This window comes from Halichoerus grypus, chromosome 5 (assembly GCF_964656455.1).
Source record: "Halichoerus grypus chromosome 5, mHalGry1.hap1.1, whole genome shotgun sequence".
Lineage (NCBI taxonomy): Eukaryota > Metazoa > Chordata > Mammalia > Carnivora > Phocidae > Halichoerus > Halichoerus grypus.
Genome location: NC_135716.1, coordinates 151,660,552 through 151,782,447, shown reverse-complemented (window position 1 = coordinate 151,782,447; position 121,896 = coordinate 151,660,552). Strand labels below are relative to the sequence as shown.

Here is a 121,896-nt window from a genome sequence, read left to right as displayed (position 1 = left end):
ACCCAAATCAAGCCAAAACAAAAAAAGTTTTTCATGGCTCCTCATTGCCTATAAAGTATAATCCAAGCACCATAGAACCATCTTCTATAACCTTGTTACTCAAAGTGTGGTCCCTGGCCCAGCAGCATGGCCATCACCTGGGAGCTTGTTAGAAAAGAACCTCAGACTCCTTCCCAGATCTACAGAATCACCATCTGCGTTTTAACAAGATTTGCAGAAAATTCATAACCACAGACAGTCAAGCTTAAGAAACATCAGTCTACAGGATCAAGCATGATCTGGCCCATGGGGACCTTTTCATCTTCAATACTGGTTGCTTCTCATTGGCCAGAAGAACGTTATTTTCTACTTCTTTAAACTCAGTGACAGGGCAGTGGGCTGGCTCAGTCAGAAGAACATGTAACTCTTGATCTCCGGGTCTGAGTTTGAACTCCATGTTGGGTGTAGAGATTACTTTAAAATAAATGAATAAATAAACTTTAAAAAAAATAAAAAATAAATTCAGTGGCTACACTGACCGTGTATGTGTGTGTCAGTAGCTAGCTAAATTCTAACCATTGCTGTAGACCCAGCCCTTCTACTCCAGGAAGCCTTTCAAAACCTTCTGCAGCTTCTGTCACCACTGTTCCTTAAACGCCCATATCCCTAACTGAGGATGCTTAGCTTTTTTCAGCACTTATTGGGCGCCTGCTGTGTGACTGGCTGGATTCAGTTGGCAGAGTGGGGAGAAGGCACTGAACTCTCCTAGTGCTCTTTCAAGTACAAATCCAAGTACAAATCGCCCAGCCCCGCTCTGCGCGGCTTTTCTGAGTGTTACGGCGCCCTCCGCCCGCCCCCGCGCGGCGCCGGCGGGGACCCACCGGTTCGGCTCCGCACCGCAGCGCGGAAAGGAGAATCCCGGCAACGAGACCCCGCCGTCCGGTCGCCCAGTCCTCTTCAGCCGTAGGCCCGCATGGAGTGGACTGCGGAGTCCCAGACGCCTGACCTGCGAGATGTGGAGGGCAAGGTGGGCAGGAAGACCCCTGAAGGGCTGCTCCGCGGGCTGCGGGGCGAATGGGAGCCGGGAACCTCCGGCGACCTGCTGCTCCCGGGGGCGCCGAGCACCGGCCACGTCCACGGCCTGGGGGACAAGATCATGGCGCTGAGGATGGAGCTGGTGAGTGTGGGCTCCATGGGCCAGGAGGACGGAGTCCCCAGCTAGGGTTGGAAGGGACAGACTTATGCCCCCAGAGTTGGAGTGGAGAGGAGCGAATTAAAACTCCCTATCTAACTCCTCAGGATCCCCCCCCCCAGATCAATTCTTAAACCCTGGGGTCCATTAATTGCCCCTCCAAGGGTGAGTGGGTCCTGAAGACTTGAGGTGGGAGGCACTGGCTCTTGGAAGTTTTTCCTGCCAAATATTTGGGAGGGGAGAGGTGAGGCTGGGAAGCACTGAGAATCTAGCACAGCACAAATCTGCCCCCACCCTACCCCCCACCTTGGGCCATCTATCCCCTGGCCGCCATTATAGGGCAACCAGTTTCTTCTACTGCAAACTGGGTGCAGCGTTTGCTCGTCTGAGGCCTGGGTGTTCATGACAGGATTCAGCACAGAAGAGATCTGGGTGAAAACCGCCTGGACTAGGGCCACTAGAAACATCCTCCCTTTCCCCAACCTCCCCCCACCCAACCCCCACTTAAAGTACTTGGAAGTTCCTAGAACCTGGGCAGAGTAGCAGCACCATCACCTCTGAACCCCCCAGGTATACTGGATTTTTGCATCTCATCTGTACCTTCTTGGGGAGAAAAGAAGGAAATAGGCACCCTCCCCCTCCCCTGATGCTGCTGGTCTAGATCCAGAGCCAGAAGGGCATTTGGGGCTGCCCAGGCTCCCCAAGGCCCTGGTTCCGGTGAAGGGGGTAATTTACACCTGCCACTACTTTGCAGCCAGTTCTGGGGAACTGAAGAATTCTCTCTGGCTCAGAACCAGGAGGCCACAGTGAATGTGTCAGCTAATAGTTCTTTCTGGAGCCCACCATCTGCCTAGCTGGGCTGTGAGAGAGCAGAGAAAGAGGGCATGGGGGCTCTTAGGCTGGGAGGAGAGCTTTCTGGGCAGAGCAATCAGGGAAGGCTCCGTGGGGGAAGGATTTAAATGCCATGTGTGTACTTGGCCTGAAGGTTGGAGGTGAATGCCAAATTGTTCAGAGAGGGCTGTGACTGCCCACCTAAGGGAGGGGCTTGACTTTGCTTCATTGTACAAAGTGGTGCCAGGCATCATGCTGAGCACTTTACAAAATATTCGCTTAATCTTCACAGCAACCTTATTAGGCAAATGATATTTTATAGATAAAGAAACTGAGGTACAAAGAGGTTAAGTAACCGCCCAAGGTCGTACAAAAAGTAAAAAGCAGAGCCAGGCTTTGAACTCAGATGATCTGCCTGCACTTTACATTTTCACCATTGAGATCTGCTTTGTGCCAGACACTTTAAAGACATTTTATGTCATTGAAGTGAGAAAAGCAGTCATCTTTCCCCAGTCCCATAGATGAAGCATGCTTGCAGGTGTTAAGGGGCTCACCTGCGCTTACACAGGGAGCCAGTGGAGAAGCCATGCCTCTTCTCTGGCTCTCACTCTTTTGCCTTTGATGGAGATTAGCTGTTTGTAAACTTTAAGGGGGTACCTTTAACTTCTGATTAGGTCTCTACGTTCTTGACCTAGCCTGGCCCGAGACCCTAGGCTGCCCATTAAAGGTACAAAGGAGGGAGCCTGCTGGGGGCCAGAACAGGGAAAGGCTCCCTACCCCATTCCTTTCTCCTTCCTTGGCCAAGATGTCTTTGTGTATTCAGCCCTGCCCACTGAGGGGGGGGGGGCTGGGGGCTGGGCAGACGGTTTCCCTAGGAGCCACTCACTGGTGGCAGAACTGGTCCAAGCTCTCTAAGCACTCCTGCAGGGAGGGGGCAGGCCTGCTCTTAAGGCCAAAGTTATTCCTGCCTCTAGGCTCCTTTCCTCTTGCTTCCCTCCCCCTCTCACCGGTTGAGTGAAGCAGCCAGACTCTGGGATTTGTGAGAAGGGAAACAATGGCAACCTCCCCTACTTAATCCTCCTACCCAAAGAACTGTTGCTGCGACAACCCACCCCCAAAGAGCAGCTTGAAAAAAAAGCTTTAGTCAAGGAGGGGGAAGTCATGGGTTCAAGTCCTGACTCAGCTCCTGAGTCATTTTGAGATCTTGAGCAGAGCCCTGACTTTCTGTTGGCCTCAGTTTTTCTGCCTCTTGGAGGATGAGGGGACAGGGGCTTGTGGGATCATATAGTCCTAGTAACAATAGTGTGAGAATCTCAATCCATGGCCAGGGAGCTGGGCCTGGGATCTCCGGGCTTTACCCCAGGGCCTGATGTGGATTGAGCAACGAGGAAGCCATACTTGTGACCCTGGGGCTGGGCAGAGAGTCTGCTGTGTATGTGTTAAGAGGGGTAGTGGGGGACCTGAATCCCCCTGGGAAGAGAAGTGGGTTGGAGTAGCCTTTGAGGCTGCATCTGTCCTAAGGATTTATCCCCTTTCTGTTTCCAAAGAGATGGTATGGAATGAGTGTTTCTTTTTCTGGCAAGAAAGCCTTGCTTTTTTCTATTCTGGGGAGTGTTGCTGTCACAGTCAGGGAATCCCACTGTCACAGGACTATAGAATCTAGTTCTCAGATTCATTTCCCATCAACACGCTAAAACTCAACCCCCTGAATCCTGGAGACCACCAGAGGGGCCAAGAATAGTAAAGGCAAGAGATCACAAAGCCGACTGACCCATCCAATCTGAGGCTAAGCGCCATCAACGAACTGTGCAGGACCTGCTGTCAGGGAGCTCACAGGCTGAGTTCACAGGAAGGAGGGAGACAGACTAATAACTCTGGTACAGGATGAGAAGTGTTACTAGAACCCAGGATGGGCTTCCTGGAAGAGTCTTCATTAAGGAGTCACATGGTCAGATTTGTACTCTGGAAAGACTACTTTTTTATTTTTAAGATTTTATTTTTGGGGCTCCTGGGTGGCTCAGTCGGTTAAGCGCCTGCCTTCAGCTCGGGTCACGATCTCAGGGTCTGGGGATCGAGCCCCGCTTCGGGCTCCCTGCTCACTGGGGAGTCTGCTTCTCCATCTCCCTCTGCCTGCCACTCCCCCTGCTTGTGCTCTCTTGCTCTCTCTCAAATAAATAAAATCTTTATAAAAATTAAGATTTTATTTTTAAGTAATCTCTACACCCAAAGTGGGGCTCGAAACTACAATCTCTAGATCAAGAGTCACACGCTCTACTGACTGAGCCAGCCAGGCACCCATGGAAAGGCCACTTTGAATTGGAGGGGATACATGCTGTGTCCTCTGGTTGGAATGCCTCTCTCCACCGCTTACTCAGGCTAAGTCCTACTTAACCTTTGTTTTTGTTTTTGTTTTTTTAAGCTTTTTTTAAATTTTAATTTTAATTTAATTTAATTTATTTATTTGACAGAGAGAGAGAGAGACACAGCGAGAGAGGGAACACAAGCAGGGGGGAGTGGGAGAGGGAGAAGCGAAGCAGGCTTCCCACGGAGCAGGGAGCCCGATGCGGGGCTCCATCCCAGGACCCTGGGATCATGACCTGAGCCGAAGGCAGACGCCTAACGACTGAGCCACCCGGGCGCCAACCTCCCCCTTAACCTTTGTGTCTCAGCTCATGTGCCTTATCACAGGAAGCATTTTCTTACCTGCCTTGGTTGGGTTATGGTCCTCTGGATAGCAGTTGTTTCCCGTAGCATTTGCCACACTGGATCTTAAGTGCCTGTGTCATTGTCTTATCTTACCCATAAACTGTGAATTCTCTGAGGTTAAGAAATGGTGTCTTTTCTTTCTTTAACACAATGTGATACCTATAAGAAACACTCCCTAAATATTGTTTCATAACTGAATAGATTAATTCTATCTTTTTTTTTTTTAAAGATTTTATTTATTTATTTGACACAGAGAGAGAGACAGCGAGAGAGGGAACACAAACAGGGGGAGTGGGAGAGGGAAAAGCAGGCTTCCCGCCCAGCAGGGAGCCGGATGCGGGGCTCGATCCCAGGACCCTGGGATCATGACATGAGCCAAAGGCAGACACTTAATGACTGAGCCACCCAGGTGCCCCCTGGATTAATTCTATCTTAAGGAAGAGCAGGGAAGACTTCCTAGAGGAGGAATGACATTTGAGGCTGGGGCTTGAAGGATGAATAAAGTCAGCCAGAATTCCAATTCAAGATGGCAGATTGAACGCATGCATTTACTTCCATTGCCTTCTGAAACTTCACTAAAAAGCCAGTAGAAGGATTATTTTAAAGGCCATGAAACCATTATGACAACAAAAACAGGAGAGAAGATGGTAGGAACAAAATTTTGGAAGCTGAAAAGCAGAAGTAAGAGTGGTAACTTAGAAGACCTGAAAAAAGCTGAATTCCAAGCCAGCAGCAAGGAAAGCTGAAAAAGCAACACATTTTGCACTACAGAAACTCTCAAAGGTCTCAGGAGTTGGAAGCATGAGGTATTTCTGGAACTGGGGGCACAAGTGAAGCTGAAAACAAAAGGGTTTGTGAATGTCTGTTTAAGAATTGTACTCTAAGATCCCCTCCCTAACTGGGCAACCAGGTGCCAGCCACTTCTTTATCCTAACAGAAGATTGGAGTAAGTTCTGGAAAAGAATAGTTCAGAGGGAAGGGAGGAAGGGGAAGGGGAAGAAAGGAGGGAAGAAAGGAAGGAAGGAGACAATACCGCAGGAGAAGCATTTTTAGTATGAGAAGTTTTGATTAATATCTTTAGTTTGGTTATGGACTAGGACCGTTGGTTTCCCTGTTTATTTGTCCCCAGTATGAAATCACTGAAGATCATCTCTTTTATTGTATGTCATTAAGAATCTGTGTAGTCTCTGGTATTTCAGTTATTTGTGTCCATATCTCCTTATTGAAACTGCAAGTTTCTGTCAAGCAGGGACAGTTTCTCCGTGATCTTTGTAATTATTAGACAAGCCAGGTGCCAAATAATCATTTGTTTAATTGAATTAGAGTTGTGATATTATTCCAAAATCACAAATAATTTCAGTTACAAAATTTTGTTCTGTGCTTATGCCGTGGTGAGCGAGCTGACTACAGTAGTATGTGAAGCCAAATAGCTGCCATTCCTGAGCTGAAACTCGTCAGGCAGCATCCTGTGCATGTGAATATGTTCCTTCCATTTTTAAAAATAAACCTTTTAATGAGATAGTATCCCCATTTTACAATGAAGGAATGAAGGCTTAAAGGGGAAAAAAATTCCAATTTCCTCATGGTTTGTTAATGGCATAAGTGGAATTTGAATCCAGGTCCGTTTAATTCCAGTGCCTGTATTTTTCTCAAGGTACGAATACGTAGTCATATTCTGGTTTATCATTCTAGATGTAAGACAATTCTGTCCTGAGTAATTTTTTTAAAGATTTTATTTATTTATTTGAGAGGGAGACAGAAATAGCAACAGAGAGCATGAGTGGGGAGGAGAGGGAGAAGCAGGCTCCCCACTGAGCAGGGAGCCTGATGTGGGGCTCTATCCCAAGACCGTGGATCATGACCTGAGCCGAAGGCAGACGCTAACCAACTGAGCCACCCAGGCGCCCCTGTCCTGAATAATGTAATAAACATTTATCAATTAATATATATTTTAAAAAAAAACTAGCACTGAAGGTCTCCAGATTGAGAGACAACAAGTAAAGTTGAGGGCAAGAGGGATTAGTAGGGGCACCTGGGTGGCTCAATTGGTTAAGCATCCAACTCTTGATTTCAGCTCAGGTCATGATCTCAGGGTGGTGAGATTGAGCCCCACGTGAGGCTCCATGCTCAGTGGGGAGTCTGCTTGAGATTCTCTCCCTCTCCCTCTGCCTCTCCCCGCACCCCCACCCTTATCCCCCCAACCCCGCTCTCTTGCATACACCACTCCATCTCTCTCTCTCTCAAATAAATAAATAAATCTTTAAAAAAAGAGAGATTAAGTAAAAATGTACCAAGTGTTCTTAAATACCCTTACAGCCTTTCCCCTTACTTCGCAGCTTTACGTTATATTCTTGAGATGGGTAGAATATGGTGAATGTGGTGAACCCAAGAGAAAAATACTGCAAGAGATACTGACTTCAGGGCTAACCCAAGTAACCCAGCCAGATGGTTACTAGTGAGGCTCAGAGTTGGCAGGCCTCACGTATGTACATAAAGTTTGCAATCAGCTTTTTAGAGACCACTCTGAGGTCTGAGCTGCTGCTAGAGGCTGTAGGACATCTGATGAGACCCTCTGACTGTACAGGCATAAATAAACAGAAAAAACACCTTGAATGAAATGGACATAATACCAGCAGATGAGAACTTATATAAAACATTAATTATAGGGGCACCTGGGTGGCTCAGTCGTTAAGCATCTGCCTTCGGCTCAGGTCATGATCCCAGGGTCCTGGGATCGAGCCCCACATCGGGCTCCCTCCTCCGCGGGAAGCCTGCTTCTCCCTCTCCCACTCCCCCTGCTTGTGTTCCTTCTCTCACTTTGTCTCTGTCAAATAAATAAATAAAATCTTTAAAAAAAAAATTATGTCCTTAAAAAGATAAGAGGTATTATTGCAGCCACAGCAGGAACCTATAAAAAGGAAAACATTCAGGGGCGCCTTGGTGGCTCAGTCCATTAAGCGACCGACTCTTGATTTCGGCTCAGGTTAGATCTCAGGGTTGTGGGATTGAGCCCCGTGTGGAGTCGGCTGGGGATTCTCTCTCTCCCTCTGCACCCCCCCCACTCACTCTCTCTCTTTCAAATAAATAAATAAATCATAAAAAAATTTTTTTAGAAAGGAAAATATTGGGGTACCCAGGTGGCTCAGATGGTTGAGTGTCTGCCTTCAGCTCAGGTCGTGATCTCCAGATCCTGGGATTGAACCCCGCGTGGGGCTCCCTGCTCAGCAGGAAGTCTGCTTCTCCCTCTCCCTCTGCCTCTCCCCCTTCTCATGCTCTCTCTGTCTCTGTCTCTCTGTCTCAAATGAATAAATAAAAAATCTTAAAAAAAAAAAAGGAAAACATTCAGAGAACTGGAACAACTCTTAGAAATAAAAACATGATAGGAAAATATGAAAAAAACTCAGTAGAAGTATTGATAATGTTGAAATATTTCAGAAACTAGAACAAATAGAGAAAAAGATGGAAGAGAGAAAAAGAAAAGGATCCATCCAGGACACCCTCTATTCAAATAATAGGATTTCCAGGAAAAAACAGAAAAGTAGTGGAGGAGAAATAATCATCAAAGAAATAAAGAAAATCTCCCAGAACTGAAGGACACGAGTCTCCAGTTTAAAAGGGCTCAACACAGGGTGCCTGGGTGGCTCAGTCAGTTAAGCGTCTGCCTTTGGCTCAGGTCATAATCTCAGGGTCCTGGGATCGAGTCCCACTTTGGGCTCCCTGCTCAGTGGGGAGTCTGCTTCTCCCTCTGCCTGCTGCTCCCCCTGCTTGTGCTCTCTCTCTCTCTCCCTCTCTCTCTCAAATAAATAAAATCTTAAAATAAATAAATAAATAAATAAAAGGGCCCAAGAAGGGGTGCCTGGGTGGTTCAGTCGGTTGAGCGTCCAGCTCTTGGTTTCAGCTCAGGTCATGTTCTCACTCCCCCCACCCCAGTCCTGTGTCAGGGTCTGCACTCAGCAGGGAGTCTGCTTCCCCTCTCCCTCTCGCTCTGCTCCTCTCCCCCCCAAAATAAATAAATAATTTTTTAAAAAAATAGAAGGGCCCAACAAGTGGCCAATTCAATGGATGAAAATAGACACACCATGGCAGATTATTGGGATAATTTAGAACACTGGGACCAAAGAGAAGATCCTGAAAACTTCCACAAAGAATAGGAAGACCGTCACATATGAATGACCAGGAATCAGAATGGCATCAGACTTTTCCAGTGTAACACTGAAAATTAAAAGACAACAGAACAGGGCTCCTGGGTGGCTCAGTTGGTTAAGCGACTGCCTTCAGCTCAGGTCATGATCCTGGAGTCCCTGGATCGAGTCCCGCATCGGGCTCCCTGCTCGGCGGGGAGTCTGCTTCTCCCTCTGACCCTCCCCCCTCTCATGTGCTCTCTCTTATTCTCTCTCTCTCAAATAAATAAATAAAATCTTTAAAAAAAAAAAAAGACAATGGAACAATGCCTTAAATCCTGAAGAAAAATTATTTTTTTTAATTTTTGATTTTTTTTACTTTTTTTTTAAGATTTTATTTATTTATTTGAGAGAGAATGACAGAGAGCACATGAGAGGGGGGAGAGTCAGAGGGAGAAGCAGACTCCCCGCCGAGCAGGGAGCCCGATGCGGGACTCGATCCAGGGACTCCAGGATCATGACCTGAGCCGAAGGCAGTCGCCCAACCAACTGAGCCACCTAGGTGCCCAGAAAAATTATTTTTAACCTAGAATTCTATACCCAACAAACTGTCAACAGTGTGAGGGGAGAAGAACAGCATTTTGAAACATGTGAATCTTCAACAAATGTACCTTCTATATAGACTTCCTCAAGAAGCCACTGGAAGAACTGGAGGCAATACACCACACACACAGTGAAGGAGTGAATCAAGAAAGAAGATGACATGGACCCAGGAAACAAGGGATCCAACTCAGGAAAAGAGGCAGAGGAATCCCTAGGTTGCTAGTGAAGGGGTATCCGTGGAGGACAGTTGTGCAGCTGGTTCAGATTGGGGCAGATCAGAAGGCTTCTGAAGAGCTGCCTCTAAGAACATGAAATAGATAGAATATGTGATATGTTTAAATACCTTGAGATGAAAATTCAGACAATTGGGAGAGGGTTTGGGGATGACTTACTGATCACTATGTAGCAAACGAAGTAAAATAGAAGGACTAGTAATGTAGTGGTAATAATAATATAACAATAATGGAATAAGGTGTGGTATATATCATTTACTATTATTATTCTAAGGCATAATTCTAAGGAATAATAAATATTATTGTTATTATTGGGACTCCTGGGTGGCTCAGTTGGTTAAGCGTCTGCCTTCGGCTCAGGTCATGATCCCAGGGTCCTGGGATCGAGCCCCACATCAGGGTCCTTGCTCAGCAGGGAGTCTGCTTCTCCCTCTATCTGCTACTCCCCCTGCTTGTGCTCTCTCTCTCTGACAAATAAATAAAATCTTAAAAGATCATTAAAAATTATTATTATTATTATTATTATTCTAAGGAAAACATGAAGTAAAAAATGAAGAGTAACCATAGTGAACTGTACAACTCAGCTGTGAATAGCATTTCCAAATCCTTATAAGGTAATCAGCAAACAGCTCATTTTATTGCATATGTTGGGAATACCGGGAGATGGGAAAGGTGTCTGTATGGCAGAGGAGTGGGTAGTAGAATGAGAGTTAAATCCTTAGCCTTCCATCATGTGGGAAGTCAAGAGAAAACACCTAAAACTTAAAAGTCAATAAGTAGCATGTTATTTGGAGATTCGAAAGAAGTACCAAAATAAACAGCTAAAAAAATGATTAATAGTTGTCTCAGGGGAGTGAGATTTAGGATTAGGATGGGGGCCTATTACTTTCATGATAAATCTCACAGAACTGTTTGCCTCTTTAATCCATGTGCACCCATTACTTTGATTACAAGGAAAAGCAAATAAAATCAGAAGGTCATGTGTGACAAGACCAGGGGCTCCCGGGGCAGTAAACTAGAGGTGAAGCTGGAGAGACGTGCAGGGGCTGCATCCTGAGAGCTTTGGAATGCCAGCGCTAAAGGGTTCAGATTTTCTTCTCCAAGAGCAGTGCAAACCCCAGAAAGGCTTTTGAGCGGGGGAGGGACAGATTCAGACTTGTGTTTGGGGAAGATAACTTAGGGCATCTGAGCTGGGAGGGACCCTAGAGATTCCCCGGTAAATCAGACTTACTCCCAGTACAGACAGGGAGAAAGGTGTGTGGTGAAGAGAAGCCCCGAATCCCCAGCCAGCAGGATTCTGACCCTTTGAACAATGGCTACCAACACCCTGAGGGGACTGGGGAACCAGGTTAGCTTCCTCTTTCTTCCCCAGCTCTTGCCTCCCTTTGGCCCTACTTCCTAATTAACACCAGGCTCCCTATCAGGCTGTTCTTTGAATCTGGACTGTTTCAATAGTTAATACTCTATCTATGGAAGTTCAAAGCTCAGTAGGATCAGATTTCAATACTAAACATTTACTGAGGGGCGCCTGGGTGGCTCAGTCGTTAAGCGTCTGCCTTCAGCTCAGGTCATGATCCCAGGGTCCTGGGATCGAGTCACACATCGGGCTCGCTGCTCGCAGGAAGCCTGCTTCTCCCTCTCCCACTCCCCCTGCTTGTGTTCCCTCTCTCGCTGTCTCTCTCTCTCTCAAATAAATAAATAAAATCTTAAAAAAAAAATTTACTGAGACCCTACTCTGCGTCAAGCACTGTGTTGAGTACTTAATAAATAGCATCTCAAAATTCTCACGGCCATCCTGTGAGATGAGTAATGTAGCCCAGTTTTACAAACAAGGAAACCAAGGCTCAGAGAATATAAGAAAGTTGTCCACAGGGTGCCTGGGTGGCTCAGTCGGTTAAGCATCTGCCTTCGGCTCAGGTCATGATCCCAGGGTCCTGGGATCGAGCCCCACGACGGGCTCCCTACTCAGCGGGAAGCCTCCTTCTCCCTCTGCTGCTCCCCCTGCCTGTGCTCTTCGGCTCTCTCTCTGTCAAATAAATAAGTAGAATCTTAAAAAAAAAGAAAGAAAACAGAAAGTTGTTCACAGTCATCTACTAATCAGTGGTAGAACTGAGATTTTTTTTCTTAAGATTTTATTTTTAAGTAATTTCTACACCCAACATGGGACTCGAACTTACAACCCCGAGATCGAGAGTCGCATGTTCCAGCGACTGAGCCAGCCAGGCACGCCCCCGAACTGAGATTTTAAACAGTGATCTGTCTGCTTCTAACGCCCACTCTCTCAACCAACCGGGCTTCTATTCCCAGCTTCTTGAAATTGAAGCATGGTTGGTTGGACTACAAAGCGGGGCCTCTGGAAACATTTGGGAAACCCCTGGCTCAGAACCTCAGACTGATTCCTTCTCCCACTCCCCCAGGCTTACCTGCGAGCCATCGATGTGAAGATCCTGCAGCAGCTGTTGACCTTGAATGAGGGCCTCGAGGCTGTGCGCTGGCTGTTGGAGGAGAGGGGGACGCTGACCAGCCACTGCGGCAGCCTCACCAGCAGCCAATGTAGCCTGACGGGCGGGAGCCCAGGCCGCTCGAGGAGAGGCAGCTGGGACAGCCTGCCAGACGCCAGCTCCACTGACCGGCTGGACAGCCTCTCCATTGGCAGCTTCCTAGACACGGTGGCCCCCAGCGAGCTGGATGAACAGGGACCCCCTGGGGCTCCCCGTCCTGAGACGGACTGGGCAAAGGGTATACCCAGTGTGGACAGGGCCAGGACTGAGGTGGACCTGACAGCCAGCAGGCTAGGGAGCTTGAGGGCTGTGTGGAAGCCCCCAGGGGAGGGGCTCCAAGGCGGACCTCCTGAACCCCTGGAGGACGAAAGTGCCAAACTGGGCTCTGAAGCCCACTGGTACTGGCAGTGCCAGGATGATGTGACCTTCTTATAGTCACTTTCCCACCCTTTTGTATTCCTATGGCTCTTTCATCGCTAGGCCCTGGTCTCCCTAAAATTTATTCTCCCTCGTTCTGGGCCCAGGAAGAGGCAGCATTGGAAGCAGTTACCATGGAAACCTGGCCTTACCATCCTTCTGGTCCCCGAGGAGGCTCTGCCTTTATCCCTCAATTATGGGGACCCTAGAGCTATTTCCATAGATACATTGACTCTAGAGGCTTGACCTGTGGCTTATGGTACAATAGCACCTTTCCCTTTTCCTCTGCAACTAGGTAAGGATTTGAGGGATTTAGGAAGCCTAAGAGATCGCTGATGAAGAGATGGAGTAATTACCTCACCCAACATCTAGGAGTCTTGGCCCCCCTCTTGGCCAAGATGGAGAACTGTGGAGGGACATGGGCATTCAGGGCCCACCTTCCATGGATCGGTCCTCCCAGAAGCCTTTGGGGTTGGTAGAACCATCCCTTCGTGTCTGGTGAGTGATGTCATTTCCTGCCAGGATGGATGAGCCTTTCCTCTGTACCAGTCTCTCGGGTGGTAGGTCAGTATAGAGGGGGCTGAGCCCTTGCTGCTAGGCGAGCCCATACCATTTATTCTCCATACCGTTACTTCTTGCAAGCAGGACCGTACCCTTCCCCCCTTCTGGTAGGAAAGCTTCTCACTGTCAGAGGTTTGTGCTTCTTTTCAGAAAGATTCTTACTTTCTAAACGGGGTGCTCTCATTTTATTCTAGAGGGTCTCACTTCCTCTGTGCCCACATCCCTGTCTGATGCAAGCACTCCTACATCTGTGCTTTTAGGAAGGGAAACGCGGGGGCCTCTACCCACGGCTCTCCAAAGTTTGTCCGGCCTGCCCTGTTTGGTCCCCTGTCTTTCCCTGTCCCGGGGTTGCCCCCATTCTTGTATTCTGGCTCCAAATCTGTCTGCCAGGAGGTCCAACCTTTGTGTCTCCACACCTTCTCGGTTTCCACTTCCACAGGCCTTTTATATGCCGATGAGTCCTCCATCCACCCCCCCTTCTGTCCCCATTGCTGATGGAAATCAGAGGGAGGAGAAGCTTGAAGTCTCCGAGCGCTGGAGGTGTATCATAATTTCCAAAGGGGGGGAGGTGTCTTCTTGGATCCTGTGATTTCCCTTCCCCCATCCTGCCCCGGACTTTCCTCCATTTGGTCACAAGAATGTGTGGCAGAGGCTGAGATACAACAAATCCCCTTGTCTGGGTTACAATGGGTGGTGGTTGGGGGGGAGGGGGTGTGGCAGGGAAAGACAGAGGCTCTTTGGTCCTAGGGCCCACATCCTGGGAGGGGGAGAGATCCAGAGGAAGCCTGCTTTCTTTCCTCCCTTAGAGCAAGCCCTAGACTCCTGGGACCTGAGGAGAGAGTAGGAGACCAGCTCTGGGCCTGGGGCCTAGGGCCCTAGTGATTTACAGCAAAGAAAGAATACACAGAAGCTGCCAACCTGGGGCCCAAGGAGGGGACAGGTCAGAGGCGGGGGCTATAACTGATGTCAGAGAATGAATGCTTGGAGATTAACCCTTTGAACCCCAGCTAACTGTCCAGATTTTGGTCCTTATCTTTCCTGGGGCCTGAAACTAATTATTGGAAGGCAAAAAGGAGAGAAAAGAATGTAGGGTGATCCTTGCCTAGTTGCTGTGCCGTCTTGCATGAAGAAGTGGTCTTCCCCAAATCCTAGAATAACTCCTGCATTCTTTACTTTTCATTCTATGCTGGGGAAGGGAAGGAAGCCAAGTTCACCTCCACTTCCCCTAAATTCCTCAGGTTTTGTTCTGCAAGCACCACTCCAGTCCTTTTGGGGCAATACATTCAGCCTGTGGCTCTCCCCTAAAGACCCTCTCTTCTCCCATCCCCTCAAAGTGATCAAAATCTCTAAAGTATATTCCTAGCCTCTTCTCCTTTGCTACCTACCAGCCCTCTCCATACCACCTCTCCTGGTCTTGGGGGTCCTGATTTCCCCTCTGGCTGGGAATACAAATACCCTTTTCCAGTCCCTACTCTGTTGCCATTTTGTAGTGTGCTTTTGGGTAAACTACCTTTTTCACTTAGAAGCCTTGTATTTCTTTTTGAAGCTTCCTTGTTTGATTAGGCTACAAACTTCTGAGCTGAAGGGGTTGCGCGCCCTCTTGTGGCCATTATGCACCATTGCCAGGAATAGCTGCATAGAACCTCCAAGCTCGAGCACAGCCTTACAGACCAGCCCCTCAGTGCACAGACAGGCTAGAGAGACAGGCCTAGAGAGGGCAGAGATTTGCCCAGTGTCACCCATTGTAGATGCACGGCAATGCCCGGGTTAGAGAACCCAGATCTACAGTGCCATCACTTGGCCAGCCTGTCTGTTCCCCTGCCCCACCCAGTCAACACCACTCAAGCCCAAAGGACAGAGAGCAATTTTTCTCCTTTAAGATTTGGGTTCTTAATCCCACCCTAGAGAGGCAGCTCAGTGTTTGGAGAAAGAGCTATAGGCTCTGAGGGAAGAGAACCTTGGACCTGGATTGGGTAAAGGGTTCATGAATCTGGACTGCAGATACAAGAAAAATTATCCGGGACCAACAATTTTTCCAGGGAGGGCCAGTAGACCCAGATATGATAGAGGCAGAGAGCTCAGCATTTCGGACCAGGAGGTTAGAAGTGGGGTGGGGGTGGGGAGCTTTGAGATGAGGAAATCCAGATGGGTCCTGTGGAGTTGGGGAGCTCCACAGGTCAAGGGAGTACATACAGCCCAGTTTGATAGGCACAAATGGGTAAAGGCAGGTTTGAGATATGGCAGCTGCAGAAACAATGTCTAGGAGGGTAAGGGGTGGTGCTGACAGCATGATGGACCATCAAGGAGCTATGAGACCACGGGAGTGGGCAAGTGTAAGGGCCCGCATTTAGGATGGGATGGTAAGGCTGAGCACTGGGCGGACTGGAGGCTCAGTGGCAGCTTGGGTGAGAAGTGCTCAGGGCTTGTAGCAGACAAGCTCACTGTGTGCAAGGGGCCAGGCACTGCTGGGTGCTCGGTGACACCTGTTGAATGAATGGAAAAATGAATGTGTGTAAACCCACAAGGAGATGTGACTTATTATTTTTTTTAAGTGGGTAATTAGGTAGTAGTAGGTAATTTAAAACATTATTCTATTTAATTCTTAGCAACCCTATAAATAATGCATTATTAACGTATTGTTGCTTAGACATTTGCTCAAGGTCAGATAGACAATAAAACAACTGTAATATGAAACTGGGTTAGTCTGGCTGCTTGGGCTTCCAGAAGGTCTTCTCTGATTCCCCAGTCCTCGGTGTCACAGATGTCACTCTTCTAGAACAGGCTACGCTGCCCAGCAGCAGGGCCAGCGTACTAGCTTCCTGCTGCTGCCATGATGAATTACCGAAACTCCTTGGCTTAAAACAACCCAAATGTAGTATCTCACAGTTCTGGAGGTCAGAAGTCCCAAATCAGTTTCACTGGGCTAAATTAAAGTCAAGGTGTTGACCTGTCTGTATTCCTCCTGGAGACTCTAGGGGAGAATCCATTTCTTTGCCTTTTCCACCTTCTAGAGGCTGCTCGCATTCCTTGATTCGTGGCCCCTTCCTCCATCTTGGAGGCAGCAGATAGCATCTTCTCTTCTCTCTGACCTCTGCTTCCATCCTTTCATCTCTTTCTAATTCTCCTTTCTCTTACGAGGATTCCGTTGTGATTACATATGCTTGTGATTATATTGGGCCCCCTGGGATGATCTAGGATCATCTCCCCATGTCAAGATCCTCAATGTAACCTTATCTTCAAAGTCCCTTTTGTCATAAAAGGTGAAATATTCACAGGCTTTGAGGATTAGAACATGAACATCTTTGGAGGAGGGCCATTATTCAGCCTACTGGAGATGGAGGGTGGGCAGATGGATGCACCCAGGCCCAGAATGAGCCCCTATGTTTTGGCTAGCCTCCCTCAGCCTGGAGTGAAGGGTGGTGGGAAGGTGGTGGCCAGGTCCAGGCCCCATGTCTGGAGAATGCATCATCACTACCAGGGAGAGCTGAGACTGAAGGGAGAAATTCTCAGCTTAGGGAATTTTCAGGCTTGACACTTTTCCTGGTGAACATGGTGGACGGTTCCAGAAAGTTCTGTCTTCAACACTGCCTCCTCTCTAGAACCATTCTGTGCTCCTCAAGGCAGAAGATAATTACCAGCGAACTAGCCTGGGCTCTCTCTGGAAAGGGTAGATTCGTTGTCACCTTTTTATTTTTATTTTTATTTTTATTTATTTTTAAGATTTTATTTTATTTATTTGACAGAGAGGGCACAAGCAGGGGGAGCGGCAGGCAGAGGGAGAAGCAGGCTCCCCACTGAGCAGAGAGTGATGTGATTTGGGGCTCCATCCCAGGACCCCAGGATCATGACCTGAGCTGAAGGCAGATGCCGACTGAGCCACCCAGGCGCCCCTCCTTGCCACCTTTTTAAATTATTATTTTTTATTCCTTAATAAGTTAAACCATGCTCCTCAGAGCATGGTAAACTCATCCTCAGTTGATACGAGACCCTCTATTGCTTTATTTTCTTCTTTTGATCCTTGAGCCCTATTCTCATTCCTCTCCCTGACCTAGGCATACCCTCTAATGTTTTAGTATGTGTTTGGATATGTTTGTGTCTTTAAATATATATATCATTGTGTACCTATGTGTTTTACTATATATAAATACTCTTTTACAATAAGCTAACTTCCATAATGAATTGCCTCATATTTCAATGATTTAACGCAATAAAGATTTATTTTTCACTTACAGGGGGAGTACAGGTGTTCCTGCTTGGACTCCTCTCTTCCACTGTCCATTTCAGGTCCCAGGTTCCTTCCGTTTTTCAGGTGGTGATAGCCTGATTCTGCATCATAAAGTTCCTGTCAACTTTTTGCCAAATTGTTTTAACATCCATTAATGTCTGTTTTATAAATTGGTTAATTCACTAGAGATTACAAAATGATGACTTTTCTAATGCTGTTATGCCCTCTTTTATTCTAATTCTATAGAGAAAAACTTTTTCACATCCTCTAGGACTATTTCGTTACCCTAAAATAAAGTTTATACCAGAATAGCAAGATGAATGCTTAAATCTCTTCCCTTATTTATCACTATTAAAGTAGTAAATTGATGCCCTAGCAAATTGGTGTTCGATGATTTTGTTTTGTTTTGCTCTCTCTTTAAATTATTATTGTGAATTTGTAGTTTTTAATATATTTAATGTCTTTTAATCACTTGCAGTTGTTTTGTTTCATATAAAATGTCAAGCATAGACAAAAGTAGACAAAGTAGTACAGTTGACCCTTGAACGATGCCATAGGTTAGGGGCACGAACCCCCTGCCCAGTTGAAAATCCACATGTAACTTTTGACTCTGCAAAAACTTAACCACTAATAGCCTAATGTTGACTAGAAGCCTTACTGATAACAGAAACAGTCAATTAACACATATTTTGTAGTTATATGTATTACATATTTTTTCCTTACAATAAAGTAAGGTAGAGAAAAGAAAATGTTGTTAAGAAAATCATAAGGAAGAGAAAATACATTTATAATAGTATACTGTGTTTATAAAAACAAAATCCATGTATAAGTGAACCTGCACAGTTCAGACCCATTTTTCAAAGGTCACCTGTATAGTGTATAACCACCCCCCCGACACAGACAAACATACATATGGTAAAATACCTCATGAGTACATATTAATACTTTCAATTCAAATTCAAGATTAAAGAGCTTTTACTCAATCTCTTGTCTAGTTCCTTTTTTCTGTACCAAGAATCCTGGTTTTCAAGGACGCAGGTGATAATAGAATTAGGATACTCCATAATTACTCATTTCTTTTATCTAATCCACAAAGCACTCTCAGAATAACAATATTAATATTACCACCAATATGATTACTGAAAACATTAAGAAAGCATTTTGCAAATGCATTTCCCATTCTCTACTTCATTAAAAAACTTTGTAGTAAATCGTTGTCAGGGAATATAATCATTATATAATAGATCTCTCCTTCTTAGCCCTTATATGTTTTAGTTCTACAAGTAATCTTATAATTAACATTAATCTCTAGTCTTTACGTCATTCTACTCTCTTTGGTTGTTGGAAGCTGATTTTCTAGTAGATTACCCAGTAAGGGCACTTGGCAACAGTGTTCTCTGAGATCTTACATGTTGATAAGTCTGTGCCCTTTATTATTTTTTTTTAATTTTTAAAGGACTTTAGATGTTTTCTCGTTTGTTTTTTTTTTAAGATTTTATTTATTTGACAGAGAGAGATGCAGTGAGAGAGGGAACACAAGCAGGGGGCAGTGGGAGAGGGAGAAGCAGGCCTCCTGCGGAGCAGGGAGCCCGATGCGGGGCTCGATGCGGGGCTCGATGTGGGGCTTGATCCCAGGACCCTGGGATCATGACCTGAGCCAAAGGCAGACGCTTAACGACTGAGCCACCCAGGCGCCCCAGTCTGTGCCCTTTATACTTACAAAGTCTGTTTTGCTAGGTTCACACTTTCCTTTCTTGGGTCTCTTAAATGTTACTTCATTTTCTTCTGGCATAAAGTGTTACTGTTAAAGCCTAATGATGACTTAATTTTTCCTCTGTGTGTGTGTGTGTTTAGATGCCCAAAGGATTTTTTCATTCTCTTTTTTAAAGATTTTATTTATTTATTTGACAGAGAGAGACACAGCGAGAGAGGGAACACAAGCAGGGGGAGTGGGAGAGGGAGAAGCAGGCCTCCCACTGAGCAGGGAGCCCTATGCGGGGCTCGATCCCAGGACCCTGGGATCATGACCTGAGCTGAAGGCAGATGCTTAACGACTGAGCCACCCAGGCACCCCGGGATTTTTTCATTTTCTTTAAGGTTCAGTCATTTTAGGGGTGCCTGGCTGGCTCAGTCGCTGGAGCATACGACTCTTGATCTCAGGGTTGTGAGTTCAAGCCCTACGTTGGGTGTAGAGATTACTTAAGAATAAAATCTTTAAAATAAAATAAACATCATTTTATTAGAATGTCTTTGTGCAGGTCATTTTGGGACCACATTCTCAGCTTTGCAGTATGCTCTTTGAAGACATAGTTTTGAGGTTTTCCTTTATTTCAGGAAACTTTCTAGAATAGTTTTTAGTATTCTATTCCTTTGCTCTGGTTTTCTTCTTCTGGAACTCATCTATCCGATTTTTTATCTTTTTGCCCATTTTCATTATTTGTTAATGTCTAACTCTTTATCTCTTCATATTTTTTTATTTTTAAACATTTCCTCTTTTCCATCATATATCTAAGGCATCATCTTTTGTGCTCACTGTTCTTGTGTACTTTCTAGTTTAGTCTTCACTTCTAAAATGATATTTTTCTTTCATTTCTCATCCGTCCTGAGTACTGTTGCATCATGTCTGACTTTTTCTGATTCTGATTTATGTTGTCCTTTCATGTATCGTATCTTGTTCTTAGTGTCTTTTGGCTTGTTGTGAAATAGTAGTTAGGAGTTGTGGTCTGTTTTGTGGCATGCCTTTCTGGTGTGCTCCATTATCCGTAGTAATGTGACTTTTATGGTTCTTTTATGATAACTATATGGGATTTGACCTTGATACTTTTGTATTGTTCATTTTCTGTGAAATTAGTTTTCCTGAACTGAAAAAATGAGGTGGGGTTCGGAAAAACTTTTATCACATCACAGAGCTCCCTCTGTTACTTTGTCCGGCTTGCTTTCTGGGATATCCTGGCTCTGTTCACCTCCTCTAGCCTCTTTCCTTTCCTTCCTCTGTGTTGTCCCCACCTTACTACATTTTGATTCCACTCCAAGCAACTTCTCCTCGGTGTGTGGCATGGTACTAGAAGGAAGCTGTGGTGGGTCAGTTTGACAGTTCAAAGGAGCCAGACCTGCCCCAGTCCCTTCGACTTTCTCACTGCAGGCCCTCGGCACTCTCCTGCTATTTTAGACGGCAGATCCCTCCTAGTTTCATTTACTGTTCTCAATTGGCCTGTCTTGGTTCCGGTGACTATCTGTAGGCTTTTTTGAGCTCTCCTGTTCTTACTCTGTCAGAGGCCATCCCTTTGTTTCCTTCTTTCTCTTGCACCAATGCTGATCCTGTGCGGGTCTGGTGGCTGTTGGTGGTTTGTTCCCACTTGCTTTTATTGGGGGGTTGTGGAGATGCCTTTGTCACCAAATTTTGTTGTAAATGTTGTCCGTGTTTTTTTCTTTTTAATTTTACTCTCCAGTCACCACATAAATTTTTATGCGGGGATCTGAAGACATAGAACTACGCTGCCACCATTACCATCGTCTTCCCAGAATCCTCTCCTTTTTATCCTTTGATGTCTATAAAATCTGTCGTCACATCCCCTCTTTCATTCCTGATATAAAAAATTTGTGCTTCTTTGTTTTATTCTTGATCAATCTTCCTAGGAGTTTGCCCATTTTATTAATATTTTTAAAGAACCAACTTTTTTTGCCAAACCATAAATTCCACATTCCAAAGTTTAGTAAGTTAAGTAATAAGCTTGAGACCTGTGGTATGATTTATGATTTGAATGACTAGCCTTAAAAATTAGGACATTACCTGGGCGCCTGGGTGGCTCAGTCGTTAAGCGTCTGCCTTCGGCTCAGGTCATGATCCCAGGGTCCTGGGATCAAGCCCCTCATCGGGCTCCCTGCTCAGCGGGAAGCCTGCTCCTCCCTCTCCCACTCACCCTGCTTGTGTTCCCTCTCTTGCTATGTCTCTCTCTCTCTGTCAAATAAATGAAATCTCTTAAAAAAAAAAAAACAACCAATTTTTTGGCTTTGTTAATTTTCTCTATTCATTTTGTATGTCATCGAACTTTAATCTTTATTTCCTTTATTCTATTTGGGTTTAATTTGCTCCTCTTTCTCTAGTTTCTTGGGTGGAAACTTAGATAATTGATTTTTAAGCCTCTATTTTCTTTTTTTTTTTTTTAAGATTTTATTTATTTGACAGAGAGAGACATAGCGAGAGAGGGAACAGAAGCAGGGGGAGTAGGAGAGGGAGAAGCAGGCCTCCCGCTGAGCAGGGAGCCCGATGCGGGGCTCCATCCCAGGACCCTGGGATCATGACCTGAGCCGAAGGCAGACGCTTAACGACTGAGCCACCCAGGCGCCCCTCTATTTTCTAATATAAGCTATAAATTTCTCTCTAAGCACTGATTTACCTGCATTTCATACTTTTTTTTTCCTTTTGAGAGAGTGAGCTGAAGGGACAGAGGGAGAGAGAGAACCTTAAGCAGGCTTCATGCCCAGCATGGAGCCCTACTCGAGGCTCAATCCCACAACCCTGAGATCATTACCTTAGCAGAAATCAAGAGTCCGATGCTTAACTGACTGAGCCACCCAGGTGCCCCCATCTCATACATTTTTAATATATTTTATTATTATTGTTATTATTATTATTATACAGTTAAAAATGTTTTATGATTTCCTTTGCTATTTCTTTGGCCCATGAGTTAATTAGAAACATTACTTACCAGGTATTTGTGGCTTTTTAGAAAGCTTGTTATTGATTTCTAATTTAAATCTAGAAAATATATTCTGTATGATGTCTATTTTTAAAAATTTATTGAGATTTTTTTATGGTCCAGAATATGACCTTTCTGGCTGAATGTTCCATACCCCCTTCAAAAGAACATGCACTTTGCAGTTGTTGTGTATGATGTTATACAAATGTCAATTAGGTCAAAGTATTTGATAGCGTTGGTTTAGTATATCCTTGCTGAATTTTTTTTTTTTTAAGATTTTATTTATTTATTTGAGAGAGAGAGAGCACATGAGAGGGGGGAGGGTCAGAGGGAGAAGCAGACTCCCCGCTGAGCAGGGAGCCCAATGCGGGACTCGATCCCGGGACTCCAGGATCACGACCTGAGCCGAAGGCAGTCGCTTAACCAACTGAGCCACCCAGGCGCCCTATCCTTGCTGAATTTTTATCTGCACCGTGCTCAGCGGGGAGTCGGCTTGAGGATTCTCTCTCTCCCTCTGCCCCTCCCCCCACGCATGTGCACACACTCTCTCTCTCAAATAAGTAAATAAATCTTTAAAAATAAATAAATAGGGGCGCCTGGGTGGCTCAGACATTAAGTGTCTGCCTTCGGCTTAGGTCATGATCCCAGGGTCCTGGGATCAAGCCCCGCATCGGGCTCCCTGCTCGGCGGGAAGCCTGCTTCTCCCTCTCCCACTCCTCCTGTTTGTGTTCCCTCTCTCGCTGTGTCTCTCTCTGTCAAATAAATAAATAAACTCTTAAAAAAAAAAAAAATCAAGATGCCAGCAGGGTTGCATTCTTTTGGGAGCCCCTAGGGGAGAAACTGTTCCCTTTCCTTTTCTGGCTTCTAGAGGCCATCTGCTCTCGGACACTGATTCCTCTGCCTCCCTCTTCCATTTTTAAGGATACTTCTGATTTCTTTGGACCAGATAATCCAGGATGATCTCTCCATCTCCAGGTCATCTGATTAGCAACCTTAATTCACCTTTGTCAAGTAACCTATCATATTCACAGATTCTGGAGATTAAGCCAGGGACATCTTTGATGGGCCATTATTCTGCCTACCACACCCACATATTTATCATTTCTGGTGATCTTCATGCCTTCCTGTAGATTATTTGGTGTCATTTTCCTTTAGTCTGAAGAACTTTCCTTAGCATTTTTTGTAGTATGAGTCTGGTGGTGATGATTCTCTGTATTTGTTGATCTGAACCTGTATTTATTCTGCTTTCATTTTATTTTTAAAAAACTAAAATAAACTTTATTGAGGTATAATTTACATATAATAAAATGAACCTACTTTATGTATACAGTTTGATGAGTTTTGACAATGTATACACTCATGTAATCATTATCACAATCAATACATAGAACATTTTAATCATTTCAAAAATGTATCACATGCCCCTTTGCAGTCAGGCTCTCTACTGCCCTGGCTCCAAGCAACCACAGATCTGCTTTGTATCGATCAAGATTAGTTTCTTCTTGTTTTAAAATTTCATATAAGTAGAATAATACAATATGTACTTTTTAAAAAAAGATTTTATTTATTTATCCCCACAGATATTTTATTTTATTTTATTTATTTATTTATTTATTTATTTATCCCCACAGAGCAGGGAGCCCAATGCGGGACTTGATCCCAGGATGCTGGGATCATGACCCAAGCCCAAGGCAGATACATAACCTGACTGAGCCACTCAGGCGCCCACAATATGTACATTTTTATATCTTGCTTTTTTTGTTCAGCATCATGTTTTTGAGATTCACACATGTTGTACGTATCAAGAGTTTGTTACTTGTTACTGCTAAGAAGTATTCAATTGTTATTTGTTAATCCATTGATTTATTGATGGATATTTTAGTTGTTTCTAGTTCCTTGCTCTGAATTAAGATTCTGTGAGCATTCATGTACAAGCCTTTTTGTCAACATTTTTTTAAACATTTGTTTATTGAATAAATACCTCTCTTGGATGAATACCTAAGAGTGGAATGGGCGAGTTCTATGGCAAGTATAATTTTAAAAGACACTGTCAACCCTTTTCCCAAAGTGCTTGTGCCATTTTACATTCCAACAAACAATGTATGTGAGTTCCAGTTGCTCTGCATCCTCCCCAACCCTTAGTATTGTCAGTCTTTTTAATTTTAGCTATTTTAATAGGTATGTAGAGGTATCTAATTTGCATACATTTTCATTTTTTGTCTTTGAAACTATTAATAACTGCATTAAAATTCTTGTCTGCTAATTTTAACACCTGTGTCATTTTGGGGGAGGTTTTTATTGATGACTTAATGCGTCACATTTCCTGTTTCTTCACTTGTCTACTATTCTTTGTTGGATGCTGGACATTATGAATGATATGTTTTGGGATTCTCTCATGTTCTTTTTTTGTTTGTTTTAAAGATTTTATTTATTTTTTGACAGAGACACAGCGAGAGAGGGAACACAAGCAGGGGGAGTGGGAGAGGGAGAAGCAGGCTTCCCGCGGAGCAGGGAGCCCACCCAATGCAGGCAATCCCAGGACCCTGGGATCATGACCTGAGCCAAAGGCAGACGCTTAACGACTGAGCCACCCAGGCGTCCCTGTTATGTTCTTTTGAAGAATGGTTTTTGTTTTAGCAGGAAGCTAACTTGGCTAGACTTCGATTCCAAATTCTCTCTCCAGCAGTGGGCAAAAGCTGAAATCTTCACCCAGTTTTAAATGTTGGGAGAATTTAAAAAATGTGACACAGACATAAAGTGAGCAAATACTGTTGAAAAAAAAATGGCACTGATAGACTTGCTTGGCACAGGATTGCAGAAACCTTCAATTTGTATACAAACAAACAAACATCTGTCAAGTGCAATAAAGTGAAGCTCAATAAAATGAGGTATGCCCGTATAGTTGGAGATTTCAACACCCTTTTCTAAGCATTTAATAGAAGGACTAGACAGAAAATGGGCACAAATATTAGAAATAATAGCACTGTCAACCAACAGGATCTAATGGACATTGTACAATACTCCACCAAGCAACAGCATGATATATATTCTTTTAGAATGCCCACTGATATCTTGATACCAAGATAGACCATATCCTGAGCCAGAAAACAAATTTCAATAGCAAATAATAATAACAATAAAGAATTTAAATCATATAGAGTGTATTCTCTAGCCACAACGAATCATTAGGAATCAATAACAGAGATTATAAAATTTATTAATACTTGGAACTAAACACATTTCTAAATAATCCATTGGCCAAAGAAGAAATTTCAAGGGAAAAAATATATTGAACTGAATAGAAATGAAAATACAAAATATCAAAATTTGCGGGACACAGCTACAGCAGTGTGGAGAGGGAATTTTATGGCATACATTAGAAAAGAGGAAAAATCTTGGGGCACCTAGGTGGCTCAGTCCTTAAGCGTCTGCCTTCGGCTCAGGTCATGATCCCGGCGTCCTGGGATCGAGCCCTGCGTCAGGCTCTCTGCTCCACGGGAAGCCTGCTTCTCCCTCTCCCACTCCCCCTGCTTGTGTTCTCTCTCTCGCTGTGTCTCTCTCTGTCAAATAAATAAATAAAATCTTTTAAAAAAAAGGAGGAAAAATCTCAAATCAATAACCTAAACTTCCAACTGAAGCATCTGGAAAAAGAAGAGCAAAATAAACCCAATGAAGGCAGAAGTAAGAAATAATACAGACAAGGGGTGCCTGGGTGGCTCAGTCATTAAGCGTCTGCCTTCAGCTCAGGTCATGATCCTGGAGTCCCGGGATTGAGCCCCACATTGGGCTCCCTGCTCGGCGGGAAGCCTGCTTCTCCCTCTCCCACTCCCCCTGCTTGTGTTCCCTCTCTCGCTGTGTCTCTCTCTGTCAAATAAATAAATAAAATCTTAAAAAAAAAAAAAAAGAAATAATACAGACAAGAACAGAAATCAGTGAAGTTGAAAACTGATTAACGGGTCTTAGTTTATAAAGGTGACTGATAATACAGAGAAATCAATGTCACTAAAAGAGAGGTTTAATGTTACTGCTCATAATTCCCCTAGAAACAAGAACAGCTCACCATGCAGGGCCATGGGGGAAGCACCATTATCAATCAGGAGGCAGAAAGGAGCAACGGGAAGGCATAGGCCACAATCTTTATTGGGGTTCCATGGGAAAGGTAGGGCAGGGTGGATAAACAGTTTAGGATTGGTTAATTTGAATAATTCTGGCAGCCTTTGGGGCATAAGGGTGGCCTCTGGTTGTCTGGAACTTGGCCTTGGTTGATCTAGGGTAGGGTGAATATTGGCTTGATGTGTGGTTAAAAAAAGGAAGTAGTTGGGGGTATAGACTTGGGATTAACTGAAGGGTTTATAACATGATTTTCAATGCCTGTGAAAGCTGGATTTCAGGTGAGATGTAAACAACTTTGGTCATTAGTTTGGCCCTGTGATTAATGGGTGCCAAATAGACAAATGCAGAATCTAAGAAAACGCAGAAGAAAAACAGAAATAGAGAAAATCAATGACACAAAGAGTTGGTTCTTTGCAACAATCAATAAAATTGACAATCTCCAGCAAGGTTGTTGAAGGACAAAAAGAGAAGACACAAATTAATTATATTAATGATGAAACAGGGAATATCACTACAGATCCTGTAGACATCAAAAATACAGTAAGGGTATGCTACAAACAACTCTACACATATAAATTCAACAACTTAAACAAAATGGACCAATTCCTCAAAAAATACAAAGTACCACAACTTATCCAATACAAAATAGATAATTTGAATAGTCCCATAACTATTAAGGAAATTTAATTCATAATTTAAAAACTCCCATAAAAGAGATCTCTAGGTACAGATGGTTTCACTTAAGAATTCCAGCAAATATTTATTTATTTATTTTTAAGATTTTTTTAAAAATTTATTTATTTGACAGAGAGAGACACAGCGAAAGAGGGAACACAAGCAGGGGGAATGGGGAAGGGAGACACAGGCTTTCCGTGGAGCAGGGAACCTGACATGGGGCTCAATCCCAGGACCTTGGGATCATGACCTGAGCCGAAGGCAGATGCTTAATGACTGAGCCACCCAGGCACCCCTCCACCAAACATTTAAAGAAAAATTAACACCAATTTTACACAATCTTGTCCTCTACAGAATCTCTTCTAGAAAATAGAAGAGGAGAGAACACTTCCCAATTCATTTTATAAAATTAAGTATTACCCTGATTCCAAAACCAGACAAAAACAGCACAAAAAAGAAACTACAGACTAATGTCCTTAATGAATATAGATGCAAAAGTTAAGAAAATATTAACAAATAGAATTCAATAACATATAAAAAGATTTTTACACTATGATCAATAGGGTTTATTTCAGGGATGCAAAGCCAGTTCAATATTTGAAAATCAATCAGTGTAATCCACCACATTAACAGTCTAAAGAAGAAAAATCACATGATTGTATTAATTGATATAGAAAAAGCATTTGACAAAATTCAACAGCCATTCATGATAAAACCTAAGATAGGAATAGAGGGGAACTCTTCAAGTTGTTAAAAAGCATCGACAAAACCCCTACAGTTGGGGTGCCTGGGTGGCTCAGATCATGATCCCAGGGTCCTGGGATCGAGCCCTGCATTGGGGTCCCTTGCTCAGCAGGGAGTCTGCTTCTCCCTCTCCCCCTGCCCCTGCTCCTGCTCTCTCTCTCTCGTGCACTCTCTCTCTAATAAATAAATAAAATCTTAAAAAAACAACAACAACCCTACGGTTAACATTACACATAGTGGTGGGAGACTAAATGTTTTCCCCCTAAACTGGGAACAAGATAAGGACGTCTTCTTTTACCACTCTCACTCAACAGTTCTAAACCAGTACAATAAGGCAAGAAAAGGAAATAAAATGCATACACATTAGAAAGATAAATAAAACTGTTCCTATGTGTAGAGGACAAGATTGTCTACATGGAAATCCCAAGGAATCTACAAAAAACTTCCTAGAACAAGTGACTTCATCAAGGTCACAGATTACAAAATAAATATCCCAAAACCAGTTGCATTTTAGGGTGCTTGGCTGGCTCAATTGGTAGAGCATGCAACTCTTGATCTTGGGGTTATGAGCTCGAGCCCCACATTGGTTGTAGAGATTACTTTATTTTTTTTAAAGATTTTATTTATTTATTTAATTGACAGAGAGAGAGACAAAGCAAGAGAGGGAACACAAGCAGGGGGAGTAAAGGAGGGAGAAGCAGGCTTCCTGCGGAGCAGGGAGCCTGATTCAGGGCTCGATCCCAGGACCCTGGAGCCATGACCTGAGCTGAAGGCAGTCGCTTAACCAACTGAGCCACCCAGGTGCCCTGGGTGTAGAGATTACTTTAAAAAAAAGTCAATATAAGCAATGACCACATGGCTACTGAAAATAAAAATACAATACTGTTTACAATAAAAAAAAGAAAAACAGAAATACTTAGGTATAAATGTGAAAAAACATGTACAGGGTGTGTATATTGAAAACTACACAATGTCAATGAACGAAATAAAAGAAAATCTATATAAATGGAGAGATATGGACGCCTGGGTGGCTCAGTCAGTTAAGTGTCTGCCTTTGGCTCAGTCATGATCCCGGAGTCCTGGGATTGAGTCCCGCCTTGGGCTCTTTGCTTAGCAGGGAGCCTGCTTCTCCCTCTGCCTGCAGCTCCCCCTGCTTGTGCTCTCTCTCTCTCTGACAAATAAATAAATAAATAAATAAATAAATAAATAATCTTTAAAAAAAATCCAAGGGTAACTTAAAAAAAAAAATGGAGAGATACACTTTGTTCAGGGATTGGTAGATTCAATCCGGTAAAGATGTTAATTCTCTCCAAACTGGTATATGGATTTAATGAAATTCCTATCAAAATCGTAGCAAGATTTTTTTGTAAACATTGACAAGACTATTTTCAAATTTATATGGAAAGACAAAGGAACTAGAATAGCTAACACAACTTTGAAAAATAAAATAAAATGGGAGGACTCCGTCTACTCAATTTCAAGACTTACATACCTACGGTAATCAAAACTGTAGTATAGGTGGAGGGTTAGACACATAGATCAATGGAACGGAATAAAGATCCAGAAATACACCCACATGAACATGCACAATTGATTTTTGGCAAAGGTGCAAAAACAATTCAATGGAGGAAAGACAGGCTTTTCAACAAATATTTGTTGAAGTGAATTTCTAGGCCCAAGTTGGAGCCAATTCTGTGCCATGTCAGCAAACAGAAACTTAGATAACTTTCATGTCCCTATAAATGCTCTGCTTGACCAGAAACACAGGATATCCACTCAGCCAGTCTCCAAACACCAAGCCAACCCTGGGCTCTATATTCATTTCCTGTTCCTTCTCACCCCAGAAAAGGTTCACTATGTTGTCCCAGCCAATCAGGTATTTTCTATTTTTCTCTTCCTTGCTCTTTATTCTTGATCCTATAAAAGCTTCCTGCCTTCTGCCCATTTAGCTGTTCTCCAAATGGAGACTGACCACTTCATGAAGTATTAAAGTTTGTTTGTATTACCTAAATTGTCATCTTCTTCTTCTTCTTTTTTAATTTTATTTATTTATTTGTCAGAGAGAGAGCACAAGCAGGGGGAGTGGGAGAGGGAGAAGCAGGCTCCCCGCCGAGCAAGGAGCCCGATGCGGGACTCGATCCCGGGACCCTGGGATCATGACCTGAGCCGAAGGCAGGCGCCTAACGACTGAGCCACCCAGGCGCCCCTAGACAAAATATTCTTAACACCAAAGTCATGATCCATAAAAAGGAAAATTTGATAAATTGTACTTTGTCAAAATTAAAAATGCTTGTTCTGGGGCACCTGGAGAGCTCAGTCAGTTGTGTCTGGCTCTTGGTTTCAGCTGGGGTCATGATCTTGGGGGTGTGGGATCCAGCCCCCTGTCAGGCTCCATGGTCAGCAGGGAGTCTGCTTGAGATTTTCTCTTTCTCCCTCTACCCCTCCCCCTGCTCTCTCTCTCTCGCATGTGCGCACACTCTCTCTCGCAAATAAATAAATAAATCTTTTGAAAAAATGCTTGTTCTGTAAAAGACTCTGTTAAGAGGTTAAAAAAACAAGCTACAGAATGGGAGAAAATATTTACAAACCACATATCTGACAAAGGGCTAGAATATATAAAACATGCTCAAAACTCCACAGTAAAAAACAATCCAATTAGAAAATGGGCAAAAGATATGAGACATTTCACTGAAGAGGATATACAGATGTCAAATAAGCCTTGTAAAGATGTTCAATGTCACGAGCAATTAGGGAAATGCAAATTAAAATCACAATGAGATGTTACTTCACAGCTATCAGAATAGCTATAGTAAAAAATAGTGACAACATCAAATTTGTGAGGACTTGGAAAAACTGGATCACTCAAACATAGCTGGTGGAAATGTAAAATGGCACAGCCACATGTGAAGACATTTTGTCAGTTTTTTCTTTTTATTTATTTCTTTTAAAGATTTATTTATTTATTTATTTGAGAGAGAGAGGGAACAGGTGGAGGGAGAGAATATCTAAGCAGATGCCTGCAGAGCCCAATGGGGGGGGGGGTCTTGATCTCATGATCTCTCATGAGATCAGAACCTGAGCTGAAACCAAGAGTCAGACACTTAATGGACTGAGCCACCAAGGTGCCCCTGTCAGTTTTTTAAAAAACTAAACATGCAACTACTCTACAACCTAGCAATTGCACTCCGGGGCGTGTATCCCGCAGAATGAAGACTTATCACACAAAAATCTACACACAAATGCTTATAGCAGTTCATAATAGCCAACACTGGAAACAACCCAGATGTAATTAAATAAACTGAGGTACATCCATACCATAGAAGACTACTCAGCAATAATAAGGAACAAATTGTTACACATAATGCAACAATACAGATGAATCTCTGGAGGATTATGCTGACTGAAAAAGCCAATTTAAAAAAGTTGCATACTATATAATTCCATTTATATAACATTCTTGAAATGACAGAACTATAGAAATGGAGAACAGATTATTGGTTGCCAGGGATTAAGGAAGGGGTAAAGGTGGGACAGAAGTGGATGTGGCTATAAAAGGTCAACATGAGGGATCGTTGGGCGGTGATGGAAATGTTCTGTATCATGACTGTATTATTGGTAATATCTTGGTCATGATGTTGTATGATGGTTTTACAAGATACCATTAGGGGTGGGGAAAGGGTACATAGCATCTCTCTGTATTATTTCTTACAACTGCCTGCAAATCTGCAATTATCTCAAAATAAAACATTTAATTAAAAAGATCAGTAAGTGGGGCTCCTGGGTGGCTCAGTCATTTGAGTGTCCAACTCTTGGTTTTGACTCAGGTCATGATCTCAGGGTTGTGAGATGGAGCCAGCCTCAGGCTCAGCACTGGGCAGGGAGTCAGCTTGGGATTCTCTCCCTCTGCCCCTCCCCCACTTATCTCTCTCAAAAATAAATAAATAAAATCTTTAAAAAGATCAGTAAGTAAAACATTATTGCCCTCCACCACCCAAATAATAATAGTTATCATCAGAGGCAGATTTACGATGAAGCTAAGGGTAAGCTTCAGGGCCCATCTGCATAGACCCTGGGAGTGCTGGAAGTTACTAGAGATTTGTAATCAGTGTTCTAACTGGGGAGAAGCCAGATTGTAACAGGAAGCATTTCTAATCAACTGCCTAGAGAAGTTTGAGAGGAAAGGGACCTAAATTTCCAAGATTCCATACTTGGGTACTCTTTTCCTCATTCTAAGCAAATATTAATATGTGTACCTAATTTTAGAGGGTCTCAACAAGTACTTAACAAAAGGTTCAGGCCCCACAAAACCCGGCTCTGACCCTCCTTAGCAAGGTGGCTAAGGACAATGACTCTGGAGCCACACACTAGGTATGTGACTCTAGACAAGTTACTGGTTTCTCGTAGCCTGTTTCTTCATCTATAAAATGGGGACAATAATAAACCTATGTCATAGTTGTGAGTACTAAATGAATATTATATCTCAGAAGCTTGGAAGTGCTTGGTAGTAAATGTTATGTATACCATTATTATTATTAGTGAGCACCTAGGTGGTCCCTGGCACGGTGTTGAGGACTTTATTTATTTTTTATTATTTTTTTAAGATTTTATTTATTTGACAGAGAGAGAGAGAGCGTGAGCACAAGCAGGGGGAGTGGGAGAGGGAGAAGCAGGCTCCCCCTTGAACAGGGAGCCCCATGCGGGGCTTGATCCTAGGACCCTGGGATCATGACCTGAGTTGAAGGCAGAGGCTTAACCAAATGAGCCACTCAGGCGCCCCTGTTTATTTATTTTTAAAGATTTTATTTATTTTTTTAAGTAGGCTCCACGCCCAACTTGGGGGTGAACTGAATCCTGAGGTCAAGAGCAGCTTGCTCCACCAAATGAGCCAGCCAGGCGCTCTCTGTGTTGAGTATTTTATTTATTTTATTTTTTGTAAAGATTTTATTTATTTATTTGACAGAGAGAGACACAGCGAGAAAAGGAACGCAAGCAGGGGGAGTGGGAGAGGGAGAAGCAGGCTTCCCGCTGAGCAGGGAGCCCAATGCGGGGCTGGATCCCAGGACGCTGGACTCATGACCTGAGCGGAAGGCAGATGCTTAACGACTGAGCCACCCAGGCGCCCCTATGTTGAGTATTTTAAACGCTAATTTATTTAATTCTCAGGATAACCTTGTGGGGAAAGTACTAATAGAATGCAGATTTTATTTTATTTTTTTAAGATTTGTTTTTAAATATTCATTTATTTGAGAGAGTGAGAGAGAGCACAAGCGCGGGGGTGAGGCAGAGGGAGAGGGAGAAGCAGATTCCCAGCTGAGCAGTGAGCCCAATGTGGGGCTTGAGCCCAGGACTCAGGCATCATGACCTGAGCTGAAGGCAGACGCTTAACCAACTGAGCCACCCAGGCGCCCCTATTTATTTTAGAGAGAGAGAGAGGGAGGTGGTAAGGGGCAGAGGGAGAGAGTCTTAAGCCAACCCCATGCTGTAGCTCAGAGGCTGGGCTCGAACTCAGGAGGCTGAGATCACCACCGGAGCTGAAGCCAAGAGTCAGACGCTTAACTGCACCACCCAGGCGTCCCTAGAAAGTATATTTTTGATGTGAAGAAACTGAAGTTTTGAGAGATAGAGTCGTTAAGTCTCGATTCCAAGAATCACACTTCCACCAACATGATTTTGCCTAGATAAGAAAGGCAGCTTCCTTCAAGAAACCCCGGATCAAAGAATCACATCCCCCAAGGGTGGTATCACTGCCGGAGCAGTGCTGGAGGTAGGCAGTCAGCGCCAAAGACTCCTGCCACCCTCCGGGTGGGCGAGATCTGACTCCGAACCTGCATCACAGCTCCAGGCCCAGCAGAGGGGAAGTGCAGAAGCGTGCCGTCCTTCATGACACGCAGACTGGCGACTACTCCTCCACACCCCAGTCTGATGCAAATGTCACTTCAGTAGCCTGCCCCGCCCACGTCGCCCAACCGCTCCTGTCACTGTTGGCCCCGCCCATTCCCCTAAGTCCCACCTCCTAGCAGGTCCGTTTAGCCTCAGCTCCAGGGCCCGCGCCCCGCGGTGACTGCAGCACAAGGCCCGCCCCCTTCCTGGGGTCGCGAGCGCCGAACGCATCGAACGCAGCCAATAGGTGGTGCGGTGGCAGCACCGCGGGAGGTTCGATTCACTGGGCCTGGCGGGTCCGGGGACTCCTGGCGGCTGTTAACGCGCGCTTTGGGAAGAGGAAGGTTGAAGCGGGAGTGCTACGGTCTGGATTCACTTTTGCTGTTCTTTCCAGCTCTTCCTGGTATTCCCTTCCCAAGCCCGGGTCTTTTACTTGTCCTGCCTGGACCCCTGCTCGACCTCCCCCAGTCCGGGCCTGGCTTCCGGGCTCCAGACCTGGGAAAAACCCCTTCGGACTCGGCGCCTCGCCCTCCCTCCGCCTCGGATTTTCACCCCGGCCCCTGTCCCCTGGCCTGTGATTTCTTTTTATCTCCTGCAACTACCCCCGCCATCACGTCCACCTGGGACCATCTGCCCGACTTCTCTCTGCCAGTCTGGTACTCCATCTTCCTCTCCCCCGCCCCCTCCCCCATCCCAGACCTTTACCCACCTTTGCTTGGATACATCCTCTTTGGCCTGCTCTTCCGCCTAGATTAATTGACGACCGACACTCTCACAGTTTGGGCCCAAACTCCAGCCCCTAGCTGGATTCCCTCCATCCATGCTCCCTCTTTAATTAGCCCATGCTTTCAGTAATACAGCAGCTCGCTTTAACCGGCCGGCCGTGGTTCTGCACTCTCAGCTGCTGGCTGCCTTTGATCTTTGGCTGATGGGTACTTGACGTTTTATGCTTCTGAGCCCAGGATGGTAAGTATGGCCCTAAGGGAGACGGTGGGTAGCCTTGTGTCTCCGTCTAATGGGTTTAGGCTGCGGGATCTCTGGAAGTGCTCAGTTTCCATATTCCCCTTACAGAGGAAGAGCTTAGCTCCTAGCCAGCTGGCCAAGAGAAAACCGGAAGGCAGATCTGGTGATGATGAAGACTGGCAGCCTGGGACAGTGGTGAGTACCCTGCCCTCCAGGGGATGGGACAGGTAGGATGCAGGGCTGTTTGGGCAGAAAGGAGTCCTGGACTTGGTTTCTGGGGTTACATGGATGAACCTGGTCACCTCCAGAAACTCTTTCAGTAAACTTTTACTTAGTGCTTACCAAGTGTCAGGCATTGAACAAGATAAAAAAAATCTTGGTCCTCAAGGTGCTTACTAGAAATTAATATAGCCTCAATTTTTCTGGTAGAGAGGGATATTCCAAAGCAAAAGAGCAGATTGGGTTGGGCCTTTTGGCTCCCTTGGGAAAAATAAAATGGCTCCCCAATAGCAACTAGTTGCCTGCTCTTTTGCTCTTTATTCCCTACCCAATATCACAAAACAGTAGAGTATATAGGGCCTGCCTTAGGGTTCTGAGCTCACTTGGGCCTAGATTAGAGTAGTGGTGCCCATCTAGTCCCTGCTAATACTCAAGTGCAGTATGTTTGACTTTGGATTGGTCCTGTGCTCTGTTTCCGCTGTTGAGGCTTTCTGGGGCTGACCGGGTAGGACCTATGTATACAAAAATCAATAGGATAATACAGCATATACTTCAGAGAGAAAGAGCAGTTCACGAAGTAAGGGCTTGGCCACTGGAACTTTGGAGAAAGGGATTAGCTAAGGAAGGTCAAGAAGGCAGTTTTGGGCAGGGCCTGTATGTGAGGGGTGAAGGGGCTGGTGTTTGTTTCAGGTGTTTCTTGTAGGATCATTGAAGCTTCAAAAACCTTCAAAGGTTCCGTGGGGTCTTGCCCTGAAGTTGCACCACTGCTGGTGTGCAGGGGGCTCCTCTGCCTGTGAGGGATAAGGCTGCCTCTTGCTACTTACATGGGTCTCAGACTTGAACTTGGGGCAGCACTTGGTGCTGCTGGGTCATAAACGGTGCTGTTTGCTCCTGAAAACCCTTTCAGTGCTAGCGACCTCACTGCCATGGTGTGGGCTGACTGGCTCACTTTATTCACCTCATCCAGTGCCCATCTTCCGATTAGACAAGTTCTGTAACGTCATTAACTTCCAGTTTTCTCACCTGCTAAGTGAGTATAATAATAAACATTTATCATAGGCTTGCTGTGATGATGATACATGATAATATATGTGAAGAGTTTAGCACAGTGCCCGGCATTTAATAAGCGTTTTAAATGTGAGTTGCCATTGTGGTGAGCTCTGTGGTCTTCCAGACTTGACTTACCTTCCCCAATACTCTTCTAGACTCCCAAGAAACGGAAATCCAGCAGTGGGACTCAGAGCCAGGAGTGTTTCCTGTCTCCCTTTCGGAAAACTTTGATTCAACTAACCAATCGGCCACCCTGTCTGGATAGTAGTCAACATGTAAGTCAGAACTGCAACCTGTTGGTGAATGCGTGTGCCCTATGGAGGCACCTTTCTTGTTTTGTCTAGGGAGGCTTCTACCCCTGAAGACTTCCTCAGTGCTCTACAGAGGAGCCAGCAGACAGACTTTGGTGGAGGCTTTGGGTCTACCTACAGCCTCAGGGGCCTGGCCTCTTTCCTTCAAGATGTGTGCCTGACTTGGAGTCCCTGTTGTTTATGGTTATCTGGGCTCCAGATCTCAGGTGGCTCAGATTCCTGAGGACATGAGGGTATAGAAAAGGAAAGGCCATGGCAGGGTGTTGGAACCAGGATCCTCATGCCAGCTCAGTCTCTCACTTAGCATATGGCTTTAAGAGGTATCAGAGTCCTACAGCTTCCACGTGTTTCCGCTAGTAAAATTCAACATAATCTTTACTACGGCAGGTTCTGTGCATTATCTCATGTAACTCATTTGTTAAGATGTGGAAGCTGAGTCTCCGAGGGGTTAAGTAGTTTGCCCAAAATTACAGAGTAGTCAGATCTGCTTAGCTTCAGCAAAGCTTTTTCCACCAAACTTTCTGAGGACATTGGTATTGAGCTCTGGCACTGAGCTCCAAAAACTTTTGGAATTTCTTTCTTTTCTTTTTTTTTTTTAAGATTTTATTTATTTGACAGAGAGAGACACAGTGAGAGAGGGAACACAAGCAGGGGGAGTGGGAGAGGGAGAAGCAGGCTTCCCGCGGAGCAGGGAGCCCAATGCGGGGCTCGATCCCAGGACCCTGGGATCATGACCTGAGCCGAAGGCAGACGCTTAATGACTGAGCCACCCAGGCTCCCCTTCTTTTTTTTTAATTTTATTTATTTACCTGTGGGAGAGCACGTGCGTACTGAGCTGGGGGGGAAGGTCAGAGGGAGAAGCAGACTCCCTGCTGAGCAGGGAGCCGGATGCATGAGCTGAAGGCAGACTCTTAGCCGACTGAGCCACCCAGGCGCCCTTAAGATTTTACTGATAAGAGTGAATCTCTGGAAGAGGGAAGCTTTGACCTTGGTGGGGAGGGGGGATGCTCTCCCTCTTCTATCAGAAGAAAGGGATGGTTTAATTTGCAGTAACTAAATAAAGTGAGAGCGTGCTCTCTCCCCTGCCTCTGCCAGTCTTATCAGACCAGATTCCCGGAGGCTGGTCATTGCAAGTCTTGTAGGCTGTGTCCTCATGTTTTAGGCCAGGGATGCTCACATTCTCCCATACTGGTTGCACAAACTTGCAGTTCTTTTTTAAATCTGGATCATGACCTGAGCCGAAGGCAGACCGCCCCCCAGGTCCCGGCCCCCAGGTGCCGCACCTTTGGAATTTAAGTGATAAAGCAGTAAAGGTGTCTTTTACTATTCATTAAAAACGTTTTAACCACACCTGAGTTTATGTTAATAAGATTCATTTGTAAAGCAACTAACCTTGGTGGCTGGTTGCCAGGGGCACCAACCTACCAGTGGCTAGTGTTTAATCAATCATGCCTATGTAATGAAGCCTCCATAAAACCCCAAAAGGTCAGGGTTTGGAGAGCTTTTGAGTTGAACAAGAATTTATCCACGTGCCGGGAAGTGGCATATCCCAAACTCCTGTGCTCAGGACTCTTCCAGACCTCGCTGTATGTATCTCTTCATCTGGCTCTGCATATCCTTTAGTAGCCTTTGTGATAAATGGTAAATCTAGTAAGTAAACTTTTCCTGAGTTCTGCGAGCTGCTCTAGAAAAGTAATTGAATCCCAGGAGGGTGTTGGACCCTCCGATTTATAGCCTATTGGTCCGAAGCACAGGGAGCAACCTGGATTTGGGATTGGGGTGGTGGGGAGAGGCAGTCCTGGGGGACGGAGACCTAACCTGTGGGATCTGATACTCTCTCCAGGTAGATAGTGTCAGGATTGAGTTAAATTGTAGGACAGGCAGGCGGTGCTGAATAATTGCTTGTTTGTGGAAGCGCCACACATCTGGTGTCAAGTGGGTGGGGGGGAGATGCAGGAGTCTGTTTTTACTTTACAGGGACATTTTGAAGGAAAAATGGGAATAAAGTGATAGGAATATGTAATGGATATTAGTTATTTGTGCATTCAGCAAATATTTTTTATTTTTTTAATGTAATTTTATTTAAGATTTTATTTAACAGAGAGAGTGCGCGCTTGTGCACACATAGGTGGGGGGAGCGGCAGGCAAAGGCAGAGGGAGAAGCAGGCTCCCCGACGAGCAGGGATCCTGATATGGGGCTCAATCCCAGGACCCCGGGATTATGACCTGAGCCAAAGGTAGACACTAAACCCACTGAGCCACCCAGGCGCCCCTCAGCAAACATTTTAAAACATTTTTACATAATACTTGATAAATACAAAGGAATATGTATATAACATGTGAAATAGAAAACACAGAATAAACACCCGTGAACCCACCATTCTGCACTAGAACATCACCAAAGTCATAATCCCTTTTCCCATCCTGACAGGTAACCACTGACCTGAATTATCTTCATCATCCCTTGCTTTTGTGATAGTTGAACTATATATAATTGATTAAGTAATACATTGTTTAATTGTTTACTAAGCCGTATTAAAAAATGGTGTGTATGGGGCGCCTGGGTGGCTCAGTCGTTAAGTGTCTGCCTTCGGCTCAGGTCATGATCTCAGGGTCCTGGGATCGAGAGCCCCGCATCGGGCTCCCTGCTCAGCAGGAAGCCTGCTTCTCCCTCTCCCACTCCCCCTGCTTGTGTTCCCTCTCTCGCTGTGCCTCTCTCTGTCAAATAAATAAATAAAATCTTTAAAAAAAAAAAAAATGGTGTGTATGGGGCACCTGGGTGACTCAGTCGGTTAAGTGTCTGACTCTTGGTTTTGGCTCAGGTCATGATCTCAGGGTGGTGCGATCGGTCTCTGGGCTCAGCGAAGAGTCTCCTTGAGATTCACTCTCTCCCTCTGCCCCTCCCCCTGCACACATGCTCTTGCTCTCTCTCAAATAAATCTTAAAAAAAAAAAGGTGTGTAGTTCTGTGGGACTCTTTTCATTTAGGATTCATTCAAGTTGTCTTATGTAAGTATATGACATAAGTGCAAGTGCAGTGGGATTATACAACAGGGGGTCTGACAGTCTGGAGGTTGGTGAAGGACCTGAATCTGAGGGATGTGCTGATTAGGTCGAGTCCTCAAGGATAGGAGGAGTCAGCCAGGTGAAGAGAATGGGCAGTGTTCTAGATAGAGGGGACCCTAAAGGCAAAAGTGCTTCAGGCCCACAAAAGTCATATAGTGCAGCCTTGGAGATGAGAGCACTTAGCCTTAAATGTGATGAGTTTGAAGTTCTGTAGGATAGGATATCTAGGTTTGGGGATGGTTGCAAATATGGGTAAGTGTGGAGCTTAGGAGGGAAGTAGGGACTGGAAATAGATTTGGGGTCCTTAGCATAGAGATGATATTTGACCCCTCCAAAGTGTATTGGAGTGTCAGTGAGTGCAGTCAGGGGAGCTGAGGTGCAACCCTGAGCCCCGAGGAACACTTACCTTTAAGGGAGTTAAGCAGAGAAGGAAGAACTCCTCAGGGACTGAGCATGAGGTCCTAAAGAGGCGGAATAGTAGGAGAGTGGTGTCATGGTAGTCAAAGGCAGAGAATATTTGGGAAGCAAGAGTGGCCGGCTTTGTCTAGCCAGATAAGGATAGAAACATGTCCACTGGAATTAGGGTTATGTAGGCCATTGGTGATCTTGGCCAGAGTCATTCCAGAGGAGTGGAAGGGGCAGAAGTTGGGAGAAGTGGAAGATTAGAAAGGGGAGACAGATACTCTTTCTAGAAGTTTGAAGGGGTGGAGATAAGAGGTCAAAGGAATTTTTGTTTTTTAACATTTATTTTAGAGAGCAAGTGTTCATGGGGTGGGGGCGGAGAGGGAGAGAGAATCTCAAGCAGAGTCCTCGCTGAGCATAGGCCCACCCATCCCACCCCCCCCCCATCCCCCTGGAGCTTGATCCCAGGACCCTGAGATCATGATCTGAACTGAAATCAGGAGTCAGACGCTTAACTAACTGAGCCACCCAGGCTCCCCAAAGGAATTTTTGTTTTTAAAATAGGAGAGAGTTAAGCATGTTTTAAATGCTGGTGAGAGAGAGCTAGTAGAGAGGGAGAGGTTGAGATATAGGAGAGATCAGGCAGAACTGATAGAGTGAATCTCTGGAAGAGGGAAGCTATGACCTTGGTGGGAAGGAGGGATGCTCTCCCTCTTCTTTTTTTTTTATTTTTTAACTTTTTTTTTTTAAGATTTTATTTATTTGACAGAGAGAGACACAGCAAGAGAGGGAACACAAGCAGGAGGAGTGGGAGAAGGAGAAGCAGGCTTCCCGCAGAGCAGGGAGCCCAACGCAGGGCTCGTTCCCAGGACCCCAGGATCATGACCTGAGCCTAAGGCAGACGCTTAACGACTGAGCCACCCAGGTGCCCCTGCTCTCCCTCTTCTATCAGAAGGAAGGGATGGTATGAATTTGCAGTAACTAAATAAAGTGAGAGCATGCTCTCTCCCCTGCCTCTGCCGGTCTTATCAGACCAGGTTCCCGGAGGCTGGTCATTGCAAGTCTTGTAGGCTGTGCCCTCATGTTTTTGGCCGGGGATGCTCACATTCTTCCACACTAGTTGCACAAGCTTGCAGTTCAAAGTCTTGCATTTTAAATCTGGAGCATAAATTCTTGGCTACTCAGAGCCTCAAATCTAGCCTTCTGTATTGCCAATTTTGAAAATAATATTTCAGTTTTTTGGGGGCACCTGGCTGGCTCAGTCAGTGGAGCCTAAGAATCTTGATCTCAGGGTTATAGGTTCAAGCCCCATGTTGGGTATAGAGATTACTTTAAAAAAAACTTTAATATTTCAGGTTTAGAATTGAAGCCAAATTAGAAAGGAAATTAGAGGGGCGCCTGGTGGCTCAGTCGTTAGGCATCTGCCTTCGGCTCAGGTCATGATCCCGGGGTCCTGGGTTGAGCCCCGCATCGGGCTCCCTGCTCGGCGGGAGGCCTGCTTCTCCCTCTCCCCCTGCTTGTGTTCCTGCTCTCGCTGTCTCTCTCTCTGTCAAATATATAAATAAAATCTTAAAAAAAAAAAAAGAAAGGGGGCGCCTGGGTGGCTCAGTCGTTAAGCGTCTGCCTTCGGCTCAGGTCATGATCCCAGGGTCCTGGGATCGAGCCCCGCATTGGGCTCCCTGCTCAGCGGGAAGCCTGCTTCTCCCTCTCCTTCTCCCCTTGCTTGTGTTCCCTCTCTTGCTGTGTCTCTCTCTGTCGTAAATAAAAAAAAAAAAAAGAGGGCGCCTGGGTGGCTCAGTTGGTTAAGCGACTGCCTTTGGCTCAGGTCATGATCCTGGAGTCCCTGGATCGAGTCCCGCATCGGGCTCCCTGTTCGGCAGGGAGTCTGCTTCTCCCTCTGACCCTCCCCCCTCTCATGTACTCTCTCTCATTCTCTCTCTCTCAAATAAATAAATAATCTTAAAAAAAAAAAAAGAAATTAGAATCTATCTCCTTCCTTTCCCTCTTATTTATTTATTTATTTATTTATTATGAGAGGGAGAGCATCCATTGGAGAGCTGGGGGAGAGGGAGAGGGAGAGAAGCAGACTTCCTGCTGAGTGTGGAGCCCGATATGATGCTGGGGGCTTGACCCCAAGACCCTGAGATCACGACCTGAGCTGAAATCAAGAGTCAGATGCTCAACCAGCAGCCACCCAGGCACCCCATCCTTTTCTACTCTTTTGACTTAAGGGTGGCTTTGTGTTAGCGTTGTTCATATACGAGTTTCTCATTATCATTGCTATTCTTAATTATAATAATCATGGTAATTAAAAATAGTACAAGATTTTATTCAGCTGCAAAGAAATATGCAAATAATTTGGGCCTTTCTCCGAACCCCCCCATCATGTTACTTAGTGTGATGAAGTTCAGTTCTCCACATTCTTTTTCTATCTTCCAGGAGATTGTCAAATATATTCATTATATTTTTCCTATTTAAAGTACACTGAGTTTCTAGAAATTTATAAGCTTTATAGAAATGGGTCAGAATAAAAGTAAAAATTTCAGGGCAAGACAGGTTTGCTTTTTTCCCTATTAAACTACCTTTTTGCTTGAGGGGAATATTTTTCATTATTTCTTTTTCCACTAATGTATTCCCATTAAAACTACCTTTAGGGTTTCTGTTCTTGTTTTCTCCTTGCTTTCTTGGGTTTCAGCTCTTGTTTTGTTGAGGTTCACAGGCCGTCATAATTCCCTAGAGAGCTCAGGGATATGTAGACCAGAAGACCGGAACTTTGATGGGCTTGTCAGAGTTAGCTCAGGGGCTGGCGCTGTGGACTCCCCTGCATGCTCTTCTGCCCCAGCCCCATCACCCAGTGCTGGTTCCAGGCTGAGGTGCTGACACAGAGGCTTCCTGTAGGCTCTGACGTGGAGGCACCAAGGCCACCCTTCTCTAGGACCTATGTATGTTTGCTTCTTATCACCCTTGTCCCCCCTGCTTTTTTTTTGTGATTTGTTTGCCCTCTCATGTCCTCTTTCTCATGTTGTTCCCTCTCACGCCTTCCCGTGGCAAGAAGCTGCTGACTCTGGACTGATTCATATGGCTGTAGTCAAACAGTTGGATTAGGAGGCCATACCGCGCACTGGTTACAAGTCAGGGTCTTGGAATGAGGAAAGTCCTGCACCTGTCATGGCCCTGTGACTTGGGAAAGTGACTTAACCACTCCGTCTCAGTATGCCTATCTGTAGAATGGAGATACCAGTGATAGTACGTGGACGTCCTAGTGCTGGTAGTGAGGATTCAATGGCAGTCTGAGCGCGGGCATCTTGAATGCTTAGCACCGCATCTGCTATACACTGTTAGTCACCATTACTGTTGTCATTTTTGCTGTTGTTGTTAATATTATTTACTAATACTACTGTTCATATTACTGCTACTACCACTACTTTTTGAAGGTCTGGTGAGTTCCCAAGGAGGCCAATGTGGGAAATTAGATGTAGTAGGCAGAATTGATATGACAAAAGAAATGTGAGGTACGTTTGGGAAGATGTAGTCCTGGAGGAGAGTGTTTGAATCCAAATATTGGAGTTTTCTGTTAGTACTGAGGTTGGGTAAGTTTGTGGTGCTTTCTTCTTAAAAGGTGCTGTCCCCTAGGGAATAGTTGTTCTTGCTGGCATGGCCTTTCATGAATGAATGGGTTTAAGCCTTGTGGCTGACAGCTGAGGCTGGGCACTTGCCAGTGGCACTCTGCTGTCCCTGGCTATTTATAGAATCTTTGTAAAGCCTCAAAGATGAAAGCTGTTGTATAAAACCTAATAACCTAATATGGAGCACTTCTCCTTATGTTCTGGATGCATCTGAGTGAGATGTAATCAAAATATAATGCTCTGAATGTATTATCTTTATTTTTTTATTTTTTTAAAGGTTTTTAAAATTTATTTAATTGACAGAGCGAGAGAGGGAACACAGCAGGGGGAGTGGGAGAGGGAGAAGCAGGCCTCCTGGTGCCCCTGAATGTATTATCTTTAAATAGGCATGTTGTTATTTTAAATTTTTTTAAAAAGATTTATTTATTTTAGGGGCGCCTGGGTGGCTCATTCGGTTAAGCTTCTGCCTTCGGCTCGGGTCATGATCTCAGGGTCCTGGGATCGAGCCTCGCATCGGGCTCCCTGCTTAGTGGGGAACCTGCTTCTCCCTCTCCCTCTGCCACTCCCCCTGCTGAGCTCACTCACTTTCTCTCAAATAAATAAATAAAATCTTTAAAAAAAAGATTTATTTATTTTAGAGAGCAAGAAAGCGTGTGCGAGTTGGGGAGGGGCAGAGGGAGAGGGAGGGAGAGAATCTCAAGCAGATTCTCCACTGAACACTGAACCTGATGTGGGGCTCAATCCACGACCCTCAGATCATGACCCGACTGAATATGAGTCAGGTGATCAACTGACTAAGCCACCCAGGTGCCCCTAAATAGGCATTTTAGACTGCATTTGTAGAAATATTATCCCATAACATCTTTAATCAGTCCTGAATCCCTGTTTCTTCTTTTTCTTTTTAGGAATCCTTTATTCGAAGCATTTTGTCAAAGCCTTTTAAAATCCCCATTCCAAATTATCAAGGTAAAAAAATGGAGACTTTCCTATTTTTTGAATCAATCATGTGTGAATGTATTTGAATAATTTAAAACCTCTGCTTTTGTAAATACATGCTTACCTTGGAATTGAAGATGCCGGGCTAGTGGTGATGGTGTGTGGGGCAACACTCTAGAGGCCTGCATGTAGGCTGTGTTTGATAGCTTCAGCAAGGCCTGCCATGACTAACTGCCCCTCATCTTCTTGGGGGGTGGGGGTATGCCAGTGCTTGGGAAGCTCTTGGTGGGCCTGGGTGGCTGAAGGCCTCAGATAGTCAACCTCAGAAACAAGATGCTACTAAATTCACTCAGATTGAATGAAACCTGGGTTCTATGTAGGACATAGCGTTGTGCTAAAACTGGGGCTGGGGAGGGAGGAGGCCAACTCTCAAGAGCTCTCCGTCTTGAAGGGCCCCTTTGGGTTCTAGACCTTCCTAGGCTTGACTTGAGATGAATAAGACCCAGCCCTCCAGAAGTTTATAGTTAAATGGGAGAAGTAAAATGGGAAGAACTCTGATCTGAGGCAGACTGGGATAATGGTCAGATAGAGGTGCGCAGCTGGGTTTTGGGAGGTTCTGGGAGAGAGAAGGTCATATGCAAGCTTAGGAAAAGTTATGTGAAGGATAGGCATTTGAGCTGGTCCTGCTGATCTCTTCAATATAGAGGCTCAGGTGACAGATTGTTGGTTTCTAGGTCCTCTGGGCTCTCGGGCCTTGGGCCTCAAGAGGGCTGGGGTCCGCCGGGCCCTCCATGACCCCTTGGAAGAAGGTGCCTTGGTTTTGTACGAGCCTCCCCTGCTGAGCGCCCATGACCAGCTGAAGCTTGACAAGTATGTACATTGGTATTTCTTGAGCAGGTCTGGTCTTCTGTTAAGTGCACATACCTGGAAGGGCAGAGGGCATTGTGGTGTGATTTTTCCTTGGGACTGGCATGTTTTCAGAGTGCTGTCATGACGACTGCATCACCATCCAGAGAATGGGTAGGTGGGGAAGGAGAGTGCGTGGGGAAGCTTGTGGGCATGTCCAGGTGTTGGAGGTTCCTCACCCTTCCTGCCAAGCTTGCTCAGGGGAGTAAGAGGGATTGATGACATCAGGAACCCTCTCCTCACTTTCTAACTCTTGGAGCAAAAGTTGCTGTGGTTTGATTAGCAGTCCACGAAGGCCCTCTCAGGCAGCTGCCTCTGCGGCCTCTGGATCAGCAGGACACGATTTCCTGAGGGTGTACCCTTGCACTTATCTGAGCTCCATGTTTTCTTTGCTGTGTTTCCTCAGGGAAAAACTCCCTGTCCATGTGGTTGTTGATCCTATCCTCAGTAAGGTCTTGCGGCCTCATCAGAGAGAGGTAAAGGGGGTTGGGGGGAAAGAGGTATGGGCTGGGAGACTGCCATCCCTGGGGCAGCAGCAGTGTGGGTACCAAAGTGGCCTGTTACTCCCCAGGGAGTGAAGTTCCTGTGGGAGTGTGTCACCAGCCGGCGCATCCCTGGCAGCCACGGCTGCATCATGGCTGATGAGATGGGCCTGGGCAAGACGCTGCAGTGCATCACGTTGATGTGGACGCTTTTGCGCCAGAGTCCAGAGTGCAAACCAGAAATTGACAAGGCAGTGGTGGTGTCACCCTCCAGCCTAGTGAAGAACTGGTACAATGAAGTTGGGAAATGGCTTGGAGGGAGGATCCAACCTCTGGCCATTGACGGAGGCTCTAAGGACGAGATAGACCAAAAGCTGGGTATGGAGCCTTACCAGAGTTGGCTGTGCTCTTCCATATAACTTGCTCCTTTCTTGTGTGTATGCTCCCTGATGGCCAGCAGGCTGAGGGCAATGAGGGGGTAGAAGAGAATTCCCATGCAAAATAGTGGAAATAGTGATTTCCAGGCTAAATTAAAGAACTATCAAACTTTTTTCTTTAAGATATTGTAAGATTTGTTCCCTTCACGTGTTTTCTGTTGTAGAAGGATTCATGAACCAGCGTGGAGCCCGGGTGCCTTCTCCCATCCTCATCATTTCCTATGAGACATTCCGCCTTCATGTTGGAGTCCTCCAGAAAGGGAGTGTTGGACTGGTCATATGTGACGAGGTACTTGACTTTCAGCAGTCTGAGAGTCCTGGTAGAGGAAAGTGTTGAAATCTCCTCACTAAGAACTGCCATCCAAGCCCTGTGTCAGTCACTGGGGATTTTTTTTTTTTTTTTTAGATTTTATTTATTCATTTGAGAGAGCGCGAGAGAGTGCATGAGTGGGATGATGGGGGGGAGAGAAGCAGACTCCCCACTCAACAGGGAACCTGACACGGCCTCGATCTCAGGACCCCGAGATCATGACCTGAGCCAAAGGCAGACACTCAACTGACTGAGCCACCCAGGCGCCCCAGTCTTTGGGGAATATTAAGGACAGAACTTGTTGCCTTAGAGGATGCAAGTGAGAGGGAGAGCCTTTGACACCAACCTGCCAATAGGGATTAAGCAGTGCTTGGAACTCCAAGGAGGGTGAGGTTTGGTTTTGTGCCTCTAGACAGTATTCTTAGACCAAGGAAAGACTTTGAAGGATGAGAGGGATTTGGATGGGTGGAGAGACACAGTACAGTGTTTAGGGGACTAGGTTCTGGAGTCAGACTTTTATTCAAATTCTGGCTCTTCTACGTACCAGTGAAATGATCTTGGACAAGTCACTTAACCACCTGAGCCTCTGTTTCTGAGTCAGTGAAGTGGGGTAATCATTTGTTTCATGGGATAATTGTGAGGATTAAATGAGGAGAATGAGGGAAAGCTCTTATCATAGTGCCTGGTATGTCATAAGCCTGGTAGTTGTCATAAGACTGGTTTTTTTTGTTGTAGGCTGGGGGGATGCATGTGAACGGAAACACAGGTAGGAAAGCCCAGTGTGGACAGTCCATACACCTTAGAGTAGTCTGTGTTGACTCTCTGGGACAAAGGGAAATGTGCTAATAGTTACTTCCTAGCCTTTTCCACCACTATGCATGAATGGTGGTAGAGATGCTACTACCTAGAAAGGCATGAGGGTGGCTGGGAACTACCCGGTATAAAGAATTTTCCAGGTTTTCAGGGTGCTTGGCTACGCTGAGGCTGCTACCATTGTTTGCACCTCTTGGGAAGAGTGAAGGCCACTTTGCACACCCCTGGGGCTTTAGTGGAGAGATGGCTGAAAGACTTGGCCCCGTTTGTCAACTGATTGGCAAGCCTGACTATGCTCTGGGAACTACAGGTTAGCTCAGTATCTGAGGGACTTTTGGGGAGGTTACAGGGAAGAAAGGCTTACTTTTGGGATGCCATGCTTGCTAGTTAGGATCTCTTTCCCAATTGGGCTTTTGTCCTTAATAAAGAGTCCATCATTGTCCGGCATGTGTACCAACCTGTGACAGCTCGATGGGCTGTTCTTTCTGGTAAAAGTAAAGGGTTTAGCAGGTTGAGGTGGGTTATATGTGTGATAATCCTATAAAGCTCAGGGCCCTGGCCCATCTAGATTTTCTTCTGCTCTGTAGTGTTTCTTTTCTTTCTCATTCTGTCCTGTTTTGCGACCTGACTCTGCAGGGCAGAGGGGAGTAGGCTGCTTCTTGCCACACTGCAGCATCCTGGCCCTCCTTTTTACTCATCTGCCCTTTTTTGTCAGCAATTTGTCAATTGTCAGAGACACAAGGAAGCCAGTCCTGAAAGACAGCCTACTCTAGGAGGAGTTTGTCAGTTTGTCCTGTTCAGACCCTGGAAAGGGAAGATGCTACCCCAGGCTTTCATGCTCCCAGCATCCGCGATGCTTTCTCCTAGCTGATGCTTCTCTCTGGCACACAGAAGTGCTGCATAATAACTCTGTGTACAAAATCTTTGGTCCTTACAGTAATCCGAGTTAGGGCAAGTCAGAAGACTTGGGCTCAGCCTTGGCTCTGCCACTTGTAAGCAGCCTGTGCAGATGAGACTGCTCGGAGACTCACTTCCATACAGTGAGCGGGTGGCACAGGGTCTACCTGAAAGGGACATGGTCCAGATCAAGAGAGAAGATGTATGGAAGTATTTTGTAAAGTATATGAATAGGTGAGGGATTGACATTGTTGTCATCATCTCAGTTTTGGAGGTTAGAAGTGTGATGACTTGCCCAGTTGCCCCCTGCCAGGACCTAGTGAACTGGGACTTGAATCCAGGCCTGAGATTTTAAGAGCTGGCTCTTATCCCTTACTGCCTCAGGTATAATACAAAACTTGGTGTAAGAAGCGTGGCTTAGGCATGGGTAGAAGAATGTGTGCCTTATCCAGACCCGTATATGTTCTTTTATAAGATCTAGAACACATGGCAAATCAGAAGAAACATGCTGGGGAAATGCATCAAAAACAAGAATGCTACTCGTAGGGCTCATGTTTCAGAGAGAAAAGTGGTATTTAATCGTGGTATCATTTTTTGTTTTTAAAAAGGATAAGTGGAGAACCCTGCCAGAACAGAAATTAAGCAGCAGCTTATTAATAAGAGCTCTGACAACTTTTCATCTGGCCAAACGTTTGATTTGCTGAGTTGCCAGAGTTTGGCTTATTTTTTTTAAAGATTTTATTTTTAGGGCGCCTAGGTGGCTCAGTCAGTTGAGTATCTGACTCTTCATCTCAGCTCAGGTCTTGATCTCAGGGTCGTGAGTTTAGGCCCTGCCTTGGGCTTTGCACTAGGTATGGAGCCTACTTTAAAAAAAAAAGAAAGAAAAAGAAAAGAAAGATTTTATTTTTAAGCAATCTCTACACCCAGCATGGGGCTTGAACTCACGACCCTGAGATCAAGAGTAGCACACTCTTCTGACTGAACCAGCCAGGCACCCCAGAGTTTGGGTTTTAAATCTCTGGGTGGAGGCTCCTGGGCGTCTCTTTCGTTAAGCGTCTGCCTTCGGTTCAGGTCATGATCCCAGGGTCCTGGGATCGAGCCCCACATCGGACTCCCTGCTCAGCGGGAAGCCTGCTTCTCCCTCTCCCACTCCCCCTGCTTGTGTTCTCTCTCTCACTGTGTCTCTCTCTGTCAAATAAATGAAATCTTAAAAAAAAAAAAAATCTCTGGGTGATGGTGGGAGGAGGTGGGTCTGGAGCCTGGGTATTCCCATAGGGAGTTGGGATTGGCTTTCCCTTCCAGAGACCCACAGGGATATTGTGTTAGTTCATTTATTGGGTTATTTATTAAGTGCCTGTTGTGTGTCAGGTCCTGGGGGTCCCATGATGCCTGCCCTCAGGGAGCTTCAGTTGAGAGGGACCCAGTTGTTGACACCTATTTCCCTAGGGTCTTTCGGGTAATTTCCTCACAAGTTTCATTTCCCTCTTAGGCTCCAGAGTCTCAGCCTTCTCTGTTTCAGGGCTAGAGCTTGGAGCCTCTAGTTGTTTTTTATTTTTTTGTTTTGGATGTCTTAAAAAATATTTTTAAATTGAGATGTAATTGACATATAACATTGTATTTTAGGTATACAACATCCAGTCGTTTTTAAAGTTTAAAATTCTAGGTCTAATTCTTCTTTAATAGCAACCATGGTTATTAATTCATTTCATTCAACAAACATTTACTGAGCAGTTCTCTGTGTGCGGCTCTGTCCTATGCACCAACTTATATAAAGGCAAGTCTGACATGGTCTCTGCCTTAAGAAGTTCTTGTCTAGCTGAGGAGATTAAGTAGAGTATGATTAGTACTCTAGTATATATAGCAGTAGATGAGCGGCAGGGTAGTGCACTGCCCAGACTTTGGAATCACAAAGACCTGAGTTCAAATCCTAGTTCTGCTTTCTACCGGTGTGATTTGGGATAACTGTTCACCTTTCTGAACTTCATTTTCTCTAAAATAGGTATTACAATTCCCACTTATCTGATTGTTATCTGGATTATAGAAGAGACTATAGGGATTCAGTAAACAGCTATTATGTTACAGGGTGCCATAGGAGCGTGGAAGTGGGAGAGACCAACAGCCTGGGGTCCTTGAGGAAGGCTTTGCATAGGAGGTGACATTTGAGGAATTTGCCTGTGGGAGAGAATTCTGGGCAGAGGAATGGCATGGGCAAAGAGACCTAAGGAAATCCAGCATTAGGAGTGGGGAGGAGTTACAGCTTCTTGGACTAAGACAAGCTGTTGAGAGTTGTCAGAGAAGTTACCTAGGGCCTTATTGAGAAGTGCTAAACTAATGAGCTTGGACTTGATTCTAGAGACAGGAGGGTCATTGGAGGGTCTGTGTTTAATTGCATCGTACAAGGCTAACCAGAGGGGGCGCATGCTGACTTGTTTGTTCATTCTTTCACGGGTGGTTGCGTTTCGAATGCCTTGCCCGGTACGGGCTGAAATGGGGGACTTCGGATAGAAGAGGCACAGGCCTGATCTTGCCCATGTGGTTCTTGGGGAAAGAGGAAAGATAATAGGGTTCTTTACAACTTTCTTGAAAACGCCTTAAAAAAGAGAGAAGTAACAGTGGTGTGTATGAGGCGTGAGTGATGGAGAATAGAGATTGGGGTACAGATGCAAAGGGAGGCAGAGAGAGGCTTTTCAGGTATATGAGCTGTGGATTCTGCAGGGTGAGGGAAGGAGGAGCCTGGCCTAAGTCCCTTTAGCTCTGACAGCCTAGACATGGCCTATAGACCAATCCAGAAGGCCTTTGGCTCAGTAGGTTCTGGGTTGGTTGGGCTGATGGGGAGGGGAGGATTCCCTGAAAACAGGGGTCTAGAATAGAACATGGCTGAATGTCTCTGAAGAAGATAGGCAGCCTGCTAAGGCTCTGGAGGTTGGGGCAGGGAAGACGAGGGGAGGTAACGGAGTCGAGGGAATCCTTGCTTTATGAATGTAGCACTGATGGTCTGGAAACTGAAGGTCTGTCTCTTGAGCCTGACTTTTCTCCCTAAGGAGGCAGGTAAATTCTCACTCTTACTGTATCCTGCTCAGTTCCCAAGGCCCAGGACTTGTAATGTTTATGATTCCTCTTTCCCTGTCTACACAGGACTTTGCTATCATTAGGGATGCCAGATCATGCCCAGGCCTAAGTGAGAATTAATTTCCTTGCAGGGACACAGACTTAAGAACTCTGAGAATCAGACTTACCAGGCACTGGACAGCTTGAACACCAGCCGGCGGGTGCTTATCTCCGGGACCCCCATCCAGAATGATCTCCTTGAGTATTTCAGCTTGGTACATTTTGTTAATTCAGGCATTCTGGGTAAGAAACCAGCCTTGTCTGCTACATTGGAGAGGAGGCTTGCTTTGGCCTTGGGAGTGTAACTCTAGCTGAAGAGAGAAAGGGGAGAATGCTAGTTATATGTAGGTCACTAGGCACTCTTGTAGGAAGACTTCTTTTGTCAGGGAGTAGCTTAGCCATTGGGAGACATTGTTTCTACTGAACAACTCAGCAAGGCCCATGGCAGCCATTTTTCCACCGCAGAGGTGGTAGGACTATGCACAATGTACTGTCACTATGGGCTGGGGATGGAAACACTACCCCTAGGCATTTTTGCTCATCACATCCTAGCTGCCTCAAGAGCTTTGGCCTTGGAGCAGACTGTCTTGGGCAATTTTTGTTTCTTAACTACTTTTAGTGTACAATTCACTGTCATTAAATATGCTTACATTGTTGTGCAACCATCACCACCATCCATCTCCAGAACTTTTTCTATCTTGCAGATCTGAACCTCTACCCATTAGACAATAAATCCCCCTGTCCCATTCCCCCCAGCCTCTGGCAACCACAGGTGGGTAGGTCTTGTACATAAATATCTGTGGGAGGGTTTGTTAGTGCCACCCCAACTTGCCAGTGCTCAGGAAGATAACTTTAGGCGAGAACCAGCTAAGCAGCAAGATTTCATAAAGTGAACACATTTGTGTAACGACTATCAGATCAATTACTGCCACCATCTCTGCAGCAACCCTTCTTTTTTTTTTTTTTTCTTTTAGATTTTTTTAATTTAGAGCACGAGTGGGGAGGGGCAGAGGGAGAGGGAGAGAGAGAATCCCAAGCAGACTCCGTGCTGAGTGTGGAGCCCAATGTGGGGCTCAATCCCACGACCCTGAGATTGTGACCTGAGCCAAAATCAGGAGTCAGGTGCCCAACCAACTGAACCACCCAGGCGCCCCTAGCAGCACCCCCTTCTAATCACTGTTCTCTCCTTTTCCCCGGGAGGTAAACACTCTTCTGACACTTGAGTTTGGTTTTTGCCTATTTTTGACTTTATGTAAATGGAATAATACAGTATATATTCCTCGACATCTGGTTTCTTTTTTTTTTAACATTATGTTTATGAGAGTCATCCATGTTGTTGCTCGTGGTGGTAGTTTGTTTCCTTCTTCGTATACTATTCCTTTTTTTTTTTTTTAAGAGAGATAGAGAGGGGAGCAGAAGGGCAGAGGGAGAGGGGTTGAAAAAATCTTAGGCTCCACGCTCAGCAAAAGCCTGATACGGGGCTCCATCCCATAACCCTGAGATCACCACCCGAGCCAAAATCAAGAGTTGGATGCTTAACCCAACTGAGCCACCCACGTGCCCCAATACTATTCCATTTTTATGAATATACCAGAATTTATTTATCTGTTCTGTTGATGGACAGTTGAGTTTCCAGGTTTTTTTGTTTTGTTTTTTAAAGATTTTATTTTTTTATTTGACAGAGAGAGACACAGCGAGAGAGGGAACACTCAAGCAGGGGGAGTGGGAGAGGGAGAAGCAGCTTCCCCCCGAGCAGGGAGCCCGATGCAGGGCTCAATCCCAGGGTCCTGGGATCATGACCTGAACTGAAGGCAGACACTTAACGACTGAGCCACCCAGGCACCCCGAGTTTCCAGTTTTTTATTCTTTTGAGTAATGATGCTGTGAACATTCTTGTATGTCTTTGCCTGAGCATAGTGTGCATTTCTCTTGTGTAAAAAAAAAAAAAAAAGAAAAAGAAAAATGAAATCCATGCGGGCACCTGAGTGGCTCAGTCCGTTAAGCATCTGCCTTCTGCTCAGGTCATGATCCCAGGGTCCTGAGGTGGAGCCCTGAGTCCTACAAGTAGAATCGCTGGGTCATATGTTATGCATGTGTTCAGCTCTAGTAGATAGCGATTGTGCCAGTAGTATATGAGAATTCTAGTGTCTCTACATCAGAGGTCAGCAAATTTTTTCTTAAGGGGCTAGATAGTATTTTAGACTTGCAGGCCATACTGTCTCTGTTATAAGTACTCAGCTCTGCTATTGTAGCATGAAAGCAGCCATTGAATGTAAATGAGTGGGCATGGTTGTGTTCTAATAAAACTTTATTTACAGAAGCAGGTGCCTGGCCCGTGGCTGTAGTTTGCTGACCTCTGCTCTTATATCATCACCAATATTTATCTTAAGAGAAATTTTTTAAAATTTTAGTCATTTTGGTGGGTGTTTTAGCATTTACCTAATGTTGAATAAAGTTGAACACCTTTTAATATGTTTATTGGCCATTTGAGATCCTCATTTGTGAGATATCTGACTTTTTTTATTCCTGGCCAAAAGAAAACCCTATACCCATTAAGTAGTAGCTCCCTATTTCTCCTTACCCTTAAACTCTGACAATCACCAATCTGCTTTCTGTCTCTAAGGACTTGCCTATTCTGGACATTTCATATAAATGGAATCATACAATATCTGACCTTTGTGTTTGGCTTCTTAGTATAATATTTTGTCCATATTGTAGCAGGTATCGGTACTTCATTGCACTGATACATGCTACTTCATCTCTTATAAGCAGCATATAGATGGGCTTTAAAAAAAATCCAGTCTGACAATTGTATTGTCTTTTTAATTGGATTATTGGTCCACTTATATTTAATGTAATTAGTTATATATTTGAGTTTTAATCTGTATGGCCTGTCAAGTCCCCACTTGCTTTGGTAGCTCTCTGATCCGTTCAGAGATTGCCTGTGATTTGTCTAGCTTTGTTCTTGGCAGGAAGGTGGTTTGTAACAAAGTAGTCTGCCACTGTTGGCAGTGGGCTAATCATTCCTTTTTTACATTCTTTTTTTTTTTTAATTAAAAAAATGTTAATACAGTTCAAATCAGTGTGCCAGGTTCATTTCAGCTCCTTCACTGCCAAACCTGGGAGCTGGGATTGCTTTAGTTTCTCTGTCTTCTCCTTGTCTGGGATGACCAAGGTATAAAGGTATCTGGTGCATCAAACTCTAAACTTCACATTATTCTTATGTTTCTTGATCTTGACAGATTTAGCATCCTTGTGCCTGGCCATAAGCAGAAAGTCCTTGATTTCTTCAATTTTGCTTAGCATGGCTACCAGGGCCCCCTGGGGAGCGTGTGGCTGGCACAGCAAGCGACTAGAAGCGAGGACAGGAAAGAGTGAGACTTCCCCTTTGGTTTCTTTTTTTTTTTTTTACATTCTTTAGTGCTTTAATTTTCCCTTCTCTCTTGTCTTAGGAACTGCCCATGAGTTCAAGAAGCATTTTGAGTTGCCAATCTTGAAGGGCCGGGATGCAGCTGCTGGTGAGGCGGACAGACAGCTAGGAGAGGAGCGGCTGCGGGAGCTCACCAGCATTGTGAATAGGTAATGGCAGGGTGGGGGCTGGGTTCGGCAGCAGCTCCTTTCTTCAGGATTTCCCCCCAAGTTAGGTCATCAGAATTGCCTCCTAAGCCATCCAAGGCAGTCCTTTGGGGCCGTGGCCTATAAGGGCTGGGATTCTAGGGAGTGGGATCTGTGCCCTGACCAGAGCCACTGAATAAATGGAGGTGTCTTGCAGGCCAAGTCCCTGCTTTCTTCCTGGTCTGGGCCCTGTAGTCTGGTTTGGGGCTGCTTAGCATCCTGTTGAGGAAACTCTTCTCTGATGTTGCCTGACTCCCTGAGCAAAATATCCCTTGGAGCATTGTTAGTACTTCAGAAGCTTCCTGTCAGTTGATCTCAGAGCTAAAGCACCAGGCTTCCCTTCTCAGGCCCCATAGCCTTCTTTGACAGGTAGAAATAGATCTGAAGGATGGGTGTGGCTCCCAGACTAAGAGGGCTTTTCCATAGGGTCCACATAATCCAGGGGAGAAGTACTTTCGGGACTCCTCTGTTGTAGGTAATATACTTGATGATTTATATCCTGGAGTCCTGCCCCCTCTCCGATTTTAGATGGTAGGAGGGACAGTCACTATGTTCTTAGGTGCTACTCCTAGTTCTTAGGAGCTACTCCTTAGGTGCCTGATCCCTGTCCTTCCTGGTCTGCCAGGAGGTAAGGGCTTAATTTCATTGAACCTTGGGCCATGTGGTATTTGGGCAAGTGCAAGCAGAAACTCCCCTAAGGACTTAGTGGTTTGTAGCTTGCTTTCCTTGTCTGAGCGCCAGGTTCAATGGGAGGTCTTGGCCTTCTCTTGAAGACCAGCTAAACTTTTCAGGAGGAAGACAAAGCGTTGTCAGTGTAAACTAGATTGTTTGAAAGGGTCTTTGTTCCCCTGACTGAGACCCTCATAAAGATATCTTTGCCATAGGGCTGATGGGTCTCTGACATATGATACTACAGAAGAGAAATAGTCTTTTGGATTCTTTGGGTGGTAGCTTTTATTCCAGTAGTTAGCATAGCATTTTTACCAACCTTTTGCCTTCTTATCCTGTCTCCCCAGGTGTCTGATACGGAGGACATCTGATATCCTGTCTAAATATCTGCCTGTGAAGATTGAGCAGGTGGTTTGTTGTAGGTACTGAACTCAACTGAGGGGTATAGAGTGAGTGTGTTTAAAAAAAAAAAAAAAAAAACAACTCAGCCCTTGAGGCATGGCTGGGCTCTCACGGTGTCTTCAGGACAGAAGTGTGGTCCAGCCTTTCCCACTGACCCAGCTGCCCTTTTTTCAGGCTGACACCCCTTCAAACTGAATTATACAAGAGGTTTCTGAGACAGGCCAAGCCAGCCGAAGAGTTGCGTGAGGGCAAGATGAGTGTGTCTTCCCTTTCTTCCATCACCTTACTAAAGAAGCTTTGTAATCGTGAGTTGGGTCCATGTCCTGGGTTCCTCTGAAAGAGTGAGCAAGGGTAGGCTCCTGTATGGTCCAGACACCTTCCAAACTTGTCTAGAGTCCTCATGAAGGCCACATGTGATTCTAGCCCTTCCTGAGGTATGAACCCTACATTGTGTACTCTGTAAACCAGACACTTTGTTTTAGAAGGTTTAGCTTATCCCCTGCCCAGCCCATGCTTGATGCTTGGGGTATATGGGACTGTGTGTGTGTGAGTATGTGTACGCACACGTGTGCATATAAAATGTTGGACAGGAGGAAAAATAACAAACTTGCCCTCTCTGATATAGTTACCTTTTTGCTGGGAGAACACACTAGTGAGCAAGATGGTCCCAGATGGAACTGACTGCATACTGGGATTTGGGGTCAAGCAAGTCTGGTGCTGAGGAAGGTCTGCTGGGTAGGCTTCTAGAGGGGGTTCCAATGAACACTGAAGTGGAAACATCCAAAAGCATTGTAGCTGGCATTTTGCATTTTGTTTGTGGGTTTGTGTCGTTCTCCCCCCTCCGCCCCCCCCCCCCAGATCCAGCTTTAATCTATGACAAGTGTGTGGAAGAGGAGAATGGCTTTGAAGGTGCTTTGGAAATATTCCCCCCTGGTTATAGCTCCAAGGCTGTAGAGCCCCAGCTGTCAGGTAAGCCAGTCTTTGGGCTCCTCTGAGAGGAGGAGTGGGAGACTGTCTCTGTGTGCTAGATGTATCCTTATCTCAAGGCATGATATCAGGAGTAAGAGTCCAGGGGCATTGGGATGGCCTGCTGGGGGCTAATGGTTGCTGATTTCTCTAGGTAAGATGCTGGTCCTTGATTACATCCTGGCAGTGACCCGAAGCCGCAGCAGTGACAAAGTAGTGCTGGTGTCCAATTACACTCAGACGTTGGACCTCTTTGAGAAGCTCTGCCGGGCCCGAAGGTAGGGAAGAGCCTAATCAGTTTGCCAAAGCAGTGTCTCCTCGACCGTCCCACTAGGAAGAGTAGCTGTTCTGACCGGTGGATAGGGGCCAAGGTGTGGGTATAGTAGGGTCTTCCCAGAAAATAACTGTTCTCTTACTGCTGCCACGGTCCCAGCTCCGTCTCTAAGCCGAAGAGCCCCTGGTCCTTCAGGTACTCCCAGAGGACGGAGTCCTGGCCTCGAGCTCCCTGCCTATCCCTTTGGGAGTTTAGGGTCTCAGGTTGTACATGAATAGCCTCAAGCATGGTTAGTTCAGTTCCTTCGGGAGCGGGGCTCTGCTTCCTTCTTGGGTTCTGATCTTTGGATTCCCCTTCAGGTACTTGTATGTCCGCTTGGATGGCACAATGTCCATTAAGAAGCGAGCCAAGGTTGTGGAGCGCTTTAACAATCCGTTGGTAAATGTACAGCCCCTATTCCCACACTACCAGTGCAGTAACAGAATCCAGGGGTGACAGAGAAGCTATAAGGGTGCTCTGCTTTAGGGTTTCTTCGATTGTTTTGTTTTGTTTTTTTCCCCTTTTCTGGTGGGCGTGGTGGGGTTAGGCTGGTTGGTGATGGCTGGGCTGGGAAATTGGTAGGCAGACAAATTGGTGGTATTGCTGGTCCTTACAGCATGAGAGTACAGATGTGTGAGAGAGTAGTCTGCTGGGCTGAGTAAGATTCCAGTTCAGGCTGCAAGAGATTCTTTTTCTCCTGCTTCCTCTTTCCAGAGCCCTGACTTCGTCTTCATGCTAAGCAGCAAAGCTGGAGGCTGTGGCCTCAATCTCATCGGGGCTAACCGACTGGTCATGTTTGACCCTGACTGGAACCCGGCCAATGATGAACAGGCCATGGCCCGGATCTGGCGTGACGGTCAAAAGAAGACCTGCTATATCTATCGCCTGCTGTCTGTAAGGAGGGTGACAGTGGTCATAGTAGGGGTGGGTCATGGAACAAGACCTTCAGGACCATCTTGGGTTGTTTCTCAGTACCTCTCTTTGTCTCCTCTGCCTCTGGCAGTGGCCAGGCTATGGGCTTAGCCAGAGCCCTTTATTCTTCTGTACTTTCTTCCTCTCTCCACCCAATTCCTTCAAAACCTTACTGTGCCACCTGGATACCTGTTCAGGGGTTAGCAAACTCTACTGTGGTCGCCTTCCTTTGACAGGACACCTGCTTTCCCTCATCCCTGATCTCTGCCGTGTCACTTGCCTCCACGGGTCCATGGGGCTAAGAAGAGGTACTGGCATTCTCCACGTTCTCAGTCATCATTCAGACCATCCACCCTACAGTTCTCTTTTAAAGCTCATGTTATCTGACTTGACTACTGTCTTTTCTTCCTTGTTACAGTCCTCTATCCTATGCTATTTTCCTAATTCATTGGTGACTTCGGATACCAGCCCCATCTTCGTTTTTTTCCCCAGATCATCTGGATGTCAAGGACCATGCAGTTCCCTAGCACTCTGGCCTTCATGTTTCCTTGACCTCTCTAAGTGAGCTCTTCAACTCCCCCTCATTTAATTACTCCCAAGGCCACACTCCAGAACTTTAATAGTGCCAAAACTACACATAGTTCCAAACTTTAATAGCTATCATTCTCTTCTCACTTCCTGTTCTTCCAGCTTTCTCATACCGCCTACATCTGCTTCAAACTAATGTCCCTAGTACCCCACCTCCCCCCAGTCTGGCTTGACTTCTCTTTCTTTTTGTCCTGATTCTTACCATGCATCCTCTCAGCCACTCTTTCTGTAAAACCTTCTCCACTTGGATCATTACAACTGTTTTCAGCTTCTGCACCTGATAAAATTTGCAGGTATAGATCAGCACTAGCACAAATTCACATATTCCATTTTGGGCTGGGCCGTATCTCGTTTCTTTCAACAGCCACTTCAAGCCTTCACCACTTCCCTCAAGTTTCTTACCTAACCCTGACTCTCATTCTTTTTGCAGAGACCTTGTCTTGTACTTCACAGAGAAAACGTAGGCTACCAGGCTTGAATTCTCTAGCCTCTCTTTCGTAAATCTCTGCACCTGGCTCTTCCCTTCCCATCTCCGAGGAAGATCATTTCCTTCTTTTTTGAGGCTCATCATTCTAGCTTTGCCCTAGATTCTTTCCTGTCCTTTCCTTTCTTAGTCAATTAAGTTCTCCTTTATTTCCCTGGGTCTATAAACATGCTCAAGTAGCTCTCACCTTAAAACGGTTTCTTAAGCCTCTGTCCAATTGTAGCTACTACTTTGTGTTACTTTCCATTCATTCATAGTCACATTTTTCCAAAGCCTACCAATTAACTTCACTTCCTCATCTTCCACTCACTCATCAGACCCTTTATATGCCCCTGAACCTGCTTTTGAATGTACTGTTGGCTTCCTAATTGCCAAAACAAGAAACTCTTGATTTTTCCTCTGTATCTGACACTGTTGACCACTAATATTTAAAATTGTAATCTGGTTTTCCTACTTCTGTGATTACGTACACTCATTATATTGACAGATCTCTAAATTTTTAGCCTAGAACTCTTATGAGTTCTAGACCCATATTTCCATCACCTATTGTACATTTCCACTTGCATGTCTATGAACACTTTGGATGCATGGTGACTAAATTCATTTGCTTTCTGAATTCTGTCATTTAATGGTTCCATTATCCAACCAACCCAAACCTGGGTATCATCCTACTGGACCATTCTCTGTCTCCTAACAACAAATTACTATTGATTTTTACCTTCTGGAAATTTCTTTAACCTTCCTCTCTGTCCCACGCTAAGGTCACAGTCCTCTCTCACTTGGATATTGCAGCAGCTTCCTGATTCTTTACCTTTGGTCTTAACCTGTTTTCACATACTGCTTCCAGAATGAACTTGACAAAAATTCTGATTTTGCTTTTCATCACTTACAGGACAAGGCCAAGCTCTTTCAGCCTGGCATCCATATTTCTTCAGTATGACCTCTGCTGACTTTCTCAATCCCAGCTTTTACTACATTCCCACCATCCTTTAGACAGGCTTAGGTTCTCAGTCCTCTAGTAGGCCAGGCTTATTCCTTTGTTCCTATGTGGCACCTAGGAGCTTTCCCTTCTCTCTTTCTTTGTAAACCATCTATTCATTTTTTAAGATTCAACTCAAGGATAATCTTTCAAGCTTTCCAACACTCCCCTCTACCATCCCTCTTGTGGGCCCTTGGGTATCATATACAGGTTTTTATTATTGTACCAATTAGTTTATGTCTCTCCCACTAGACTATGAGCTCAAGAATAGGGATCATATTTGATTCTTCTTTGTATCCTCGTGTACAGGGCCTGGCCTAGGATACCCTAATGATATTTATTGAGTGAGAGAGACCTGGGCTTGGTGTGGAGCTCTGGTGAAGCTGCTGCAAACCTCAGCTCACTCTGAAGGAATGTAGCCAGGCCATGAAACCCTCCATTTGTACAGAAAATATCCTGGGTGAGCAGACATGTACAAGTCATGTTCCCAAGAGACAGACTGGGAAAATGGACTCAGCTGAGCAGACGTGCGGCTATAGGACTTGTAGTTTTATTTCCCCTTCTCTTGGGTAGCTATAGTTTCAAGCCCTAGGTTTTCCTGCCCCCCTGTGTTTGGGGATGACTTAGCCATGCATCCCTTGGTCTCCCCACCCCAGGCAGGAACCATTGAGGAGAAGATCTTTCAGCGCCAGAGCCACAAGAAGGCACTGAGCAGCTGTGTGGTGGATGAGGAGCAGGATGTGGAGCGGCACTTCTCTCTGGGCGAGCTGAAGGAGCTGTTTACCCTGGATGAGGCTAGCCTTAGTGACACACATGACAGGTGAGTGGAGTGCCCTTCCTGGCTGTTACCTCTGAATTCCCTGCACACACGGCGATGGGCACTGTAGTCACCACAGCTCTGTCCTCTGCCCCAGGTTGCGCTGCCGCCGCTGTGTCAACCACCACCAGGTCCGGCCACCCCCTGATGGTTCTGACTGTACCTCCGACCTGGCTCAGTGGAACCATAACACTGATAAGCGGGGGCTCAAGGATGAGGTACTCCAGGCTGCCTGGGATGCTGCCTCCACTGCCATCACATTCGTCTTCCACCAGCATTCCCATGAGGAGCAGCGGGGCCTCCACTGATAAACCAGTCGGTCTGGGTGTAGCTGTTAGAGGAAGGAGACAGGGAAAAGGGGCTCTTTGCCCCATAGGACCCTACTGAATTTTGTTCTCTGGGACAAAAATCATCAAGGAGGGCTGCGTGATGTTTGCCCAAAGTTTATTTTATAAGAAAAACTTTTTTGGTTAAAAAAAAGAAAGGAATAAAGGTATGAAAGGGACTGAGGCCTGGGAGCAGCATGGTAAGTCCAGCGGAGAAGAGGCCTGGTAGTGGACACTCCTAAACTTCTCTAAAGCCTGGGTACCTGCTTGAGGAGGGAAAGCAGGAACCTTGGGCAGGGGGAGGGTAGCCGTCCCCAGTGACTGATGAGCATTGTAACCTGGCCCAGGGTTCCCAGAGTACTGGGCAAGGGGCCCAAAAGCTCTACACCCAGTTGTGGGAATGCCTTTGCTGAGCCCCATCAAGGCCTCCAGGACCTCAGTGCAAGGGAAGAAGGAAAAAAGAGAAAAAAAGGTGGCAGAAAGAGAAAGACAGTATTGGTGTTTGGGAGTTCTGGGCAGCCCGTGTCACAGCCCATGTCTCAGCCCCTGCAAGCTGATGGTACTGAGCATGGGCCTGTGAAGCATGGGCCCCATCACATGGTGCTGACATAATCTGCGAAAGCCTGGGATGAGTCCCACGAGTCGCTAACCACGTGGCAAGTGGCCCGGAGCCGCCGAATGGCTTCCCTGGCTGTGACTGCATCCTGGTCCAGCCAGTTTTGGAAGAGGCGCAGGTGACCAAAGGCTCCACGGCCCCAGCGCTCCAGCCGCTTGGCGAACTCCAGAAGGCCATCTGGCTTGATGCAGTTGGAACTGGTAGGGGTGAGATGGATTAGACACCCAGGAAACAACTGATCCCTATGTCCCTGCTATATATCCCTGCAGCTCCATCCCTTGTCCCTTCCCCCCTCCCCATATACCTGATGTCCAGCTGACATAGAGAGGAGGATGAATCCTCTGAGAAAACATCTGCCAGGGCCAGCAGGCCAGCATTCCCTGGGGAGAAGGGGAGAAATGTCTATAACTGCCCAAGAACAGGGACCAAGGGTATCCCAACCCAGTTCTGGTGGGAAGAAGCCCAGCCTCCTGAAGCTCCAGCATACGACTGTATTCTAACCCCCGTGTTCCCAGTGGAGAGGCCTATGCCTTCATCCACTGAGTTTCTAAGTCAAAGGACTGGCTCCTTCCCCCTGTCCCTTCCCAGGGCCCTGCCCCCACCCAGGCGGTTCCCTGGCAGCCGGAGGCCCTTCAGTGTGGAGTTGCCCTTCATAGCAGCAACCATCTCAGGCAGAAATTGGGCCGGGCGCTTCTCAAACAGACGGCAGAAGGAGAAGGTAATCTCTGTCAAGAGAAATTAGAATAAATTCTGATGGCTAACATTAGGACTTGGTGCTGCCCCTCCTGCCCCAATTGGCCCTAGCAAGGGGTGTGAATGTTTTTATAGAAGCCCAGAAAGAGAAGGGAAATTTCTCCAAGACCCCAAGCAAGACTGGAACTAAATCGGATTCAAACAAGAGACAGCCCAGATATTCACTGTTGGGAGGTTTTCTACACGAACAGTTCTCCATTTAATTTTTTTCTCCTCTATCCACTGACTGTCCACTATGCAGGGGTGGGCATTAGGGGCAAGTCTATGAGGGGAGCCTGACCCAACATATTCATTCTTACCCACCACTATTATTTCTGCCAGCCACTGAAAGGTAAGAAAAACTTGAGTGAGGTACTGTAAAGGTGAGTAATTTCCCCATGTTCAGTATAGGAGGAACTGCAGGCTCTATAGCCATTGGACAGTTGAGGCTCTACGGCCGAGAACAGTGGCTGGCTCTTTCCAGTGAGGTAGTGGCAGGGCCACAGTGGGGACCCAGGAGTGCCCCAGGTTCTGGATGAAGAACTTACCATGAAGAGTCAGATTCTGTAGCAAAAAGAGCACCTCGCTCTGACAGTCAGCCAGATTCATGTCGTGGAAGCTCAGCCTCTTCAGGGCTAGGTTGTACTCTGCATGGGGGTAGAGGCCATGGGCCTTAACTTTCCCAAAGAATGATACAAAGTCTACCCTTCCTTTACCATTCTAGCTGGGTCCTACCTTTGAGTGTCTGTAACACAAGCCCAAAATCTTGGGGAGAGGCAAAGGTGGCACTATCCAGGGACAGCTGCTGCAGAGAACCTGAGGCCTTCAGCACAGAGCAGAGCAGTGGGGCTGGTTGGGCTCCCCGTGGAAATCCCATCTCCAGCTGTTCCAGGCAGTTTTCTGGATATGGTAGGGAGAAAAGATTGTAGCTGGCCATCTCCCTTCTACTCCCATAACAGGTCCCATCCTGTTCTTTAGAGATTCACTAAAAAATTTCATTCATCTACTTGTCATTGAGTACGCACTACACATTAGGTATTGTGCTAGGTTCTGGGAACAGAGCACTAAATGAGATTTAGTCCTTGCCCTTCTGGAGCTTTTAGTCCAGGAAGACTAGACTACTCAGGCAAGCAAATACGAGTATGCAGAGTGGTGACACAGGAAACATACAGGATCTAAGGGAATATAAAGAAGAGACTAATCTGCCATGGTCACTTCCTACTGGGCTAATAGTGGTCTGGACTCTCCAGGCCATGGTTATCTTTGAACAGGCTCTAAAGAGGGAATGGATTTCATTCCCTCTTTAAGGAATAAGTGGTGCCAGGCCTGGATTAGAGGTCTTTCCACCTTCCTCACACAAATGCACCTGCACATTTGTGTGGACACACACATACACACACACTGCTTCACCTGGTATCTCCTCATCTCCAATTATGTGGCTAGGGGGCCCTGCATTCCCTGGCACAGCAGGGTTGTCCCTCTGGCTGGGGTGATCAACACGGATAGAGAGGACCCGAAGTAGGGGCAGGGCTCGCACAATGGCACGTGTCAGCTCCAGGATGGGCAGTGGTGAGAACAGATCACTGAGATGCAGGGCACGGAGGCGGCATCCAGCCTGGCCTGACAGGGCCCGCAGACTGTCCAGCAGGCGGAAGATGTTAGAGCCCAGGCCTATGGCAGGAAAGAAGTTAGGTCAGTCATGTGGGAGTGTCAGCAGGAGTAACATTCAGAGACAACTCCAGATATTTCTGTTGATAACTACCAAATCTCTTGAGCTTTGGATCAGGTTATTTAAAATCATTTGTCTCAACTATTCATTCATTGTCTTGCTTTTTCCTCAGGTAACCAGCAAACTGATGTCTACTGTACTGGGCCATGCCCTCAAGCATCAGTGAGGGCAGTCACAATACAAGATAGGACATGGGGAGTGGGGCGGGGAATCTTGTGCTGCCAGCTGAATGATAGGGCCAGGCCCAGAGGGCAGCAGCAGACTCTGGACTTTTCTTATAGGTCACATGGAACATCTGAAGTCTAAGCAGGGGAGTGACAATGACCCAGTAGGGAATACTTTAAAGGGGTGGGAATAGAGCAAAAAATGATAACCACATCCTACAAAAAGGAGCAGGATCCAGAAGGGTTAGAGCAGAGGCTTAATGCCACAAAGCCAACATTATCTCCCCCTGGACTGAGCAGGTTCCTGTGGATTCATTCCTCCTGTTACACCTCACCCAGCACCTAGTAAATACAGTTTTTGCTAGACAGTGATGAGCAGCAGATCTTATTCCTGCCTGTGTAGCCTGATGAACAACAAAAATGTGTGAGGGGAGCTGGGGAAGTGTAGGGTATTGTGGAAGCACAAAGGATGGGTACTTGGTACCCACACCAGCTTCTATCAGTAAAAACTTCCCAGTTGAGCCCTAAAGAACATGAAGGAGACAGGCTAAACTGAGGGAGAGGAGTGACCAGCAGGGAGAACTCAGCATATATAAAGGCCTGAAGGAAGAAGAATGGCAGGTTCCAAGAACTGAAAAATACTCAATGTGACTGGTGTGTAAAGTACGGGGGGGGGGGGGGTGTTCAAGATGCCACTACAAAGGTAAGCAGGGGTGAGAACATGAATGACCTGTAAGTAAAGTATGGTGACAGGAAACCATTGAAGGGTTTTTAAATGAATGAATGAATGAATGGCCTTTGCATTAAAAAAAAAAAAAAAAAAATGCTTGGCTACAGAGTAGACAGTGAATTGTATGGTGAGTACGGAGTCAGGAGGAACTGTTGAATCCAGGTGAGAAGTAATGATAGCTTGAATTAAGATGTGGAGATAAGTGGATTTGAGAGTTCTTAAAGACAGATGTGGTGCAAAAGAACCCAGCTGTCTTCTGGGCAGCTGAGGGCTGTGAGGTCACTGAAAGAACAGGAGGAGGAGCAGCATGGAGGGGAGAAGATGCATTCAGGTTGGGGAGTCTGTGATTTATGAAATGATATCCAGTAGTCACCTGGCTAAAATGGTTCTGGAGTTGAGGAGAAAGATCTGGACTGGATCAGTGTCATAGACTGGGGAGTCTTCAGCATAGTTGGCTTTTGAAACCAAGGGAATGGACAAAATCATCCAGGAAGTATGTGTAAAATGGCAGAGCTCTGAGGAACTCTGAACATTGATAACAAATAATGTCCAGAAAGGGAGAAGAAAAAAAATATTGAGGTAGTGGAAATGAGAGTATTTCATGAAGGCTGTTTCATAGCAGCAAATGCCACCAAGAATTAATGTAAGAGAAGGACTGAAAAGTATGTATTGGACTTAGCAACAAGGAGGATCTTGGAGAAGGAAGGCAGCATTAAGTAGTGGTTCAAAACCTTGGGATTCTGGAATCAGGTTGCCTGGGTCTGAATCCTGGCTCTACAGTTTACTCGTGAGGTTATCCTGGGCAACCCACTTGACCTCATAGGGTTGTTGTAAGGATTCAATTAATAGAATACTTAAATTGTGCCAGACACATACTAAGCAGTATATAAAAGTTAGTTCTTATTACTAAGGCATTTGAGAAACAAGCTTTCCTAAGAAGGCAAGAGGGTATGGATCCAGAGCACAGGTAAAAGAGTTAGCCTTAGTTAGGATAGCCATCACTCCCCCTGTGAAAGAGGAAAGGATGAGTGTAGATGTAGAATTCTAGGTTGGTTAGCAATAAGCTGAAGTTCATGTGTGATGGCTTCTATTTTCTCTGAAGTAGGAGGTGAAGTCATCTGCTGAGAAAGGAAAAGGGGGTAACATTTGGAAGTAGTAGGAATGGGAGCTAATGTTGCAAACATAGGATTCATATAAGATTGATGATTGAATGTATAGTAGCACCAATCCACAGTTGTGTGATTTTTCTCCATTACGTGCTCAGCAAGCTAGGTAGATTGGTAGATTTACCCAGAGTTGAAGTTTGGCTAGCTGGGCACAGCCAGGTGGGTAAGAACTGAGGACTGCTTCACAGGCTGCTGGTCTGATAAAAGCGTGTTCTATATCTTCTTGTCTGTACCGCTGCTTTGACAGGACTGGGGGGACGACCCAACCTTAGCCCTGGCTGGGCCTTGCATACACGAAACTTCTCCCACCTGCCTGTGGATTGCGTACCATAGCTAAAATGTACCCATTCTTCAGGTCCTCGCTGCCTCTCAGGAACCCCTGCTTACAGCTCTAAATCAGGCCTACAGACCTCATGTTCTTCCCCAACAGTGAAAGTCTGCCCCTATTTCATGTGTGTGCTTTCTGTCCCACTGTGAAGCAGGCGGGGCCTCATCTGCAGCTTCTTGATCATATTCCCTATTCCCCTCCACAGGATTGGGCACACAGCTGGTGCCGCTGTGAGACCCATCCCTGCCCCTGCTGGGCACTCACCATTATAGGAGAGTGTGAGGCTCTCCAGAGACACCCAGGAGCTCAGCAGGTGGCACAGTGTCAGAGCCGCCTCCGTGGAGAGCGGAACTGTGAATAGCTCCAAGGTGGAAATGCTGCGGAATCGCTGGGAGGCCTCCAGTGCTGGAAGCCCCAGGCAGCTGGGATCTGATCCATCCAAAGCTCCACACGCCACTTCCCCGATCTCCATCTCTTCCCCATCCTCTTTCTCACCAGCCACAATGAAAACAAAGTCATACAGGTCTTCAGACTCTGCACCAGACCCCTGACGGGTGCGAGGACCCTTCTTCCCTGCAGCTCGCTTAAAACGCTTTAGGGGCTTAGGCTGTGGGGCTGAGCTAGCTGGAGCCCGTTTGGATGAGGATGTGGAAGAGGAGGCAGAGGAGGTGGTGGCTGGAGCAGAGGGTGGCCGCTTGGTGCCAGGAGCCTCGTGGGAGGTTGCTGGAGGGTGCAGATCCCTCTTAGGGTCTGTCCCACCTGCTGTCAGGCTCTCCTGTGTGCTCCGGCGTGTTACTCGGGTGGCAGGTGCAGCTCTGGCTGTCTGCTTGGCTTCGCTCTTCCGCCGAGAGGCCATCAGGGCTGCAGCACATCGCTCAGCAGCATCCCTGCGAGGCCGGCGTGAGCCCAGCAGGAGGGACCCTTCATCTCGGGATGGGGCCCGGCCTCGGGAGGCCTCTCCACAGAGGCGGCAAGGTGGGCCACCAGGGCCTGGCTGCCAGAAGCCAGCACTCATGGTGAGGATAAGGATGAAAAGGGCTGACTCAGGCACAGGCCAGGAGTACAGCGACACCTGGCTGACAGCCCCATGGTGAATAAGCTGATGCAGCAGCTGCCGAAGTGACTGCTGAGCAGCCACATCAGAGAACAGCAGGTGGCGGAACTTGAGGGTGTGCAGGGAACTGGCCAGGGTCTCCAGAACCCTGCGGTTGGGCTCAGCCACCAGCTCAGTTGCACCCTGCAGCATATTGCAGATGGTGAGCTGCCGGACATGGCGGGAGCTATGCAGAAGTGGTGAGAAGCGCTGGTCACAGAGACGCCTGTCAGAAGATACATCAATGGTCCCACGTAGAACATGGGAAAAAAAGGCCTCCATAAACTTGGCTCGCCAACAGGTCACACTCTGAAAGCAGAGAACATGCCAGACAGCTGTGATACTAAGAGGGTACCCGCTGAACCATCATCATCATTCCGGGTTCCTCCCTTCCAATAGCTATTTGCTGAGCCAGGCAACATTCTAAATAATTTACACAAATTCATTTAATCTTCACATCTTTGAGGTATGTGTTACTATTAGCCCCATTTTACAGGTAGGAAAAAAGGCACAAAGGTTGTTACTGCCTGTGGTTACACAGGTAAGTGGCAGAATCAAGATTGAACCCGGGAAATTTGGTTCCAGAGATTATTTTGCTATAGTGCCTGCCATTCAAGTGAAACAATCCTGTAACTTCTTCCACATCTGTTTCTAGAACCTGATCCCAACTTTCCATTCTTATCATTACCACCTTTGTTCAGACCCTTATCACCTTACACCTGACCACTTCATTAGCTTCCTGAATGCTCCCCCATCTCCTTTTCCCCTTCCCAAACTTTTGTGCAAGTCCACTGGATTCATCTTTGTAAAACATGTCTGATTACATTCTGCTTTAAACCACACCCACACCCCCCCCCCCCCCACCCCGAGTCTATCCACTGCTGAGGGCTAATCTGAAGTTCCTCAGCCTGGCAGGGAAAGCCCTGTACAATATGGCCTCTGTCTATCTGAGAAGCTTTCTGTCTCACATCTTGCTCACATGAATGCTTTGCTCTGGCCAAATTGATCACCTTACTGACCCAAACCTGCCTTCTTATGCCCTTTCCTACATCTGCCAGAAATGCTCTTCATTGCTGGCTTCCTGAGAGGACCTACTAACATTTTACTCTTGTTGAGGCTGTTCATCTGTGTCTCTCTGTATGACCCCTTCTACTCCTCTCCCTGCCTCTTGTGGGACTCCTCTGCTACTCTGATTATTCAGGTCTTAAACATTGGTAGACCTGTCTCATGGTGCTGAGTCTCTTCGCTGTGTACATGTTTTACCCAACCAGATTAGAAATTCCTGGAGATCAGGGTCCAAATCTTAGATCGGTTTTCTCCAGGGCAGTAGTTATTGACTTTGATGCATATGAGACTTCATCAGACTATTCCGGTACATTTAGAAGAACTCTGAATGCAAGTATTTCTCAGCCTTTGGTACATACCAGAATTGACTGTGGAGCTTTTCTTTTTTGAAAATTCGTATGCCAGGTATCCAGACCTGGGAATTCTCTTATGTTACATCTGCAGTAAGGCCCATGCATTTTTGTTTTTTAAACCTCCCCCAGATGATTCTGATATATATAGGTTTGCAATTACTGCCCCCACCCCCACCACAAGAGGACACACAGACTTCCTTAAGTCCCCATTCTCTCCTCAGGTACAGAAGTCTGCTGACTTTGATACAGGTGTCATCTCTGCCACTATACTCAACCTCTTGAACCTCTTTCTTCATCTATAAAATGTGGATAATATCACTTGCTTCACAGGTTTGTTGTGAAGATCAAATGAGATCATGCAAGTGAAAGCACTTCATAAACTGTAAAATACAAAATGTTATTGCTGTTACTGCTAATGGTAACAATTAGTCTGGATGGGCAATGTGAGATGGACTTGATGGACCAGAGCCTGTTAAGCAGGGTGCTTATTCAGCCTGAAGCAAAAGATAGTGGGGGGCTGAGGTTCCTCAAGACTAAGGGACACTTCTCTTTGGTACTTACCCTACCTCTATGCATTCCCTCATACCAGAGTGACCCTCAATTTATATCTGAGGTTCTTGGCAGGAGTTGGACCCCTATGGTTCTCAGCAAAAGTGTCATTCCTTTGCCCTGGCTATTCCCCATGACACTGCCTGCTGTGGTAATAATTAGGAATGACTTCATGTTTGAGCTAACCGCATGGTAGCAACAAGAGGGAAGGACCTCTCTCACCAGCAACAGTGGGGGGGCATTGGGGGACCAGGAAAAAATACCTGGCAACCAAATCTCCACTCAGCCTCGAGCAGAAGCAGAGAGGGTATTCCTGAATCCTACCTCACTCTAACACCTTCCTACACATTTGCTGGCCCATGCTCACAGCCTTGGAAAACACTTGCAGGTAACCTAGCAAGGCTTTAACTTCACAAATGAGACATTCTAGGCCTAAAATATGGACAAAGATGTGAACTAAGATGTTATGGCTACTTCTGACCATAAGGCATGTGGAATATGTAGTTTAGATAACTATTAGTGTTGTTTTTCACACATTTTATTGTTTGATGAAGACAGTAGGAGAGAATATTTGAAACTGGAACACCCCAGACATGTGATAACTGCAGTGAGAACAGCATGACACAGTGATTAGGAGCATGAGTCCAGAGCCACATTGCCTCAACTTGAATCCTGAGTCTGCCATTCACTAACTATAACCTCAGACAAGCTGCTTCACCTCTTTCTGCCTCAGTTTCGTCATCTGTAAAGTGAGAAAATAACCTACCTACATCAGACAGTTTTAAGGATTAAATGAGTATCTGAAGTTAATTACGACAACTATTTCAATTATGAGCAGACAGTAGTTCACTGCAGTTTATTCCATCACCACCTTTTAGAAGAATCTCTGCTAAAACTTCAAAGCTAAGAAATAGCTAAGAGATCTAGCTCAAGCCACTCATTTTGTGTGCTTGTACACTATCGCTCAGGGAATGTAAAGTGATTTAAACACATTCTTTTGGGCAAGAGTAGGGGAAATGAGGCACCACCAAAGAGGTGAAATGACACTTGCCTACCAACACAGTCCTTGGCCCATCCACAGCCTGGTGGCTCAGGCACTAGTTGGGGAGGAAGTGGGTATACAAACGAGGGAAGGCTAAATATTTTCTTGTACTACACAGAGCCAGCAAATGTTCATAAACCATTGTCCACTATTTTTCTGATAACAGAAATGTTTGTGGAAAATCTATAAACCCATTCTTTCGAGTGTATATGTAAATGTGAATAGCTATCGATAATTGTTTTTATAACTTTGAGACAATTCTGAATAGTTTCAAATGCTGGGCTTTTAAAACATTATGCCACTGTGTCATTACCTTTTTACCACCATGTATCTAAATGTTTTCAGAATATGACTTTATTAATATTTTGAAAATATGAATATACTATAATCAATTCCTGCATATTGAATAAATTGTTTCTAGCTTTTTGATATTAAGTTGCTGTAATGAACATCTTGAAATAAATCTTCATGAGTATTTCCATTTTTATATACTATAAATTCTAAGAAATAGAATTTCTAGCCAAATAATATATATTTTATATATATAAATAAGTATATATTATATATTTTTATACTATATATTACATGTACTTATTTTTATATAAGTATATTATATATATGCTTATTTAAGAGTTATATACTTTCTCATTTATTTTTGAGATTCAATATATTTTATTGGAGATTTTTACATATTTTGTCCCAATCTTTACTTATTCTACTGGGATAGTTTGTCTTATTCCCGCTATCCTCTTGTTTTACAAATATTGTTGCAACATTCTTAGTTTATGTACCTTTTAAATTGTGTTGGCATTTTATATCGCCAAATATGTCCATGCTTTTTTGATTCTGCCCATTTAATAATTAACACTCTCCATCTTGAGATTAGATAACCAGTCACCTTTATTCTTTTTTTAGTTCTGTGCTTTGACTTTTTACAATTTAATCTTTAATCCATATAGAAATTGAGTATATTGTAAAATGAGGCTCTAACTTTATTTTTTCCAAATAGTTAACCACTAACCAGAGATTCATTTATTGAATAATCCTTCATTCCGCATTGCTTTGTCTCCAAAATATCTATTTTATTCTACAGATCTCTTAATATACATACACTAGTACTACACAGTTTGAAATCCTATTTCTTTATAAGCAATCAGGGGCTATCTCTATCTTGTTCACTACTGTATCCCTAGAACCTAGCACAGTGCCTGGAATTGAGCAGGCACTCATAAGTGTTTCTGAATTATGAAGTTAAGGTTACTGTCATGTAAAACTGGGAAGCAGAAGAAGGTACCCTTTGGAATGACCTCTGTCTAGGGGACTGTTAGGCTACCAAGCCTGGGGCTTCCTTAATGTTCTGAAATGCTCTGAGACAAGAAAAGATAACAAACTACCAGGAAGCCTGAGATAATATTGGAGAAAAAAAGCTTACTCTAAGTGAAAGATGTTACGATCTCTATCATCTGCTAGTCAACCATACTGTGTGGGAAACACTGGGACAAAGTGAATCCCATGCATCTTTAAGTTTCAGGAAACTTAGTATTTTCTAATCTTGCATCCACTTTTCTTCCTCATACGGCCTAATTCCTGTACAGCCTGAGGACTTTCTTGGGCCTTAGCATTATTGCACTGAACTTCAGGAGTTGTGTCCAGATCTAGAAGTAGGAAAGCTGAAGGATATGGAGCTGAATGTTACTGAACCCAGTACATCCCCCAAAATTAAATCTCCTGATAAGAACTTGTTTTCTTATCATTTGGCTTCATCCACCATTTAAAGCTCAGTTCAAATACTACTTCCCAGGAAAGACTGTCATGCTCCCTTCTCCCTCAACCTCTTTGCTACTGTCACACCACTTATCCCACCATGCACAATGTATTTGTTTGCAGGTTTCCCTGCTAAATGTGAGAGATTAGTGTCTCTGCTTCCAATAGCTAACATAAGACCTGGTGTGTGGTAAGTTTAGTAAATGTTTATTGAACTCAATCTGTTCTGTCCCATAGTTATGGAGCAGCAGAAGAAATTCTGCTTAAATAAGAGCAAGTTATACCTGAACCAATGAATAACAGAATCTCAGGGCTAAAAGGAGCCCTAGAGTCATCTTCTAACCTCTCAAAATGCTGGATTTCTTTTACAATACCCTTGTGTCAGGTAGTTATCTAGACTCTATCTGAACACTTAGAGATGGGAAGCTTCTTAGCTCTGGCATTAGCTTGTTTCATCACCAATAAGCTAAGAGTTTAAAAATTCTACATTCAGTTTAGCAGAAATTTATTCTCCTTTAGCTTCTACCAGAACAAGTCTATTATCCCTCTTTTATGTGAGAGTCATTCAAATATTTCAAGATAGTTCATGTTCCCCAGATCTTCTCTTTTTTCAGGAAAAACATCTCCAGTCTTCCAAATGTGACTCACGTGATGTGGCCTTGACTTCTTTCTCCATACTCCAGGGGTAGCCTGACCACTGCAGAGCCAGGCAGGTCTATCATCCCCCTTGTCCTTCAGCTTATATTATAGTTACATTGATTCACACAGCTCAGAGGAGAGTCATTATATGAGTAGCTTTAGCACACTGTTGACTAAACCCCCTTAATCTTTTTCATACAAGTTGCTGCTAAGCCAGACCCCTCCACCTCCTACCCTAAGGTCATGCAATTGGAATTTTTTAGACTTAAGTGAAAATTGGTTTATTCTGTTAAATTTCATCTTGTCAAGTTTGACCACTGCTCCAGCCCTTTCAAGACCTCTATGAATCTGGGTTCTGCCATCCATTGTGATCACTACCTTTCCCTGTTTTGTGTTACCTGCAAACACAGTGAGCAATCAAGTCAGTGACAAATGTCAAATGGAAAGAAACTTGTGACAAGCCATCAGAGCCAAGAACCCTGTGACAAGCCATTTCCTCCCAAATTCACTCCATCGCTGTCCCTGCACTTTACCAGTACCCAGCTTGTGTTTATAAGCTATTCCTGCTTTCACTGTGCAAAGTCAGGCCAGAGTTCTACCTGGTGCCTTAACTTACTTCCAAACTGGAAGGCCTTGTCTTCATCAGCTCATCCCATAGTCGGCGCCAGATGGCCTGAGTGGAGAGGCCTGTGGGGAGAAATATCACATTTACTTGGCTGCTCTTTGGCCACCATGGGTGAGGTACATCAGCTTTTAATGTTGTCCTTCTCTGGGTTCACAGGAGCAATATGGCAGACTAGTAAAGAGCACTGGCTCTAAAGACAGACTGCCTGGGTTTAAATATCAGCAAACCACACTCTAGCTGTGTAACCTTGGGCAAGTTTACCTAATCTTTTTGTACCTCAGTTTCCTTATCAGTAAAATGTAGTTAATAATAGCTATTTCATAGAGTTGTTGAAAAGATTAAATGAGTTTCTCCAGGTAAAGTGCCTACGACAGTGCTTGGCATATCTGGATTAGTTAGATGAATGTTAGCTGTTAACAGATCTGTCCAGTGAGGGGTTTGGAAGACAGCACGGTAAAACAGAAAAATGAAGATTCAGAAGATCTGGGTTTCAGTATGTCTTAGCTATTAATTGTGGTGTGCCTGTGGTTTTACTTTTATTAGTATAACTGGGATCATTTACTTGCTTTGTGTTTCACTGGACACTCTGAGGAATCACATAAGAAAGTAGGTGTGAGGGTACTTTTTGAAAAGCATGAAGTTCTATGCAGGTATCAGGTGTAATATTTACCTGAAGAACATCATTGTAAGCAAGGCACCATCACTGACTGAGAAAGAGAGAGAAAGACACTTACCTTTCTTGAGGGCAGTTTCCTCAATCCTCTCCAAGTAATATATATTGAGCAGAGGTAAGATGCTTTGAAGTATTGGGCCTGGGAGGGCTACAAAAACCAAAACACAAAATTTACTTTTTTCTCCCAGGGTTCCAAGCATTATTTATCCTACTGGAAAGGAAAACAGAAGAGCAGACTTCTCATTTGGCAAATGGAACCTGTAGAAACTAACCTAAGTCTAATTCAAACTCTAGTCTACTTATCTTCAGCCACTTAGTTGGCAGCTGGAATTTCAGGGGCATGCACATCTTCAAGGATGAGATAATAAAGCAAGCAGATATGCTCATTTAGGAGCTCCTCAGTTCACTTTTGCCTAGCATAATGAACTATTCTGCATTTAAAAGGTCCTATTGGATAGTGTGATAAAAACATCCATCATAATCTGGGCCCTACTAACTTCTCCAGCTCCCTGCTTTGCCTCCTCTATTTCAGCCACACTAAACTACTTTTTTCATTTACCTAACACGTTACACTGCTTTCTGCCTCTGTGCCTTTGTTGTGCTGCTCTCTACCAGGAATGTCCTTGCCATTTTCAGCATATCAACTACTCATCTTTCAAGTATCATGTGCCCTTTATTAAGCCTTTTCTGAATTCCCTTCCCACTCTTCCAGGCTGGTGACTCCCATTCTTTGGGCCCCTACTGTATCCTGAACTAGTACTTTCCTATGAACAATAGAAATAATTAGGCCCTAACTCTAAATTCAACATATCATAAAAACAAAACTTGTTCTTGCTGATGTCTAGATTTGAGAGGCTTTATAGTATTGACTAAATGGTTTAGTCTCTAGAGTTGGACAAAACTGGGTGAAATTCTGATTCTATTACTTAATTATGAATCCTTGGGCAAATTAACATCTTTAAGACTCGGTTTCCTCAATCTTAAAATGGAGGTAGTAGTAACTCCCTCATAATATTGTTATAAAAATTAAAGAAAATCATGCTTGTAATCTTTTTAAGACCATGTCTGGCCATAATCAGCTCACTAAATGTTGTTTATTATTATTATCTGTCAATAGCCTCTCTGTCCTGCCAAGAACAAGTCTTAGATCTTATAGTATACCATATCTAAGGAAAATCTTTCAAAACTTCTATTCTAGGATCTCCCTTTATCTTTACTTGTAGAATAATTGAATCTTGATGTCCAAGAGTCTAGTATAATTCTTTGTACATAGTACTCAATGTACCTGCTGAATGAAAGTATTAATTCCCTAAGCTATTACATTAATGTAGGCCCCTACTGCATTCAAGATAAAGTCCAAGCTCCACATCCTGGCATTCAAGGTATAACATACCTATTCTACTTGTCTCTTCACTGTATCCTTTCCTGCTGCCTCTACTCACTTTACCCTTCTCTCTCCCTACACAAAGCAACCCTAGTCCACTGCCTCCAGGAAGCCTTTCTTGGCTGTTAGCCCACATTGAGACCTTCCTCCAAAAGAGCACTTCTTAGCAGGCCTCTTACTTGGCTCTCCTAAGAGGCCTAACTTGATTTAGCTTTTTCTCTGTGACTGTTTACCTGGTCTAGGCCCATAGGAGCTCTTTCTCCTCTGTTCCACCAATCTGCTCTGTTTAGCCATCCCCTCTCACAGCCACTGGGGATTCTCATCCTCTATTATCCACAAACCCCCTCTTCCTTTCTCCATTCCTCTTAAGCCAGGCTCTTCCTTGCTTCCTTCCAGCCTACACCTTTAATGCTTCCTCTTCCCAACTCCAGGCCTCCACACCCAGTCCTCTTCCCTCCTAGCCAAGTTTAGCATCCTAGAAGCTCCAGGCTAATACAGCCAATCTTCTCTGCCTTCTTCCACATTTTTCTGAGGACTTTTCTGAGCACCCTGCCCAGTTCCACTGAGACTTCTCCTGTTTCCCATGGGTCAGCCTGACCCTTCTTTCAGCTGTTGGCACAGGGCCTCCACAATCCGCCCCCCCCCCCCCCCCCCCAGCTTGAGGACTTCTAACAGTCTTCCCCACTGCAGGAAGACACTTGGGCCTCTTCAGGATCAGTGCCCCACCCCCACCTCACCAAGGGCCTGCTCCCATCCCTGGGCCTTCTTTAACCAGTCTCCACAGCTCTGGGGCTTATTCTTGGAGGCCCAACCCCCCAAACTCTAGGGCCTTTTCTTCACAGCCACCTCCTCAGTGTGCAGCCCCCCAGACCCCCAATCCCAGGACCTCAAGCCCTCACTCCTGACCTTACTAGGGCCTTCCTCCTGGCAAAGACACTACCACCACTTCCGAGGCCTTCTCCAGAACCCCACCCCCTCACCCCCTCAAGGCCCGAGGCCTTCTCTCCTGCCACTCCCTCCCCCTTTCCTGGGCCCTAGGCCTGGCCTGCATCTCCTCACCCAGCTTCAGCCCTGGCCTCTGGACCCCACCCCCTCACACCACCAGTCTGTCAGGCCCAAGGCCTCCCTCATCCCCCGTGCGGGCAGGCCTACCCCCCAGAGCCTTCACTCTCCTCTCTTTCACTCTCACCATCAGTGTTCACAAGGCCGACCCGAGTTGTTCTCATCAGCTGCCCGTCTGGGTCCAGCGGCGCCCACTCCAAAGCCCGGCCTCTGCGTGCCCATCGGCTGCGGGCCTCCTCTCCGGCGCTACCTGGCCCGCGCCGGCCCGCCCTAATCCCAGGCCCACCGGCCCCTCGGCCCAGCGCCGCGGGCCCGCCTTTGCCGCTCAGCCCGGGCGCCCTCAGCCCAGGCCGGGCCATCGGTCCGCGGCAGCTTTCAGGCCCGGGGCCTCTTTTCGCTCGCACTCAGCCCAGGGCCTCCCAGCGGCGACGCGCCCCCTCCCAGCCGGGATCCTGGGGCCGTCGCCCCGCCTGGGGCCTCGCTGGCCCTTCCCGCCTGTCCGTCATTCGAGCCTCCCTCGATTGCTGACCCGCTCCGGCCTCCCTTCACCCGCTCCGGGCCCTTCCTCCGCTCAGGCCAATCCGAGTGGCCTCCGGCGCTCCCTGCCCTGCCCGTCAGTCCCGCGCTCAAGCAATTTGGCACCCGAGGCCCCGGTCGTCAGTGCGCTCCCTTCAACCCTGGGTCGTCGGACAGGCCTCGGCGCCCCCGGCCCTTCGGCCTCTCCCCCCAGCCCCTGGCTCTCCAATCCACTGGGCTGCCTTTGCCCATCAGCCTGGCCTCCGGAGTCCCGGCACCCGCGGTCTGTCAAGCAGACACGGGAGGCCCCGCGCGTCAGTCAGGTTAGGTGGCCCCGGGCCTGGCCTCCTTGCCTTAGGCCGGGCCTCCCAACCTCGGCCCCCGCCCCCAAGCAGCGGGGCCATCCCTGCCCGTCGGTTCGACATCCGACACTCCCCAGCCCGGCCCGACCCGAGCGTCAGTTCGGTGCTCACGGCCGGCCCGTCATTGCAGCCTCTGTCTCCCGGGCCCTGCCTGTTTGGCCCCAGACCGGGCCTCCTGGCCTCGCCCCCCGCGCCCCCCAGCCAGGCCGCGGTGCGCGTCCACCTGCCGATTTGGTCCCCGCCTTTACTCTGTCCAGCCCGGTCAGGCACGGAATTCATGTTCCGACCCGACGGTGTGGCTTCCAGTGCCCCGGGCTGGGCCTTGCCCCAGGCCTCCCGGCCTCGCCCCCCGCGCCCCCCGGCCGCTGGGCCGCCTCCGCTCGTTGCCAGAGGTAGCCCCTCACCCCGCGACTTACCCCACACCCCGCTCTCCAGAACCCCCATATGGGCGCTCACCGCCCGCCCGCACAGCTCGAACAGGGCGGGGGGAGCGCTGGGGCCCGAGGCCGAGCTCTTCGCTGGCGCCGCCTCCCGGGACGTGGCCTCCATGGTCGTTGCCGCCGCTACCTCACAGAACCAGCAACTCCGGGCGCGCCAGGCCTCGGGCGCCGCCATCTTGGGGAGGTGCGCGAGCCCGAGAGTGGCACCCGCGGACCGCCATCTTGAAAAGGTCGGCAGTTAGGACGGTTTCATCAGCGATGTGGGGAAGACTGGGAACTGCGCTAAAGGAATAACGGATAAATCCGCATTCTTCCCAAGTCTCTTAGAAGCCAATATTTTAAATAAATCCGTAGATCGATGTAGTCGGCACTGGCACGATTAAGGGGACATTACTTAGCAAATCCTCCTCAGGTGCAAATACCAGTTCCCCCTATCCCCTGCGTTTGGACGGTAGTATATGCCAATCCGAGCGTGTGTTCACGACTACGACGAGTCTGCCGCACTTCCGGCCAGATCGCCGGATATCCGCTGAGTGACCCTTACAAGTCCTTCTTGATCCTGAAGTGGAATAGGTGCCGCTGTTGCTGTTGGTGTTGGTGTTGAATTCAGAACTGTAGCGGCACATGGGGCTGGAGGACGAGCGAAAGATGCTGACCGGGTCCGGAGATCCCAAGGAGGTAAGGGAAGGCGACCGACTCGACCCTCTTCACTGCCCAGAGGCTGAAGACCTACCCCGCCAAAACACACCCGGGGCCCTGTTGGCCCTGGATTCGCCCCTAGAGTTTGCACGGTCGGGATTGCTGGTTCCCTCGACCCTTCCCCAGAATTTGTCTATTCATCTTGGACAAGTAGATGACTAGCCCTTTTCTGGGCTTAGTTTCTCCGTTCTGTGAATGCGGCGAAGGTGTAACGACAGCGAAAATGCTGTCGCCTAAACTTTTGTAAAAATAGTATGTTTATTTTTAGTCAGCCAGGTGATCTGAGACCCTGGTTTGACAGGTTTAGGGAGCAAGCCGACCGGCCTTTAGTGCTTCTCTCCGCTCAGGTCAGGAATCCTGCCACATCTTCTATGGAGGCTCCGGAGATCTGGCCTTACGCTAGATAAGTGAAGAAGTGGTTTCTTTTTCTTTGGTAGGGGTGGGGGTGGGAGGTATATTTGGGGACAGTGTAGGAATGTGCACTATAATTCTGCGATGGTGGAAGAGGGAGCTCTTTCCCAGAGTAAGAATGCCAATGTAATAATTATTGACTGCTTACTATTCCAAGTTCTTTATATGACTAATTCATTTAAGCCACACAGTAGTCCTATGGGGTAAGTATTGGGGACTGTTATTATGGTCATTTTACAGATGAAAAACTAGCATAGAAAGGTTAAATATCTTTTCTAAGGACCACAGCTTTAATCACGGAGCGGGGAGTTGAACCCAAGCAGCATGGTTTCAGAGACAAGACTTAGCCACGGTGCTACACAGCTTTACAGAAGCCAGCTAGCTTTTCGTTTTCAGTCACATTTCCTATCCTTTGTTCTCTAGTCACTTCGCAGCAGCTGTTCCAGGTTTATGGGTTCTGAATAGTTGGAAACTAGTTTATCCCTTGATTTTTCCTAGTCTTCTTATTTTCAGAAAGGGGAACAGAAGGAAATGGAGCCAGCCTCAGGAAGTTCAGTAGGGCTCTCCATAACAGTAGATGAAAAGAAGGTAGTCAGTTTTTTAAATTAAGAAAACTTTGGGGCGCCTGGGTGGCTCAGTTGGTTAAGCGACTGCCTTCGGCTCAGGTCATGATCCTGGAGTCCCTGGATCGAGTCCCACATCGGGCTCCCTGCTCGGCGGGGAGTCTGCTTCTCCCTCTGACCCTCCCCCCTCTCATGTGCTTTCTCTCTCATTCTCTCTCTCTCAAATAAAGAAAAAAAAAAAAAAAAAAATCTTAAAAAATAAAAATAAAAATAAAAAAAAAAATCCTTTTAAAAAAAAAAAAAGAAAAGAAAACTTTGGGGCACCTGGGTGGCTCAGTCAGTTAAGCATCTGCCTTTGGCTCAGGTCATGATCCCAGAATCCTGGGATCGAGCCCGCATTGGACTCCCTGCTCAGCGGGGAGCTTGCTTCTCCCTCTCCCTTCGCTGCTCCCCCCTGCTTGTCCTCTATCAAATAAATAAAATCTTTAAAAAAAAAAAGAAAGAAAGAAAACTGAGGTCATTTATGAAGAACCTATACTTTTTGGACATTAAATCTTTTTATTTAGTGTGACCTTGGTTTTAGTCATTGACTGGAAATTTTACATGAAGTAGTCCATATTCAGACTTAGTATTTGGATTTGTTTTTCCAAAACATGCCCTGATACTTTTGACACAAAATTATCAAAATGATCAATGTAGTAGCATTGCTAATAGGGAAATGATACAGAGGTCTTGCTTCTAGGATACTAATTTCAGGTTTCTAACTGAGGCAGAATATGATTTCAATTTTTTGGAAAAACATTTCAGTATGAATTTTTTTAAAGAGCAAGGTTAAGAAGGCTTAATGAAAAACTAGAATTTGACATCCCAAAAATCATCTTCATGTTTAGAAGAGATCTTTGCTAATTGTGAGAATAAATAGCATGGGTTATAGTTAAACCTGCTTTAGCCCTTCCAGCTTTCATGAGCTTTGGTCTCTTCCCCAAAGGGCATGGTAGAGAATAAAGCAGATTGTGTTGGAATTTTGAAAACATAATGAGGGATTGCTGAGCTAGTTCTTATCTTCCTATATACCTTTTCTTTCCCTTCCTCCAAATGTGGATATGTGCATGTGCAGGCAGGCAAACAGCTTGCTTTTGACAGGTTGAAATATTGATCAGACTTGGCTGTGCCCCAGATTTTGGCCTATAATGATGCTCCCACAGGGAATTTTTTATACTGCTCTCCTTGGAAGAAAGGAAACTAAGTTTGAGGTTGTGTACCTGAATCTGAAGTAAATAGGCAGGAGTTGGTGTTTCCAATCTTGTGAATGGGTTACTCTAGACCTTTGATGCACTTATGCTGATAGTCTACTTAGAGTCCTGGGAGTTCACCAAGTCAAAAAGCAGTGACTGTAACCGTTTTTAGTTAAGCTCTGGCTAAAGAAAAGTTTAGGTTTGGCCATTTTCATATTCCCAGTTCATGTTCAGAGTCTAGAAAAAATGTTAGTTTTCCTCCTAACTTTGGGATATAAGGACTAAATTGAGCTATTTCTGGTAATACTAGGGCCTACCAGAATTTCAAACAAAAATACTTTTAAGTTATGTAGGTTCCATGTGAACATCAGCTTGAATCTGTATCAAAAAATGTCTAATTGGGGCACCAGTTGGCTCAGTCAATAGAGCATGTGAATCTTGATCTCAGGGTGGTGAGTTCAAGCTTCACGTTGGGCGTAGAGCTTTAAAAAAAAAGAAAGAAAGAAAATATCTAATTAGTGTTCTCTCTAAACTGGGAGCCCTTAAGGGTCTGTTGTGATTAATCAAATTACAGATATGAAAGTATTTTATAAACTTTATTTATTTTAAAGATTTTATTTATTTACTTGAGAGAGAGAAATCGAGACAGCACAAGCAAGGGAGAGGGGCAGAGAGAGAGGGAGAAGCAGACTCCCCCTGAGCAGGGAGCCCGATGTGGGGCTCGATCTCAGAACCCTGAGATCATGACCTGAGCCGAAGGCAGAGTTTAACCGACTGAGCCACCCAGGCGCCCCACTTTATAAACTTTAGAGTGTCCTACACGCTAGGTTGTTGCTAATGAAAGTGAGATAGTGTGTCCTTGTTGAAATGTTTGTTTTAATCAGGTATGGTAAGAGTACAGGCATGGAGACAACTGTTTTTGAATGAAGAGTTTATTATGAGTCCCAAGAGAAGGGGGGGAAGGCCACACCACTCAGGGCCACCTGGAGAAGGGCCTGGACCATCGGAAAGAGCAAGGGAAACCAGACTCTTGGTTTCTGAGGGGGAAAATGGGTGAGGCAGGATAGGCAAGCTCTGGTAAATTTAGGATTGGATTATTTGAGTAATTTCTGTGGGTTCTGGGCTATAGGGGTGGTCTCTAGCTGTTTGGTACTTGGCCTTCAGGGTGATTAGGGCAGGAGCAATAATTGGTTTAGTCTAGGAGATAAAGGAAGTAATTGGTGATAAGGGTTTTGGATTGGTTGGTTTACATATGAAAGGTGTGTCCCCTGGGAGGGGCTTTCTCTCCAGGATTAGCAAAGCCCCTAAAATGTCAAAGCGTCATAAAACACAGAAAAATTTAAAACACAATTAATACAGTGTTTATCCTCAGTAATTACAACATCAGTATGATTAGGAATATATATCCTAAGTTGCTGCTGACATTAATTTTGTTTTCCTTTTGTAGGAGGAAGAGGAGGAGGAGGAATTAGTGGTAAGAGCCGTCTCAGGTTTGGAACCATCTCAGTAAAAGGAAGTTTGAGCTTCATGAACTCTAAGGGCATTTTAAGGAGTCTTTATTTGACACGTGGGAGAGAATGGAAATGGAAAAAACCTTTAATACTTCCTTCCTGTGCTGGGGAGTGTTTGGGGGGTGCGGGCCTGGGAAGCTGAGTCTTTTCTGGGTTCGGAGCTTCTTTAGTCATGGTGTCAGGGAGCAGAGCATCATCTTGAGGGCCTGGTATTCAGTTATCTATCTGCTATTTGTGGTTTAATAAAGGACTCTGGAAGAAACTTTTCTTATATAGTCCTTCTCCATGTTAATATTGCCTTTCTAGCTGGGCAGCTGGGGTACATAGGCCTGGCTGTCAGATGAGGGGAATTCAAATTCACAGACATTACATATCCCAAATGCTGTGTTAACAAGTAAGGCCTCCTATAGATCTACTTCAAGTTTGGCTAGGTTTCCTTTACCACCTTGTTTTTCAGATAGGACTGAGGCTTTCAGTGCATACTGGCAACCTTGGAAGGCAGGAATGTGAAACTTTCCCCTACTACTTAGCATCAGAATTGAATGGGAGACCCCATTCTGCCATTTCTGGCGGCAGTGTGGCTCTGCCAGCTGGCCTTCTGCACGGTAATTCAGAGGCAGCACCTTGGTTTGGTGGTTGTATTAATCAAAGCAGATGGTTTGTGGGTCTCCTCCTAAAACCCGCATTTCGGTTCTTTTCTGTGTTTCTCCTTCAGGATCCCCTAACAACAGTGAGAGAGCAATGCGAACAGCTGGAGAAATGTGTAAAGGCTCGGGAGCGGCTAGAGCTCTGTGACCAGCGTGTATCCTCCAGGTCACAGACAGAGGAGGATTGCACCGAGGAGCTCTTTGACTTCCTGCATGCAAGGGACCACTGCGTAAGTCAGCCTAAAGTTAGGAAGGGGAAGGCTTACATTGGCCAGGCAGACTTGGTGCTGACAACTTTTCCATACTAGGGGCAGATCCAGCAATAAGCATTTACTTACTGGCCCATCTACGTCAGATACAGTGCAGAGCACTTTACATAAATCATCTTGCCTAATGCTACTACTTTCACTGGAGATAGGTCTCATTAGCCACATTTTACAGATAAGAAACTGAGGCTTAAAGAAGAGAAATGATGTCCCAACTTGGACTGCTAAACATTGGAGAAGCTGGATTTTGTACCTTTAAGTAACAGGCTATTCTTTAAAATCATTTATATCCTCCAGTATGTCTTGTACATGGTAGTTGGTCCAAAAAGTTTTCCTTTTTTTTTTAAAGATTTTATTTATTTGGGGCACCTGGGTGGCTCAGTCGTTAAGCGTCTGCCTTCGGCTCAGGTCCTGATCCCAGTGTCCTGGGATCGAGCCCCACGTCGGGCTCCCTGCTCGGCGGGGAGTCTGCTTCTCCCTCTGCCACTCCCCCTGCTTGTGTTCCCTCTCTCACTCTCTCTGTCAAATAAATAAAATCTTAAAAAAAAAAAGATTTTATTTATTTGAGAGAGAGAGAGAGAGAGAGCAGGGGAAGGGGCAGAAGGAGAGGGAGAAGCCGACTCCCCGCTGAGCAGAGAGCCCAACCCAACACAGGGCTCAACCCCCCAGGATCATGGACTGAGCCAGCCAGCGCCCCCCCTTTTTTTAAGTAAATTTGTATTTGACTGTCTTACATATGACAGGTATTTTAAATAAATTACAGAGTAGGCAAAAGTTTAATATGACTGCTTATATTAAAACCAATTGGGTGGTTAATAAACATATGAAAAGGTGCTTAACACCATTAGCTCTCAGGGAAATAAAGATCAAAACGACAATGAGATACCAGTTCATACCTACTAGGATGGGTATAATCAAAAAGATAGGGAGAAATGGGTGAAGGGGGTCAAAAGGTAAAAAGGAAAAAATAAATGACCTTTCCCCCCTGAAAAAAGTTAATGATCTCCACTCAGCCAACTTTATATATGCTTCAACAATCCCAGGGGCACTGGCTGGCTCAGTTGGTAGAGCATGCATCTCTCTATCTCAGGGTCTTAAGTTCAAGCCCCATGTTGGGCGTAGAGCTTACTTAAAAAAAAAATATCCCAATATAGGTGTTTTAATTCTATGATATACAGTGGAAATACACAAATGCACTCCCCACCCCCATTAAACACATTGTTACAATTAAGGAAGATATTTTATAAAGATAGAAAAATCTGACTGAAATCATACTGCCTAGAGATAACCATGTCTTCTTGTATATACTATCAGATTTTTAAACAAAAATGGAATCCAAATACATTTAATATAAAATATGAATAGAGGCATTATATTCCTTTTTCAACATAATTTTAGTGGAAAGAAGGAAAATTTATATACCGAATATAATTCTATATTTCTCCATCTATAATTCTCCATATCATTAAAAAAAATAGATCGGTGTTGGCGATTTGGAGAAATTGGAAACCTCATACACTGCTGTTGGGGATGTAGATTGGTGTAGCCCTGTAGAAGACAGTCTGGCAGTTCTTCAAAAAGTTAAACATAGAGTTAACATATGATCCAGTAATTCTCCTAGGTATATACTCAAGAGAAATGAAGACATATGTCTGTACAAAAGCTTGTACAAACATAATCATTGAAGCATTATTCATAATAGCCAGAAAGTGGAAACAACATAAATGTTCATCAATTGATAAATAGATAAAATGTAATATATCCATATAATGGAATATTATTTGGTAATAAAAAGAAATGAAGCACTTTATTCAAAAAGTTAAACTCTGCTATATGATCCAGCAATTCCACTTCTGGTTGTATACCCAAAAGAATTGAGACTCTGTTCAGTTGAACAGATATTTGTACATGCCTGTTCATATAGCATTCATAATAGCTAAAAGATGGATGCAACCCAAATGTCCATTGTGGTATATACCTATAATGAAATATTTAGCCTTAAAAAGGGAAGAAACTCTGACGTGTTACAACCTGTGTGAACCTTGAAGACATGCTAAGTAAAATAAACCAATCACAAAAAGACAAATATGTCATTCCACTTACGAGGTGCCTAGAATAATCAAATTCATAGAAAGTGGAATGGTAGTTACCAGGGTCTTCAGGGAGGGGGAAGTGGGGAATTACTTAGTTTCAGTTTGGGAAGATGAAAAATTCTGGAAATTGATAATTGCTGGACAATGAGTTACTTAATGCCCCAGAAATGTAGAGTTAAAAATCATTAAAATGAGGGCACCTGGCAGGCTTGTTCACTGGAGCGTGTGACTCTTGATCTCGGGGTTATGTTTTTGTTTTTTTTCTTTAGATTTTATTTATTTCTTTGACAGAGAGAGACACAGCGAGAGAGGAACACAAGCAGGGGGAGTGGGAGAGGGAGAAGCAGCTTCCCGCGGAGCAGGGAGCCCGATGCGGGGCTCGATCCCAGGAGCCTGGGATCATGACCTGAGCCAAAGGCAGACGCTTAATGACTGAGCCACCCAGGTGCCCCTCGGGGTTGTGATTTTGAGCCCCATGTTTGTCATAGACTTTACTTAAAAAAAATACAGTTAAAATGGTAAATTGTATGTTATTTAAATACTTTTATGAGCCAAGCACTGGGTTGAGATGTAGGAATGAGATAGGCATGGTCCCTTCCTTCACTTAGTTGAACCAGCATAGAAGACAAGTAGAATACTTAACTCTTTTGGGTATAACCTTCTCAGGATGGCCTTCACTAATCCTCTATTTAAAGCTGCTATGCTCCCCCCACTTTTTATTTTCCTCAGAGCGTTTATCACTGTCAGAAGTTTACCTTATGTGTATATTATATTTCTCTTATTAGTCTCTCAGTTTCTTAAGAGACAGATACTTCCTGGTTTACCATTATAGCTCACTCAGCACCTAGAACAGTAGCTGGTGTGTAGTAGATGTTATATAAATATTTTTATATTAATAAACACTGTGATATGGGAGGTATAAGTTTCTTTGGGGGAAGAATGAGGAGGGACAGATTTGTGTGGGGATAGGAGTTTATTTAGAGAACGCTTAAAAGAAATGACATGTAAACTTAAGTTCTAAAGGAAAGAGAAAAGATTTTTTAAAAAGTAGAAAAGAGAGTTTTAGGTAGCAGGGAGATAGTATTCAGGTAACTGAAGGTAGTTCACTAGGGCTCAAGAGGGGTATGGGTGTGTGGGAAGGCTGTGGAGAGAGAAGAGGCAGTAGTGCTCCAGGTCATGAAGGACCTTGTAAGCTATGACATTAAAGCTGCCAGTTGATGACATCCTTTTCTTTCCCCCATCTAGGTGGCCCACAAACTCTTTAACAGCTTGAAATAAACGTGCATACTTCACCCCAGCCTTCATCACCCGGGCATCAGGATATTTCATGGTTTCGACCATGCCATTTGTTTCTTATCTGTGTAACTGTACGTTCATGTGAACCTCATGGATCTTGGCTTAGGCAAGTAGCTTCTATGTAATTAGCAGTGATTCCTCTTAATAAAGTCCAGTGATCTGCAGACCTGCTGCCTCCTTTCCTCTTTTTTCTTTAAGTTTGAAAATCTCAAACATAAGACTAGGTAGAACAATAATCAACACCCATGTACCCATCACCCAGCAAGTATGTATCTCTTTTTTATTTTTATTTTTTAAGATTTATTTATTTGAGAGACAGTATGTGCTGGGGTAGGGGCAGAGGGACAGGCAGACGCCCTGCTGAGCAGGGGAGCCCAATGCGGGACTCAATCCCAGGACCCCGAGATCATGACCTGAGCGAAAAGCAGACACTTAACCTATTGAGCCACCCAGGCGCCCGCAAGTATGTATCTCTTAATGATAAGGACTAACAAAGTTTACCTTGATGCCATTATCGCAGTTAAAATGAACAGTGATGGATGACTTAATTTTATTGGATACCCAGTCGATATGAAAGTCTCCTACCACAGAAGTGTCTTTTGACAGTTTTTTGTCTCAGTGTCCAACAAGGTTGCTTTTTTCTTTAAAAAAGATTTTATTTGATGGGGCACCTGGGTGGCTCATTCGTTAAGTGTCTGCCGTCGGCTCAGGTCATGATCCCAGGGTCCTGGGATCAAGTCCTGCATTGGGCTCCCAGCTCAGGGGGAAGCCTGCTTCTCCCTCTCCCACTCCCCCTGCTTGTGTTCCCTCTCTTGCTGTGTCTCTGTCAAATAAATAAAATCTTTAAAAAAAAAAAGTAAGAATTTATTTGAGACAGAGCATGAGTTGGGGGAGGAGCAGAGGGTAAAGCAGTCTCTTTCAGTCTATTGTCCTAGCTACAGGGATGGCCAGCATTTCACAGCCATTTCTGATTTAGAACCCATTTCATGGTGATGTATAATCTCACAAATAACTTTATAAATGGTGGCATTGTATTTGTTGTATGTAATCTGATTATTTTCAAACATCTCATTAAAATTTCAAACATACGGCAAAGCTGAAAATTTACAGTGAACATCCCTAAACTCATTAGTCAGATTTTAACGAATGGTATTCTAGTGTTAGTGTTACCACAGAAAGGAGGAATTACCCAGAGAAATAGCTCCAGAATTCTGCCTAGAGGATGCTTGAGTCTGTTGGCTAAATATTAAGCTGCAAATGAATAGGGCAAAGCTCCCGTGTAGCCAGGCAATGAACTACTGGGTACTTATAAACTGAATAATACCCAAAGTTAACAGAAGGCTGGGAGATATTTGAGTTTTGACGAGCTAATGTGGGGAATTCTATTGAACATGTTGAACACCTGTTGTTCAATGAACAAGCATTGAACTTGAACTCCAGAAGAGGGCGTTTCAGCAGTAGGGCTAAAATTAGCCCTAGAAAGAGGCCACTCAGGATAGTCTATACCCCATCTTAAAAAGGAGCCTTGAAAGGATCAAGCTGATTCACAAAAATACCTGACTGCCTGCCAGAACAAAGTCCAAGACTTTTTAAAAGAAGTCAACAAGATCCAGCATTCAACAATGTAAATTTTATAATACCAAACATTCAATAAAAAATCACTAGACATGCAAAAAAAGCAGGCAAATGTGACCAGGAGAAAAATAGTCAATAAAAACAGACAGATGATGATAAGATGATAAAATAGTAGACAAGGATTTTGAAAGCACTATTACAAATATACCCAAGGATTTAATGGAAATGAACATAATGAGAGAAGTAGAAAGTATAAAATGAATCAGATAGAATTTTTGGAACTTAAAAGTACAATATCTGGGGGCACCTGGGTGGCTCAGTTAAGTGTCCAACTCCTGGTTTCGGCTCAGGTCATGATCTCAGGGTTGTGAGATTGAGCCCCAGATGGGCTCCTCGCTCAGCGCCAAGTCTGCTTGAGATTCTCTCCCTTTCCCCCTGCCCCCACTTGCGTGTTCTCGTTCTCAAAAAAAAAAAGTACAATATCTGAAATTTAAAATTCACTTAAGATTGGCAAAAGATTACACACTGAAGAAGAAAAAGAATAGGTGTGCTTGTATGTTCTTGAAGACACAGCAGCAGAAACTATAAAAACTTGAAGCACAAGAGAAAAAGAAACACTAAAAATAGATGAACAAGGAAAAGGTAAGCTGTGAGATAATACCAAATGGCGCAGAAGGGGGAGGGGGAGATTGGAGGGAAGAAAGAAAAGAAATTTTTTTTACCAAAATTACTTTTTTTGAAGTATACCAAATTACTTTATTTGAAGGAATGTTACAAATGAAAGAAAAGTTGATGTTTTGGAACAGAAAAAAATTTTGAGGGGTGCCTGGGTGGCTCAGTCAGGTGAGCATCTGCCTTCACTTGGGTCTTGATCTCGGGATCCTGGGATCAAGCCCCGCATCGGGCTCCCTGATCAGTGGGGTGTCTGCTTCTCCCTCTGCCCTTCCTTGTGCTCTCTCTGTCTCCAATAAATAAATAAATCTTTTAAAAAAATTTGAAACAGTAATGGTTGAAATTTTCCAAGTATAATGAAAATTATAAACTCACAGTTCCCAGAAGCTCAACAGACTCCAGCCAGAATAAACAGGAAATCACATCAAGTCACTTATCCCCAAATTGCTGAAAACTAGTGATAAGAAAATCTCAAAGAGAAAAGATGCATTACATACAGAGGCACAACAGTAAATTACTACCCACTTCTCTTAAGAAAACAAATCTTTAAAGTGTGGAAAGAAGTAAATATACCAGAATTCCATATCTAGTGAAAATATCCTTAAAAAATTAGGATGTTTTAAACAAATGAAAGGTGAGAGAATTCATTGTCAGCAGACTTGGACTCTAAGAAAGATTAAAGGAAGTTCTTAAAAAAAAAAAAAGACACTAAATGGAAACTTTGATCTACATAAAGAAATGAACAGTCCCAGAAATGGTAAATAAATGGGTAAATAGGGGAAGGAAGGAAAAAAAAAAGAGGGAGGCAAACCATAAGAGATTCTTAATGATAGAGAACAAACTGAGGGTTGCTGGAGGGGAGGTAGGCGGGAGATGGGCTAGATGGGTGATGGGTATTGAGGGGATGAGCACTGGGTGTTATATAAGTGATATAAGTGATGAATCACTAAATTCTACTGAAGCCAACATTACACTATATGTTATATATAAATTCTATATATAAATTCTATAAATAAAAACTTGAAAGAAACAAGGGGTGCCTGGGTGGCTCAGCTGTTAAGCATCTGCCTTTGGCTAAGGTCAGGATCCCAGGGTCCTGGGATTGAGCCCCGCGTAGGGCTCCTTGCTCAGCGGAGAGCCTGCTTCTTCCTCTCCCTCTGCTGCTCCCCTTGCTTGTGCGCTCTCTCTTTCTGTGTCTCTGTCAAATAAATAAATAAAATCTTAAAAAAAAAAAAAACTTAAAAGAAACAATAAATGGGTAATAGAATAGGTATTTTATTTAAAAATTTTATTTAAAAGGTAGTTAGCAATAAAAATAACACATTAAGTAGAAAGAAAGAAATTATAAAGAAATTTATGAAGTAGAAAAGAAAGGAGAAAACCAACAAAACCACAAACTGTTTCTTTGTAAAGTTCAATAAAATAAACCTCTAGTTAGGCTGATAAAATTACCTGAGAGAGAAGACACAAATTACCAGTATCCGTGATGAGAGACGGGACATTACTATAGATCCTACAAATCGGGTCAGCAACTTTTTTCTGTGAAGATTCAGATAGCAAATATTTTTGGATTGTGGGGCATATGATCTCTAGAGCAACCATTCATCTCTATTGTTGTAGTAGTAAGGGAACCACAGTAAATGAAAGGTGTGGCTGTGTAAAAATAAAGCAGTATTTAAAAAATGGGTGGAAGGCTGAATTTGGCCTGTGCTGTAGTTTGACGCCCCTTGCTAAACACACTAAAAGGAAGAAATCTGCCAACTTACATGAAATGAACATATTCTTTAAAAGTCTCAAATTGTTGGGGCGCCTGAGTGGCTCAGTCGTTAAGCGTCTTCCTTCGGCTCAGGTCATGATCCCAGGGTTCTGGGATCAAGCCCTGCATCGGGCTCCCTCCTTCGCGGGAAGCCTGCTTCTCCCTCTCCCACTCCTCCTGCTTGTGTTCGTTCTCTCGCTGTGTCTCTCTCTGTCAAATAAATAAAATATTTAAAAAATAAAATAAAATAAAAGTCTCAAATAGTCAAAACTGCTACAAGAAGAATTGGAAAATTCAAATAGCCCTATATCAGGGTTTCTCAAATTTTAGCAGTCTTGACATTTTGGGCTAGATAATTCTTTGTGTGGGGGCATAGGGTTTGCAGCAGCATCCCTGGCTTCTACCCACCAGATGCCAGAAGCACCGTCTAGTTATAATAATCCCAAATATCTCCAGAGGTTACCAAGTGTCCCCTGGGGAAGGGGCATCATCTCTGGTTGAAAATCACTGCCCTATATCAACGAAAGAAATTGAATTCATAATTAAAAGCCTTCCCTTCCTCCTCACCCTGTACTCCCCACCCCTGCAAAACAAAAACAAAAAACAAAAAAACACCCAAACACCCAACTCCAGGCCCAGAAGTCTTCACTGCTGAATTCGCAAGAATTTAAGGAAGAGTGGCAAAAAAAATAAAAATTAAAAAAAATTAAAAAATAAATATAAATAAATAAATAAATAAATAAATAAATAAAAGGAAGAGTGGTGCCTGGCTGGCTCAGTCGGAAGAGCATGTGACTCTTGATCTTGGGGTTGTGAGTTTGAGCCCCACATTGGGTGGAGAGATTACTTAAATAAATAAAACTAGGGGCACCTGGGTGGCTCAGTCGTTAAGCGTCTGCCTTCAGCTCAGGTCATGATCCCAGGGTCCTGGGATCTAGCCCCGCATCGGGCTCCCTGCTCCACGGGAAGCCTGCTTCTCCCTCTCCCACTCCCCCTGCTTGTGTTCCCTCTCTCGCGGTCTCTCTCTGACAAATAAATAAATAAAATCTTAAAAATAAATAAATAAATAAATAAAACTAAAAAATAATAATAATTTAAGGAAGAAATGATACCAATTCTATAAAAATTCTTACAGAAAATAGAAGTGAAGGGATAGTTCACAAACTCATTTATGAGTTCAGCATTACCCTACATCAAAATCAAAGATATTACAGAAAAAGAAAATTTCCGGTCATTATGCTCCATGAACACAAATGCAAGAATGTAACAATATATAAAAAGAATAATACATCATGAACTTGTATGTTTTTTTACAGGAATGCAAAGTTGGTTCATCATTTGAAAATCAGTCAATATAATTCATCATATTAACGATAAAGCAGAAAAAAACATATGATCAACTCAAATGCAGGAAAAGCATTTGAAGAAAGTCGACAACCATTCATGATTTTTATTTTTTATTATTATTATTTTTAAAAGATTTTATTTATTTATTTGACAGAGAGACACAGCGAGAGAGGGAACACCAGGAAGGGGAGTGGGAGAGGGAGAAGCAGGCTTCCCGCTGAGCAGGGAGCCCAATGTGGGGCTTGATTTCAGGACCCTGGGATCATGACCTGAGCCGAAGGCAGACGCTTAAAGAAAGAGCCACCCAGGTGCCCCTCATTCATGATTTTTAAAAAAATCTTAGCAAAGTAGGAAAGAAGGCAACTTTCTCAATCTAGTAAAGGACACCTGTTGTAAAAAAAAAAAGCTAGAGTTAACATCATATATAATGATGAAATACTGAATGCTTTCCCCCGAAGAATGGACACAAGTCAGTCTACTAACACCTGTATTGAACTGTGTACTGTAAATTATAAACAGTAAAAGGATGCAAAGGAAAAAAAAGGAATTCAGATTGGAAAGAAGTAAAAGTGTCTTTATAGAAGACATAACCTCGTGCATAGAAAAAGTGAAAATATTTCCAAAAAAGTTATCAAAACATAATTTAGCTTAGCAAGATCTCAGGATATAAGATCAATAGACAAAAATCAATTATATTAAAAAAAATCAATTATATTTTAATAGCATTTTCTTGAAAAATGAACAAAGTAAGCCTGTCACTTCAAGGAAAACAATTGATAGTACTAGTTGTAAGAGATAAAAATTTAGCTTTCAAGCAAAATGAGGATTGGGAGGGGCGCCTGGCTGGCTCAGTCGGTGGAGTGTGCAACTCTTGATCTCAGGGTTGTGGGTTTGAGCCCCACGTTGGGCATAGAGATTACTTAAAATAAAATAAAATAAATTAGGATTTTGAAAAACTTGCGCCCACTATTGTGAGCTTAAAAGCGTCCTAATATTTAAAGACTGTTCTTTTTTAAAGATTTTTATTTATTATTTATTTAAGAGAGAGAGCACAAGCAGGGGGAGCTGCAGAGGGAGAAGGAAAAGCAGGCTCCCTGCTGAGCAGGGAGCCGAACTGAGCCGAAGACAGAGCCACCCAGGCGCCGATGGGTAAACAGGAGGTTGGGGGTTGGAAGGGGTCCTTCACAAGGTGATTGTGGTCCTGACACTCCATATTTGGTATAAACCTTTGAGAACAGGTATTCTGGGATACCTCCTATTTAGAGTATTCAATCTCTGCTCACTGACTGGATCCTTATCTGGATTTAAATGTCATGAGCCATTTCTTTTTTCTTTCTTTCTTTTGGTGCAAAAAAGTGTTTTTATGATAGCATGGGCACAGGACTGGTGGGCAGAAAGAGCTGCCATGAACTTTTTTTAAAAAAAGGCTTTTCTCTATGCACATATCTCCCTCCATGTTACAAGTGCTAGGTCCCTGTAACAAATTTCTCATCTTTCACTCACTCACTCACTCACTCATTCAATAAATATTTATTGAGAGCAAAATATGTACCATACACAGTTCTAGGTGCTGATAATTCAACAATGAATAAACAAAATCCTTGGGCGCCTGGGTGACTCAGTTGGTTAAGCGACTGCCTTTGGCTCAGGTCATGATTCTAGAGTCCCTGGATCGAGTCCCTGGATCGAGTCCCGCATCGAGTCCCGCATCGGGCTCCCTGCTCGGCAGGGAGTCTGCTTCTCCCTCTGACCCTCCCCCTTCTCATGTGCTCTCTCTCTCATTCTCTCTCTCTCAAATAAATAAAATCTTTTAAAAAAAATAAACAAAATCCTTGATTTTTAAAATCTTACATTCTAATGAGGGGGAAAATAGTAAGAAAAATTGTCCAGAACTCGTAAAGGGGCAGGAGAGAATTACTGGGTGCTCCTTCACCGTAGTGCTAGGGTATACCTTTGATAGACTTTATATTGACTAGGCTACTGCAGAACTTTGTAGGGGTAAAGGTTAACTTGTAGAAAACCAATGGCAATGCAAATGATTCCTAGCCATAGTAATGCAACTGAATTTTGATCAGTAGAGATGGAATTGATTTCCATCTGGTAGAAGCAATAAGCATTACAGTTTATTACTTAATAAGATATTAATGTTTTTACAACTCTTAGCAAATTGATTTCAGTATTCCTTTGGCTGATAACCTAAATCTCTTAAACTCAAATTCTCATTTGAACAAGTCTTTTTTTTTTAAAGATTTTATTTATTATTCATTTGACAGAGAGAGAGAGACAGCAAGAGAGGGAACACAAGCAGGGGGAGTGGGAGAGGGAGAAGCAGGCTTCCCGCTGAGCAGGGAGCCCGATGCGGGGCTCGATCCCAGGATGCTGGGATCATGACCTGAGCTGAAGGCAAACGCTTAACGACTGAGCCACCCAGGTGCCCCTCATTTGAACAAGTTACCATCTAGCTGGTTCCCTCATTATTTAGGATAATAATGGAGAAGCAGTTTATTATGATAAATAAAATCTTTGGCATGTGTTCATTTTATCTTTGTATAAGAATTATGTTTCCAATCTTTTGAAAATTATAATTTAGCAGACTGTATGAAAAAATACATGATATAATAAAAGCAGGTTAAGAGGACAGCTATTAACTGGTGGTGTAGCATGTACTAGTTTAAATAGATGGGGCCAATCAATCAACAAATCCTGTATTCTCTCTGAATTGTAAGTGGAATCAATCCTTTTCTAGCCTCACTGGCACTACACTAATTCAGAACCATCTTCTCTCATCTGATTTCCCTGCCATAATCCTATTTACTCCAATCATCAACTATCAGATGATTTTTCTTTTTTTTTTTAGTGATAAACACAAGATTCTATTTGTGATATTTAAAGTTTTGGTAACTACTCCTGTAAATGTGGAAATAAAAGTGTATGTTTTTCACTGGAACTTTACAACTCACATTAAGAATAATACTGTTTAGGGAAGCCTGGATGGCTCAGTTGGTTGAGTGTCTGCCTTTGGCTCAGGTCATGATCCCAGGCTCCGGGGATCAAGTCCTGGATGGGGCTCTTTGCTCAGTGGGGAGCCTATTTCTCCTCCTGCCTGCCGCTGCTCACCCTGCTTGTGCTCTCCCCCGGCTGTGCTTGCTCTCACTCTCTGACAAATAAATAAAATCTTAAAAAAAAAAAAAAAAAGAACACAGTTTGAGCAAAGGTTAAAAATTCCCTCATTCACATGTAGCTTTGACAGTTCACAATCCATAAAATACTGGAAAAGCTCAAACTGCTACAAAGTTTCTTCACTACTTCTAATTTTCTATGGTAGTGAAGAGATTGTTGTCTTAAAATTCACACTTGCTTCATCACTCCTGTAACTCCAGTAAAAATGTACTCAAATTTCCTGCCTTCTGAAAGCGATATGACTCTTCGATGGAGTTTGAAACAGTGACTGATTACTTCTGAATACTTAAGCTCCACTGGGTGACAGCTCACATCTGTACTTCTGACTCACTACCTAGAGATCAGAGGTCCCCACGACCCCCTCCTTGGGCTGTAGTAACTTGCTGGAGCAGCTCATAGCTCTCAGGAGACCCGTTTCTCACTTGATCACTGGTTTATTACTAAAGGATATAACTCAGGACAGTCAGATGGAAGAGATGCATAGTGCAAGGTATAGATAGGGAAAGGACATGGAGTTTCCATGCTCTCTCCCAGCACTTCGGTGTATTCACCAACCGGTAAGCTCCCAGATGATCATTTTTAAAAACACCTATCTGATCATATTCTTCCTTTCTACGGGCTCCCTATGGTGAAGTCAAGTTCTGTGGCGCCTACAGCTTACACAATTCAAGGGCCCTCTTGGTAAGAAAAACAATACAATATTAAGGACAGAGCCTTGGAAGGGGCACTGGATATAGGTTCTTCAAGCTTCGTTAGCTCCACTACAAATCCGCCTCTGCCCACAAATCTGTCCTCGTTTTTCTCTGCCTCAGGATCTTTCTGCTTGGAAGGCCCTTCCTGACCCTTTTTGCCTAGCTAACTCTTTCAGTACTCAACTGCCAGCGCCTAGTCCTCTCTGATCCCCCAACTGGGTTAGGGGCCTTTACGCAGTCTCTCCCAATGCTCCAAGCAGAGGCATCTTTCTGTGCGAGTGGTTCCTCTTTCCCAACACCCACAGAAGATCCCTGGCGGAGCGGGGTTTGCACCTGGTTTGTAAAGGTGGGCTGAACCCCGGAAGAGAGACCGCCGGAATTCCCTCCTATTTTCGCCCAGAGTGGCGCCACCACCTCTCCGGAACCCGCGGGTCCGCTGTTGCGGTTCCGGTCGGAATTATTCGGCGGTGCACGCTGATATGGCTGCGCTGGTAGTGAGACGAGTTCGGGACGTGCTGAAGCGTGCACACTTCGCGACCATCCCGCGGAGACATCGACATAAGAAGAAATGGGTAAGATCCGGCCGGTGGCCCAGGAGGGAACAGCGATAGCGGCCTTTTGCCGCCGCCCCTCGGGAAACTTCTCCAGCCCCGCCACTTCCCAACCCTCTCGGATAGGTTCACTGCTCCCGCCCCTCGGGAACGCCTTCGGCCTCTTTTCCCCGCCCCTCAGGGTGCGTCACTAGGCTCCTCCCTTTCACATCTGTTACGTATTCGCTTCTATCGCCCTTTTATTTCGTCACAAGGCTTGGGCTGTCGCTCGGGTTACGTCTGAGCCCTCCCGACTCCGCCCCTCTAAGTTACGTCATCACCGCCGCCCTCATTCTTTCAGTTATGTCACCGCTTCTTGTTCCCCGGCTCTCGATTACCGTCCCCTTGGCCCCCACTACCCCTTCCACTTCCCCTCCTCCCTCTCCCTCCCCTTCTTTCCTACCCCGTCCCCCCTTTCTCCCTCCCTCCATGACCTCTTCTCCGCCTTTCCTCCTAGAACTTTCAGCCCGGCCGCCCTCACCCCTCGAAAAATGTTTTAGCGACAACCCCTTCCTTCCTGGGTCTGCGCCGCCCTCCGAGAAAGGATTCAACCCCATCCTCACCCTCGAGCTGCCTCTGGCGTCCAGGAAAGGTTACAGCGATCATCCTGCCCACCCTCCTGGCCTTTCCCCAAACTCAGGCAAAGGGTGCAGCGACTCCCCTCACCCCCTGGACTCTCCCCACTTCTCCAGAGACCCTTTCTCTGGCCTCACCTGTAGGCCAGGAATTTCTTCCCTAACCGCCACGCCCCCCTCCCTACCTCGACCGATTCCCTCCCCGCCCCCACCGCGCCCCTCTCCACCTTCACAGCCTCCCCTGCGCCCGGGGAGATGTTCGTTTGAACCATGTTCTCCACTCCTTGGAAGGCCTTTCCGCCGCGAGCCTATCCTCTCTGGTTCGCCCCCTTCGAGCCCTTGTTTTGAGCGGTTCAGCCTTCTGGGGTCACCCCCTGTTCGTCCACGGAGCCCTTATTGCAGCTGGATCAGTCCCCCGAGAACACCGCATCCCTGTCCCCGAAGCCCTTGCATTGACCAGCAGGCTTGCCTCTGTTATTGTGGTGGATACCCTTCAGTCCTGGTAACCAGCCCGGTGACTTCCCCTACTCTCCCTCATCGGCCCTTGGGAACCAGCCCGGTGACTTCTCCTATCCTCCCTCATGGGCCTTTGGAAACTGGCCCCATGATTTCATCTTCCATCACTCCTGGGTCCCAGGGAACTTGCCCCATCATTTCACCTACTCTTACTAATAGGCCCCTGGGAACTGCCGTCCTTATTTCACCTCCTCTTGCTCACCGGCCGGTGGAAATTAGATCTGTAGTTTCCCCACCCCTGTCTCCCAGGGTTTTGGAAACTGGGCCCAGGGTCTCCCCTCTGCTCTGTCCCTGGTCCTCAGGCAGAAGTTACAATGACCCTCCACCTTCCCCTGCATCTTCCCCACACACTGGCAGCTTTTGCCGTAGCCACCTTAAGCCTCCAGACCCTTGTGAACCTAAACCACAGCTTGACCTGCCCCTTGGGAAAAATTGCTGTGGCTCCCCACTTTCTTCTCAGGCAGGCACATCTGGCTCTCCCAGCTCACCTCAGGAGGGCTCCTTTCACTATTCCCATTTTTCTCAAGAGGCTGCCCCTGGTAGCCCTTGTTGTGCCATCCGTCTACCTGCTAGGAGTACTTGTTCTCCTTGCTCACCCCAGTCCCAGGCTCCTGTGAAGCCTTGCTTTGAGTCCATTTTCGCCTGGGAGACTGGTGGGAACTCTTGCCTCTTTGTAGAGCCAGGCACCACGATTTCTTGTCCCCCCTGTCCCCAGGAACCACCTCTTCCCCTGTCCTCTCACTGTCCTTATTCTGTCTTCTCCTTCCCTTCACCCCCGGGCAACCAGTTTATATCTCCACCCCAGTCACCCCCCCGCAGAGGCTATAACGAACCCCCTCTCCCTACCTCAGTTGGCCCACAAGTGAAGTCCCCCAAATCCTCAGAGTTAAAACAACCACGTGCTCTCCACAGATGTCGCTCCCTGATCATCCCTCTCCAGCACACTCCTCTTGACCTGCCCAGGCCCCCTAAGGCCAGTGCCTCTCCTCCACCTCCCTCCTGCCCTTCTGGTCCTTCTTGTATGGTGACATCCATTACCACTTGCTCAAATCCCTGCCCCAAAGAACTTCCCCAAGGACCTGCCTTACCTACTGTGATCCCTAAAACCCTCAAACCTGTTCTCCCCACTTGTCTTCCCCTTCGCCTTCCTCTTTGTCCTGTCCCACCCAATAGTTATGTTCAGAGCACCTCCTATGGACTCCCCATAGGACCCCCGTGCAATACCCATATATATTCTGTGGTTCCCCCCACCTCTGATCCTTGTCCAATCCTCGGCCCCCCTCAGTGTCATAAACTGACCATGGTGCCCCCCTGTGGCATCTATAGCACTCCCAGGGGCCCACCCCAACCTCATCGCCAGCCTGTGCCACCTCCCTGTTCCACCCACATCTACTCTTTTATCCCTTTGCGAGCACCCTTTGATCCTCAAAGTTTACCCATTGTCCCCCAAGCCCGGTGCCACCCTGTGGCCTGTGACACCATGCCCTGTGGCCTCCATGTCTACTCTGTGGCTCCTCGAGGCTGCTGCAAAGAGCCCCCCCAGGTTCCCTATAGCTGTCCTTTGCCTTCTTCCAAGACTTCCAGCTGTAGCACTGATCTCAGCTGCAGTTCAGCTGTTGTTATTAGTGAATGCCAGAGTAGTGACAGCCAGAGCAAGACTACCCACCAAAGCAGAAATCGGGGCCGGAGTGAGAATAGCCACCACCCCAGCAGAAGTCAAAGTCAAAGCAAGAGTCTCGACCCTCAAAGAAGTCAGAGCCGGAACAGGAGTCCCAGTCAAAAGAGAAGTCAGAGCCGGAGCAGTAGTTCCCACCAAAGCATAAGTCAGGATAAGAGCGAGAGTCCTCAGTGTAATGGAAATCAGGGCCAGAGTGAGAGTTCTCAACATAGCAAAAGTCAGGGCACGGGCAAGAGTGCCCTCCGTGGTGAAAGTCGGAGCCGAAGTAAGAGTCCCCGCCACGGCAAGAGGCGGGGCCACGGCAGGAGTCCTCACCGTAGCAGGAGCCGGAGCAATAGTCCCCACCCCGGCAAAGGTCATGGTCGGAGCAAGAGTCCCCGCCATAACAAGAAATGAGGGCCAGAGGAAGAGTTCTGACCAGACCAAAGTGTAGGCCAGAGCAAAATGAACAGACAGTAATAGGACTGCTAGCCCGACCGAGTGTCCCAGCTGTGGCCACAAGAACCTACCTGAGGACCCCTCAGCTGATGTCTTCATTTTCCTTTTAATCTGTGTTTATGCTCTGCACGCCTGAATCCTGTCCCTCTCTACTACCCCCATAGAAGTCCCTGTTTTGGTTTATACCACAAGGTTTCTAGGAGTTCTCCTTATCCCACCTTCCTGGGCTCTAGGAACTCTCCCAAAATGACCCTCAACCCTGTGATTCTGAGCATTATGGTGTCAGTCACCGCATGACCTTAGGTAAGTTACCTTTATCTTTCCATCAAATGTGGAAGTTGATATTTGTATCCCACTGAGCTGTCTGTCTTTTGTGGTGCTCACATAAGCTAGGAGACAAGAAAATGCCTTAGAAGACGGAAGGGCTGTTCAGAGAGAAAGCATCTTTTGTTTTTAAGGCTGAGACTTCCCCCAGGGCCCTCATAGTTTCTTCCAACCTTCTGTAGACTCTCCTCAAAAGTCCTATCGTGAGCTTCCATTCTCTTTTTTTTTTTTTTTTTTTAAAGATTTTATTTATTCATTTATTTGAGAGAGAGAGAGAAAGAGAGCACATGAGAGGGGGGAGGGTCAGAGGGAGAAGCAGACTCCCTGCCGAGCAGGGAGCCCGATGCGGGACTCGATCCAGGGACTCCAGGATCATGACCTGAGCCGAAGGCAGTCGCCCAACCAACTGAGCCACCCAGGCGCCCGAGCTTCCATTCTCTTAAGTTCTTCTTACTCCCAGGCCTCAAGGATTGCCCCCTTTTTTGATGGCCCGCACATGCTGTTGTGAGAGCTACAGCTTGTTTTCTCACAACCCTGAGACAGAAAGGCCAGCTCCCCACTACTTTTCTCTTTCATACTTCTTTTCTGGCGGGCAGAGGCAGGATGCAGAGGCAGGAGTGGGCAGTGGCTGGATCCGCGTTTGCTGTAGGGCTCTGAGGTATTGGTGAGGTCAGGTGGTAGGGGAGAGGCAAGACTGGAAGACCAATAAGCCTGTTCTTTTCCTTTCAGGCTGCCACAGAGCCCAAATTTCCTGCCACTCAACTGGCTCTGCAGAATTTTGACATGACTTACAGTGTGCAATTTGGTGATCTCTGGCCATCCATCCGGGTCAGTCTCCTTTCAGAGCAGAAGTATGGTGCACTGGTCAATAACTTTGCTGCCTGGGATCATGTGAGTGGTGAGCTGGAGCAACTGAGGGCCAGGGACTTTGTGAAGGAAGCCATTTCCCGCGGGGAACTGGAGCCCAAGGGTGGCCAGACTCCAACTCCAACTCCAGCCTCCGGGGCCTACAGCCCGAACCTTCGATGCTTCACTTTTGCCAGAGGGGATGTCAGTCGGTTCCCTCCTGCCAGGTAGGATCTGGGTTGTCCTGAGTGTGCTGGAAGTAGACAGAAAGAGACCCAGCTCTTGTCCTGTTTCATAAGGATCATAATATTGCTGATATTTTTCGAGTGCTTATATATGCTAGGTGTTTTTCTAAGTGTTGTGTGTGTGTTATCTCCTTTTGTTCTGTCAACAGCCCTCTGAGGTAGGTAATCTTATTGTTCCTCTTTTACATTTGAGGAGACAGGTGCAGAGAAGTTAAGGTACTTGCTTGCTTTAGGTCCCTAAGAGAGCAAGTGGTACAGCTAGTATTTAGACCCAGGCAGGTTGATCCCAGAACCTGTTCTGCTCTGTTTTCCCCTGTGGAAGACAGTCATCTCTAATTTGCGCACTTCCCGTGCCCTCTACAGTTAAAATGTGTATTATTTGCAACTGCTTTCTCATTTTGCCCTCTTAGCTACTCATCCAAGTGAGTAGGACAAGTAACCTCCTGGTACCAAAGAACAAGGGAGACTTACCTAGGGACACAAAGTTAGTACCAGAGGGGTTGGTGATGAGGGGACTTCTGGTCTTCTCATGCAGTGCTCAGCTGAAGCTTTCATGGAACTTATAGTCTAGTGAGGAAGACAATAGTTAAGAAACTATAATTGTGATAAGTGCTACGAAGGAAAAGTACAAGATGCTATAAAGTTTTATAATTAGGAGATCTAACCCAGTCTTTTCTGAGGAAATAAAATTTAAGCTAAGACCTGAAAATGAGTAGGAATTAAAGCTGGTGGCATGAGGGTGTGGATGGGGGTGCAAGGCTACAGAAGCTGGCAGAAGCCAGATTTTGAAGGTCTTCTAGGCCATGTGGGATTTTGGACTTTTTCTCTAAAAGAGAGAGGGAGCCATGAAAAGTTTTAAGGTGGGGAATGACATGACCAGATTTGAATTTTTAAAATTCTGGCTGCTGGGGCGCCTGGGTGGCTCAGATGGTTAAGCATCTGCCTTCAGCTCGGGTCGTGATCCCAGCGTCCTGGGATCGAGCCCCACATCGGGCTCCTGGCTCAGCGAGGAGCCTGCTTCTCCCTCTCCCTCTGCCTCTCTCCCTGCTCATGCTTTCTCTCTCTCTCTCTCTCTGTATCTCTGTGTCTCAAATGAATAAATAAAATCTTTAAAAAAAAAATTACAAAAAAATTAAAAAAAAATTCTGGCTGCTGTGTGGAAAACAGATTGGAGAGGGGCAAGGCTATGTATGACATATGAAATGGGGATGTAAATTAGGAAGCTTTTGCAATAGTTCTAGCTACTGGCTTGAGGGAAGATTGCATGCTTAGGAAAACTAGGAGGTGAGGCTAGAAGAGTATGTGGGGGGGGGGCTATGTGTGGGAATCTTGAATGCCAGGAACTTACAGGTTTAGAGAAGGGGATTTTCCTGATGGCCCAGGGTTGCTTATAAACGGCTAGACTTGCCAGGGCTGGATGGCTTCAGACCATGCACCCTTTAGTTCCATATTGCTGTAAATTGCCAAGATCTGTTCTAGAGAACCACTGGAAAGGATTTTTGAGTAGGGGAAAGGCAGTAATGCACAGTGGTTATAAGCATGGGATTTGGAGTCAAGAAAACCTAGATTTGGATTTTGCCTTCATCACTTACTGGGCATGTAGCTTTGGATAACTGACCCTTGGTTTCCTTATCTGGAAATGAATCTGGAAAATAATGGCACTGATACTCTAGCTCATGTGCCAGCTATTGTTCTAAGCACGTAACTTCTATTAATTCCTTTAATCCTCACAATCATCCTGTCTGGTAGGTACTCTTATTATAGACGAGGACACTGATGCACAGAGAAGTTGAGTAATTTGCTAAAGGCACACAGTTGTTGAGCAGCTGGGCTGAATCCAGATGGTCTGGCTCTGGAATCTGGGTTCTCCTGCCTCACAGGGTCCTAGTGAGGACTAAATGAAGTGATGTATCTGAGACACTAGTACAGCACCTACAGTATAGCACTCACAAACAGTATCTCTTACTGGTGGTATTCTTCTCATCAAAGTTATGCTTTAGGAAGATCATGTTAGTAAATTGGGGTGAGAGGGAGATAGATTGGGGCAGGGTTGGAGATCAATTTGGAGGCTCTGGTTTTAGGCAGAACTGTGGATGCAGCACCATGTGGTTTCCTAAGTTGCCTGAGGTGCTTGGCTTCTACTCAGAGAGGTTTGGGTTTCCTTCTTGTGTTGATAGGTTCCATATAAATCAAGGGAATCCTAATCTCCCAGGAGGTCAAGGATGTATTTACGGAGTCCAGGAATCTCCTGAAATTATCTGAAAAATTGTTGTGCCTTTTTTTTTTTTTAAAGAGGGACTGTAACTTTCAGCAGATTTCAAAACTGAACCAAAAAAGAGTCGAGTGACACTTCCAAAAGGAAGGAACTGATGAGAATGGGTTTCATAGACCTGTGCTAGTGTGATAGGAATTCTGTGCTTTTCTCAGATTTCTTGTCATTCTCCATGAGGCATGAGGCACACAGTTTCAGGGACAATCCAAGTGTGATTAGACTTTGAAAATATCCCACCATACTCTGAGTCTACTTGTGAAGGTGTCACAACCTCAAACCTGGGGACTGTAGCTCTTGTAGTGGATCCTCAGTGGTGCTATGTCTCATGTCTTGTCACATCTTTCTCCCAGAGCCTTCCTGTTAGGGCAGCAAGGATCAGGTTTCTGTCTCCTTGAGTCTGTCCCCAATGGCTGAGCTGTGTGTCAGGCAGGAGAATGGCTTATGAAAACTGGCCTGGGAGTGAGGAGTCCTGTGACCGTTAGGTTGCTGTTGTCTGTTGTCTCTATCCACATGGTTCCTGCCTATCTTCGTGCCTTGGACTCTTATCACAGCCTTCTCACTTGGTCTATTTCTAATTTGTTCTTTCTAACCCACCTAGCTTTCTAAAACTCTATTCAGATGATCATGTCCCTTTCTTTACAAACTTTGGTAACTGCCTGCAGGTTACAGTCCAGACTCCTTAGGATAGGGTTTAAGGCTTTTTACAACCTGGCCTCTATCTGCTTTCCAACCTCAATCTCATTCACCTTGTATTTCTACTACACCAGGTTTCTCACTGTTTCTGAAAGGAGCTATGAGTTTCCCTGCTTCCATGCCTTTGCTTGCTCTTTTTTTCTGCTCTTGGAATGCTCCTGTTTCTTCCTCCCTTCCTCTCTTCTTCCCTTTCTTCCCCTTCCTTTACCTAATGAGGGCCTATTTCTTCATCAGGCCTGACTCAGGTGACTGTGAGAGGCACAATTAATGGTATTCTTCTCTAAACCCACAAACAATTTTGTGTCTTAATATGTAATCCAGTAAGACCGAGTTCCTCCTATATGCCAGGCGGTGTTTTAGGTGCTGGGGTTATTACAGTCTCTGCCTTCATTCTAAAGAGGGAGGAGGAGGAGAGGACACACACACACACACACACATCTGTACATGTATATAAAGTGAACAATAAGGCTTTAAAGAAAAGTAATGTAACAGAGAGATAGGAGGTGATGGGAGTAGGGGTGCTATTTTTAGATAGAGTAGTCAGGGAATGCCAGTGCCTCTCTGATGAGATAACTTTTTGTGGAGAGAACTTTGAGGAGAGACTGAAAAAAGTGAGGAATCAAATCAGGGCTGTTTGGGGGAACAGTTTTGCGGGTAGAAAGTAGAACAGCTATAAAAGCCTTAGATTAGAACATACCTGGCTTAATTAAGGAAGGGCAAGATGGCTAGCTTGGCTGGATTAGAGTGAATTGATATGTGGGGTTTTGTTTTGTTTTGTTTTTAAGATTTTCTTTTTAAGTGATCTCTGCACCCAACATGGGGCTCAAGCCCACAACGCTGGAGGCACCTCAGTGGCTCAGTAGGTTGGGCCTCAGGCTCTTGGCTTCAGCTTGGGTTATGATCTCGGGGTCTTGGGATTGGACCGCATCTGGCTCCGAACTCAGCGTGAGTTGGCTTGTCCCTCTCCTTCCCCCTCTGCTTCTCCCCCCCCACCCTAATGCGTGCACTTTCTCTTCTTTCTCTCTAATAAATAAATAAAATCCTTAAACAAAACAAAACAACAAAAAACCCCACAACCCTGAGATCAAGAGTTGCATGCTCCACTGACTGAGCCAGCCAGATACCTCTCAATCTGTGTTTTAACTGGGTCACTCTGGCTGCGGTGTGGATGAATGAGTGAGTGAGTGGGTCTGAGAAATGAGTTTTTGCTGAATAGAACTCAGTAGCGCCTGAGGGCATGGACTTGGTGGCCTTGACTTCCATTGGGTCTCCTGACCTAGAATTTGACTCTAAGGTGGTCTCCTCTCTTCTAGGCTTGGCAGCCTGGGTGTCATGGACTACTACCTGATGGATGCTGCTTCCTTGCTGCCTGTCCTGGCCCTTGGCCTGCAGCCTGGCGACACTGTGCTTGACTTATGTGCAGCGCCCGGGGGAAAGACACTAGCACTGCTTCAGACTGGCTGCTGCCGTAAGTCAGAGGCCTGGTGTCTTGGGCAGGGAGGGCTCCCTCCCTCACCCAGTCAGGGGCCTCCCGAATAGGATGGGCTCTCTGGTCCCAGGGTCAGAGGGGGTACAGTGCTCGCTTGCTAAGGTGGTGTATTTTTGTTTGCAGTTTTCTCCTCTCTTCCTCTGTCAGTTGGCCAAGGAATATTGCTGAGCCGAGCAAGGTCTCCGAAGGCAGATTAAACCAGGGCCCTGATCAATCTACATATGACACTTTCATTCCTCTGTATCTGTTTACTTTTGTCTCTAAGGTTAGGTTCGTTTCGTTAGTCTGCCAACTAAAGCAGTAAGATCTGGCTGCAGCCACCCTTTATGGCTTTATGTCATTCTTCCCCAGACTTTGTGTTCTTCAGCCACATTCTGCTACTCTCTCTTATTTGAATCAGCCTCCATCTTTTGCTCCTGTTCCATTTTCTCTCTAGAATACCCTCCACCCTATCCCAGCTGGCCTGCCTATAGCCTTTTAGCTTTCGGCCTCAGCTCAAGTGTGCCACCTCCTGGAAGTCTCCCCTCATGACCTCTGCCGGCCGGTTGCAAAGCGTCGCCTGTGTCCTATGCTCCCATGCCGTGGGTGTCACCCTGGCAACCGTAGGCACATTAGCCTTGCACCAGAGCTTTACCGGGTACGCATCGTCTCCCTCTTTAAGAATGAATTCCTTGGCGACAGGCCCAAGTTTTATTCATCTCAGTACTTGCAGCCACCAGCCCGGGCCATGTGCACTGTAAGTGTTCGGCTATCTACTGGCTGATGTCCTGCCTTAAAACAGGCAGCCTTTTTTCCCTGGAGACCTGAGAACTATCCAGACAGGGGCTGTTGTTTTTCCACTCACCCTGGAGGTCAGTCAGGCTTCTCTTGCCTTATCCCTGAGCCTTTTTTGCGGGGCTGGCCCCTTCTCTTCCAGTTCTCGTCAGCCAGCTTGCACAGTTTTGGTTAGCTTCCAGCCTCATGGTTGGCCCTGTAGGTGATTGCAAGGTACCACATTTGATCTTACCTTTTGGAAGTGCAGAGGGAGAGGAGAAAAAGTGTTGATAGGGTTTAATGAGTCCAGTGCAGGAGAGCCCAGCCTCTGTGCTGGGCTGTGCTGATCTGACTGAGTGCTGTGGGAATCCACGAGAAAGGGGATGAGTGAGGTGGGGTTACTTGGAAGAGGAGGAACTTGAACTAAGAGGCAGGAGAAGAGCCAAGGAGAGGTCATTGAGAGTTGCTTTTCTAAGGTGTACTAAATTACCAGCACCTTGCCCCCTTCCCAGCTCCTTACCCAAGGGAGTCCTTCATCTCAGTGGAAGGAAGCAACTGAGTTTCCCTAGTTTAGCCCTCCTATTTTAGGGAGGGGGAAATTGAGTCCTAAAGAGATTAGATACTTTTACCTGAGTTGGAGATAGAGCCAGAACTGGAACCCAGCTTTTCTGTACTCCGTTCATGTCCTTCTGCAAATTCCTCTTGAGCAGAGAATCCGATTTTTACTTCTTTAAGTGCCCTCAAAAATTGGGACTCTATATCTTTGTGGGAACACTAAGCTGGCATGGTAGTGATCACTCCCATAAGGTATAAGGTATGCACTCTCTAGTTCTTCACCATAGTTCCTGCCTCTCCCTTTCACTTCTTGACTCTGAGGCCAGGTATCAATCACAATTTATCATCAAGCTTGCAGTAATGTTTTCTCTTACAGTAGAGCCAAGAGCAAAGTGAACTATTTCTTGAACTTTGTGTCTGTCACAAAAGGGAAAGTAAAAGATAGATGGTGAGGGCGCCTGGGTGGCTCAGTTGTTTAGGTGACTGCCTTCAGCTCAGGTCATGATCCTGGAGTCCTGGGATCAAGTCCCGCATCAGGCTCCCTGCTCGGCGGGGAGTCTGCTTCTCCCTCTGACTCTCCCCCTCTCATGCTCTCTCTCTATCACTATCTCTCTCAATAAATAAATAAAAATCTTTAAAAAAAAAAAAAGATGGTGAATCAGTTAGGATTAGGTTTGCCATATACAATAGAAAATCAATGCACTGGCTTAAAGAAGAAAAGTTTTTCTCTCTTATATAAGAGAGCTGGGATATAGGCAGTCCAGGGCTGGTATGGAGTGTCCACAAACATCAGGGACTTGGGCTCCTTCTTTCTTTTTGCAGCCTATTTTATTTCAGGCTTCCATCCTCAGGATTGCCTCATGGTCCAAGATGGCTGCTAGAACTCCAGTTATCACATTCAAATTCAAGGCAGGAAGAAAAGATTGGTTAAAAGGGGTGCATCTAATTGTGTTAGCTTCTTTTAAACATCTTCCCATAAGTCCCACGCAATAATTATGCCTACAACTCATTGACCAAAACTTAGTCATAACTTAGTTATAAAAAGAGGCTAAGAAATGGGGCACATTGCTCCCCTCTCCCTCAAATAAAATTGGAGTTCTAAGGAATGAGAGGGAAAAAAATTACTAAGGAATGAGAGGGAAAAAAATTTTTGTAAATAATGTGTAGTATCTGCCAAAAATGAAGAGAGAGACACATTTCAAAAAAGTAGGAGAGAGCATACTTATTTAGAAATATTCATACTTGGTCTACTTTATTTATTTATATATCCTCTCTGGCCTGGGTTTGTGGTTGCCTTTGCAACCCCTGCTTTAGAGTGTCTAGTACTGTGCCATGTACATAATAAACATGTCTTCTCCACTTGCCTCTGCCCCTGGGGTTTGCATTGATTGGCTATGCCCAATAATTGGTCTGACTCTCCATCAGCACCATTGCTGGTGGGATGTTTCGTTGGGGCATGGCCTTGAAGTTTCTTTATTCTCACAGGCATAAAATGTCCTTACTACCCACAACCATCTATAGATTCAGTGCAACCCCTATCAAAGTTCCAATGGCATTTTTTTCCAGAATTAGAAAAAACAATGCTAAAATTTATATTCCCACAGGCAATCTCGCTGCCAATGATGTGTCCACTTCTCGAACAGGCAGACTACAGAGGGTCCTTCACAGCTATGTGCCTCAAGATATCAGGGATAGAAATCGAGTTCGAGTCACCTCATGGGATGGCAGGAAGTGGGGAGAACTGGAGGGGGACACCTATGACCGGGTGAGTGATTCCTGACCTGAGACATCCAGCTAGCCAAATCTGGCCTTCCTGTCCCAGCTCCAGGCCCTCAGCAGGTAGGATCCAGCCCTCCATATTTGAGGATGGAGGGCCATTTCTGGACCTGGCCATCTCCATGGGTGACTGGGAGAACACAGCCATCTGCACAATCGTTGGTGGTATCTTCATTAGAGACAATTAGCAGGAAAGAGTTTGAACCTGACTGAGTGGGAAAAGGGTTAGTAGACTTATTTTACTTCTCAACTCACTTGGTTGCTCAGAAACCCTGATTAAAATAAATATGAATAAGCTAATTTATTTTTGAATATTAATACAGCACATGGTGCAAAATTCAGAAGGTGCAAAAGGGTATCTAGTGAGAAGTATGCTTCCCTTTTACTCCTGTCTCACAGCCATCCTTCCTCTCCCCACAGATGACCATTGTTTATATTTTCTTCTGTATCCTTTAAGATGTATGCTTTGTGGATATACAAATACAAATGTGTGTGGTTCTTTTTTTTTAGAGAGATAGAGTGTGTGCACATGTGTGCACGCAAGCAGGGCAAGGGGCAGAGGGAGAGAGAGAATCTCAAGCAGGCTTCACACAGCCCGGAGCCTGATGCAGGGCTTGATCTCACAACCCTGAGATCATGACCTGAGCCGAAACCAAGAGTCAGATGCCCAACCGACTGAGCCACCCAGGCGCCCCAATGTATGTGTATTTTTGAAAAAAGGAGTGGTGGTGTATTAATTTCACTATTTGAACTTTGCAGTTTTTTCATTTAGTAATGTACCCTGAGGTTCAGTCCTTTTAAGTTTTATGCTTTTTAAGTATCATTGCTGGAAAACAGTTTATATGCATCTAAGATTTTTTTTTTTTTTTTTTTTGCATCTAAGATTTTGACAGAGTGTACTAAATCACTCTCTGTGGAGGCTCCATCGGCTTCCTTCCTACTGGTAACGCGGAAGAGTTCCGTGTCCTCATATCCTGCCACCACTGGTGTTCTTAAACTTTTTGGGTTTTGCCAACTGATAGCATCTAATTTATATTCTCTTATTATGAATGATGTTGAAAGTCATTTCCTATCTTTAAGTTATTTGCATTTTCTTTTAATTGGCATATTCTAAAAGTATTTATTAAAACATATACTTCTAGGGGCGCCTGGGTGGCTCAGTCGTTAAGCGTCTGCCTTCGGCTCAGGTCATGATTCCAGGTCCTGGGATCGAGTCCCGCATCGGGCTTCCTGCTCAGCGGGAAGCCTGCTTCTCCCTCTCCCACTCCCCCTGCTTGTGTTCCCTCTCTTGCTGTGTCTCTCTCTGTCAAATAAATAAATAAAATCTTAAAAAAAAAAAAACAAAAAACAAACAAAAAAAAACATATACTTCTAAAAATATAAAAAAATACATAGCTCTTGTCACTCTATTGTCATCTGACTCGATCTAATCTGTCCAGTTCTCACCATTCTGGCTCAACCACCCCAAGAAATTGAAAGACCAAGGCTTATAGAAGCTTGGATAGGCTTAAGAGGCCTGCTTCTTGCCTGTGTAGGAATCCCCAGTTCAGCTTTTTTGACATGGAGACAGCAGAACGGAGTGGACAGAGCATGACCTCTGCTGTCCACCTAACCCGTGTCTGTACCACAGGGCTGCCACTTACTGACTTTGGGCAAGCTGCTTCCTCTTGCCGAAATTTCAGCCTCTCCATTTGTAAAGTAGGGAATATTGCTATGTAGGACTATGCAGATGATTCATAGAGCGTGTTTGAGGAGAGCACTTAGCACAGTACCTGGCCATGAAGATTAGACACCTGGCCGTCATCGTTACTCAGCCTGTGCTTGCACGCTTCCATTATCATTATTAATTTACTTGGAGTTTCTGCTTAACTAAAATTCACAGATCTCTTCCATAGATGATTTCTTTGGAAACATAAATTATAGAACTTTTTCTTTTGTTTTAATTTTTGTTTTTGTCTCTTGTGCCTAGCACAGAGTATAGGCTCTTAGTGAATGCGTGAATGATTTTATATTTCTCACTTTAAAACTTTTCCATATTGGATATGATGTCTCAGCATAAAATAATTTTGAATCCTGATCCTGTTATTCAGTCTATTAGCTACCTTCTGGGCATTCTATCACCTGTAAATTGGATGTTTCATTCAAATAGCTAAGGACAGAGCCAAGGACAGAGCCCTAAAGCATGAAAGACTTCTTTCCAGGAAGCACCTGGCTGGCTCAGTTGGTAGAACACGGGACTCTTGATCTCATTGTTGTAGGTTCGAGTCCCACGTTGTTGGGTGTAGTGATTACTTAAAAATAAAATCTTAAAAAAGAAAAGAAGAGAAAGACTTCTTTCTAGGTCGATATCAGTTAATTTAATTATAGTTATTTGGGTATTGGCTTTGGCTTTTTGACCAGCCGTGAGTATACCTAAATATACTGTTTTCCCACTCATTATTTCACAGTTGTCTACCAGGTTAAAATGAGAAGCTTTGTCAGATACTCTGCACCGGAAGGATGGGCAGAGGGAGCACTGTATGAAACCTCTCAGGGCAAGGGCCTAAGGGAGAGAGCGTGTAAGGAGCTCTAATACTGTGCCCTTTACCACCTCTGGGCAGGTGCTGGTGGATGTGCCCTGTACCACAGACCGCCACTCCCTCCACGAGGACGAGAACAACATCTTTCAGCGGTCGAGGAAGAAGGAGCGGCAGATGTTGCCTATGCTTCAGGTGCAGCTGCTCGCGTGAGTAACAGATTGACCCACGCTCTCGACTTCGTGCCACAGTGTTCCAGGGGGCTGGTCGCCTGGGGGATCGGAAGCTCTTGCCACAACCATCGTCCCCAGAAGGGTCTTCTGATCGAGGAACTACCTGGAGGAGACAGACATGATAGGAGGGTCCTCTGGAACATGAAAACCCTATGTGGTAGGACACACATAGGGTGGGCCGCACAGATTCATTTACGTTGCCTTACCTCCATGCTAGTCCTAGTCCCAGTGAGTAGCACAAGTTTGAAAGCTTGAAAAAAGTGACTGAAGTCAAGGCCCTGTAGGGCTGGTAAGGACTCAGTGCATAGCTAGCTAGCATCAGCGTTTGGACCATAAGCAGAGTCAGAGTTCAGGGGATTGCCTCTGGCGGAGAGCCCATGGAGTAAGGCTGGGTTGCTCTCTGCCTTGAGAATGACTCTTCCGGTGTATCTATGTGGAAGGGACTTCAGAAGCTAACACAGCTGCCCATCCCACAGTAGACTCCAATATCCATGCTTCCAGCTCCCCCTGTTGTCCTTCTGCTTCTGGGAAGCTCAGTAGTCACTGCTTTTCTCTCTTTCTGGTTTCAGGGCTGGACTCCTTGCCACCAAACCAGGAGGCCATGTTGTCTATTCCACCTGCTCACTCTCACACTTACAGAACGAGTATGTGGTGCAAGGCACCATCGAGTTCCTGGCCAATCAATACAGCATCAAGGTTCAGGTGGAAGACCTGACTCACTTCCGAAAGCTTTTCATGGACACATTTTCTTTCTTCCCATCCTGCCAGGTTGGGGAACTGGTAATCCCAAACCTCTTGGCCAATTTCGGGCCTATGTACTTTTGTAAAATGTGTAGGCTGACATAGCATCACCCTGTTCCTGAAGTCCTGGTGTAGGAGGGTGAAGGGTATACTCCCGTGGAGGCACCAGAAACTGAGACCCATGGCAAAGATGCACTCTGGGTCCTATCTCCATCCTGTTCAAGTCTTTCTATAGACAGTTTTCAGCGTTAGAAAGTAGGAGTTTTTCTGTCCTGCTGTCCAGTTGTGAGAGCATCAGCAGGTTTCTAACTCACTTATTATACCCTCTCCCCCCATTTCTAAGCCTGTGCTAAAGGTTCCTGCCCCATTAAGAGCTGAGAAGGAGGAGCCAGTGAGCAGGCCTACACTTTAAGCTGTAAACTTGGGAAGAAGCATTTAGCCAATAAAACTGTTGAAGCTCCATAGAGCTGGGGCTGTAGTTGGGGCCTCCTGTCAGTCCAAGTACTGTTAGTGCCGTTTGTACCAGCTGCCATTACTGAGCACCAGCTCCTAGGGCCCCAATGCCCAGGAGACCTCTTGGTGGCAGCCTGGTGGCAGACCTCTGGTGACAGAGCACCTCTCACACTTGAAGTGAGTTCTGCGTGTGATCAGTCCTCAGCAACCGATGGGCCCAAACGCGCCTCCGTAGTTCCTTCAGACAGCCCCCGATCAAATTTAAGGAACAAGCAACTAAAAATGTTAAGCCAATCATGATAATCCGCTTCCTAGCGCTGAGAAAGCTCTCCCGAGCTGCGTCCTTGCAGCCGCTCCTGCCGCCCCCAGCACTGCTGCCCCGGGTGGCGGGGGAAGCTGCCCAAACCACAGGGCTGTGATCCTCTCCTGGGCGCTTCTGCCGTCGTTCAGCCCTGTAGCAGGTGTGCCTGGAGCTCCTGTAGGCCAGGTAGCCAGGGAGCTGTTGGAGGTGTAGCGGCAGTTGGGACCGTGGGAGATGAGGCTCCTCGTCCTCCTTCATGGCAGCTCTCCTCCTTTTGCTTTCCGAGCACCTAGGCATCTGATATCTTTTTCTGTTATATTATGCTTTTTGTTTTGTTTTTCTTGTTCCTGGTCTGTGGCTGAGCTCTGGTTCTAGTTGTTTGGCCTAGCCCTCGGTCCCTCAGAGCTCTTCCCCAGCAGCACAGGGCCTCCCCTCCCCAAGGGTGTGAAGTTTGGGGCAATATTACATCATTCTGACTGCATGCTAATTATGTTGTCTTTGTCACTCTAACATAAAGAAGGTAATCCCTTAATGGCAGGGATATTAAAAATTGCTTATGGTCACTTGTAAATTATTGCTTTTTTTAATGAAAAAAAAATTTTTTTTCCTGAGAAACTGGCCTTTATGCAGAAAAGGAAGCATAATTTTAGAATACTTATGTTCTTCGTTCTTTCCACTTTCTTTTTCCCTCCTCTTCTTTCTCTCACTCATTTTGTTCTTTATGCCTTTCCTGCTAATCCTTGTTTCGGTATTAGAGGTGTCAGCTGAGAAGGATTTTGGATAAGGTTAAGCCTTCTCTTTTCTTGGGATTTGCGTTGTAACTGAGTGCCCTGAAACATCTTTCAGACTCAAAGTCGAGTGAAGCTAGGAAGATGGAGCTCCAGGGAGTAGGACTTTAATTAGCCTCCATGTGTGGTATGTGGCCCCGGCCTGCTGTTTACTCTCAGTATTGGCTGAGGCTGGGAGGCCTCAGGTGCCTGGGTTTCTGCCCTTGGCCTCCTGGGTATCCAGCCTGGTGCTAACAATGCTAAAAGCAGTGCTAATTCAAGATTGGGTCTCCTGCCCCTGGGGTCCCAGTCTAACTGGGGACAGACTGACTCAGGTTGGAAAGGCAAAGAACTACTTTGGAAAAAAGTTTGATTATCTCCTGTAATTGAACATCTACTTACTCTACAGCGCAGTTATTCCAATACTAGGGATAAATCCAAGAGAAACTCATACATGTACACCAGAAGATTTGTACAAGATTGGTTCATAGCAATCCCAAAAGGAAACGCAAATGCCCATGAGCAGCTGAGTGGACAAATAAACTGGAATATTCACACAATGGCATATTATATGGCTGTCAAATGAACCACAGTGATACAAAACAGTATAGATGAACCTTTAAAATAAAATATTAAATGAAAAAAGTTCAGTCCCAAAAGATTAAATGTAGCATGATGCCATTTAAAAAAAAAAAGGAAAACATGAAAATTTGTTATTATTTGCAGACAATATAATTGATAATTTTAAATGTACTGTTTAATGAATTTTGATAATTATATATAATAATATAATCACCATCACCATCAAAATATAGAAAATAATTCTATCGTCTAAAAAGCTTCCTTGGGGCACCTGGGTGGCTCAGTCGGTTAAGCATCTGCCTTCAGCTCAGGTCATGATCCCGGGGTCCTGGGATCGAGCCCCGCGTTGGAACTTGCTCATCAGGGAGCCTGCTTCTCCCTCTGCCTGCTGCCCCCCCCCACTTGTGCTCTCTCTTGTCAAATAAATAAATAAAATCTTTACAAAATAAAAAAGATAAAAAGCTTCCCAGTGCTCCTTTGCACTCAATCCCCTTCCCCCATCCTTGGTCCCAGGAAATCACTGCTTTCTGTCACTAGAATTTAGCCTAGTCTAGAATTCCTAATGTGCCATTTAAAGTCTGAAGCTCCCCTGATGACTCCCAGGGTCACTTCCTTTACTGGTTTACTTATGGTGAATAAGTTAACTTAACATTACTAATGGTTTATAACTGGCCTAACGGGTTACGTGTTTCTGGCTTGATTACATGGCCAGAGTAGCATAAAAACCCTTCCGTGAACTTCTAATTTGAGCTCTCCCAAAGCCAGGATTCCTTACACAGATCATGGTGATTCAAACAAAAGATAGAATGCTCTGTTGCACATCCTTGCTAATACTTGGTATTGTAAGTTTTAAACTATATTCCAGCGGGTGTCTCTGAGTATCTCATTGTGGTTTTAATTTGTATCTCTGTCATGTTTTAGAGTTAAATACAACTAAGAATTTAAAAACATGTTTAACAAACACATATGCCGTAAAACTATGTAAAAAGGACGGAAGGGTTCTCACTGTGGGATTCAGGATAATGGTTCCCACAGGTAAGGGGGACAGGATGGAGCCGGAGGGAACATATAGTTAGATTAGGTTATTGTCAACTGAATGAGTGAAAAGCTATGCATAAAAGTATGTTGTACATGATAAAAATGTGTCATGAAAAAGGATTTTGATTAATCCAATTTTGTGCACATGATGACCAAAAAAATAGAGGGGTAGAGAACCAGCTCACAAAGTATAATAGTGCCGAATGTGGCTTGATAGGGGCTGTGGGAGGGGCTATATCTGGAGACCTGGAAGCTTAGCTATGTTGCCTCAGTCTTCCTCGTGGGTTCCCCTTTCTGTGTGACATACAATAGCCCATCCTTGGCAGAGGACCAAGGGTTGGGACAGTCATGGGTCACATTAGAGGGATGGTTTGGGTCTGTGGTTTTCACCTTGTATGGGGGCAGGGGTCATAAATCTGTCTGAGAGACTGGTAAAAGCTTTGGCAGTCTCAGGGGAAGAATGCATTTTACACACAATCCCGGGGTTTGGGCACTCCCTACAGACCATCCGCAAACCCCAAGTTAAAAACCTTTAGGAAAAAAAACACCAAAAATTTTGGATTAGAAGGTCTCAGGATTTGAGGGTCTTTAGAGGAGGGCAAGGGGGGGCAGGCAGAGCCCCAGTGGCTAACTCCAATCACCACTTTCTCTTCTGCCAACCTGCTCTTCCTCACCGTGTGCGTTCCTCACCTCCCAACACAGCGCCACCATGGGCCCTGCTGCCCAAGCCAGAACCGCGGCTGCCCTTGACGCCTCATTCCTAACAGCAGTGGTGGTGATGGCTACTGCGTGTTGAGCAGTTGTCTATCCCAGACTGATGCTAAGCATTGTTTTATAGGCATCCTTGTTTCTTACCCTCACAAAAACCCTGAGAGATAGGTACTCTTTTTAGTTCCATTTCATAGATAAGGAAACAAGCTTAGACCTCTTAAGTAACTTTTTTTTTGGTCTTTTATCCTTTTAATCAAAAAACTTTTACAACACATATTTTGATACATAATTTTTTAGGGAAGCAACAATTGTCTAATTGTGGATATGACTTTATGTACATTTCAGTTTTTAGGTTAAATATGGGGATGTCCTTATCTCACCAGTGACTTTCCTAAAGTAACTTTCTTCCATAGATACTCATTTTTTAAAAAAGATTTTATTTATTTGAGAGAGATAATCTTCAGTAATCCCCCTAACAAAGTGTTTGCCATATTCTCTAACCCATTGTATGCTTGACTCTATGTGCTGATATAAAATGGTATTATGTCTGATTGCTAATGAGTCTGGGTTTATTTTTAAGTTTTTTCTCCTTCAAAAAGCCAAATTGTATGTATGTATGTATGTATGTATTATTTTTTTTATTTTTCACCCAGTTACCCCATCCCCCCACCTCAACCACTCAAGTAACTTTCAAAAAATTACACACAATCAGAAATTTCTTTCTTGATCCCTCTAAAGCAGTCTGAAAGAGGTCTAGTATGCTGAAGCGTAGAAGGGGATGGTTGTGGAATCCGAGGTTAGAGAAGCAGGCAGAAGCCAACTGCTCCAGGAGTAGGTATTTTGTCCTGAGTAATTGGAAGCCATCATAGGATTTTTAAGCCAGAAAATGATCTGATCAGATTTCCGTGGGCCTCCTACTGGGAATATGATTATCAATAGTATTTGCTGAATGAGGAAATTAGATAGCTGGCTGAACATGCTATCTAATTTTTATTTTTCACCCAGTTACCCCATCCCCCCACCTCAACCACTCAAGTAACTTTCAAATTGCTTTCAAAGCAGCTAATGAGCATGCTTCTGAAGGTCAGTCCTCTCCTTCAGCTTACTCAGCCTTCATTTCTCTGAGTAAATGGGAATTGCTGAATGCCAAGCAGCTCAGACTGCATTTTGAGGTGACACATTAGGAGGCACGTTGGCAAATGGGTAGAGCCTGAGGAGGGTGACCAGGACGGAGAGGAAACTGAAAGTCTCAGCCTGGGAAGAGGAGTTGAGGGAATTGAGAGTATTACACCAGGAGAGGGGAACACCTGGGCAAGAGAGACGGCCTCTCTCGATAGGACTGTTCTGAGGCAGGGTGGGCAGAGGTATTTTGAGTGTCCCCAGGGGTAGAGCTGGGGCCAGTGGAAAGAAGGTGTAGTGGGCCAGATTGCAGGTCACCATAAGAAATCTTTAGTGTTTTTTTTTTTTCCCTAGATTTTATTTTTAAGTAATCTCTACACCCAACATGGGGCTCGAACTCACAACCCCAAGATCAAGACTGGTCTCCACAGACTGAGCCAGCCAGGCACCCCTAAGCTAGTGTTTTCTGAATTATGGTTCACAACAATGATACATCAATGGCCATGAAATCAGTTTTATGGGTATGGAGAGCAGTAGGACTTTTCACAGATACCTAGTTACTCATCCTCCTGGGCCCTTGGCAGAGTTACCTTCCTCACTGTCTCTGCAGTTAGGCATGGCCATGTGACTTGCTTTATGAAATATTAGCAGAAATTTTTTTTTTGTAAGATTTTATTTATTTATTTGACAGAGACACAGCGAGAGAGGGAACACAAGCAGGGGGAGAGGGAGAAGCAGGCTTCCCGCTGAGCAGGGAGCCCGACGAGGGTCTCGATCCCAGGACCCTGGGATCACGACCTCAGCTGAAGGCAGACACTTAACGACCGAGCCACCCAGGCACCCCAGAAATGGTGTTTTTCTTCCACATTTCTGGATGAAAGCTTTGAACGTGAGCATCAGATTTGCTGTGTCATTCCCACCATGGGAACATTGGTTGAGATGGAAGCTGCATTGGCTTGAGTACCCGGGTGACTGTGTTGAGCAGAGCCCCCATGGACCTGCATGACACATGTGGCGAGAGTGAAAAATAGCTGTGGTTGTGTGAAGCCACTGAGAATTTGTGTTGTGACTGAAGTAGAACTTAGTCTATCCCGACTGATGCAGTGGGCATAGACCAGCTCCGCATTTTTAATGAAAAAGAATAGAAAAAATATCAGATGCACCCCAATGTGTAGTGACAGCAGATCAGTGGTTGCCTGGGTGGGCTAGGGGGAGGATAAGATTGGGGAGTGAAGACAAAAAGAATAAATAGATAAAATATGAGAGGGGCTTGGATGGATCCATGATGATAATGTGCTGTACACTGAGGAGTGTGATGAACTCAATCATCTGTACCTGAGGGAATGAATGAAAGACTGAACAGACCATTGGTCAGTAAAGGTGCTAGTAGTGTAAGTTACCTAGGGAGTTGAGTAGGATGGCCTCCCGGGACGACTTTCCCCTGATCCAGAGAGCTGACTGGTCAGGAGGGGGAGTGTGACCAAGAAGTGGGCAGGTAATTTGGGACTCCTACAATATCAATGTCCTTTTCTCTCCCCGCCTCCCCTTTTTGTTTGTCCCAACAGACCAGAGTGACTCAGCTCCTTTCTGTTCTGTTCCTTTCAAGCCCTGATGCCTTTAGTGGTTGCCCTTCCCAGATTGGGGCACTTTATTTCCAGAGTAGTTCTTCAGACTTGAACCTGGACTGTTACTTTATTTATTGAAGAGGGCAAGGAGAGGCCCCAAAGTCGAAGCAGTTCCAAGCAGTACTCTCTGTATTCCCATGATGGTCCTCATGGCCCAGTCCTACTTGGATCTTCTCCAGGGCTCCCCTGGGGAAGACCTTGGCTCCCCCTGGTGTCTTGAACTGCTTCTCCTTTTCCTTCAGTTTGATATCACCTGCTTTCGATCTTCTAAGAATTTTACTTTTTTTTTCTGGTTTGCCAATAAATAGCTCCTGTTTTTCTTCTAAAAATATTTTTTTCTGTTATTTTATTTTTTCTGTTATTTTAATGGAGAAGGTAATTGTGTGCGTTACAGGCCATCTGGAACCTGAGGCTTCTGAATTGGGTCTTAAAGAATGAATAGAAGTTTGCCAGGCATTGTGTGTTGCAGGGTTGGGGTGGTTGGAAGAAGAGTATGGAGGAACCCTGGACATGAGAGGTCAAGGAAAATAGTGTGTCCAAAGGCACAGGACAACACTGGGGCCTAAATTGTTTGAGGAAGGCTGGGAAGTTAGCTAGGACCTTTCTTCATACTCGTGCTCCTTCCAACAGCCTGCCAGGACCATTAGATCACTGAGCTTTAACCCTATCTGTATGTTCACCCAACCCACAGAACCAAACGTGGGCATCTGCTAGGACCGTGGGCTTAGATGCCGCTGTTGTGAAGGAAGTTCTAAGCAGGTTGTTGCCCGCTAGGGGAGCCAGAGGGCTTGACAGTTGCACGCCCAGACTGCCCGCACGGTGACATCAGTCACTGCAGACAGCAGCTCTGCCCCTGCTGGTTTCAAGGGGACTCACGTTGGTGGAGCCAGGAATCACACAGGTTCTAGCCCTGGCGAGCCAAGGGCAAGAAGCCAAGTGAGAGGAGGCCTCTTGGGGTTGTATTGAGGCTCATCAGCAGGCAGGCCCCGGAACCTGTGGGGGGATCCTGGAAAGAGAGAAGGACCAGAGTCCCCTGAGGGAACCCTGGGTGGCAGATTTGTTTTAGACACAAAGAAATTCAATCCATCTCTGGTCAAAATTTTCAGTGTCCCTCAAAGGGATACCGATCTGCTTTACAAAAGCCCTCTTCATTTGGCAAAAACGATTCCCCAGATGAGCTTTAACACAGATTTATGTTAGGATTTGATTTACATGCAACCTACCAAGAATATGCTCTCCGTGAAATAAGAGGTACATGTGTAATAATGGCCTACCAGTGCTTCTCAGGAAGGGAGGCATGTGCTTTTCTGCACGTCTGGCTTTCAAAAACTGGTTTGCCACCCACGAGGTGTTGTCTCCCACGCCATCTTGGAGAGAAGAGCTTATGGCATGGGAGCTGACTCAACGCTCATACTGATGTCACCGGATCCAAGTGAAAAATATGAAATTCAGGATCAAAATAAAAATGTTTCCCCTAGTAAAATTGCTACTGCTATGGCTCATTTCTAGTCACGTTATTTTATTATTTTATTTTATACAGCCTTTGCTAGATGTCAGGCCCTGTTCTAAACACTTTACTAACATTAACTCATTTAATTCTCATAACCAATGAGGTAGTACAGTATCCCCACGTTACAGATAAGGAAACCCAGGGGCAGAATGGCGAAGAAACTTACAGTTTCAAATACATTTAGGAGGGAGAACGCATAGCATTGTGTGAGTGTCCAAAGAGTGTATGGGCTAAAACGGGTTGAGAAAAAGATTTAAGGGGAGGTGTGGTTGATGTGTTTCCAAGCTAACCAATAAGAACTTTGAATAGGGGTGCCTGGGTGGCTCAGTCGTTAAGCATCTGCTTCGGCTCAGGTCATGATCCCAGGGTCCTGGGATCGAGCCCCGCATCGGGCTCTCTGCTCAGCCAGGAGCCTGCTTCTCCCTCTCCCGCTCCCCATGCTTGTGTTCCCTCTCTAGCTGTCTCTGTCTCTCTGTGTCAAATAAATAAATAAAATCTTAAAAAAAAAAAAAAAAGATAGGGCGCCTGGGTGGCTCAGATGGCTAAGCGTCTGCCTTCGGCTCAGGTCATGATCCCAGCGTCCTGGGATCGAGCCCCACATCTGGCTCCCTGCTCAGCGGGAAGCCTGCTTCTCCCTCTCCCACTCCCCCTGCTTGTGTTCCCTCTCTCGCTGTGTCTCTCTCTGTCAAATAAATAAATAAAATCTTTAAAAAAAATAGGAACTTTGAATAACAGTTCTAAAGTCTAGATGTCTGTGTCCATATTCCAGAGGCAGCAGCAAATCTCAAAGATCCAGCTTTGACTGACCATTGGGCCCCCCACTGGCGATGTAGCATTGAGCAAGTCACTGGTGGATCTCGGTTATTCATGTGGGCAAGGGGGATCAGGAGGTATATCAGTTAGCTGATGCTTTGTGACAAATTCACCTCAAAATTAGTGGTTTAAACACCATTTATTATTCTCTGTCTACCGGTGGGCTGGTGGTTCTGCTGGGCTAAGCTGGGCTTGGCTAGGCTCACTCACGTATCTGCATGTAAGTGGCTCTGCTTATCTTGGCTGGGCACCATCCCTTGTGTGAGGGCCTGAGCAGGGACGACTGGGCTGAGTAGGTTCTCCCACACATGGTCTCATCCTCTGGCAGTCTAGCTTACCAAGACTCGTTCTCCTGGTAGTGGCAGGGGTCCAGGAAAGGGAGGGAAAATTCTCTTGCAGCCTAGACTCAGAACTAGCAGGGCATTCTATTAGTTAACGCGATCCACCAAGGTCAGCCCAGGTTTCCAAGGGGGAGGAAATAGATTCCACCTCCTGAAGGGAGGAGCTACAAAGTTGTTTTGCAAAAAGCACAGATCTAGAAAGGGGTGGAGTATTGGGATCATTTATGTAATCAAGTTACCACAGGAGATAGACTCCCCTAACTCAGAGGACAGTGTTGGGGTAGTGGGGGCCTTTAAGGTGGTAAGGAGGCTCAGACAGCTGAGGTCAAAGGCTTGACAGGGCT

At 45.4% G+C, this 121,896-nt stretch overlaps 5 protein-coding genes, 2 long non-coding RNA genes and 1 pseudogene across 12 annotated transcripts; 4 read left to right on the top strand and 4 right to left on the bottom strand.

The window, feature by feature from the left end:
* The first annotated feature begins 846 nt into the window (after positions 1–846).
* On the top strand, positions 847–18,346 carry LURAP1 (leucine rich adaptor protein 1). The gene is made up of 2 exons (XM_036100016.2): positions 847–1,156; positions 12,083–18,346. The coding sequence occupies exons 1-2, from the start codon at positions 953–955 to the stop codon at positions 12,599–12,601; spliced, it is 723 nt and encodes a 240-aa protein (XP_035955909.1). The 5' UTR covers positions 847–952; the 3' UTR covers positions 12,602–18,346.
* A 6,919-nt stretch (positions 18,347–25,265) lies between these two features.
* Positions 25,266–33,570, bottom strand: LOC144381933 (uncharacterized). Its single transcript, XR_013448197.1, has 2 exons — positions 33,427–33,570; positions 25,266–25,629 (listed from the first exon to the last, which is right to left on the bottom strand). It is a non-coding gene; the product is annotated as an uncharacterized LOC144381933 (long non-coding RNA).
* Positions 33,571–33,771: 201 nt separating this feature from the next.
* RAD54L (RAD54 like) lies at positions 33,772–61,059 on the top strand. Its single transcript, XM_078073207.1, has 18 exons — positions 33,772–34,447; positions 34,553–34,639; positions 35,869–35,988; positions 44,023–44,083; positions 44,788–44,923; positions 45,366–45,435; positions 45,531–45,819; positions 46,043–46,167; positions 51,099–51,249; positions 54,459–54,585; positions 55,638–55,712; positions 55,867–55,997; positions 56,551–56,661; positions 56,813–56,936; positions 57,292–57,370; positions 57,686–57,865; positions 60,591–60,754; positions 60,849–61,059. Exons 1-18 carry the CDS (start codon positions 34,445–34,447, stop codon positions 61,057–61,059), a joined length of 2,244 nt encoding a protein of 747 aa, XP_077929333.1. The 5' UTR covers positions 33,772–34,444.
* On the bottom strand, positions 51,243–54,505 carry LOC144381932 (large ribosomal subunit protein eL38 pseudogene; annotated as a pseudogene).
* Positions 61,060–61,178: 119 nt separating the features above from the next.
* LRRC41 (leucine rich repeat containing 41) lies at positions 61,179–78,326 on the bottom strand. 2 transcript variants are annotated; one of them, XM_036065873.2, is made up of 10 exons: positions 78,086–78,326; positions 74,407–74,493; positions 73,664–73,734; positions 66,807–67,944; positions 63,836–64,096; positions 63,161–63,325; positions 62,974–63,072; positions 62,296–62,418; positions 61,998–62,073; positions 61,179–61,890 (listed from the first exon to the last, which is right to left on the bottom strand). In XM_036065873.2, exons 1-10 carry the CDS (start codon positions 78,282–78,284, stop codon positions 61,671–61,673), a joined length of 2,439 nt encoding a protein of 812 aa, XP_035921766.1. In that variant the 5' UTR covers positions 78,285–78,326; the 3' UTR covers positions 61,179–61,670. The 2 variants fall into 2 exon arrangements, with proteins under 2 accessions (XP_035921766.1, XP_035921765.1); XM_036065872.2 differs by lacking the exon at positions 78,086–78,326 and adding an exon at positions 76,919–77,934.
* A 269-nt stretch (positions 78,327–78,595) lies between these two features.
* On the top strand, positions 78,596–86,994 carry UQCRH (ubiquinol-cytochrome c reductase hinge protein). 5 transcript variants are annotated; one of them, XR_013448195.1, is made up of 5 exons: positions 78,597–78,787; positions 82,465–82,491; positions 82,986–83,133; positions 83,244–83,405; positions 86,780–86,994. XR_013448195.1 is itself a non-coding variant. In XM_078073208.1 (5 exons), the coding sequence occupies exons 1-4, from the start codon at positions 78,734–78,736 to the stop codon at positions 85,942–85,944; spliced, it is 384 nt and encodes a 127-aa protein (XP_077929334.1). In that variant the 5' UTR covers positions 78,608–78,733; the 3' UTR covers positions 85,945–85,979; positions 86,780–86,994. The 5 variants fall into 5 exon arrangements, 4 of the variants coding, with proteins under 4 accessions (XP_077929335.1, XP_077929334.1, XP_035921771.1 ...); XM_078073208.1 differs by lacking the exon at positions 82,986–83,133 and adding an exon at positions 85,804–85,979 and having other exon boundaries at positions 78,608–78,787; XM_078073209.1 differs by lacking the exon at positions 86,780–86,994 and having other exon boundaries at positions 78,596–78,787; positions 83,244–83,347.
* A 2,138-nt stretch (positions 86,995–89,132) lies between these two features.
* Positions 89,133–96,512, bottom strand: LOC118518857 (uncharacterized). The gene is made up of 5 exons (XR_013448196.1): positions 96,386–96,512; positions 90,844–91,043; positions 90,530–90,730; positions 89,453–90,275; positions 89,133–89,363 (listed from the first exon to the last, which is right to left on the bottom strand). It is a non-coding gene; the product is annotated as an uncharacterized LOC118518857 (long non-coding RNA).
* Positions 96,511–113,617, top strand: NSUN4 (NOP2/Sun RNA methyltransferase 4). Its single transcript, XM_036065877.2, has 6 exons — positions 96,511–96,624; positions 100,903–101,246; positions 105,543–105,697; positions 108,631–108,791; positions 111,403–111,527; positions 112,121–113,617. The coding sequence occupies exons 1-6, from the start codon at positions 96,532–96,534 to the stop codon at positions 112,395–112,397; spliced, it is 1,155 nt and encodes a 384-aa protein (XP_035921770.1). The 5' UTR covers positions 96,511–96,531; the 3' UTR covers positions 112,398–113,617.
* The last annotated feature ends 8,279 nt before the right edge of the window (positions 113,618–121,896 follow it).

Bases quoted from the DNA above. Each gene is read 5' to 3' on its own strand.
- LURAP1 (XM_036100016.2), top strand. From the start codon at position 953: ATGGAGTGGACTGCGGAGTCCCAGACGCCTGACCTGCGAGATGTGGAG. The intron at 1,157-12,082 runs GTGAGTGTGGGC...CCACTCCCCCAG, and splicing joins TGGCGCTGAGGATGGAGCTG to GCTTACCTGCGAGCCATCGA.
- RAD54L (XM_078073207.1), top strand. The intron at 51,250-54,458 runs GTAAGAAACCAG...CTCTTGTCTTAG, and splicing joins TGTTAATTCAGGCATTCTGG to GAACTGCCCATGAGTTCAAG. The intron at 56,937-57,291 runs GTAGGGAAGAGC...ATTCCCCTTCAG, and splicing joins AAGCTCTGCCGGGCCCGAAG to GTACTTGTATGTCCGCTTGG.
- LRRC41 (XM_036065872.2), bottom strand. From the start codon at position 77,150: ATGGCCCGGCCTGGGCTGAGGGCGCCCGGGCTGAGCGGCAAAGGCGGG. The intron at 64,097-66,806 runs GTGAGTGCCCAG...TTCCTGCCATAG, and splicing joins CCTCACACTCTCCTATAATG to GCCTGGGCTCTAACATCTTC. The intron at 63,326-63,835 runs GTGAAGCAGTGT...TACCATATCCAG, and splicing joins TGGAGATGAGGAGATACCAG to AAAACTGCCTGGAACAGCTG.
- UQCRH (XM_078073208.1), top strand. From the start codon at position 78,734: ATGGGGCTGGAGGACGAGCGAAAGATGCTGACCGGGTCCGGAGATCCC. The intron at 78,788-82,464 runs GTAAGGGAAGGC...TTCCTTTTGTAG, and splicing joins GGTCCGGAGATCCCAAGGAG to GAGGAAGAGGAGGAGGAGGA. The intron at 82,492-83,243 runs GTAAGAGCCGTC...TTTCTCCTTCAG, and splicing joins AGGAGGAGGAGGAATTAGTG to GATCCCCTAACAACAGTGAG.
- NSUN4 (XM_036065877.2), top strand. From the start codon at position 96,532: ATGGCTGCGCTGGTAGTGAGACGAGTTCGGGACGTGCTGAAGCGTGCA. The intron at 96,625-100,902 runs GTAAGATCCGGC...TTTTCCTTTCAG, and splicing joins ATCGACATAAGAAGAAATGG to GCTGCCACAGAGCCCAAATT. The intron at 111,528-112,120 runs GTGAGTAACAGA...TTCTGGTTTCAG, and splicing joins CTTCAGGTGCAGCTGCTCGC to GGCTGGACTCCTTGCCACCA.